General features: G+C 52.2%; 8 protein-coding genes across 9 annotated transcripts; 4 read left to right on the forward strand and 4 right to left on the reverse strand.

Moving 5' to 3' along the window:
- Positions 1 to 1,867: 1,867 nt before the first annotated feature.
- Positions 1,868 to 12,186, reverse strand: Gcdh (glutaryl-CoA dehydrogenase). 2 transcript variants are annotated; one of them, XM_045139329.1, is made up of 11 exons: positions 12,093 to 12,186; positions 11,955 to 11,990; positions 11,515 to 11,658; positions 11,307 to 11,369; positions 10,699 to 10,869; positions 9,206 to 9,335; positions 8,897 to 9,113; positions 8,016 to 8,119; positions 7,675 to 7,800; positions 7,310 to 7,470; positions 1,868 to 2,043 (listed from the first exon to the last, which is right to left on the reverse strand). In XM_045139329.1, exons 1-11 carry the CDS (start codon positions 12,184 to 12,186, stop codon positions 2,003 to 2,005), a joined length of 1,287 nt encoding a protein of 428 aa, XP_044995264.1. In that variant the 3' UTR covers positions 1,868 to 2,002. The 2 variants fall into 2 exon arrangements, with proteins under 2 accessions (XP_044995264.1, XP_004672513.2); XM_004672456.2 differs by lacking the exon at positions 1,868 to 2,043 and adding an exon at positions 5,785 to 6,031.
- Positions 12,187 to 22,752: 10,566 nt separating this feature from the next.
- Klf1 (Kruppel like factor 1) lies at positions 22,753 to 27,437 on the forward strand. Its single transcript, XM_004672455.3, has 3 exons — positions 22,753 to 22,855; positions 23,618 to 24,455; positions 27,262 to 27,437. Exons 1-3 carry the CDS (start codon positions 22,781 to 22,783, stop codon positions 27,435 to 27,437), a joined length of 1,089 nt encoding a protein of 362 aa, XP_004672512.1. The 5' UTR covers positions 22,753 to 22,780.
- A 1,754-nt stretch (positions 27,438 to 29,191) lies between these two features.
- Dnase2 (deoxyribonuclease 2, lysosomal) lies at positions 29,192 to 33,545 on the forward strand. The gene is made up of 6 exons (XM_045139256.1): positions 29,192 to 29,432; positions 30,221 to 30,401; positions 30,508 to 30,586; positions 31,752 to 31,916; positions 32,019 to 32,216; positions 32,858 to 33,545. The coding sequence occupies exons 1-6, from the start codon at positions 29,329 to 29,331 to the stop codon at positions 33,223 to 33,225; spliced, it is 1,095 nt and encodes a 364-aa protein (XP_044995191.1). The 5' UTR covers positions 29,192 to 29,328; the 3' UTR covers positions 33,226 to 33,545.
- A 921-nt stretch (positions 33,546 to 34,466) lies between these two features.
- Positions 34,467 to 74,657, reverse strand: Mast1 (microtubule associated serine/threonine kinase 1). Its single transcript, XM_045139316.1, has 26 exons — positions 74,525 to 74,657; positions 71,430 to 71,518; positions 70,762 to 70,837; positions 66,718 to 66,796; positions 62,983 to 63,143; positions 61,860 to 61,935; positions 61,553 to 61,762; positions 56,581 to 56,682; positions 56,375 to 56,507; positions 56,232 to 56,299; positions 51,544 to 51,629; positions 51,246 to 51,454; positions 47,041 to 47,179; positions 46,809 to 46,941; positions 46,513 to 46,678; positions 46,335 to 46,436; positions 46,114 to 46,236; positions 44,846 to 44,955; positions 43,228 to 43,406; positions 42,879 to 43,132; positions 40,629 to 40,835; positions 39,629 to 39,858; positions 38,822 to 38,944; positions 38,593 to 38,729; positions 37,030 to 37,217; positions 34,467 to 35,804 (listed from the first exon to the last, which is right to left on the reverse strand). The coding sequence occupies exons 1-26, from the start codon at positions 74,605 to 74,607 to the stop codon at positions 34,543 to 34,545; spliced, it is 4,725 nt and encodes a 1,574-aa protein (XP_044995251.1). The 5' UTR covers positions 74,608 to 74,657; the 3' UTR covers positions 34,467 to 34,542.
- An 11,481-nt stretch (positions 74,658 to 86,138) lies between these two features.
- On the forward strand, positions 86,139 to 93,572 carry Rtbdn (retbindin). Its single transcript, XM_045139419.1, has 6 exons — positions 86,139 to 86,205; positions 87,865 to 88,037; positions 89,514 to 89,673; positions 89,766 to 89,876; positions 91,726 to 91,822; positions 93,372 to 93,572. The coding sequence occupies exons 2-6, from the start codon at positions 87,887 to 87,889 to the stop codon at positions 93,570 to 93,572; spliced, it is 720 nt and encodes a 239-aa protein (XP_044995354.1). The 5' UTR covers positions 86,139 to 86,205; positions 87,865 to 87,886.
- A 4,637-nt stretch (positions 93,573 to 98,209) lies between these two features.
- On the reverse strand, positions 98,210 to 105,474 carry Rnaseh2a (ribonuclease H2 subunit A). Its single transcript, XM_004672454.2, has 8 exons — positions 105,262 to 105,474; positions 105,016 to 105,087; positions 104,801 to 104,927; positions 104,612 to 104,699; positions 100,767 to 100,904; positions 100,575 to 100,662; positions 98,517 to 98,640; positions 98,210 to 98,410 (listed from the first exon to the last, which is right to left on the reverse strand). Exons 1-8 carry the CDS (start codon positions 105,386 to 105,388, stop codon positions 98,272 to 98,274), a joined length of 903 nt encoding a protein of 300 aa, XP_004672511.1. The 5' UTR covers positions 105,389 to 105,474; the 3' UTR covers positions 98,210 to 98,271.
- Positions 105,475 to 105,528: 54 nt separating this feature from the next.
- On the reverse strand, positions 105,529 to 110,573 carry Thsd8 (thrombospondin type 1 domain containing 8). Its single transcript, XM_045139327.1, has 3 exons — positions 110,351 to 110,573; positions 109,019 to 109,221; positions 105,529 to 105,680 (listed from the first exon to the last, which is right to left on the reverse strand). The coding sequence occupies exons 1-2, from the start codon at positions 110,496 to 110,498 to the stop codon at positions 109,025 to 109,027; spliced, it is 345 nt and encodes a 114-aa protein (XP_044995262.1). The 5' UTR covers positions 110,499 to 110,573; the 3' UTR covers positions 105,529 to 105,680; positions 109,019 to 109,024.
- A 124-nt stretch (positions 110,574 to 110,697) lies between these two features.
- Prdx2 (peroxiredoxin 2) lies at positions 110,698 to 116,620 on the forward strand. The gene is made up of 6 exons (XM_004672453.2): positions 110,698 to 110,852; positions 111,377 to 111,481; positions 111,616 to 111,769; positions 113,195 to 113,317; positions 113,465 to 113,595; positions 116,278 to 116,620. The coding sequence occupies exons 2-6, from the start codon at positions 111,379 to 111,381 to the stop codon at positions 116,361 to 116,363; spliced, it is 597 nt and encodes a 198-aa protein (XP_004672510.1). The 5' UTR covers positions 110,698 to 110,852; positions 111,377 to 111,378; the 3' UTR covers positions 116,364 to 116,620.
- The last annotated feature ends 4,351 nt before the right edge of the window (positions 116,621 to 120,971 follow it).

The raw sequence follows: 120,971 nt of genomic DNA on the forward strand, positions 1-120,971 counted from the left end.
ACTTGAGTATCCACAGATTTTGGTATCCAACCCAGTCCTGCAAGGAGGGTGATTGTACCTATTGGCAGAACTGCTGAGCCATAGAAATAGCATACTCAGATCCCTGATGAAAAAGACCTTCCCTATTTTGTGGAGAATGGTTCAGAGGGCTCAGGTTGGAGGCTCTGGCTGAGGTCCATTCAGCAGGGAAGAGGGAAAGGATTGCCCTTTGTCCATTTCTACAGCTGGCTGCACTGGCTCACAAGAGCTGATCCTCTAGCGCCTTCCTGAGTTGACACGTGCAAGTTCATGTTGGAAGCTGGAAAGCTGGTGTGGCTGAGAGTCTTTGTACCATGGCATGAATCAAGGCTTCTTTACCCTGCCTGTTGCTCAGTGCTTCCAGCATACCCCTGCTCCTTGCTTTCCATTTGGTGTGGTTTCCCACACACACACTGTAGTTCCATTTCATCCTTTTTGTTTGTTTTTGAGGTATACAAAGTGGCTGGAGACATTCATGTGAACTTTTCCAGGCAAGAAATCACTATGAGATTTTCTTAGCCAGAACTCCCAGTGAAGCAGGGTACTGTTGTGACATCATGGAGTTGTTTTTGCAGCTATGGAGTGAATGAGCTTACCTGGGAAGAGTTAGAAAAAGGCTCAGGACAGGATCCTGAGGTCACCAGACAGAAAGGCCCTTTCCCCTTACCTCCTCCAATCCTCTATTGTAAAGCAGGCCACAGAGTGAAATGCTTTCTGTCAGAGATGAGAAAAAGAGGAAACATGGCCAAGGTCAGTGTTGACAGTCTTACTGCTGTAGCATGTTCAGACCAGAAGCTGCGTGAAGAGGCCCAGGCAACTGCAGAGCATTTGCAGTCTTGGAACTGCCCAAGAGCCAAAAACCAGGTGGATGGAAATCAGCCCAGGGCGTTAATAGCTCCAGCAGCAGATACAGCCTCTGCAGCATGATTGAAACGTTAGCATTTTGGGAGAGGAAAGTAGCAGGCGAGGAACCGGCTCATCTGCTTCCATTCAGGCCTCCCCCTTCCTGGCAGGACTTCAGCAGAACACCGCTTTGCCAGTGTGCCACATTCAGTGGCGTTCCTCCTCGAATGTTTGATTAGCTTGCCTCTTCTCCTGGGACTGCCGCCCGCGGTGGTCCTGAGTAGCTGGCGGATTGTTTACTTGTGTATCTGTGAGAGGCCATGGAATGAGGGCCCCAACAGTGGGCAGCTCTGGCTCACACACTGCCAATCACAGCTTTACTTGGAGTGAACAGATGGTCTCTTCCCTTAGACCCATTTCCTGGGCCCCCTGCCAGCCTGGGCCCTGCTTGGGAACTGTTCTAATCCTCAGAGCAGAATTAGGGACTCCGTAGAAGGGCAGACATAATAGATGGACTCGGTCATGTGTTTACAGTCTCTGTGCCCTGTACACACCTGACCCCCACACAGGCCATGCACATCAGGCGAGCTGTGTTGGGCTTACTCCCATTCCCTGGCCTTGGTCCAGGGTTCGGCAACAGAAGTCACCCAGGAACTGGGGAAGCCAGCAGCGAGGACACCACACATTTTGTTTATTAAAGCTAATTGGTGAATGCAGGCCCAGAGAAGCCAATGATTCATTAGCATCCTGATTAATATGCAGCTGCTAAGTATTAAGAAAAATGAAATGGAAAGGCTGGAAAAATAAAGAAGCCCTCAGCAGACATCTGATGCAGGCCTTTGTCCCACCATGAAATTTGCATTAGTTGAATTCAAGTGATTTTTCACCATTTATGTAGCTGCCACGAAAACCCGGTCCAGCCTCATCCCTTGAGCCTTGGAGAGGAACATCTTGGAGCCATTAGCAGCTCAAGCAGGTTGTGAACAATTACACAGAAAGAAATACCTGGTGATATCATTGCTTTTAATTTACAACATCTTCAAACATGAGCTGGTCCAGGAGAGGCTGAGACAAGCCATACTGTGTGCGTAAGGAAAGCCTGCGAGCTGGGATGTTAGAAGCAGCTCCATCAGCAGTTTGTTCATGTAGGTGTCCAGCCCACATTAAGAAGTCTTTGGGGTGCTGGAAAGCATAGATGAGCAGAGTATAGTTCCTGTCCTAAGGCGCATGTGCACTAAAGGGAACCCATGAGTATGAGTTATGCTAGTTATGACCGAGGGGGCAGGAAGGTCTGAGTGTTACTTTGATGTGAAGGAAGCAGAAAAGAAAAATGGTTTTAGGTAAAGACAGGTGGGGTCTCAGATTGCAGGAGCTAGAGTGGAAGGGGCTATCAGGCTACTGCTGGGAGCGGGGCGCAGCAGGAGAGCACTTGCCTAGCAATTTGCAAAGTGCTGGCTTGGACCCCTAACATTAAAAGCAAACAGGGCTGGAGAGATGGCTCAGCAGTTAAGACAATTCCCTGCAAAGCCTAAGAACTCATGTTCCAATCTCCAGGTCCCACACAGCCAGAAGCACGGTGACACAAGCGTACAATGTCGCACATGCACCACAAGGGGGGGCATCTGGGGTCCATTTGCAGCAGCTGAAGGCTCTGGGGCACCCATTCTCTCCCTCCATCCCTCTCTCTCTTTTTCTGTTTAAAAAAATATATAGGCTGGGAAAAGGATACAAGCCCAGGCCTTGGAAGGCTTTGTCGGCTATATGAAGAAATACTGTTTTTTTGCGGGGCTGGAGAGATGGCTCGTTGATTAAAGGTGCTTACTTGCAAATCCTGTAAAGTCAGATGCACAAAGTGGTGCACGCACCAGGCAGGTAGCACACACCTTTAATCCCAGCACGTGGGAGGCCAAGGTAGGAGGATTGCTGTGAGTTCAAGACCAACCTGGACTAAAGTGAGACCCTACCTCAAAAAAACAGAAACAATTCATAATAGGAGGAAAAGATCATGACATCAAAATAAAAGAGAGACTGATTGAGGGGGAGGGGATATGATGGAGAATGGAGTTTCAAAGGGGAGTGTGGGGGGGGCATTACCATGGGATTTTTTTTATAATCATGGAAGTTATTAATAAAAAAAATTCATTTTGTCGGCCATGGTGGCACATGCCTTTAATCCTAGCACTCGGGAGGCAGAGGTAGGAGGATCACCATGAGTTCAAGGCCACCCTGAGACTACATAGTGGATTCCAGGTCAGCCTGAGCTAGAGTGAGATACCTCGAAAAACCAAATAATAATAATAATAATAATAATTTAATGACCCCCCCCAAGAAAAAACCCAGAAACAAGCCAGGCGTGGTGCCACACACCTTTAATTCCAACACTCGGGAGGCAGAGGGAGGAGGATCGCCATGAGTTCGAGGCCACCCTGAGACTACATAGTGAATTCCAGGTCAGCCTGGGTTACATTGAGACCCTACCTCACAAAACCAAAACCAAAAAAAAAAAAAAAAAAAGAAAGAAAAAAAGAAAAAGAAACAACAAAGTAGTAAAGTAGTGCCTGTATCAAGTTCATTTGCAGTGGCAAGAGACACTGGCATGCCCATTCCCTTTGTCTTTCTCTCTCTCTGCTTACAAATAAATACATATTCTTCCTTTTTATTTATTTGTTTATTTATTTTGAGGTAGGGTCTCACTCTGGCCCAGGTTGACCTAGAATTCACTATGTAGTGTCAGGGTGGCCTTGAACTCATGGCAATATTCCTACCTCTGCCTTCCAGAGAGCTGGGATTAAGAGACACCTCACCACACCCGGTCCCCTTTTCTTTTTTTAAGTATTTATTTGCAAACTGAGAGACAGAGAAGAAAAAAAAAAAAAAAAAAAAAAGGACAGGCCACAGCAAAGAAACTCCAGATGTGTGCTTCACTTTGTGCATCTAGCTTTAAATGGGTACTGGGGAATTGAACCCAGGCCATCAGGCTTTAAAGCTTTATAGGCAGGTACCTTTAACTGCTGAGACATCTCTCATTGCTTGAAACTCACTTCAAAGCAGCAAGTTAGTATAACAAAATCATAGTGGGCATTGGGTTTGACAGATCTTGTTGTGGACTCCAGACAGGTTTAGTTTATACCTCTGGCTCCACTGTCTCAGTTATAAGATGGGAGCTGCCCCATATCTTAGGGTGTGAATGAAATAATAAAAAAACTGCCAACTGTTCCCCACAAGGAGAGCAACCCAGGTTCTCCTAACACCATAGAACTTATTGATATCAGCCATTTCTGAGTGTGTGGTGCTGATTTTGGTACTTTGAGCAATCAGAGTTTAGCTCTATATCTCACTTCCAGTGCCATCCGCCAACTGCCAGGGCTGGAAGGGAGACCAGGACCCTTTTTATCAGTGGAGTCCAGCATTGATGTCCTACGGAAGAGAGCCCAGGAGCTGATCGAAAACATCAATGAGAACAGACAAAATGACTACGCCTTCATGAACAGCTTCAGGGACAACCTCAAGGTCAAGGTGACAGAGTCTCAGTGGGAGGGGATGCACTCCTTAGGTGAAATGGCCAGGTATCTGTTCATATGCTAGGCAGTTCTCACACAGTACTGATTTCAGCCATGTGACAGTTACAGATTGGACCCCTTTCATAGATGAGAAGAGAAAGGTTCAGAAATAAGTGGTTGGATTGGGGATGTTAACTAGTGGTAGAACATTTGCCTGGGCTACAGTGAAACTCTACCTTGAAAAATCTGTGTGTGTGTGTGTGTGTGTGTGTGTGTGTATGGAGTATGGGATGAATGGGCATGCCAGGGCCTCCGGCCACTGCCTAGAATGAATATGCCACTCTGTGCATCTGAGTTTATGTGGGTTCTGGGGTGTCAGGCTTGACAGGCAAGTACCTTTAACTTGAGCCATCTTTCCAGCCCGTACTGCCAGTCCTCCTTGTACTACTTTAAACTTAAGATAAATTATAGAAAACTCTGAGATGCACTTGGAATGGATGGTGTCTGGTGATGTCTCTGACTTTCCAAGAACACTTACTCTTTGGAAGGTCTCAGATCTGACCGAGAAGCTGGAGGAGAAGATGCACCAGATGTACAGCCACCACAGCAAGATCATTCAGGAGAAGCTCCAAGAATTCACCCAGAAAATGGCAAAGATAAGCCACCTGGAAATGGAGCTCAAGCAGGTCTGCCATACCGTGGAGACCGTGTACAAAGACCTGTGTGTCCAGCCTGAGGTAAGAGCCATACTGTTTCCACAAGAAGGCCATGAATGGCTCAGCCATGAGTAAGTATGAGCAGGAACCAGGAGGACTGTGTGTGTGTGTGTTGCTAGAAATGGAACCTAGGGCCTTGTGAGTACCAAGCAAGCACTCTACCACCACCCCAGCCCTGGGAAACAGGAAAGGTATTGAACTCCATAGCTCACAGAGGCACAGGCTCAGCAAAGCAGGGTCAGCCAGAAAGTGTCCCCTCTGCCCATAGCCCTACAGCCTGGGACATGCCCAAGCCTGGGATATGCCCCAAGCCTGGGACCTGTCTAACCCTCACTTAACCACAGGAGAACCAGAGACTCAGGTGCTCCGGCTCAGAGCCTCCACCTGCCCCAGTGATGCACCACGTCTGTGAGAACCTCGCCAACTCTCTCTCCATGGCCACCAGTCCTGCATGTGGGACTCTCAGTCTCTTCATCTTCCTCCCCCTCATCTGATCAGTGTCGAGCAGGCAGAAGTGCTCACAGTGAGGTCTGATGCTTTCTCAGGGGCCTGCTTAGTCTCACCAAAGTGGCTTCAGTGACAGTCTCCTTCCCTCTTCCTACTCCCCAGTTCAAAAGCAGCTTAAGATGATTGCATCTGATGCTATCCACCATGAAGAATGGGTCAAGAAATACTATACAAAGAACCCGGTCTTTCTACAGAGCACATTTGAGTGACTTCCAAAAGGAAATGTCAACATTTAATTAGGTGTCTCACTTCCCATCATAAAAGTTAGGTCGATCACCACCTCCTAAGTAAACTCCTATCGCAGGGTCCCAGGTCCAGTCAAGCATTGTCTGAGAAGGGCCTTTAGAGTATCTGGCCCTCTGCAGAAGTGAGTTCACTTGCCAACTGTGAATGCCTGAATTCCTGTGATTGCTCTTCCAAGGATCAGAGCGTGAATGTCATGTGTACCTGCACAAGGTTAACATTACAGAGTCAGTTTGCAGTGTTAACAGCTCATAACTTCTCTCTAAAGTCCCCACTTTTGACCCTCTAGGCTCCTGCTGCAGAAGAACAGAACTACAATGATGGTGAATGCTGACCACTGCCAGGGGAGTCACATGTAGTGACAGCCGCCATGCAAGTCCTTCTGAGATTACTTTTCATGGTTCTGTTACCCAACCTGACAAACAAAAAAACACCCAATGTTCTTTGTGCTAAACCCAAAATGCAGCAAGGCTAGCCCCTGACATGGGCTCAGCCTTGGTGCTTCCCTCTCAACAAATTCACCCCACTACCTGCCTGCATAGTTGATTAAATGTTTGAATTTCAACCTGGCCACATTTTCTTGTAGAGTTAAGAGTTGGGGATAGCTATCCAGCTACATGAAGAGGGAAAGCAAGTACCTTAGTAAATGCTGCCTGTCACCACTGACCTACCCCAAAGCTGCTCATTCCCCAGCTGGTGCCATACTCCCTTCCCACGTGGTATTTTGCTCTCCCCTAGCTTGTATGGCTTCCCTTTTATAGAGTCACATAATTCTGATTATTTCCAAAGTCCAAGTCTGACCCATCCATCCCTCTGCCATGGGAAAACTCCTCTGCCAATCTTGAGGTCCCATCCCCCATGCCTCCCTTTCATTGTTGCTAGAATGTTCCATCCAGTGCTCTGTGGAGAAACGAGATTTGGGGCTATGAGACTGTCTTTGGTTCAGTTCCTCACAAGCTGGCAGGGAAGACATGCTGTTTTTTCTGTCTAGAAGCTTCTCTGCCCATGAAGCTAATGCCTCCACTTTTGCATGGATCACCGTGGATTGCATTTCCCCAGTTTTTTCTTCTTCCAAGTCTGTCTGCCCTGTGAGCCAGGGTACAGGCCACACGTGAGGTGCAAACACCAGTCTACGTGGGGTTGTGTTCTTTTTCTCTGAGCATGAAATGGGCCAGTCCTGTATGTTGCTTCACTCCCTCACATCTGCCAGCCCACCAGGCCTCCCTCTTCTGTGGAGATGCTAGCAGAGACTCCCTTGATCTTAGAACTAGACCTCCTCCTGAGGAGTGGGGGCATTGGCAGGGTCTGCTCCTCAGGACTCTGAAGTGCATGAAGCACTTCACTCCCTGGACATCTGCAAGCAACTCCGGATGACGGGATGACACCCTCCCACCTGCTGACAGCTGGAGGATGCCAGTGTGCCGTCCCCCTTCCCCAAATGCTAAGGCTGTTGGGTGCCCACATCTCAGGGTCCAGCCCTACCTTCATAGGTGTTCACAGCCTCCAGGTTCATGGCATGTCGGATCACGTGGTACTCGTCTGAAATACCATTCCCCCCAAGTATGTCTCGTGCCTGGCGGGCAATGTCCAAGGCTTTCCCACAGTTATTTCTCTTCAGCAGGGAGATCATTTCTGGAGTGGCCCTAGGAATGGCACAATGTTACAAACCCTGGATCCTCAGGCCTGAGCAAACCCACCCAAGGATGGAGCCGAATCTTCACCTGAAAGTCCATCAAGACCAAGAGGAAAAGCAGCATGGGTCCCTGGGGCCACCATCTGGGAAGGAACTTCTCCCCAGAACTACGTCCTCCTGCCCCAGCCCCCCAGACCCCAACTGCAGCCCCTACTTGTCTTGATCCTTCAAGCGGCCCAGTTGCAGACAGGCGTGGAGGCCCAGTGTGATCTCAGTGAGCATGTCTGCCAGCTTCTTCTGAATCAGCTGGTTCCTGGCCAAGGGGACACCAAACTGGATCCTAGAACAGGGGGTCAGGGGAAGGTCTCAGGATGCCGCAGTGCGCCAGCTCACCCTGGCCCTGTTGTCAGCTCAGCCTTTTGCTGCTCAGAAGGACTTCCTGGGCTATTTTACAGAGAGGGGAATAGGCCTGGTAGGCAGGGAGTCACCCTTGAGACACAGGAAGGACCCACAGGACACTCACACCCCCCAGATGTTGCAGCGTCCCCCTCACACCTGTCCAGGGTGTACTGCCGGGCCGTGTGCAAACAGAATTCGGCGGCACCCAGCACGCCCCATGTGATGCCATAGCGGGCATTGTTGAGACAGCCAAAGGGACCCTGTAGGGTAGAGAGAAGGACCTCAGCCCCACCCAGAGATGCTGAGGGTCCAGACAGAACTGTGAAGCAAGCCCCCCCCCCCAAGATGCACCAGACTGGGGAGCCTTGGCAGACATCTGGATCACACAGAGCATGGGTAGTGGTCAGCATAGCAGGCTCTGTCCATGGCCTTTCCACCCTGGGTTTACACAGCCCTGTCCAGCTTGGTATATGGGCTCAGTGTTAGATCTAGGAGTCTGAAACGATACCCATGTGTGCAGAATGTGAACCCATACACCCTCCCCCACCACACACATCCTGGGCAGAGACTATTAAGTGAGAAAGTCACCAAAAGGGTAATTAAGACATTTATGAAGCCGGACGTGGTGGCGCACGCCTTTAATCCCAGCACTTAGGAAGCAGAGGTAGGAGGATGGCCGAGAGTTTGAGGCCACCCTGAGACTACACAGTGAATTCCAGGTCAGCCTGGGCTACAGCAAGATCCTACCTTGAAAAATCAAAATAAATAAGAAGGGAGATGATGGACAGCAGAGTTATGAAGGGGAAAGCGGGGTAGGAGAGGGAAATACCATGGTTTGTTTTAAGTATAGAACTTGTCAATTAAAAAAATATTAAAAAAAAAAAAAAAAAAAAGACATGAGTCAGGCCAAGCCTCTCAGAATCTCCGAAAAATCCACAGTGCTTCACAAACACAGAGACCATGTGTGTTTGGTCCCACGAGAGAAAGGTGGGCCAGCAGGTGACCAGACACTAGTTACCAAGGTGTCTGCCCCTTACCGCCAGGCCGGATCCCTTGGGCAGCACATTCTCCTCGGGCACCTCCACACCATCCATGATGATCATGCCTGTGGCCGAGGCCCTCAGGGAGAACTTGCCCTCGATCCTGGGGGCAGAGAGGCCCCGCATCCCCTTCTCCAGCAGGAAGCCCCGAATGCAGTTATCCTCACACCGAGCCCACACGACAAACAGGTCAGCCACAGGTGAGTTGGTGATCCTGGGGGGGGGGGGGGGCAGGACGGTCAATGAAGGGTATGGACACTGCCCCTCATCCCTGTCCATCCACCTGCCACTGCACCGGCGCCTCACCAGGTCTTGGTTCCACTGAGAGTGTAGCTCTTGTTTGATGGGCTGTGGCAGGCACGGGTCTCCATGCTGCCAGGGTCACTGCCATGATTGGGCTCGGTGAGTCCGAAGCAGCCCAGAAGCTCACCCTTAGCTGCAGGCACAAGACAGAATCACAAGGCCACCAGGGTCCATCCGCCCCCTCAAAAATGATCAGCTTCTTAAATCCCAGCACTTGGCAGGCAGGGGTAGGAGGGTCACGGTGAGTTCGAGGCCACCCCGAGACTATACAGTGAATTGCAGGTCAGCCTGAACCAGAGTAAGACCCTACCTCAAAGAAAAAAAGAAAGAAAGAAAGAAAGATCAATTCTCGCCGAGCCAGAAAGACCTGGGTCCAAGGCAGCTCTGGCCCTGCTGTTACAACCTTCCAGGGACTGTAGAAATGGCCTCCAGAATATAACCACAGTGTCAAGAGAGGAAGGGGACTTGTCAGGAAGTCAGGAAGGAGCTGGCAAGAGGGTTGAAAGGCACTGAGAAGTTAACCTGAAGAACGGGGCTGGGGAGAATGGTCCCAGCAAAGGGGATGAGGCGTGCCAAGGCCCAGGAGTGTGTTGGCAGAATCCCAGGAAGCTGAGCTTGGCTGGCAGGGAAGAGGGAACACAAGGGCACAAGAGAGCGGCTGGAGATGCTGGCGCTCATCAGTGGCCTCGGGGACCCTGTCAGGAAGTTAAGACTTTAGACTTTGGATTGGGATATGAAGCACAGAAGAAAAAAAGGATGACTGGAGAGATGGCTTAGAGGTTAAGGGGCTTGCCCGCAAAGCCTAAGGACCCAGGTTCAAGTCCCCAAAACCCACGTAAGCCAGATGCACATGGTGGCACATGCGTCTGGGGGAATGAAATGAAAAAATGATAAATTCACTTCGTTGCAAAGCCTGATGACCTGGGTTCAGTTCCCCAATACCCTTGCAAAGCCAGGTACACAAGGTAGCCATGCATCTGGAGTTCATTTACAGTGGCAGGAGGCCCTGGCATGCACATTCATTCCCATTCTCTCTCTCTTAAATAAATAAATATGTTTTAAATGATTATTTATTTGCAAGCAGAGAAGAGAGAATGGACACGCCAGGGCCTCTAGACACTGCAAACGAACTCCAGACACATGTGCCCCTTGTGCATCTGGCTTACGTGGTCCTGGGGAGTCGAACCTGGGTCCTTTGGCTACATGGGCAAATTCCTTAATTGCTAAGCCATCTCTCCAGCCCTGAATAAGTATTTTTTTTAAAAGAAAAAGAAGTCAGATGTGGTGGTGCACGCCTTTAACTGCAGCACTTGGGAGGCAGAGGAAGGAGGATCGCCGTGAGTTCAAGGCCACCCTGAGACTACGTAGTGAATTCCAGGTCAGCCCGGGATAGAGTGAGACCCTACCTTGAAAACACACACACACACACACACACAATGATAGTGGTAAGTCAAGAGATGGAGGCGGCGGAGGGGGGGACACACACAGCTGCTCACCGAGCCGTGGCAGGTACTTCTGCCTCTGCTCCTCACTGCCGTAGGCGTAGATGGGGTGCATGACAAGGGATGACTGCACGCTCATCATAGACCTGTATCCACTGTCCACCCGCTCCAGCTCTCGAGTCAGGAGCCCATAGGCCACAGAGGACACCCCAGCACAGCCATACCCTGGGGACACAGAAGAACGGGCAAACCAACAGGAACTAAAGCCCAGCTCCGCTGTGACCACGGACTCCCTGGGAGAGAGCGAGTGAGCTATAACAGGGTCCTTAAGGACACAGGAAGGACTGGCCTGGCTGGGAGTTCACTCACCTCACCCCCACAGCAATTTATTTATTTATTTAGGTTTTTCGAGGTAGGGTCTCGCTCTAGCCCAGGCTGTCCTGAAATTCACTATGTAGTCTCTCAGGCTGGCCTCGAACTCATGGAGAGCCTCCTACCTCTGCCAACTAAGTGCTGGGATTAAAGGCATGCACCACCATGCCCGGCTCCCACAACGATTTTCAAAGGAGGGACAGCCACCCCCATTTTACAGACTGGAAAACTGAGGCTAGGGTAAAGTACAGGCGGAGATGGGGGGAGGAAAGAAAAAGCAACAGCCCTACCTTTGATGGTGGGCCCCAGAATGCCCAGCTCGCCCATCTCATGGACTATCTCCCGGTGAAAAACTGCAAAGGTACGAGTCCCCCAGTGAGGCCCAGGCCCAGATTGCTGGAGTTCCCAGCCCCCAAGGACAGATGGGCCTTGGAGAGCTGTGTGCATGGTAGTGGATGCACTCAGGGGTGCGCTGGGGTGCCCACCCTCCTTAGGCACCTTCGTTGCGATTGGCCAGTAGGATGCGAGGCATGAGCTGCTCCTGGCAGTAGTTGCGGAAGGTGTCCCTGATAAGTTTCTCATCCGTCGTCAGCTGTTCCTCCAGCACCAGTGGGTCCCTCCAGTCAAACTCCGGGCGCGAGGCTGGGTCGCGGGTAGGGGACGGGAAGGGTGGGGATTGGGACTCAGCCCGGCCCTGCGAAACCGCTTTCCCGCCACCTCGCTCTCGGATGCGGGCTACCAGTGTGTCCAGCAAAGGTGACCCTTCTCGGTGGGGGGGGGGGAGGGGAAGTGCCTCAGGAGCAGACACCCACAATCTGAGCGCCCCAGGTCCTCGGGCCCCCTCCCCCTCTCCGCAGCCCTTGCATCTAGGGACAGAGTCCACCTGGGTCCACGCAGACAGCTGGACAGACGCATGGCGCCAAAGCGGGGTTGCTTACGTTTGGCCGGTGGGCTCTGCGTCTTCCCGCCGGTCTCTGCAAACCGGACGGGGGGGGGGGGGGGGGGATGAGGAAAGTCACCGGGGGAAGCTCCCCTCCCCTCTCCCGCCCCGCCCCGTCCCGGGTCCCCGCACGCACCGGTGTGCGCCCCCGCGGAGCCCCACGTGCGCTGCACGCGCAGGCCCGGCGCGCAGCGCAGCAGCCGCCGCACGCTCACGCCTCGCAGAGCCATGCAGCCCGCGCAGTGGCCCAGGAGCTGTCGCCAGAGCCCAGGGGCACCGGGCTGCCCCGCAGGACGACCACCGACCACCCAGCGTGACCTCAGCCCCGGGCGGGCGGAGCCGGGATTCTCATTGGTTTTCTCCGGTCAGCGCCTCTCCGTGTTAAAAGGGCAACGGCGGCCTCGGCACTGGAGGCCGGCGCTTCCCGCGGCGGTACGTTGACTCCTTTAAGCAGCAGCAATGGGAGGGGGCGGAAGACAGTGCGCCAACCCTATTGGCCAAAGGGTTTTCGTGCACTGATTGGTCGTAGGCGGAGCTCCGAGCTCCGGACTAGCCAGTTGCAGGGGGGGCGTGTGCGAAGTGATTCCGAAGTTCTACAAGGAAGGCGGCGCCAGGTGGTGCACTTCATTAATCCAAGCACTCGGGAGGCAGAGTTACGGGTATCACCGTGAGTTCGAGGCCACCCTGAGAATGCTTAGTGAATTCCAGGTCAGTCTGGGCTAGAGCGAGACCCTACCTCGAACAACCTAAAAAATAGGGCTGGAGAGATAGCTTAGCGGCTAATAAGGCGTTTGCATTAGAAGCCAAAGGACCCAGGTTCGATTCCCCAGGACCCACATAAGCCAGATGCACAAGGGGGCGCATGTGTCTGGAGTTCGTTTACAGTGGCCAAAGGCCCTGAGCACCCATTCTCTATATCTATCTGAGATAAACTAAATCTAAAAAAAAAAAGGGGGGTCGGTACTCAGGAGGCAGAGGTAGGAGGATCACCATGAGTTCAAGGCCACCCTGAGACTACAGAGTGAATTCCAGGTCAGCCTGAACTAGAGTGAGAGCCTACCTTGAAAAACCAAAAAAAAAAAAAAAAAAAAAAAAAGGAGGGGACGCTGGAGAGATGGTTCAGTGGTTAAGGTGCTTGCTTGCAAAGCCAAAGGACCTAGGTTCGATTCCCCAGTACCCAATAATCCAAATGCACAAGGTGGCACGTGTGTCTGGAGTTCATTTGCAATGGCTAGAGGCCCTGGTGTTCTCATTTTCTCACTCTCTAAAATAAGAGGGCTGGAGAGATGGCTTATAGGTTAAGCGCTGTGAAGCCTAAGGACCCCAGTTGGAGGCTCAATCCCCAGATGCACAAGGGGGCACATGCGTCTGGAGTTCGTTTGCTGTGTCCCATCCTCTCTCTATCTGCCTCTTTCTCTCTCTGTCACTGTCAAATAAATAAATAAAAATAAAATAAGTAAAGAAAATATTTAAAATATGTTTTTATTCATTTATTTGCCAGAGGGAGAATGGCCAGGGCTGCCACAAACAGACTCTGGATGCATGTGCCACTTTGTGCATCTGGCTCTAGGTGAGTACCGGGAATCGAACTCAGGTCTTGTTAGGCTCTGCAGGCAAACACCTTGCCGTTCTCAGCCTTCAAGCTTGAGTTCACAGAGAAAAGAAGGCACAGGAGGAGCACTGCACACTGTAACTGGAAGGCAAACCTTCTGGGAAACCTGTTCTTGTTTATTCTCGAGAACGTCTTGTTGGAAATGAGGTCACTCTGACTATAATTGTTCCATCACTATTTGTGTAGTGTTTTCTGTTTAAGCCAGCTAATTAATCAAAAGCGTATTGTTTTACAGCCGTGTTCGTGGCACAACTATGACTGTTCTGATGTGACCCTCTGAAATAAGTAAAAGCAAACTCGGAAGTGGAGAGCGTCTGATTGCTCATGACTTCCAGAGCCTCTGCACCAACTCCTCTGTGTCTGCTGCTGCTTCTGAGGCCTAAACACCGTCACACAGAGCCATCTCGGCAGCTCCATCTTCACTTTTCTTCCTTCTTTTTAAATTTTATTTATTAGAGAGAGAGAGAGAATGCGCATGCCTGGGCCTTCAGCAGTGGCAAACGAACTCCAGACGTGTGTGCCCCATTGTGCACATGTGCAACATTGCGTGCTTTTGCCACTGTGCGTCTGGCTTATGTGGGACCTGGCGATTTGAACATGGGTTCATAGGCTTCACAAGCAAGTGCCTTAACCACTAAACCATCTCTCCACTGTGGAGTCATGGAGGCTTTTCTCTCTGGGGTGGCTGAGAACCATGCCTCAGGATTATCCTACCCACTCTATGGTTCTTAAAATCTCTATGCCCCCTCTCCAAGGGAGGTGTTGCAGTCCAGTTCGCATTGCTGGTAGAAATCACCCAACCAAGAGCAGCTTCTGGGAAAAAGAGATTTATTTTGGCTTACAGGCTCAAGGGGAAGCTCCATGATGGCAGGGGGAAAACGATGGCATGAGCAGAGGGTGGACATCACCCCCTGGCCAACAGAAGGTGGACCACAGCAACAGGAGGGTGTGCCAAACACTGGCAAGGGGAAACTGGCTTTAATACCCATAAGCCTGCCCCCAACAATACACTCCCTCCAGGAGGCGTTAATTCCCAAATCTCCATCAGCTGGGAACCTAGCATTCCGAACACCTAAGTTTATGGGGGACACCTGAATCAAACCACCACATTCCGCCCCTGACCCCCATAAACTGATAATCATACATGTAAAATGCAATGCATTCATCTCATTTTAAAAGTCCCCATAGTTGTTAATCAATCCCAATGATGTTCATACATCCCCATAGTCCAAGATCTTTTAACTGAGCCATAATACCAAAACATAACCTCAAAAAACCCATAATGGCACAGAATAAATATTCACACTGCAAAAGATGGCATTGGGCATAGCAAAGAAACATTCAACCAATACAAGATTTAAAACAACCAGGGAAAATATCAAACTCTGTAGCTTCAAGTCCAGCAACTCTAGCCAGTGACAAATCTCCAAGTCCAATAATTCCAACCAACAACAAGTCTCTGGCATTCCAATTCTGCCCCTCCAGCTAGGCTACTCACAGTCCTGGGAAACTTCATCGGGGCCGACAGCTCTCCTTGGCAGCCATCTCATGGTCCCAGCATCTACAATGGGTCTCCACTGCAATCCACGGTTCATCCTCATGGCCTCATGGGGTCTCTATGCAGGCAACCAGCAAACCTGCTTCACACTGCCCATGGCCATTTCCAAAACACAAGACCATGTTGCAAACTCAATGACCCTCTTTCCAACATTTCTTATACTCCATGATACCGGGTAGGGTGCCAATTTGTTAATCCAGGGGGCAATAAAGCAGACTTTGAAGAACAGGACACTCCTTGAGCACTCAGGCCCCTTCAAAAGAGTCTACATTCTTCCTGTTGCCCCAGCGCAGGTCAGCTAGCCCTGTCTCAAAGGTTGTAATCTCTCAGTTGCAGCTGAATGGGCAACAGTTCACCCAAAGATTTTCCTTTCTGTGCCATATCCCTCTGCACACACCAGTTCATTTCTACGCAAAGCAACCCTGCACAACTTCTCAGGACATGGGCACAAGAGCAAGCTTCTCACAAAAACTGCTAGCCCAGTCCAGGCAAAGCTCTTTCTCACCCTCATAAGCCAAACCTCACAGTCCATAGTTCTTACTGCCTTCAGGTCTTTCAGCTCTGACCACGATAGACAATCAAGCTGTACTTACAGCACTGCAAAGCATCTCTTAGGCCAAGGTTTCAAATCCTCCGACATTCCTCTTGAAAATCAGCTCCAAAAGGCCAAAGCCACACAGTCAGGTGTCTAGCAGCAACCCCACTCCTCAGTACCACTTTACTGTGGCAGTCAGGTTCACATTGCTGGTAGAAATCACCCAACCAAGAGCAGCTTCTGGGAAAAAGAGATTTATTTTGGCTTACAGGCTCAAGGGGAAGCTCCATGATGGCAGGGGAAAACGATGGCATGAGCAGAGGGTGGACATCACCCCCTGGCCAACAGAAGGTGGACCACAGCAACAGGAGGGTGTGCCAAACACTGGCAAGGGGAAACTGGCTTTAATACCCATAAGCCTGCCCACAACAATACACTCCCTCCAGGAGGCATTAATTCCCAAATCTCCATCAGCTGGGAACCTAGCATTCAGAACACCTAAGTTTATGGGGGACACCTGAATCAAACCACCACAGGAGGCCTCCTGGCAGACTGATTTAATGTTGAGTTCTCTGTAGCCTCTGGATTTCTGTTTGTTTTTTTTTTTAAGGCAAGCTAACTGGTTTTTTTTATTTATTTTTTTTTAATTTGAGAGCGACAGACACAGAGAGAAAGACAGATAGAGGGAGAAAGAGACAATGGGCGTGCCAGGGCTTCCAGCCTCTGCAAACGAACTCCAGACGTGTGCGCCCCCTTGTGCATCTGGCTAACGTGGGACCTGGGGAACCGAGCCTCGAACCGGGGTCCTTAGGCTTCACAGGCAAGCGCTTAACCGCTAAGCCATCTCTCCAGCCCTTGTTTGTTTTTAATGAGAAAGACAGAGAGGGAGAGATAGCATTGGCACACCAAAGTCTCTAGCCATTTTAATCAAACTCCAGATGCATGTACCACCTTGTGCACATGTGTAACCTTGCATATGTGTGACCTTGTGTGTCTGGCTTATGTGGGATCTTGGGAGTCAACCATATGTCCTTAGGCTTCACAAGCAAGTGCCTTCTCTCCAGCCCTGGATTTCTGTTTTGATAGGTGTTTTGTTGCTGTTGTTTTGTTTTTTCAAGGTAGGGTCTCACTCTAGCTTAGCTGACCTGGAATTCACTATGTAGTCTCAGGGTATCCTAGAATTCACAGCGATCCTCTTACCTCTGCCTCCCAAGTGCTGGGTTTAAAAGCATGCACCACCACGCCTGGCTTGTGTTTTTTGGGGATATTGTGTGATGTGTCTGTAAATCTTCATTTATTTATTTATTTGAGAGCAACAGACAGAGAGAGAAAGAGGCAGATAGAGAGAGAGAATGGGCGCACCAGGGCCTCCAACCACTGCAAACGAACTGCAGATGCTTGAGCCCCCTTGTGCATCTGGCTAACATGGGACCTGGGGAATCAAGCCTTGAACTGGGATCCTTAGGCTTCATAGGCAAGCGCCTCACCGCTAAGCCATCTCTCCAGCCCGTGTCTGTGAATCTTTGATGTTTGGTCATCTATGTATCTACAGGTACCTACCGTGACCTCACATGGCAGTACAGAAAGCAAAGTTCAAAGCACAGGAGAGCTTTGCTCAGTGTCACATTACAAAATATGGATCAGGGTCAAGTACTCCTGATTCCCAGGCCAAGCCTCTGCCTACTCACATCCACCCAGAGCCTTGTACCTGAGCCATGTCCCTAACAGGAGAATTCTAGGCAAGTGCTCTATGCTGAGTCAGGCCTCCAGCCACTCACTGGGGATTCTAGGTAGGTGCTCTACCACTGAGCCACACCTCCAGCCCCTCACTGGGGGATTCTAGGCAGGGGCTCTGCCACTGAGTCACGCCATCAGCCCCTCACTGATGGATTCTAGGCAGGAGCTTTACCACTGAGTCACACCCCTAGCCCCTCACTGATGGATTCTAGACAGGAGCTCTACCACTGAGCCACGCCCCCAGCCCCTCACTGGGGGATTCTAGACAGGAGCTCTACCACTGAGCCACACCCCCAGACCCTCACTGGGGGATTCTAGACAGGGGCTCTACCATTGAGTCACCCCCCAGCCCCTCACTGAGGATTCTAGGCAGGGGCTCTACCACTGAGCCACACCCCCAGCTCCTCACTGGGGGATTGTAGACAGGAGCTCTACCACTGAGCCACGCCCCCAGCCCCTCACTGGGGGATTCTAGACAGGAGCTCTACCACTGAGCCACACCCCCAGCCCCTCACTGGGGGATTCTAGACAGGGGCTCTACCATTGAGTCACCCCCCAGCCCCTCACTGAGGATTCTAGGCAGGGGCTCTACCACTGAGCCACACCCCAGGCCCTCACTGTGGATTCTAGGCAGGGGCTCTACCACTGAGCCAGGCCCCCAGCCCCTCACTGGGGGATTGTAGACAGGAGCTCTACCACTGAGCCACGCCCCCAGCCATAGTTAGACATAGGTCATGTTTCTCCTCTCATGAGATCTGACTGCATGGGATGGAGTAATTGTGGGACTGTGTCTGAATAACCAGTAGCCTTTATGCCCCCAAATGGTGGGACCTAGTTGCCCGTGGATCTTCCCACCTTCTGGGCTTCTCCCCTTAACATGTAGATATGACTGTTCCTAAACTCCTTCTCACAAAACCTGCTGTCCTGAGATGACTGGAACTCTCCATAGCTCTCCATCCAGTTCCATCCCTCTTCCTCCCTGGCTCCTAACTGCTCTCCATCCACAACCTGCTGTCCTTCAATCTTTCTGGAGCAGGCGTGGCTTCTGGAGTGCTCTGGCGCTCTGGGCAATGACAGACCACCAAGTCAGGGCTTAGACCTCGCTCACTGCCCTGGGGAAGTTGTAAGTTAGTCATATCTTTGGGCCACGTTTTCCCAAGGAACCTGCACTCCCAACCAGATGCCAATCCTCACCCCAGGCCACCCTGAGACTACATAGTGAATTCCAGGTCAGCCTGGGCTAAAGCGAGACCTCGAAAAACCAAAAAAAAAAAAAAAAAAAAAAAAAAAGAAAGAAAGAAAGAAAAGAAAATGGATTATTGGGCTGGAGAGCTGGCTTAGCTCTGAAGGTGTTTGCCTGCAAAGCCAAAAGATCCAGGTTTGATTCCCCAGGACCCACGTAAGCCAGATGCACAAAGGGGCGTGTGTATCTGGAGTTCCTTTGCAGCTGCTAGAGGCCCTGGTGCACCCATTCTCTCTCTCTCTCCCTACCTCTTTCTCTTTCTCTCTAATAAATAAACAAAAAAGTTTTTTTTTTTTAAATAAAAGTCTATTGTTAAGAAGAAAAGAAAAGAAAATGAATACTTAACTCAGATTTGGGTGTGGAAGGGAAAGACCAGATTCGTTTGTAGAGTTAAAGGGCAAATCCCGAAGGCATGCCCGCCTAGGCGATGTGCCGCACTGTGGACAGCAGGGGGCGCTGCAGCCGTTGTGCATGGCTCTCCCTCAGACACCAAGTTCCATTCCTGCGGGATGGAAACTTGTGGTTCTCTCTTTGGGCTTCTGTCCCTAACTGAACCTGCCTAAAAGCAGCAAGCTTTTGGGCTGCAGAGATGGCTTAGTTCAGGGACTTGCCTGCAGAAACTAACCCAGGTTCGATTCCCTAGTACCCACTAAGCCAATTGCACAAGGTGGTGCATGTGTCTAGAGTTTATTAGGAGTGACTAGAGGCCCTGATATGTCTATTCTCTCTCTCTGTCTTTCTAATAAATAATACTAAAAAAAATAGGTCTGGAGATATGGCTTAGTGGTTAAGGTGTTTGCCTGAAAAGCCAAAGGACCCTGGTTAAATTCCCCAGGACCCATGTAAGCCAGATGCACAAGGAGGTGCATGTGTCTGGAGTTCATTTTTAGCGGCTGGAGGCCCTGGCACGCCCATTTTCTCTCTCTCTTGCCCTACCTCTTTCTCTCTCAAATAAATAAATAAAATATATTTTAAAAAATAATAAAAAAAAATTTAAAGACTTTACATAAAAGAGCAAGCTTCCTCCCGAGGTTGCGACAGTTTGATAATGTTCATCTAGCTGTACAATTGCATGTTTGTGAGCAGTCACATGTGGCCACACTTCATGCTTTTGAACCTCAGGCGATCCCCGTGCTTGACCCAGCTATGGGTCTACATCTTTAATGTGACAATGACAACATACCTAGGAATTCCCATGAGTTTGTTCAGTGTGGCCAGATCTCTAAATGGGATTGTGAAACTGTATGATTATTTCAGCACCCATCTGTGTGTGTCATTGTGATCTCTGCCTGCAGGGCTGCCTGGCTGTGGTATCATGAGTTGCTAGGTTAAACAATATAACAACTGTTGACACAGGCTTTACAGTGTGCTGCGCATTATAATTAATCTAGAGATAATCTGAAGTACATAGGAGAATTGGGTGTGGTGGTATTAACCTCTAACTCCAGAACTCAGGAGGTTCAGAATAGTTGGAGGCCAGCTTGGAACTACAGTGAGACCCGGCCTCAGAAAAACAAAAAAACGGGGCTGGAGAAATGACTTAGTGGTTAAGAGCTTGCCTGTGAAACCTAAGGACCCTGGTTCGAGTCTCAATTCTCCAGGACCCATGTAAGCCAGATGCACAAGGGGGCATATGCGTCTGGAGTTCTTTTGCAACGGCTGGAGGCCCTGACGTGCCCATTCTTTCTCTATCTATCTGCCTCTTTCTCTCTCTCAAATAAGTAAATAAATAAACAAAAAAAAAAAAACCAAAAAAAAGCAAGTCATGAACTATGTAAGTAAATAAGTAAATGAAGCCTAAGACAGGGTTTCATAGATAGGTTCTATGTAATTACTATGTTATGTTTTAATGTCAGTACTAGGGACTGAACCCGTAACCCTGTGCATGCTAGGAAAGTACTCTACCACTGAGCTATAGCCTTAGCCTTCTTTCCTTCTTTTCCCTTTTATTTTATTGATTTTGTTTTGTTTTTCGAGGCAGGTCTACCCCAAACTGACCTGGAACTCACTGTGGAATCCCAGACTGACCTTGAGCTCACAGCTAGCAATCCTCCTACCTCTGCCTCCTGAGTGCTGGGATATTAAAGGTGTGCTCCACCACAGCCCACCACTCACACGGCCGGAGGGATGGCCCCACAGTTAAGTGCATTCCTGTGCAAGCATGAGGGGCTGGGCAGCCCGAGACTGCCCAAGTTCACATCTCCAGATTCCATGTTGGCCTGTAACTGTAGTCCTGCAGAGGAGCAGAGAGCCCCACAGGGAAGACTGCCACAGACGAGAGCAGGCTGAGAAGCCAGAGAGCAGAGCACCTGGTTCCACTCTGGTCACTTCAGGGGAGTGACCCCTGCCACATGTAGGATATAGGATGCCACAAGTGTACATTCATGTGTATATGCCACACACAGAAACAAAAAAATTAAACCCTAATATTGATGGAGCTATGGATTGCAAAAGAGGATTTATTTATTATTACTATTTTTGTTTGTTTGTTTTTCGAGGTAGGGTCTCATTCTAGCACGTGCTGACCTGGAATTCACTGTGTAGTCTCAGGGTGGTTTCGAACTCCTACCTCAGCCTCCCAAGTTCTGGGATTAAAGGTGTGTACCACCACACCCGGCTCCTTTTATTTCCCTTCGAGGTAGGGTCTCACTCTAGGCCAGGCTGATCTGGAACTCACCATGGAGTCTCAGGGTGGCCTTGAACTCACAGTGATCCTTCTACCGCTGCCTATAAGGAACTTGAGCATCCCCAGTGGATACTGAGGGATAACTGTGTATATACCATCATATGGTACGTGTGGCTGAGGTGCCCGGAGGACCTTGGGTCACGATGTAATTGCAGGGCTGTATGTGGCTGTTAACTGTGTGTTCATGTCTCCTACCACGGCTTCCTGGGCACTAGAATGATGTCTCTCTCTCTCTCTCTCTTTTCTTTCTCTCTTTCTTTTTTAATTTTTGAGGTAGGGTTTCACTGTAGCCCAGGCTGACCTGGAATTCACTGTACTCTCAGGGTGGTCTCGAATTTATGGTGATCCTCCTACCTCTGCCTTTGGAGTGCGGGGATTAAAGGAGTGCGCCACCAACACCTGGCTACTCGCTCTCTCTTTTCTTTTTCTTTTGGAGGCAGGGTTTCACTGTAGCCCAGGCTGACCTGGAATTCACTATGTAGTCTCAGGGTGGTCTCGAACTTATGGTGATCCTCCTACCTCTGCCTTTCCAGTGCTGGGATTAAAGGCGTGCGCCTCCATGCCCAGCAGACCGCCCCCCTTCTCAGAATCCTATGTCCTCCACCATGTGGAGGACTCACCAACCAACAGCCAGGTTCAGACACAAGACTCAAAGTTCCAATCTCCTAAAAGGAAGACAGTGCCTGTGACTTGATCCAGTGGCCCTATCGCACCCACAAGGTACAGGAGCTGTGACTCACCCAAAAGCCCATGGTAGGCACTACCGGTTTGTAGTGGGGATTGGGGGGCTCTCTACTGCCAAAGGGCTCAGACCCGGGCAGTTCACAACTCAGGCAGATTCAAAGACAAGCTAGTGTGTAGCTGCGCCCTCACCGTGGCACATAGCTTGGGCTGTGCTGGGCCCCCACCTGATAGCGGCCTCGTTCATCTGGTGGGTCTGATAATGCCCGCGTGTGCCAAGTCCCGCCATCTGCACTGTTGTGGCTGTTTGCTGGGGAGGAAGAGGGATGCAGAGATGGGTTAGGGGCTGGGGTCCTATAAGACCCTTCTCAAAATACTCACCTTTCCTACCTTTCCTTCTTGAAGAGGGAAGGCTCAAAGAAGACCCCTCCCCAGGAGTTTTAGTTCTTTGTGCGGGGGGAGGGGAGTGCTCAGAACCTTTTACCAAGCCCCCCCCCCCAGCCAGGGAACCCCCCAATGCCTGATATCTGACTTGGTTTTGTATACAGGGCTGGTTTTTAGGTCTGGTCCCAGTCCCAAACAGGTTGAGGTGAGATCTGTTCACCACAACGTGACAGCCCCCCCCCCTTTGCCTGGGTCTTATCAGTGTAGCAACAGCCAATGAGCTAAGGGTGGAGAGGAGCCCTCCAAGGGGCCCACAGCGCCTCAGAGCCCACAAGGCAGAAGACGGACCGACAGGAGGCCTGAGGCCCAGGGAGGGCACCGGCCAGCCATGGCCGTGGCAGAGACTGCTTTACCCTCCATCAACTCGCTCACTGCCCTGAACACTCAGGAAGACTTCCTTAAGGTGGGGCCAGGTGGGAGCAGGGGACCTGCTGGGCCCCGAGGTGCTGACCGCGGTGGTGGGGAGGGGGCGCAGCTGGGCCTGCATCTCACTGTGCCCAGGGTGTGTGGGGGGGAACTGAGTTTGGCTATGGAATAATGTGGTCAAGGGACATGAGGTTCCGGTGGGACCTATTTCATTAACAGTTCTGAGCTCAGTGCCAAGCTCAGAGGGACAAAATTTCAGTAACGGTGTCCCAGGGATGGCTAGGCTTTGGGTATGAAAAAAAAAATTTTTTTTCCTCCCGAGGTAGAGGCTGACCTGGAATTCACTATGTAGTCTCAGGGTGGCCTCGAACTCACAGCGATCCTCCTACGTCTCTCTGCCTCCCTGGGGCTGGGATTAAAGGCGTGCGCCACCCTAGCTGAGAATGAAGCTTGTTGGGAGATGGGGAAGGCAAGGAGGATCGGAGGGAAACTGAGTCAAGGCTGGCCCTGCCCCACCGCTTCCCATCACCAAGCTTGGTCAGCCCTTCCCCCCTCCCCGCCCCCCCATCTGTATGTGGTTCCTGATAATGGGAGTCTTATCTGTCTCCAGCCAGAACTGACGGACTTGTCTGGAGTTGAAGAGGGGGCTAGGGGGCACAGTGTGTATGGGGGGAGTGATAGGCAAACAGAACCTCTCTCCGAAGCCTCTGGCCACCAGCCTACCCCATCGGGCGGTCCCAAGGGGACACAAGTAGGCCAGGGTCAACGCATCATTCAGCAGCGCGCTTCCTTCCAGCAGCGGTGGTGCGCCAACGAATCACAGGACATGGGCCCGGGACCCCCGGACCTCTCAGAGCCTGGCCTTCAAGTGAGCCTGAAACCCGAGTACCCTCCGGCGAGGGACGAGGACGCCACCGCCCAGAAGGATGCCACCTGCTTCTGGGTCCCCGACCTTTTTCTCACCAACTTCCCCGGCGGCCCCGAGCCACCTGGTGCGCCCTGGAGCTGTGTCCTGGCACCGGGCGAGGGCCCAGGGACACCATACCCACCGCAGCCCGAGACTGTGAACACCTACGCGGGAAGCCCGGGGTTGATGGCTGGGCTTCTGGGTCCCGAGGGGCACGCGGGCTGGGCGCAGCACCCTCCCCCGCGCGCCCCAGCCCCGGAGCCCTTCGTGGCCCCGGCCCCGACCCTGACCCAGGTACCCGAGCCCAAGGTGATGTCGCTACAGCAGGTGTACTCCGAGTCGGGAGCGGGCTCCACGGCCAGCTACTTCCCGCGGACCGGGCTTTCGGTGCCCGCGGAGCCTGGCGCTCCCTACGGCTTGCTGCCCGGGTACCCCGAGCTGTACCCGCCCGCGCAGTACCAAGGGCACTTCCAGCTCTTCCGCGGGCACGCGGCGCCTTCTCCCAGACCTGCCCCGTCCTTTCTGAATTGCCTGGGACCGGGTACGGTGGGCGCGGGACTCAGGGGGACCGCTGGAGACCCGGGACTGATTCCCGAGGATGCTCCATCCAAGCGCGGCCGGCGCGTGCTGGCGCGCAAGAAGCAGGCGGTGCACCGGTGCACGCACGAGGGCTGCGGCAAGAGCTACACCAAGAGCTCGCACCTGAAGGCTCATCTGCGCACGCACACCGGTAAGGAGCGGGGCTCAGGGTTGGGGTGGGGTTTGGGGAGCCCGAAGCAAAAACAAAAAAACAAGGAGGTGCCAGCCAGAGGATGGGCTTAGGGTGTTAGAGGCGTGGCTACAGGCCGAGTGAGGAGCCCTTGGAGTTTCAAGGACGGGGGTGGAGGAGGGGATAGGGGTGGGATGAGGGTAGGGGGCGGATCTGGGGAACGCGTCTGGGGTATCAAGGCAGCTAGGTGTGGTGGCGCACCCCTTTAACCCCAGCACTCGGGAGACAGAGGTAGGAGGATCACAGTGAGTTCGAGGCCACCCTGAGACCACATAGAGAACTTCAGGTCAGCCTGGTTTGGAGGGAGACCCTACCTCGAAAAACAAAACAAACCAAAAAAGAAAGAAAAGAAAAGAAAAAAAGAACTCTCAGGGGTACCAAAAGCTGGAAGCCAATATGTAAGATCTGGGCCAGGGGTGAATGGACGAGCTGAAAACAGATGGGTGGCTGGAGAGGGGACGGAGCTAGAGGAGGCACTAAGGGGAGAGCCCCATCCTGGAATGCTAAAGGCTCACACTGTATTTTATTTATTTGACAGAGAGCGAGAACATGGGCGCGCTAGGGCCTCCAGCCACTGCAAACGAACTCCAGACCCATGTGCTACCATGTGCAGCTGGCTAACGTGGGTCCTGGGGAATTGAACCTAGGTCCTTTGGCTTTGCTGGCAAATGCCTTAACTGCTAAACCATCCCTCCAGCCCTCACACTGTTTGTTTGTTTGGTTTTTGTTTTGTTTTTTCGAGGTAGGGTCTCACTCTGGCCCAGGCTGGCCTGGAATTAGCTATGTAGTCTCAGGGTGGGCTCGAACTCATAGCGATCCTCCTACCTCCACCTCCCGAGTGCTGGGATTAGAGGCATGGGCCACCACGCCCAGCACAGTATTTTTTAAAATTTATTTTTATGTATTTATTTGAGAAAGAGGCAGGTAGAGAGAGAGAAAATGGGTGCACCAGGGCCTCCAGCTGATGCAATGAACTCCAGATGCGTGCACCACCTTGTGCATCTGGCTTACGTGGGTCCTGGGGAGTCGAACCTGGGTCCTTTGGCTTTGCAGGCAAGCGCCTTAACTGCTAAGCCATCTCTTTCAGCCTAGTAGTTGCTTGGGATGGAGGCAGCCCCGGGGATAAAGATACCCAGAGTTTCAGGGTTGACTAATGGAGGGCCCAGATATAAGCAGGCAAGAAGGAAAGGAGTAATATCTAGGAGACTGAGGCGATAGGAGGAAGAAGATTCCAGGAGCGGAGGACAGGCCCTGGCCAGGAGTACAGATCAGTACAGAAGCCTGGATAGCAGGAGGAAAAAGCTTTAGAAACATTATATTTTTATTTATTTATTTGAGAAGGAGAGAGAGAGAGAGAATGGGCACATCAGGGCCTCCAACCACTGCAAACGAATTCCAGAGGCATCGCCACCTTGTGAATCTGGGTTATGTGCGTCCTGGGGAGGTGACCTGGGTCCTTTGGCTTTGCAGGTAAGCGCTTTAACCAATAAGCCATCTCTCCAGCCCTTAAATGGGAATTTTTTAAAATAAATATTTTATTTTTATTTATTTATTTGAGAGAGGAAAAAGGCTTTAATCACGGGGACAAGACTCAGAATATCAGGTTGGACTTCAAGGCTCCCACGGAGGTCAGGGGCAAGGTGGGGCCACAGAGGGAGTGTCCACAGGTGCAAGGCAGATGACCACATCAGGACTCAAAAGGAAGGTTAAGACACTCGCTTGTGAAGCCTAAGGACCCAGGTTCTATCCCCAGTGCCCACGTAAGCCAGATACACAAGGTGGCTCATGTGTCTGGAGTTTGTTTGCAATGGCTGGAGACCCTGGTACACACATTCTTTCTATCTGCCCCCCCCTTCAATAAATAAATAAATGAAATATTTAAAAACTGAAGTAAGCCGGGCGTGGTGGCGCATGCCTTTAATCCCAGCACTCGGGAGGCAGAGGTAGGAGGATCGCCACGAGTTCAAGGCCACCCTGAGACTACACAGTGAATTCCAGGCCAGCCTGGGCCAGAGTGAGACCCTACCTCGAAAAACCAAAAACCAAAAACAAAACAAAACAAAAAAATAAATAAATAAAAAGTAAAAACAGAAGTAAGGTATTAGTGTATAGGAAGTGTTCTGCTGGTATGGAACAGGAAGTAAGGCACATGAGTGCAGGGTCACGGGCCAGTAAAAGGCAGGGTCACAAGACTGGGGGTGGGGTGGGGGGGGGTGGTGAGGGGGGGAGGGGGAACACGTTAGCCGTGAGTGGTGAGGCACTGCTTTTATCCCACCACTCAGAAGCCAAGGAAAGAGGATCACTGTGAGTTTCAGGCCAGCCTGGGCTACAGAGTGAGTTCCAAGTCAGCCTAGGCTAGAATAAAACCTTGCTTTGAAAAAGCAAACAAAAAAGACAGGACTTGGTGTGAACAGGACCAGCCTCTGTGAATGAATGCCTCCTTCAGTTTTTTTTTTCTTTTGTTTTTTTTGTTTGTTTGTTTGTTTGTTTTTCGAGGTAGGGTCTCACTCTAGTGCAGGCTGACCTGGAATTCACTATGTAGTCTCAGGCTGGACTCGAACTCACGGTGATCCTCCCACCTCTGCCTCCTGACTGCTGGGATTAAAGGCGAGTGCGTCGCGAGCTCCTTCAGTTCTGTGGCCTACATAACTGCTCTCTTGCTAAACCCCAGGCTTGGCTCCTTCAGCCAGATGCAGGGGGCCAGGAGGCTGGGTGGGATTGACAATGGGGCTCACAGCTTCTCCACCTTCCCCCCACCCCACCCCAGGAGAGAAGCCGTATGCCTGCTCGTGGGAAGGCTGCGACTGGAGGTTCGCTCGCTCTGACGAGCTGACGCGCCACTACCGGAAGCACACAGGGCATCGTCCCTTCCCCTGCAGACTCTGTCCACGCGCTTTCTCTCGCTCCGATCATCTGGCCTTGCACATGAAGCGCCACCTTTGAGCCCCATCCCTGCGCTTGGATCTGGGCAGGCACTGGGGATGGAGCAAGAGTCACTTTTTGCCAAGGACGCGCCTCTGGACTCGCTGCACTACAGATCTCCCAAGATCAAGAACTGAGCCACTGGGCTGCAGGGATGGCTCAGCCATCAAGGTGCTTGCCTGCAAAACCAAAGGACCCAGGTTCGATTCCCCGGGACCCATGTAAGTCAGATGCACAAGGTGGCGCATGCGTGTGGAGTTTGCAGCGGCTGGAGGCTGTGGTGCACCCATTCTCTCTTGTCTCTCAAATAAATAAAAGAAAAAGAAAAAGCTGACCTGTAGACGAACCCAGGATAGACTCCCACAAATCCTCAGTCACAGGAAGCGACACACAGACCACCAAATCAGTGGACTGAAATGGACACTCAGATCAGCTCTCAAGCAACCCTGGTCATGGAGGTTGTAGGTGGGGTTTCCCAGAGACCCTGAGTCTATGAAGGGGATACACCATCAGATGTGAATGATCACTGCTCCTATAAAAATGCCCCTCCCAGTGTAAAACCAGTTTGGGGGCTGGAGAGATGCCTTAGCTGTCAAGCTGATTGTCTGCAAGGCCAAAGGACCCAGGTTCAATTACCCAGGACCCACGTAAGCCGACGCACAAGGTGGCACATGCGTCTGGAGTTCATTTGCACCAGCTGGAGGCCCTGGCACACTTGTTTTTTTTTTTTTCTCTCTCTCTCAAATAAATAAATAAATAGAAATAAAAATGTTTAATAATAACACCAGTGTGGGCCTGACTGGCTTGGAGACTGGAAATTGGGAGGAGCCAGAACCCAGAGAGGTGATATTGGGGCACACGTACACCCTCATCTGCAGCGCTGTGGCATCCCCTCACTCCCTGAGACATCTCACAAGCAGTAGTCCTTTCAGTTCTCTCTCCCCCCAAGGAGATCACCCTAAGTCTCCAACTTCAGGGGCATTTTAAGAACCCTCAGTGCAAGTGTGGCCTAGTGATGCAGGCCTGTCATTCAGAAAGTAGAGACAGGAGGGTCACAGTCCACAAGGCCTGCCTGGACAACTTACCAAGACCATGTGTCAAAATAAAAAGAGAGCCGGGTGTGGTGGCGCACGCCTTTAATCCCAGCACTTGGGAGGCAGAGGTAGGAGGATCGCTGTGAGTTCAAGGCCACCCTGAGACTATATAGCGAATTCCAGGTCAGCCTGGGCTAGAGTGAAACCCTACCTTGAAAAAATATTTACATATTTTCTATATTATATATATATATATATAAATATATATTTTAATCTTTTCCTCATATAGTAACATAATATATATATTAAGATTAAAATGCTTGACTTGGGCCGAAGAAATGTCTTAGCGGTTAAAGCGCTTGCCTGCAAAGGCAAAGGACCACGGTTCGATTCCCCAGGACCCACGTAAGCCAGATGCATAAAGTGGCACGTGTATCTGTAGTTTGTTTGCAGTGGCTGGAGGCCCTGGTGCGCTCATTCTCTCATTCTTCATTTCTCTCTCAAATAAATATATAAAAATAAATATATATATTAAAAAAAATTTTTTTTAATGCCTGACTTGCGCCAGGATTCAGAAGGCAGGACAGCCCTGCGAAGGCGAAAAGTGGAAAGCAGACTGGATTGGTGACAAGGGGGCGGAGCTATGTCGACGACGTCCAATCAGAGTCCGGGCCTTGGCGGCGGGGGCGTGGCCAGAGCCTGCACAGCCTGACGTCAGGAGACCTGGGGGTGCGCCCGGGTGGCATTGGGGGTGCGCGGGCGGCGCCGCCGGAAGTGAAGGTCCGCCCTGGGAGCACGAGGCTCGCCCAGTTCCCGCTCGGCTTCCCGGGGGTGTTAGGGTAGCCAGAGCCCCGGGAGCCCCGGATCCGGCCGGCCGCATGGGCGCGCGGAGCCTGCTGCTGGCGCTGCTGCTGGCGGCCGCGCCGTGGCCCCCCGCCGACGCCCTGGGCTGCCGCGGGGACGCGGGGCAGCCGGTGGACTGGTGAGTGCGCGCGCGGGGTCCGGGCCGGCCAGCGCCGCCCGCCCCCGGGATGCGAAACCCGAAGCCTGCTGCGTGCTTGTTTCCAGGAAGGGTCTCGCTCTGGCCCAGGCTGACCTGGAATTCACTATGGAGGCTCAGGGTGGCCTCGAACTCGCGGCGATCCTCCTACCTCTGCCTCCCGCAGTGCTGGGATTAAAGGCGTGCGCCACCACGCCTGGGTTTATTGACTTTTAGAAGAAAAAAAAAATTTAAATATTTATTTTTATTCATTAGAGATACAGAGAGTGAGTGTGAATGGGTGCACCAGGGCCTCCAGCCACTGCAAATGAATTCCAGACCCATGCACCCCCTTGTGCATCTGGCTTACTGGGTCTGGAGAATTGAACCAGTGTCCTTAGGTTCGCAGGCATGCGCCTTCACCACTAAGCCATCTCTCCAGCCTGGCATTACTATTATTATTTGAGAGGGAGAGAGAATGGGCATGTTAGGATCCCCAGCGGCTGCAAATGAACTCCAGACGCCGCATGTACCACCTTGTGCATCTGGTTTACGTGGGTCCTGGGGAGTTGAACCTGCGTCTTTTGTCTTTGCAGGGCAAGTGCCTTAGCGGCTAAGCAATCCCTCCAGTCCCAAGCTTTTTTTTTTGAAGTAGGGTCTCACTCTAGCCCAGGCTGACCTGGAATTCACTATGTAGTCTCCGGGTGGCCTCGAACTCACGGCGATCCTCCTACCTCTGCCTCCCGAGTGCTGGGACGTTGAAACCTGTATCTTTCTCCCTCAACCTCCAGGTTCGTGGTGTACAAGCTGCCCGCCCACAGCGGGTCTGGGGGTGCGGACTGGAGGGGTCTGCGCTACAAGTACCTGGACGGCACCTCCGGGGGTTGGCGGGATGGGCTGGAGTCCATCAATAGCTCGGCGGGGGCCGTGGGCCGCAGCCTGCTGCCGCTGTACAGGAGCAACTCTAGCCAGGTGACTGGGTGCAGGCGCAACCTGGGGGTGCGTCCTGCCCTGTGGGTGTGTGTGTGTGTGGGGGGGGGTTGGGGCGATCTTCACTAGCCTCTGTCCATTTCCACAGCTCGCGTTCTTGCTCTACAATGATCAGCCGCCTAAATCGAGAGCAGCCACCAGCTCTTCCAGCCGCGGGCACACGAAAGGTGAGGCCTGTCTTCTCCATGGCCTGGGAGGGCTTTAGACGCCTTGTGTCTTCTCCTAAGGTAACCTTGGACCTGCCTATGGAGTGGGACCCGCTTTGCAAATCATGGGCATCATTTTCCTGGACTCTATTCAGGGGCTGGAAGAAACTAGCTTAGAAGTTAAGGGGCTTTACATGCCAAGCCAAAGGACCCAGGACCCATGTAAACCAGATGCACAAGGTGGCATATGTGTCTCTGGTACACCAATTCTCTCTCTCCCCCGTTTCTCCCTCTCTCTCTCAAATAACTAAATAAAAATTATATATATAATAGAATATTATTAATTATTATAAGTTAAATATAAAATAAAATAATTATTAAATTATATAATTTAATTTTATATATATATATATATATATCTATGGAGATATGGCCTTAACCGCTAAGCCGAAGGACCTTGGCTCAATTCCCCAGGACTCACATAAGTCAGATGCACTAGGGGCGCATGTGTCTGGAGTTCGTTTGCAGTGGCTGGAAGCCCTGGCGTGCCTTTTCTCTCTGCCTCTCTCTCTCTCCAATTAAAAAAAAAAAAAAAATATATATATATATATATATATATATATATACATATATATATGCATATATATACACATACATACATACAAACATACATACATACATGCATACATGGTGTGCTGGAGAGACTCAGAGGTTAGGGCACTTGCCTCCAAAGCCTAATGACCTTGGCTCGATTCCTCAGTACCCACATAAAGCCAGATGCTCATGGTGGCTCATGCACCTGGTTTGCAGTGGCTGGAGGCCCTGACGTGCCCATTCATCTTCTCACCATCTCTTTCTGCTTGAAAATAAATAAAAATAGACGTTTAAAAATACATATTTTAAAACATTTTTTTTTTAAAACTAAGGCTTAGCCATTAAGGCACTTGCCTGCAAAGCCAAAGGACCCACATAAGCGAGATGCACAAGGGGGCACATGCATCTGCAGTTCGTTTGCAGCAGCTGAAGGCCCTGGCATGCCCATTTTCTCTGTCTACCTCTTTTTCTCTCTCTCTCTCATAAATAACAAAAATTTTGAAGAAGACTCCATTCAGAACGAGCCAGTGTTCCTGATTGGAGGCTTGAGGGGCGTGCTCACAGCGGCGCCCTGTTCTCTCTTCTGCTGAAGGTGTCCTGCTTTTTGATCAAGAAGGGGGCTTCTGGATGGTCCACAGCGTGCCTCGCTTCCCGCCTCCCGTCTCCTCCGGCACATACAGCTGGCCTCCTAACGCCCACACCTACGGTCAGACCCTTCTCTGCGTGTCCTTCCCCCTCACCCAGTTCCTAAGGATCGGTGAGTGCAATCAGCCGGGTGGGGGTGGCGTGGGGGGCGAGCCCCACATTCCTCAGTCAGTCAGAATTCCATTCTCCCGTTCCTCCTCCCCTTGTCTCCAAGGCGAGCAGCTGATGTACACCTACCCCCTGGTTTACGACCACAAACTAGAAGGCATCTTTGCTCAGAAATTCCCTGTCCTGGCGGAAGTGATCGAGGGTCACCATGTCCTCCACGAACCCTGGAACAACAGCGTCACGCTCACGTCACAAGCAGGGGCTACCTTCCAGAGCTTTGCCAAATCTGGGAAGTTCGGAGATGGTGAGCTGAGAGGTTGACCATTGGAGAGCTCTTTATGGAGGGAGGTGTCTGGAGTGCCCAGGCCTTAGGGCAAACCACATGTAGAGTCCAAGTCGTTTTTATTTATTTATTTGTTTTTTTGAGGTAGGGTCTCACTGTAGCTCAGGCTGACCTGGAATTCACTACTTAGTCTCAGGGTGGCCTCAAACTCATGGCGATCCCCCTACCTCTGCCTCCCAAGTGCTGGGGTTAAAAGCGTGCACCTCCACTCCTGGCTCAAGGGCTTCCCCCCCCCCCCCCGAGGTAGGGTCTCTCTGTAGCCCAGGCTGACCTGGAATTCACTATGTGGTCTCAGGGTGACCTGGAACTCACAGCAGTCCTCCTACCTCTGCCTCACGAGTGCTTGGATTAAAGGCGTGCGCCACCATGCCCGGCTGGGCTATTTGTTTTGAGAAAGGGTCTCACTGTCTAGCTCAGGCTGGACTTGATGTCCAGACCCTCCTGCCTCAGCCTCCCCAGTGCTCAGATCGCAGGCGTGAGGCCCCTTGACCGGCCTGCTGTAAGCTCTGTTTGTGGCATTGCCATGGGGGTTGGCGTCTGAGCTCGGAGAGTGGCCTGGGGGATCCTGAGAAGTAACCCTGCCGTGATCTTGCCCCCTGCAGACCTGTACTCTGGCTGGCTGGCAGCAGCCCTTGGCAGGGACCTGCAGGTCCAGTTCTGGCCAAAGTCTCCAGGTGTCCTGCCCTCCAACTGCTCTGGGACCCAGCAAATTCTGGACGTGACACAGACAAGTTTCCCTGGACCAGCTGGTCCAGCTTTCAATGCCACTGAGGATCACTCCAAATGGTGCGTGGCCCCGGAAGGGCCCTGGGCCTGCGTGGGTGACATGAATCGGAACGCCGGAGAGGAACATCGGGGTGGAGGCACTCTGTGTGCCCAGCTGCCGGCCCTCTGGAAGGCCTTCCGGCCCCTGGTGAAGGCGTGGCAACCCTGTGGGGAGGAGGATGGAGCCCGGAAGCCCAGTGGCTGAGACTCAGGAACTCGTTTGGACTTGAATTTGTTTTCTGTGGCCTCAATTCAGGGCCTCAAGTATGCCAGGCCATTACTCCGAGCTACACCTCCAGCCCTGGACTTAAGTGTGCGTGCCATCTCAGCTCCTTTGTAGTCAGGTGACACTAATTAGGTACATTAACCTCTGAGTCTACCACTCCGCAAAAATGAGAATCCTGCTGGGTGTGGTGGCGCACGCCTTTAATCCCAGCTTTCTGGAGGCAGACGTAGGAGGATTGCTGAGAGTTTGAGGCCACCCTGAGATGACATAGTGAATTCCAGGTTGACCTGAGCTAGAGTGAGACTGTACCTTGAAAAAACAAACAAACAAACAAAAAAATCACTGGGCTGGAGAGGTGGTTTAGTGGTTAAAGAGCTTGCCTGCAAAGTCAACGGACCCAGGTTCAATTTCCCAGTACTAATAATGTAATCCAGATGCACAAGGTGGCACATGCATCTGGAGTTCATTTGCAGTGGGTAGAGGCACTGGTGCACCCATTCTCTCTCCCTCCCTCCCTCTCTCTCTCTCTCCTTCTCAAATAAATATTTTTAAAAAAGAGAAATTCACGGATGAGGTCAACCTTACCCCCTGTGGGCATGGATATTCCAGTCTTGCATCACAACTGCCTGAAGGTAAGCTGGTAGCTCTTGGCTATCTGAGGACCCATAAGCAGGTGGACCATAGGAAGTGTCCATTGGAAACTCTTCCCCCACCCTCCCCCAGGTAGGGTCTCACTCTGGCTCAGGCTGACCTGGAACTCACTATGTAGTCTCAGGATGGCCTCGAACTCACAACCATCCTCCTACCTCTGCCTCCCGAGTGCTGGAAATTAAAGGCGTGCATCACTACGCCCAGCTAACGTGTTTTGTTTTTTTTTTAATTTTTTCGAGGTAGGGTCTCACTCTAGCCTGGGCTCACCTGGGCCACCACCCCCAGCCCCCCTTCCCTCTTCATGCTAGAGTTATGAGTACTCACAAGAAAAAGAGCCCGGGGAGCCGGAGGTGGCGGCGCAGGCCTTTAATCCCAACACTCGGAAGGTAGAGGTCGGAGGACGGCCACGAGTTCGTGGCCAGCCTGGGACTACAGAGCGGGTTCCACATCACCCTGAGCTAGAGTGCGACCTTGCCTCGAAAAACCAAAAGAAGAAAAGGGGCCTGTGGCTGAGACAGGGTCTCTCTTCCTGCCCTGGGGGTGGGGGGAGTAGGTGATCCCCGTCAAGCTCGCAGCACGGAGGACGCACTTTATTTATATGTGTACATATGTATACAGGCGGCTGTACGGCGCGGGACCAGCGGCCTACTTGGCTGTGGAAGTGGGCGCCCCCTTTTTGGTGAGGCCTGCTGGAGGTACAACTTCAGCAGGACACCGGTGGGTCAGCCCTGCTTCCGGCTTGGTGCCGGGGACCAGGAGGGACGCGGGTGGGGCTGGCGCGCCTGCGCCCCCGGGCGCATTCCTCCCTGGGGCTTGGGTGGGGGTCTGGGGGTCTGGGGAGAGCTTGGGCGAGGCTGGCTTGGAGCGAGGGCCGCTCAGCGTGGTCCGCTCTTCCACCACCTCCAGCACCCAGCGCTCCCGACCCTTTGGGGCCTGGGGCACCGGAGGCACGTGGGGTGCAGGTTCCTGCAGGCCCTTGGAGTCTCTGCACGGTGGCTGCGGCGCCTCGGACTTGGCTCCTGGCCTCGCGGGCTCTACCACAATGGGCACCAGGGGCGTGCCCGCCTCCCCGGAGCTACTGCGCCGTCCCGTCGTCGTCTCGTGCTCCTGCACGGGGCTCAGCGCCGCCTTGGCCACCTTGGTCACCCCGCCGGCGGCACCGTCCTCGGTCTGCACGCTCTGGTGCCGCGTGCAGCCGGAGTCCCGCTCCAGGGTCCGGCTCCCCGGGGTGGTCGCTGCGGCGCGGGGCGGGGTGCAAGCCTCGGGGCCTCCGCCCGGGGATTCTTTTTCCTTGCCTGAAGCCGTGGGCCTGGGGGTGCCCTCGGGCAGCAAGGGGTCCAGGCTCAGGGGCGACTCCTGCCGGCCCAGGCGCCGCATGGCCACCTGCCGGGTGGCCCCGGGCCCCTCGACGGGAGGCGTCTCTCCTTCAGATTCGGCCAGGCTGTGCAGAGCCAGCTCGCCGTGGAAGTCCTTGCGGAAATCGGGGTGCCCCACCTCGAGGCTGTGCTTGCGCAGGGCTCCCTTCTTGTCTGCGCCCAGCGAGGCGCCCAGCTTCTCGGCTGACTGCACGCGCTTGAGCAGGGGCGAGCGCGGGGGCTCGGCGCTCTTGGGGCGCGGGCGCACAACTGGGGGCGACGAGTGCAACTTGGCCGGGAAGCTCTGTGTGGTGTGCGAGCTGCCCACCGTGTGGCCTGGCAGCGGCGGCGGGGACGCCTGGGTCGGGGACGGCGTGTGCGCCAGAGGCGACAGCGGAATGTTGCCGGCGGACTTGCAGCGCGCAGAGCGGTACTGGCGGTGCAGCTTCGGGGACAGCCCGTGCAGCGTGCTGGGACGGATGTGATGCGACGCCGACGACGCTGGGGAGTTAGGCGTGCTGGATGCTGGAGAGCTGCTCTGGGAAGAGGCACCTGCTGGGCCAGAGGAGACGCGGGCCTCAAGAGGACTGCCAGGTCCCTGGGCCCACCTACCATCCGTCCACCCAACCACCCATCCATCCACCCGCCCATCCATCCATCCATCCACCTACCACCCATCCATCCACCCGCCCATCTATCCATCCATCCATTCATCCACCTACCACCCATCCATCCACCCGCCCATCTATACATAGACCCATCCATCCACCCGCCCATCTATACATCCATCCATCCACCCACCCACCCACCCATCCATCCACCTACCCATCTATCCATCCACCCATTCATCCACCTATCCATCTATTCATCCACCTACCCATCTATCCATCCACCTACCCATCTATCCACCTACCCATCCATCCACCAACCCATCTATCCATTCACCTACCCATCTATCCATCCACCTACCCATCCATCCACCTACCCATCTATCCATCCACCCATCCATCCACCAACCCATCTATCCATTCACCTATCTATCCATCCACCCATCCATCCACCTACCCATCTATCCATCCACCCATCCATCCACCAACCCATCTATCCATCCACCCATCCATCCACCAACCCATCTATCCATCCACCCATCCATCCATCTGCCCATCTATCCATCCACCTATCTATCCATCCACCCATCCATCTACCTACCCATCTATCCATCCACCTACCCATCCATCCACCTACCCATCTATCCATCCACCCATCCATCCACCAACCCATCTATCCATTCACCTATCTATCCATCCACCCATCCATCCACCTACCCATCTATCCATCCACCCATCCATCCACCAACCCATCTATCCATCCACCCATCCATCCACCAACCCATCTATCCATCCACCCATCCATCCACCAACCCATCTATCCATCCACCCATCCATCCATCTGCCCATCTATCCATCCACCTATCTATCCATCCACCCATCCATCTACCTACCCATCTATCCATCCACCTACCCATCCATCCACCTACCCATCTATCCATCCACCCATCCATCCACCAACCCATCTATCCATCCACCCATCCATCCACCTACCCATCTATCCATCCACCCATCCATCCACCAACCCATCTATCCATTCACCTATCTATCCATCCACCCATCCATCTACCTACCCATCTATCCATCCACCTACCTATCTACCCATCCACCCATCCATCCACCCAACTCAGCCACCCATCCATCCATCCACCCACCCAGGAGCAGTGTACCTAGGTAGGCGGAGTCGGGCGTGGACCGGAAGCTGTGCGTGGGAGAGCGGGCGGGCAGCCCGTGCGTGGGAGAGCCGGGGAGACTGTCACTGGACGACAGGGATCGGTTCAGCGACGACAGGGAGCGGCTGGTGTGCAGCAGGTTCGACTGCTTTGTGATTTTCCGAAAGAGGGAGCTGCGCTTCTTGCTGGGGACACAGGAGGGTGGCCGGATCTGTGACGACTCCAGAGTTCTCAGCCCCACCGCCTCTGGGCAGCAGCGGCCCTCAGGCTCCTGCTAGCCCCTCCCTCCCTTCCACAATCCACCTGTCTAGGCTCGATCCTGCTTGGCTCCTCTCGGTTTAGATCCAGCTCACCCCTTCTAGGCTTCCATCTAACAAAACCAGCCACTTATGCTCACCGTCCCCCCTCCCCACGAACACACCTCTAGTCCCTTCCTTCCCCTTCGCTGTAACCCACCCGTCAGGGTTAGTTCGCTTGACTGAGCCTCACTGGGCTCTTCTCTGGCCCTCAAATCCACCGGAACCCTGGCCACAGCCACTGATCAAAGCTATTCTCTTGGACTGGGAGTGGAGGCCCATACTTGGAGGCAAAAAGATAGCTGTAAGTTTGAGACCAGACAAGGGTATATAGTGAAACCCTGTCTTTTAAAAAAAGAAAAGAGAAGACTCCCTCGTCCCTCCAAGTGTTTTCTTGGGGTTAGGGTGTGATGGAGTGCTTACCTAGCATTCATGAAATCCTAGGTTTAAACTACACCATTAACGGGGGGGGGGGGGGGGGAGGAAGGGCTGGAGAGATGGTTTAGCAGTTAAGGTGCTCGCCTGGGAAAACCAAGGACCCATGTTTGACTCTCCAGATCCCACCTAAACCAGATGCACAAATGTGTGTCGCGCATGCCCACTAGGTGGCACAAAGGGCTGAGGCCCTGCATGTCAATTCTCTCTCTAAAATTGAAGAAAAAAAAAAAAAAGGAGGTGTAGTGGTACACTGTGGAGGCAGAGGTAGGAGGTAGGAGGACCGCTGTGAGTTTGAGGCCATCCTGAGACTACATAGTGATTTCCAGGTCAGCCTGGGCTACAGAGAGACCCTACCTCAAAAAAAAAAAAAAAATATATATATATATATATACACACAAAAAGAAAAAAGAAAAAAGAAAACAACAACAACAAAATCCTCTTGCTAAGCCAAGCACGTTATCTCTTTCTTTCTTTTTTTATTTTAGAGACAGGGCCTCACTACATAACCATGGGGATGGATTTGAACTCACGGTGTAGCTCTGTCTGGCCTTGAACTTGTGGCAATTCTGCCTCAGCCTGGGGAATCCAACCTGGGCTCTTTAGCTTTGAAGGCAAACGCCTTACTTAAATGCTGAGCCATCCTTCCAGCCCGCTTCCCTTGTTTCCCAGCCTTCATGTTCCAGACCTCACCCCTGCTGTGCCTGTCCTTCCAGACACTTCCCTTCTGTGCCCTTCCCTTGTCAGCCTCCCCCCCCCCCCCCGCCCCGGCCCTGCTCCTGTCTTGCTCCAAGACCGCACTACGACATTGGAAGCAGGCCCTACCCACCTCTCCTGTCCATCCTTGGCTGAGGGCCTCTTGTTCCTTCGAGCCATTTTGGCCTTGTGACTGCTGCGCCGAGCGGGCCCAATGCGGATGGAGGTGTTCTCGAAGGGTGTGGTGGTCACTGCCACCTTGCTGCCGCTCTGAGAGAAGACGACAGACGGGCGATCTCCACGTTGCAGGCTGCCCAGGCCTCCTCCCTCCCACGCCTCCTGCCCCGCAGCTCCTCCCTCACCTTCAGAATGAGCTCCACCACCTCAGGGTGCACCATGCCGTGCACGGGCTCCCCGTTCACGTGGGTGATGAGGTCCCCTGCGCAGAGCCCGGCCTCGTGGGCTGGGCCTCCTTCTTCCACATGCTGGGGAGGGACAACCCCACAGAGGCAAGGTTAAGGGACTAAGGCTAGTGAAAGGGTCTTATAGACACACCCACCACCTCTCTTTTCTTGTTTTTTTCAAGATAGGGTCTCGCATAAAAACAAAATATTTTTTAAAAAAGGGCCGGAGGGATGACTTCGCGGTTAAGGCGTTTGTCTGCAAAGCCAAAGGACCCAGGTTCAATTCCCCAGAACCCACGTTAGCCAGATGCACAAGGGGGCACATGCGTCTGGAGTTCGTTTGCAGCGGCTGGAGGCCCTGGAGTGCCCATTCTCTCTCTCTCTCTCTCCCTTTTTCTCTGTCTAATAAATAAAGGAGTGAATAAAAATAAAATATTTTTTAAAAAGATAGGGTCTCGCTCTATCTCAGGCTGATCTGGAATTGGATATATAATCTCAGGGTTGCCTTGAATTCACGGCGATCCTCCTACCTCTGCCTCCCGAGTGCTGGGATTAAAGGCGTGCGCCACCACACCCCCGGCTCCTATCTCTTTAGGAAGCGGTCACTATTCTCCCCACTGTATAGATGAAGGTACGGAGCATGAGAGAGCTAAGCAAGAGAGCGTTACAGGAAGTCTCACCCAGCCGGCAGCGCTCCAGGGTGTGAACTGGGTGGGATCTCAGGCGGCCTTCTCTCCTCCCGTCCTCTAGCCCGTGAGCACTCACCCAGACAATGTGGTGGACACTGTAGACGTCCGAGTCGCCCATGTAGACACGGATGGCACGTAGCGTGAAGCCATACTTCTTGCCAGAGCGCTGAATGGTGATGGGGGAGCGCAGTCCGCTCACAGCTGGTGAGTAATCCCGGCTGGGGGAAGAGTCTCGGGAAGAGGGGTTGGAGGAGAGAGATCGAGGGGACATAGGACTAGCGAGGGGCGAGCTTCCGTGTGGATCCACTGCAGACACAAAACAGAGGCCAGGGCTGGAGGAGTGGCTTAGTGGTTAAGGCGCTTGCCTGCAAAGCCAAAGGACCCAGGTTTGATTCCCCAGGATCCACAGGAGTCAGATGCACAAGGTGGCGCATGCGTCTGGAGTTTGTTTGCAGCGGCTGGAGGCCCTGGTGTGTCTATTCTCTCTATATCTGCATCTTTCTCTCTCTCTCTCTCAAAATAAATAAATATTTAGCTGGGCATGGTGGCGCATGCCTTTAATCCCAGCACTCGGGAGGCAGAGGTAGGAGGATTGCTGTGAGTTCGAGGCCACCCTGAGACTACAGAGTGAATTCCAGGTCAGCCTGGGATACAGTGAGACCCTACCTCGGAAAACCAAAAATAAATAAATAAATAAATATTAAAAAACAAAACAAGGCTGGGCATGGTGGCACACACCTTTAATCCCAGCACTTGGGACGTAGAGGTAGGAGGATCACCGCAAGTTCAAGGCCACCCTGAGACTACATAGTGAATTCCCGGTCAGCCTGGGCTAGAGTGAACCCCTACCTCGAAAAACTAAAACTAAAACTAAAACAGCAAAACCAGAGGCCAGGGCCAACAAGACACAGCCATCCAGTATGGATCCTCCCTCTCTAGTTAAAGTTCCAGAGCAGACACTCATCTGTCCCTTCTGGAACCATCACCAAGGACAGAGACAAGGCCCTTTTCCACCAGTCCGTCCTAAGGCAACTGCAGGTAGCCCCCCTCCCCTGGCGGGTGGGGCCCGGCTTCACCTGCAGGAATCATGACTGACAAGGCGGTGGCGGAGGCTGACTTGATTACTTTGCCCCCGGTTCGAGAAGGCCGCTTCTCTATGGCAGGATCCCCTGACATCTGCTGGTGTCGCGCCCTGCGCAGAACCAAGTCATTGGTGGCCCTCGGGCCTGATGGATCCCCGTCTTTCGAGGGTGGGCAGAGGTCACCTGGGCGTGAGCGCTCAGCTGCAGGAGAGAGCAAGTGGGTTAGAAGTCAGTTCGAGGCCAGGGGCTTCTGGTGCCATTCCTTGGAAGGCACTTCCCACTTCCCTTCCCTTCTGCACAGTGAGTTTCACAGAAGCAGGTCACATAGGCATTGGGCACAGCCCCTGACAAAGAGTCCTGGGTGTCCGTCTGCTTTGCTGTTAACGTGGCTGTTAACGTGGCATATTTTATCTTTTTTTTTTTTAATTGATATAGGGTCTCTCTATAGCCCGGGCTGACCTGGAATTAACTATTTGGTCCATGCTGGCCTCAAATTGACAAAGTTCCTCCTATCTCAGCCTCACAAGCGCTGGAATTAGCATGGCTGGGTTTTGTTTTGTTTTGTTTTTTCCAGGTAGGGTCTCACTCAGGCCCATGCTGACCTGGAATTCACTGTATGAAGTCTCAGGGTGACCTTGAACTCACAATGATCCTCCTACCTCTACCTCCCAAGTGCTGGGATTAGAGGTGACAGCCACCACTCCTCTTTTATGTATTTTTTTTTTAAATTTTTATTAGCATTTTCCATGATTATAAAAAAATCCCATGTGAATTCCCTCCCTCCCCCCCCCCACTTTCTCCTTTGAAATTCCATTCTACATCCTATTACCTCCCCATATTTATTTATTTTTAATATGGTCTTGCTACGTGGCCCAGGCTGGCCTGACTCTCACCAGTCAGTGTTGGAATTACAAACATGAAGTACCCCATCTGCCTGGTAGTTTTGCTTTGCCACCTGAGGATGAAACTCAGGGTCTGGTCCAAGTGAGGAAAGCATTCTGGCCAGAGACAGGCCCCCAGCCCCTCACTGTGTGACTCTAGGCAGGAACTCTACCACTGAGCCACGCCCCCAGCCCTTCACTGTGGATTCTAGGCAGGGGTTCTACCACTGAGCCACGCCCCCAGCCCCTCACTGGGAGATTCTAGATAGGGGGGTCTACCACTGAGCCACGCCCCCCAGCCCCTCACTGTGGATTCTAGGCAGGAGCTCTACCACTGAGCCACGCCCCCAGCCCCTCACTGGGGGATTCTAGACAGGAGCTCTACCACTGAGCCATGCCCCCAGCCCCTTACTGGGGGATTCTAGGCAGGAGCTCTACCACTGAGCCACGCCCCCAGCCCCTCACTGGGGGATTCTAGGCAGGAGCTCTACCACTGAGCCACGCCCCCAGCCCCTCACTGGGGGATTCTAGGCAGGAGCTCTACCACTGAGCCACGCCCCCAGCCCCTCACTGGGGGATTCTAGGCAGGAGCTCTACCACTGAGCCACGCCCCCAGCCCCTCACTGTGGATTCTAGGCAGGGGCTCTACCGCTGAGCCACGCCCCCAGCCCCTCACTGGGGGATTCTAGACAGGAGCTCTACCACTGAGCCACGCCCCCAGCCCTTCACTGTGGATTCTAGGCAGGAGCTCTAACACTGAGCCACACCCCAGCCCCTCACTGTGGATTCTAGGCAGGAGCTCTACCACTGAGCCACGCCCCCAGCCCCTCACTGGGGGATTCTAGGCAGGAGCTCTACCACTGAGCCACACCCCCAGCCCCTCACTGGGGGATTCTAGGCAGGGGCTCTACCACTGAGCCACGCCCCAGCCCCTCACTGGGGGATTCTAGACAGGGGCTCTACCACTGAGCCACACCCCAGCCCCTCACTGGGGGATTCTAGGCAGGGGCTCTACCACTGAGCCACGCCCCAGCCCCTCACTGGGGAATTCTAGACAGGAGCTCTACCACTGAGCCACGCCCCCAGCCCCTTACTGGGGGATTCTAGACAGGGGCTCTACCACTGAGCCACGCCCCCAGCCCCTCACTGGGGGATTCTAGGCAGGAGCTCTACCACTGAGCCACGCCCCCAGCCCCTCACTGGGGGATTCTAGGCAGGAGCTCTACCACTGAGCCACGCCCCCAGCCCCTCACTGGGAATTCTAGACAGGAGCTCTTGCAAATCTGATTTGCGTGAACATGCGCTCAGCACCATGCGCCCTGAACCGTAGTCGCCCCGGGGACTGGCCGGGCCGAGCACTCACCCGCCTCGGAGTCCCCTGCGCTGGGCGTGCCTTCCCCCGGAGCCGCCTCTCTGGGGGCCCGACCGTCCAGCGAGCCCGAGCCGGGGGGATCGGAGCTGGGCCGGGGGGGCCTGCGGAGCCGGGCGTCGTCCTCGTCCTCCTGCGGGGCGCTGAAGCGGCTGGGCTCCAGCAGCGCCGAGAAGCGCCGGCGCGCGCCCAGCGGAGGGCTGGCCTCGCCCTCCAGGAAACTGGCCTCGGACGCCGAGAAGCGTTTGCTGCGAGGACGGGGGTGGTCAGGGACACACGCCCATCCAGCCGCAGTAAACCCCCCCCCATCGTCTCCCCCAGACCCACCCCTCCCCCTGCTTACATCTCCGGGGAGCCTCCTCTCCAGGTCTTCTCGCGCAGAGTCAGGCCGCCCAGGCCCTCCCGCTTGCCAGCCACCTTCTCCTCGGGGCCTTTGGTACTCGTGTCCCTCTTGGTGGCCCCAGATGCTGCCACGGGGGTCTTGGGCTCGTGCTGCGACAGCTGCTCCATACTGCTATACACCTACAAACACCGGGGGGTGGGGGCGCGTAGAGGGTGGTGAGGCTTTGCCCTGGGACCCATCAGCTTCCTGACAGTTGGACAGGCGCAAACCACACGGTGTCCACCGACCCCAGTGTCCAATAATGTACAGTTCTCCCACTGTAGCTCTGCACCACAAATTAAGCCTGTCTTGTTCTTTTTTTATTTGCAAGCAGAGAGAGAGAGAGAGAGAGAGAGAGAGAGAGAGAGAGAAAATGGGCACGCCAGGGCCTCCAGCCACTGTAAACAAAATCCAGGTGCACATGCCACTTTTTGCATCTGGCTTTAAGTGAGTGCTGGGGGATTGAACTCGGGTCGTTAGGCTTTGCAGGCAAGTGCCTTAATCTCTGTCTTGGTCATGTTCCTTTTTTTGAGGTAGAGTCTCACTCTAGCCCAGGTTAACCTGGAATTTACTATGTAGTCTCTCAGGGTGGCCTCAAACTGACTTGGATCCTCCTACCTCTGCCTCCCCAGTGCTGGGTGCTGGGATCTAAAGGCGTGAACCACCACAGCTGGCACTGCCTTGTTCTTGAACCCAGCCCTGTGGTGCCATCACGAAGGCACTTTACCTGGCTGGTCTTCCCAGGTCTCCACCAAATTCAGGTCTATGGGCAACTAGGCTGGGCAAGTTGCTTCTTTAATATATTTATTTATTTATTTGACAGAGAAAGAGGGAGAAAGGGACAAAGAGAGAGAGAATGGGCGCGCCAGGGCCTTCAGCCAGTGTAAATGAACTCCAGATGCGTGCGCCCCCTTGTGCGTCTGGCTAACGTGGGTCCTGGAGAATTGAACCTGGGTCATTTGGCTTTGCAGGCAAGTGCCTTAACCGCTAAGCCATCCCTCCAGCCTTTTAAAAACATATATTATTTATTTATTTATTTGACAGAGAAAGAGGGAGGGAGAGAGAGAGAAAGAGAAAGGGGAGAGAAAGACAGGGAGAGAATAGCAGGTTGCTTTTTTTTTTTGTAAATTTTTATTTATTTATTTGAGAGCGACAGACACAGAGAGAAAGACAGATAGAGGGAGACAGAAAGAGAATGGGCGCGCCAGCAAACGAACTCCAGACGCGTGCGCCCCCTTTGTGCATCTGGCTAACGTGGGACCTGGGGAACCGAGGCTCGAACCGAGGTCCTTAGGCTTCACAGGCAAGCGCTTAACCGCTAAGCCATCTCTCCAGCCCAGCAAGTTGCTTCTTAAGGGAAGACCTCAGCTCAGCTTGGCCCCATCTCTCTGTCATGTTCGCCAAATCCACTCAATGCCAAAGGCCTCTGGCATCAATCCCCTGCCCGGCTCCCACCTGGTTGGTACCTTGGCGACAGGGCACTGCCTTGGAGACTCCGCTCCCCGAAGGCCCCCTCCAGCCCTCCTGTACCAGCTTCCCCCACCCAAGCAGAGCCCCCTCCCCGCCCAGCCCCGCCCACCTTGCTGAAGCGCGGAGAGCAGGAGGAGAACTGGCGGATCTCCACGGGCTCCTCCTCGGTGGTGTCGTCCTCGTCGTAGGAGTTCACGTGGTGATACCTGTCTGAGCGGGCTGAGGAGGAAGGCGGGCCGGTGGCCCCCTGCTCAGCGGGGTTCCAGCCCGGCCTACAGGTCAGCCACACCCCCTCTCAGGTCAGCATCAGGCTGGGCCCCCGCCCCACCACACACACACACCACACACACACACACACACACACACACACACACACACACACGCACAGGTGGAGTCTCTCCGCTTAGCCCCGTCCACGCACAGCCACAACCCAGATCCCAGCAGGAGCTCTCTGCCTGACTCTTGACCAGGCCTCCTCGTGGCAGCCCAAGCTCAAGTTCTACCTGAGAACTTGCCTTTTCGTTCAGGCTCCAAGTCTACCTCCTGCCACAGTCCTCGCTCTTAGCGTAACCCCATGTTGCTGTCCCACCACACCGCCCCCAAAGGCAACTCAGTCTCTCTCTCTCTTTGTTTGCGTCACTGGGATTGAACCTAGGACATCATACCAGCTAGGCAAACACCAAGCACTCTGCACTGACCCACATATATACGTATATATAAATCCCTGTTGTCTTTTCACGTTTGTTTCATTTTGTTCTTTCAGGGCAGGGGCTCACTCTATCCCAGGCTGACCTGGAACTCACTCTGTAGTTCCAGGCTGGCCTCAAACATAGCGATCCTCCTACCCCTGCCTCCCGAGTGCTGGGATTAAAGGCCTGCGCCACCACACCCAGCTCTCCCCGCCTTTTATTTTATTTTTTAGATTATTTATTTATTTGAGAGAGAGAGAGACAGAGACAGAGAATGGGCTGCCAGGGCCTCTAGCCACTGCAAATGAACTCCACATGCATGCGCCTCCTTGTGCAGCTGGCTCACAAGGGTCCTGGGGAATCGAACCGGAGTCCTTTGGCTTTGCAGGCAAACGCCTTAACTGCTAAGCCATCTTCTCCAGCCCCTTGCTTTCTATTTTGAGACAAGGTCTCTTCCTAAGTTGCCCAAGCTGGCCCCGAATCCACTCTGTGGGCCTTGAACCTTTAATTTGCTCATCTAACCCTCTCCAGTGTCTGCGGCCACACGCTTGCGCCACGTGGCCCAGCCAGCTTCAGCCATGTCATCTGCGTGTCCGGTTCACACCTGGCCAGGCCCAACGCAGTTCTTTCTCTAGAGTGCACCCCTCGGATCCCACCGCCCCAGACCGCGTCTGGCGTCCCCACTCACTGTCGAAGTAGCTCGTGTCATCTTCTGACTCAAGGTGGGGGATAAACTCGGCCTTCTGCCTCAGCAACCCTGTCCAGTCCAGGTCCCGGAAGAAACTGTGTTGTTTTACTTCAAAGGCACCGCCTGGGGCAGGGACCCACCGTGAGCCAGCTGTTGGGTACCCTAGCTCCCCAGCATCGGGGTCCCTGCCACCCCAACTCTCTGTGGGATGAACCCCTTACCCGCCCCAAGCCGGACCAGAGGGTTAGTCTGGAGGAGGCTGGATATCAGGAGCTGGGCGTCTGCGGGCAGGGCCTCTTCCCCCTCCGGCCACAGGATGTCATCTGCAAGACAAGGAGGCTAAGGGGTCACTGCAGGCACCTAAGGGATCCCGGGCCTGCCCACGTCAGAGGCACCTACCACTGATGACTTGTCCAAAGAGCTCTTCCGGGGTGTCCCCGAAGAAGGGGACACAGCCCACCAGGAACTCGTACAGAATGATGCCCATGGCCCACCAGTCCACCGGCTTGCCGTAGCCTTGGCGCAGGATCACCTCGGGTGCGATGTACTCTGGGGTCCCGCACACCTGGGGGCAGGTGGTCAGCCCCAGCTTTGGCCACAGGAGGGCCCTCAAGACAAGAGCTCTGCCCCCCGTCCCCCCAAATCAGGCCCTGGGGCCCCTGAGGTTCCCAGCAACTCCCACGCCCAGCGCACACCTGTTTGTCCAGGAACTCCCGAGCATCCTTCTCGATGTGGCCTTCGTATAAGTTGGTGGTGAGGCTCATGAGTCCCATCTTGGAGAGGCCGAAGTCTGTGAGCTTGATGTGGCCCATGGAGGTGATGAGGAGGCTGCAGACGGAGGGTGGGGAGTGAGGCCAGCTCCTGCCCTGGTACCCTGCCACCCTTCTCCCCCCACGCCCCCCCGAAACGGGCAGGGCCGGAGCTCACTTGTCAGGCTTGAGGTCGCGGTGCACGATGCCGTAATTGTGCAAATACTCCAGAGCCAGCACGGTCTCTGCGAAGTACATGCGGGCCATTTCCACAGGCAGGGCCCCTATGCTCTTCAGCAGGGTGGCGCAGTCACCGCCTGCGGGCCAGGGGCGGGACGGGTGCAGTGAGCGCCCAGGCGCCCCGCCTGCAGAGCCCAGCCCTGTCCCACTGCACCCACCGCTTTGGTTTGGTTTGGTTCGGTTCGGTTCTGGTTTCGCGAGGTAGGTTCTCACTCGAGCCCAGGCTGACCTGGAATTCGCTAGGTAGTCTCAGGGTGGCCTCGATCTCACACCTCCGCCTCCCGAGTGCTGGGATTAAAGGTGTGTGCGCTACCACGCCTGGCTTCATTGCACCCACTTTTTTTGTTTGTTATTTTTGAGTTAGGGTCTCACTCTAGTTCAGGCTGACCTGAAATTCACTATGTAGTCTCAGGGTGGCCTTGAACTCACAGCAATCCTCTTACCTCTGCCTCCCAGTGCTGGGATTAAAGGCGTGCGCCACCATGCCTGGCTTCGTTGTACCCAGTATTTTTGTTTGTTTTTCAGTTTTTCAAGGTAGGTTTTCACTCTAGCTCAGGTTGACCTGGAATTCGCTACGTAGTCTCAGGGTGGCCTCGAACTCACACCTCCGCCTCCCAAGTACTGGCTTCACTGCACCCACTTTGTAAGTAGGAAAAAATTAAGGCCCAGAGCCGTAGTTCATCCTATCCAAGTCTCAGAGGGATCTCCATTCTTTTGGGCTTCCTTCATGCTATTAGACTTTTTCTTTCTTTCTTTCTTTCTTTCTTTCTTTCTTTCTTTCTTTCTTTCTTTCTTTCTTTCTTTCTTTCTTTCCCTCCCTCCCTCCCTCCCTCCCTCCCTCCCTCCCTCCCTCCCTCCTTCCTTCCTTCCTTCCTTCTTTCTTTCTTTCTTTGAGGTAGCATCTCACTCTAGCACATGCCGACCTGGAATTCACTACGTAGTCTCAGTCTCAGGGTGGCTTGAACTCATGGCGATCCTCCTACCTCTGCCTCCCGAGTGCTGGGATTAAAGGTGTGCGCCACTACGCCTGGCTAAGATTGCTAAACTGCTGACCAGAACCATTGACTTTTTGACAAGTGAGCTTTGCAGGTCAAGAATCTTTCCTTCCTTCTTTCTTTCCTTCCCCCTTCCTTCCTTTCTTTTTTTTTATTTGGGGGAAAGAAAAGGGGAGAGAAAGGTTGCACCAAAGTCTTTAGCCATTTCAAACAAACTCCAGATGCATGTGCCACCTTGTGCATCTGGTTTATGTGAGTACTGGGGAATCAAACCTGGGTCCTTAGGCTTCCAAGGCAAGTGCCTTATCCACTAAGCCATCTCTCCAGTCCCACTACAGGAATCTTAAAATGTGAGCTCTTGGTCATCCACCAGACCTACTGGAGGATTCACTGCTCATACGGTGCTAGGGCTGGAACGCAGAGCCTTGTGCATTAGGCAAGCCAGCAGCCCCTCACTGAGGATCCTAGGCAGACACTCTCCTGATGAGCAACATCCCAGACCCAACATTGATATTTTAGTCTCCTCAATATCCATCCTCTTCTTTTGTATTTTAAATTTTATTTATTTATTACAGAGAGAGGCAGATAGAAAAGGGGCACATCAGGGCCTCCAACCACTGCAGATGAGCTTCAGATGCATGCACCACTTTGTGCGTCTGGCTTTACATGGGTCCTGGGGACTAGAACCCTGGTCCTTAGGTGCCTTAAAAGCTCAGCCATCTCTCCAGTCCTCTATCCCCCTTTTATCTAAGGTGTAGATTCGATTCAGGGCATGGTGTCAAGTCAGCAGGAAACACAAATTGCTCCAAGGAGTAGCCCTAGGGTATTGTGCTTGTTTCACAAAGATTGCTAAACTTTATTTTTATTTTTTGGTTTTTCGAGGTAGGGGAAGTAGGGTCTCATTCTACCCAGGCTGACCTGGAATTAACTATGTAGTTTCAGGCTGGCCTCAAACTCACAGCAATCCTCCTGCCTCTACCTCCTGAGTGCTGGGGTTAAAGGCGTGTGCCACCACGTCTGGGTAAGATTGCTAAACTACTGGAGGTAATATAGGATCTGCGGGGCACAGAAGCCTTGCTGCATGGGGTCATATAAGGAGAGAACCAGCCATGGGAAAGTGGGGCCAAGAAACAGAGGGATTCCTAATGGACAAAGCACCTAGATACAGAAATTCATGGAGGTAATATTGATTTTCCTATCACACATGAGCCAATATATATATATATTTATTTATTTGGTTTTTTTAAGGTAGGGTCTCGCTCTAGCCCAGGCTGACCTGGAATTCACTATGTAGTCTCAGGATGGCCTTGAACTCACAGCGATCCTCCTACCTCAGCCTCCCTAGTGCTGGGATTAAAGGTGTGCAACACCATGCCTGGCTTGAATAAATAAAAATATTTTCAAATAATTTTAAAAAATGGGAGTGGAAAGATAGCTTAGTGGTTAAGATGCTTGCCTGAGACACCTTAGGACCCCGGTTCAATTTCCCAGAACCCACATAAGCCAGATGCGCATGGCACTGTACGCATCTGGAGTTCGTTTGCAGTGGTTAAAGGTCTTGGTGAGTCCATTCTCTCTGTCTTTTATAAGTAAATAAAAAATATTTTTCAAAAATAAAAAACAGAGCCGGGTGTGGTGGCACACACCTTTAATCCCAGCACTTGGGAGGCAGAGGTAGAAGGATGGCCATGAGTTCAAGGCCAACCTGAGACCTCATAGTGAATTCCAGGTCAGCCTGGGCCAGAGTGAGACCCTACCTCGAAAAACAAAACAAAAATAAATAAATAAATATAAAAATAAAAAACAGGGCTAAAGAAATGGCTTAATAACTAAGGCACTTGCTTGCAAAGCCAAAGGACCCAGGTATGATCCCCCAGGGCCCACATAAACCAGATAGATGCACAAGGTGGCACATGTCTGGATTTCCTTTGCGATGGCTGGAGGCCCTGGCACACCCATTCTCTTTCTCTCTCTCTCTCTCTCTCTCACACACACACACATACAAATAAATAAATGAAAATTAAAATGTTTAAAAAAATTTAAAAATGGAAGCTGGGCGTGGTGGCACACACCTTTAATCTCAGCACTGGGGAGGCAGAGGTAGGAGGATCACCATGAGTTTCAGGCTGCCCTGAGACTACATAGTGAATTCCAGGTCAGCCTGGGCTAGAGTGAGATCCTACCTTGAAAAACAAACAAAAAAAAATAAAATAAAAATAAGAAATGAAGTATAGGTCTGGGGAGATGGATCAGCACTTAAAAGCGCTTGCCTTAGACCGCCTCCATCAATTCCCCATCGCCCATGTAAACAACTGTGCGGAGCCACGCAAACCTGCAAACTCAGCCCTGTGGGAAGCAGAGGCCAAAGTCTCGCTAATGCTCACTGCCAGCCAGTCTAACTGAACACATGCACAAATAACTAAAACGAACAAATAAATAACGATTGTGAAAATGGCCAGGCCTGGGGCCCAAGTCTTTAATCCCAGCACTCGGGAGACAGATTGCCATGAATTCAAGGCCACCCTGAGACTACATAGTGAATTCAAGGTCAGCTTGGAATCAAGTGAGACCCTACCTCGAAGAAAAAAAAAAGGAGTGGGGAGGCTAGAGAGGTGGCTTTGCTCTTACGGTGTTTGTGTGCAAAGCCAAAGGACCTAGGTTCTATTCCCCAGGACCCACGTGAGCCAGATGCACAAGGTGATGCATGTGTCTGGAGTCTGTTTGCAGTGGCTGGCTGGAGGCCCTGACGTGCCCATTCTCTCTCTCCCTCCCTCCTCCCCCTCTGCCTCTTTTGTTACTCTCTCTCTCAAATAAATAAAAATTAAATATATATATATATTGCCAGGCATAGTGGCGCACGCCTTTAATCCCAGCACTCGAGAGGCAGAGGTGGGAGGATTGCCCTGAGTTCGAGGCCACCCTGAGACTGCATAGTGAATTCCAGGTCAGCCTGGGCTGGAGTGAGAGACCCTACCTCGAAAAAGCAAAAAAAAAAAAAAAAAAAAAAGACAAAAATATATTTTAAAACCCAAAGCCATCCATGGGTGCAATGGATGGACAGACGAGTGCACAGGATGGACAGACCGGGAGGCGGCGACTGTGGACTGCGTGTCCAGCGGGAGGCCCAGCAGCCGGCGCGCAGGCGCACCTTCCACGTACTCCATGACCATGCAGAGGTGGCGCCGCGTCTCGAAGGAGCAGAACATGCCCACCACGAAGGGGTTCTCGGCGAACGTGAGGATGTCGCGCTCCACGAAGGCCTGCTGGATCTGGTTGCGCAGGATCAGGTTCTGCTTGTTGATCTTCTTCATGGCGAAGCGCTGGCGCGTGTCCCGGTGCCGCACCAGGTACACGGCGCTGCAGGGGGAGAGGGCGAGGGCTGGCCGCCGCCGGAGGGACACCCAGCCTCCGCCGCCCTTCCCCCGCCAGAGCCCCGGGTGGCTCACCCGTAGGCCCCGTTGCTTATGAGCTTGATGGTGTCGAAGTCGTTCTCCCCCGGTGGCTTCTTGGCCTTGGCCGAGGTGCTGCGGCCCTGCAGGGGAAGGGTGAGATGCAGGGGAAGGGTGAGGGCCAGGCTGATTTATTCCAAGGAGGAAACGGAGGAACCCAAGGCTGCCTCGGGAGGTAGATGCCCCGCTTCTTCCAACAGGGAAGATGACAGAATGTCTATGCATGTGCAAGAAGTGCCCAGAGCCAGGCGTGGTGGCGCAGGCCTTTGATCCCAGCACTCTGGAGGCAGAGGTAGGAGGATCACCGTGAGTTCGAGGCCACCTGGAGACTACAGAGTGAATTCCAGGTCAGCATGGGCTAGAGAGAGACCCTGCCTCATAAAGAGAGAGAGAGAGAGAGAGAGAGAGAGGGAGGGAGGGAGGAGGGGGGAGGGAAAGAGAGATTGATTGCTAGGGTCAGAGGAGATGATCATGGAGTGCCTGTTCAGTGTGTATGAGGAAAAGGTTCTAGGGTGAGTTTCATGTAATAGTGTGCAGCAGTATGAATGCACTAAGTGCCATTGAACTCCATTCTAAAAGGGTTTAAGGATTGCTGGACGTGGTGGTGCACACCTTTAATCCCAGCACTCGGGAGGCAGAGATAGAGGATCGTCGTGAGTTCGAGGCCACCCTGAGACTACATACTAAATTCCAGGTCAGCCTAAGTTGGAGTGAGACCCTACCTCGGAAAACCAAACAAAAAAATAATAAAGAAAAGAAAATGGCTTAAGGGTTGAAGAGATGGCTCAGCGGTTAAGGTGGTTGCCCACAAAGCCTAAGGACCCAGGTTCTACTCTCCAGTGCCCACGTAAGCCAGATGCACATGGTGGCACATGCATCTGGAGTTCGTTTGCAGTGGCTGGAGGCCCTGGTGTACCCACTCTCTCTCTGCCTCTTTCTCTCTCAAATAAATAAATAAAATATTTAAAATAACATGAAATGAAACGGCTTGAAAAGGGGCCAGTGGTGAAGCTTGGTGATATAAACTTAGCATGCTTGAGATTCTGGGCTTAGTCCATTACCAGAAAAATAATAAGCAAAGCTAAAGAGGGACTGAGGAGACAGCTCAGTGGATTAAGCTCTTGCCGCGGACACATGGTGGTCACAGTTTGAATTCTGGCACCCACATACATGCCAGGTAGGCATAGCAGCCTGCTATAATCCTGGCGCTCTGGAAGTGGAGACAAGCGGCCAGCTGGCTAGCTAAACCAGCCGAATGGGTGAGCTGCGGAGTCAGGTGCGACCCTGCCTCAGTGACTGAGGAAGACAGTCAACCTCTGCCTCACACATGCATGCACACACATGTGCAGTATGTCCCCACAGTCATGTGTGCACATGCCTACAGGTGAACATCCATACACATACATGCAGACACACACACACAAAATTTAAAAAAAGCCAGGGGTTGGAGAGATGGCTTAGCAGTTAAGCACTTGCCTGTGAAGCCTAAGGACCCTGGTTCAAGGCTCTGTTCCCCAGGACCCACATTAGCCAGATGCTTAAGGGGACGTATGCGCCTGGAGTTTGTTTGCAGTGGCTGGAGGCCCTGGCACACCCATTCTCTCTTTCTCTTTCTATCTGCCTGTTTCTCTGTCTGTCGCTCTCAAATAAATAAGTAAAAATAAAAATAAAAATAAAAATAAAAAGCCAGGTGTGGTGGGTCACGCCTTTAATCCCAGCACTCAGGAGGCAGAGGTAGGAGAATCGCTGTGAGTTCGAGGCCACCCTAAGACTACGGAGCGAATTCCAGGTCAGCCTGGGTTACAGTGATATCCTACCTCAAAAACAAAAATCACCAAAATAAATAAATAAACAAGGTGTAGTGGCTCCTATCTTTAATCCCAGCACTTAAGACGCAGAGGTAGGAGAATCACTGTGAGTTCAAAGCCCCTTTGAGACTACATAGTGAATTCCAGGTCAGCCTGGGCTAGAGTGAGACCCTACCTCAAAAAAATAAAATAAATAAAAATTTGGGGCAGTTAAAGGCACCTGCTGACAAAGGCTGCTGGCCCAGGTTCAATTCCCCAGGACTCACGTAAAGCTGGACACAAAAAGTGGTGGTGCAAGCATGTGGAGTTCCATTTGCACTGGCAAGAGACCCTGGCACACCCAAACACACGTACACAAACACATAATGAACCCTAGAACTGGTAGGCGGGGGTCAGAGAATCACTGTAAATCCAAAGCAAGTTTGGGCTATAGGGTGAGTTCCAAGTCAGCCTGGGCTGGAATAAGACCCAACCTAAAAAAAAAAAAGAAAAATTAAATTTAAATTTGAAACAAAAAAATTAGAAGTTGAGCTGGGTGTGGTGGTGTATCCCAGAATTTGGGAGATTGAGGCAAAAGGATCATGAGTTCCAGGCCACCCTGAACTATATATCAAGACCCTATCTTTTATTTTTTTTTTTAATGGTTTTTTGAGGTAGGGTCTCACTGTAATCCAGGTTGACCTGGAATTCACTGTGCAATCTCAGGGTGGCCCCAAATTCACAATGATTCTCCAACCTCTGCCTCCTGAGTGCTGGGATTAAAGGCGTGCACCATCACCCCCAACTCCTCAAGACCCTACCTTAAAAAAGAAAAGATGGGTGCTGGAGAGATGGCTTACTGGTTAAGGCACTTGCCTGTGAAGCCTAAGGACCCAGGTTCAATTCTCTAGGTTCCACATAAGTCAGACGCATATGGTGGCACATGCATCTGGAGTTAATTTGCAGTGGCTTGAGGCCCTGGCATGCCCATTCTCACTCACTCTTTATCTCTCTCTCCCACTCTGTCTCTAACAAATAAATAAATAAAAATAAAACCTACTTAAAAATATAAAAAGAAGGCCTTGGGGATGTGGCTCAAAGGTAGATCACTTGGGCTGTATCAATGCACAAAACAAAAATAAAAAGCTCACAAAGAGGGCTGGAGAGATGCTCAGCGGTTAAGGCGCTGCCTGCGAAGCCTAAGGACCCAGGTTCGATTCCCCAGGACCCACGTAAATGAGATGCACAAGGTGGTGCATGCGACTTTGTTTGCAGTGGCTGGAGGCCCCTGGCTCACCCATTCTTTCTCTGTCTCTATCTGCCTCTTCCTCTCTTTCTCTCTCTCACAATAGATACATAAAAATAAATTTTTAAAAAGTTTAAGTGCCGGGTATCACACATCTTTAGTCCCAGCACCTGGGGGGCAAAGGTAAGTAGAACATTGAGAGTTTGAGGCCACCCTGAGACTACATAGTGAAATCCAGGTCAGTCTGAGACAGAGAGCAAGACCCTACCTCAAAAATACACACACAAAAAAATTTTAATATTTTATTTTTTTCTTCAAAACTTTTTTTATTATCAAAATTCTTCCATGATTATAAAAAAATATCCCATAGTAATACCCTTCCTCCCCCCCAAATCTTTTTTTAAGCTCATAGAGCTGGAGGGATGGCTTAGCGGTTAAGGTGTTTGCCTGCAAAGCCAAAGGACCCTGGTTTGATTCCCCAGGACCCACTTTAGCCAGATGCACATGTCTGGAGTTCGTTTGCAGTGGCTGGAGGCCCTGGTTCGCCTGCCCTCTCTCTTTAACAAAACAATTAATTAATTTAAAAAAGACCTATTAAAAAAAAAAACAAAACAGAAGGCCTTGGGGATGTGGCTCAGTGGTAGATCATTTGCCTGCATGTGTACGGCTCTGGGCTCTAACAATGCACAAAATAAAAGTAAAAAGCTCACAGAAGGCTGGATGAAGAGATTGCTCAGTGGTTAAGGCGTATGCCCGCAAAGCCTAAGGACCCAGGTTAAATTCTCCAGGTCCCAAGTAAGCCAGACACATATGGTGGCTCATGCATCTGGAGTTTGTTTTCAGTGGCTAGAGGCCCTAGTGCACCCATTCTTTCTCTGACTCTATCTGCCTCTTCCTCTCTCTCATAATAGATAAATAAAAATAAATTTTAAAAATGTTTAAGTGCTGGGCACGGTGTCACACGCCTTTAATCCCAGCACTGGAAGGCAAAGGTAGGTGGATCATTGTGAGTTTGAGGCCACCCTGAGACTACATAGTGAAATCCAGGTCAGTCTGAGACAGAGAACAAGACCCTACCACAAAAAGCCAACCCCCCCCTCCAAAAAAACCCCACCAGGGCTGGTGGGATGGCTTAGCGGTTAAGGCATTTGCCTGCAAAGCCAAAGGACCTAGGCTCGATTCCCCAGGACCCACATTAGCCAAATGCACAAGAGGGTGCATCTGTCTGGAGTTTGTTTGCAGTGGCTGGATGTCCTGGCACACCCATTCTCTCTCTCTCCCTCTTTTTCTGTCAGATAAATAAGTAAATAAATAAGATATATATTTTTAAATTATTTATTTATTTATTTGAGAGTGACAGGCACAGAGAGAAAGACAGATAGAGAGAATGGGCGCGCCAGGGCTTCCAGCCTCTGCAAACGAATTCCAGACGCGTGCGCCCCCTTGTGCATCTGGCTAACGTGGGACCTGGGGAACCGAGCCTCGAACCGGGGTCCTTAGGCTTCACAGGCTAAGCCATCTCTCCAGCCCAAATAAGATATTTTTTAAAGCTCACAGAGAAAGAGGTACTGTGAATCTCGTTTTAGTCAGGAAATGCAGCTCGGGATGTGGGGCTGGGAGATGCACGGAGCCTACCCGTGAGCCCGTCTCACCTCAGAGATGTCATCCTGCTCCGGCGTGTTGGAGCCACCACTGTCCTGCTCCTCCAGGTGGACCACGTCTAGGGAGAGGGAGGGGGTGAGCGTGAGCCGCAGCCGGGGGGCTGTGACCTTCCCCCCAGAGCCCTGGCACATACCTGGGAAGGGGTCGCGGGTGAGGCCCAGCTGGCGGATGATGTAGCGGGGGATGTCTGTCTTGACCAGGTGGCCCTCCTTGGCGTGTCCCTCGGCCGCCTCGAGCAGGTGGTAGAACTCCTCGGGGTTGAATTCCTGGGCAGGGACAGGGTGGGTTTGCTGTGTGCTCCATGGCCCCCCGCCCAGCACCCCGTGCCCAGCTCCTCACCAGGCACTCCAGGAGCCTCGCAGGCCGGGAGATGATGATGAGCAGTTTCTTCACCAGCTGGGTGACAAAGGCCACCTCCAAGCTCTCAGAGCGCTCGTAGGCCTGGAGTGGGGGACACAGGGATGCGGGTTCACAGGCTCTCTGCTTCAGCCAGGGTCTCTCTCCGAGACCCTGGCACCCTATAGCCCAAGCACAGCTTCCATCCCATTTCACAGAAGGGAAAACAGAGGTCCGGACCACACAGTGAAAAAGATACTGGTAACAGGCATGATGGGTAACAGCGACTAGAGCAAGCATGGTCATAGAATCTTTTCTGGCTCGATTTATCTTTAAAACAGCCCTTGCCAGTTGTGGTGGCACATGCTCTTAATCCCAGCACTCGGGAGGCAGAGGTAGGAGCTCCACGAGTTCAAGGCCAGCCTGGGACTACAGAGTTAATTCCAGGTCAGCCTGGGCTACAGTGAGACCCTACCTAGGAAAAGAAAGAAAGAAAGAAAGAAAGAAAGAAAGGAAGGAAGGAAGGAAGGAAGGAAGGAAGGAAGGAAGGAAGGAAGGAAGAAAGAAAGAACGCATGCACGCACGCACGCACGCACTCAGGAGACAGAGGTCAGAGGATCACTGTGAGTTCAAGGCCACCCTGAGACTGTAAATTCCAGGTCAGCCTGGGCTAGAGAGAGACCCTACCTCGCAAAACCAAAATAAATACAGACCTATAGTAAGATGCACAAAGAGGCATACATGTCTGGAGTTGGTTTACAGTGGCAAGACACCCTGGCATGCCTAAAATTACTTTCTGTCTCTTTCTCAAATAAATAAATAAAATATTTTTAATAGCCCTATGGGCTGGAGGGATGGCTTAGTGGTTAAGGTGTTTGCCTGTAAAGCCTAAGGTCCCAGGTCGAGTCTTCAGATCCCACGTAGGCTACATGCATACGGGTTGCATGCATCTGGAGTTCTGTTTGCAGTGGCTGGAGGACCTGGCACGCCCATTCTCTCTCTGTCTAATAAATAAATAAAAATAAAATCTTAAAAAGAAAATAGCCCTACTGCTAGGCATGGTGGCCCAGCTCATCTTTTTGTTTGTTTTGTTTTGGTTTTTGTTTTTTGAGATAGGGTCTCACTCTGGTCCAGGCTGACCTGGAATTAATTATGTAACTCAGGATGTCCTCGAACTCACGGTGATCCTCCTCTGCCTCCCAAGTGCTGGGATTAAAGGTGTGCGCCACCATGCCCAGCTCATCTCTTTTTATTTATTGTATTTATTTTTATTTTATTTTATTTTACTTTTGCTTTTTCGAGGTAGGGTCTCACTGTAGCTCAGGCTGAACTGGAAGTCACTCTGTAGTCTCAGGGTGGCCTCAAACTCATGGCGATCCTCCTACCTCTGCCTTCCCGAGTGTTGGGATTAAAGGCGTGCGCCACCACGCCTGACTCATCTCTTTTTTTTTAAAGTTTTTATTTTGGTCTGGCAAGATAGCTCAACAGTTAAAGGAGCTTGCTTGCAAAGCCTACTGGGCCGAGTTCAATTTCCCAGTACCCATGGACGAGGTGACGCATGCATCTGGAGTTTGTTTATAGTGGCTGAAGGCCCTGGTGTGTATCTCCCTCTCCTTGTAAGGAAAGCAAATATTAAATTTTAATATTAATCTTTAATTCATTCATTCGTGTGGTGCATGCAGGGTATGCATGTGGAGGTCAGAGGACAACTTTCAAGTGTTGCTCCACCTTTGAGGCAGGGTCTCTCGCTGCTGGGCCCCCAGCTTCTCTCGGTCTGCCTTCCACTCTTATAGGCATGTTGGGATCACAGGTGCACAAGCCACTTCTCACCCACCTTTATGTGGGTGCTGGGGAATTGAACCGGAGCTCGCAAGTGTCTGTATTTATTTTACTTACTGGTTTGATTTATTTATTTTGGTTTTTCGAGGTAAGGTCTCACTGTAACCCAGGCTGACCTGGAATTCACTATGTAGTCTCAGGGTGGCCTCGAACTCTCGGCAGTCCCCCTACCTCTGCCTCCTTAAGTGCTGGGATTAAAGACGTGCACCACCATGGCTGGCTAAGCAATTGTCTTTAATTGCAGAGCCATCTCCCCAACCCCACGCTGTTTGAAACAGGCTGGCCAGCAAGCTCCAGGGTCCCCACCATCTCCACTTGCCAGGGCCTCTACTGCACACCGCCCTGCAAGGTAATTTACTTGGGCCCTGGGGATCAAACCCAGAATGAAACCCTCATGCTTGCATGGTAAACGTTAACACCGCCTCCTTTTTCTTTTATTATTTTAATTTGTGTATTTGAGAGATAGATAGAAAGAGGGGGAGAGAGGGCTGGAGGGATGGCTTAACCATTAAGGCACTTGCCTGCAATGCCAAAGGACCCAGGTTCGATTCCCCAAGACCCACGTTAGCCAGTTACACAAGGGGCGCACATGTCTGGAGTTTGTTTGCAGTGGCTGGAAGCCCTGGCGCGCCCATTCTCACTCTCGCTGTCTCTCTCTCTTTCTCTGACTCTAATACTTTTTTTTTAATTTTAAAAAGAGGAGGGGGGAGAGAGAGAGAGGGCCTTCAGCTGTTGCAAAACAAACAAACAAACTCCAGACGTATGCACCACCTTGTGCATCTGGCTCCTGGGGAATCAAACCTGGGTCCTTTGGCTTCACAGGTGAAAGCCTTAACCATGAAGCCAAGCTATCTCTCTGGCCCCACCGTCTCCTTTTGTATTAGATCTGAGGCACAGAGAGGTTGAGTCCCGTGACACTACAGGTTTTGTTCTTTCTGTTCATCCACAACTACCACCTTCTCGTTATTCTGTGCCAATACCCAAGGGAGCCTTCCAGGCGCACTCCTGAGGCTGCGTACCATTTGTTTGTTCGTTCGCTTTGCTTTGCTTCGGGGTAGGGTGCTAAGCCTCGGGCGCTGACATCATATTCTCGGACATTTGTCTCTCTGTTTCTCCTGCCCTTCCAACACCAGCATTTCAGCCCCAAGAGGGCAGGAATATTTGTCTACCATGTTCCTAGTGGTTTGGCACACAGTAGGTGCTCAATAAATGCCACATATGCTCATTGACTTTGATGGGAGCGCTACCTTGTTTGCTGTTATTTATTCATTATTTATGTAATTTGTTTGCTGACTTAAGAGACTTTCTGTGAAGTTTCAGGCTGGCCTGGAACTCTCAATCCTCCGGCTCCTCCTCCTCCTCACCCTTCCAACAGCTAGGTGTGTGGTGCCATTCACGGAAAGTTGAGTGTGTGTACGCGTGTGTGTGTGTGTGTGTGTGTGTGTGTGTTGCTAGGGATGAGACCCATTGCTAACACGAGTTAGGCAAGCGCGCTACTACTGAGCAATACCTCCAGCCCCGTTTAACCAACATTTATTGAGCACCCGCTGTACACTGGGCCTGTGCCAGGTACCAAGCAACAACCCTTTATGCCTTGTTTTGTGGGGGGGGGGCAGGGGGCTGACAATGGATTAGGAGAGCCAGGAAAGAAGATGAGAAAAGTATGCAGGGTGAGGGCTGGGAGGTGGCTTAGCCGCTAAAGGCACTTGCTTACAAAGCCTGCCAACCTGGGTTCAATTCCCCCAGTGCCCCGGTAAAGCCAGGGCACAAGGTGGGATGTACAATCTGGAATTCGCCTGCAGCAACAAGAGACCCTGCTGCGTGACCATTCATTCTCTCTCTCCCTCCCTCCCTCTATCCTCACAAATAAATTTTTATTTTGTTTTAATTTATTTATTCATTTGGGAGGGGGAGAAAAAGGCAGAGTGAGAGAGAATGGGCACACCAGGGCTTCTGGCCACTGCAAATGAACTCCAAGACGTTTGTGGGCCTGACTGGGGGCCGGGCTTGCCAGAGCTCCTTGAACCAGGTGGGACCTGCCTTGGAGCTGGGCCTCCTTTGGGGCGCGGTCGTCCGGGGTCTTCCCTGGGGGCGGGGCCTGGGAGGGTCTCCTTGGGGGTAGTGCCTGGCTCTGCCTGAGGCTGGGGTCTTGGGGGTGTCCCTGGGGACAGGGTTTGGGGAGATCTTCATGGGGCATGGTCTGAGAGGTCTCCCTAAGGGGGAGTCTCCCTAAGGGCGGGGTCTGGGGTCTCTCTGAGAGCAGGGTCGGGAGTCTTCTAAGGGTGGGGTCTGGGGTCTCCCTAGGGCAGAATCTGGGCTCTCCCTGCAGGCAGGGTCTGGGGGTCTCGCTGGGGGGGGATCTTTGATCTCCTTGGGGGCAGAGTCTGGGGGTCCCCTGGGGCGGGGTCTGTGGGGGACTCCCTGGGAGTGGGATCTATGGTCCCCTGGGGTGGGGTCTAGGGGGTCTGCCAGGGCAGTCTGAGGGTGCCTCCCTGGGGACAGAGTGAGGGGGTGGGTCCCCAGGGGCGGGGTCTTGGGTCTCCCTGGGGGCCCCTGGGGGCAGAGTCGGGGGTGCCCTGGGGGCGGAGGTCTTGGGTCTCCCTGGGGGCGGGGTCTGGGGGCCCCTGGAGGCGGGGGTCTTGGGTCTCCCTGAGGGTGGGTGGGGTCAGGGCCTCCCTGGGGGCAGAGTCGGGGGTGCCCTGGGGACGGGGGTCTTGGGTCTCCCTGGGGCCAGAGTCGGAGGTGCCCTGGGGGCTGGGGTCTTGGGTCTCCCTGGGGGCGGGGGCGGGGTCTCCCTGGGGCCAGAGTCGGGGGTGCCCTGGGGGCGGGGGTCTTGGGTCTCCCTGGGGGCGGGGTCTGAGGGCCCTGGGGGTGGGGGTTTTGTGTCTCCCTGGGGGCGGGATCTGGGGTCTCCCTCGGGGTGGGGGTGTTGGGTCTCCCTGGGGGCGGGGTCTGGGGGCCCTGGGGGTGGGGGTTTTGGGTCTCCCTGGGGGCGGGGTCTGGGATCTCCCTGGGGGTGGGGGTCTTGGGTCTCCCTGGAGTCGGGGTCTGGGGGCCCCTGGGGGCGGGGGTCTTGGGTCTCCCTGGGGTCGGGGTCTCCCTGGGGGCGGGGACAGAGTCGGGGGTCCGTACTCACATCCTGCAGCAGCTTCTCCAGGTTCTCCTGCAGCTCGTAGAAGTAGACGGTGGTGATGAGGCCGTCGCGGGACTTGGCCAGGCAGTCCCGGGCCAGCTCGATGATCTGGTGGTGGATGAAGCTGAGCACGCCGTCGGCCAGCGGCAGCACGCTCTCGGGCTCGTAGGCGCGGGCGAAGTCGCGCAGCTTCTCCTCCATCTGCGCCGTGGCCTGCGGCGGGGCGGGGCGGGCGGGCGGGAGACTGACCGCGGGCGGCGGGGCCCGGGGCCTGCACCCCTCTCCCCCAGCCTGCACCCCGGTTTCTCACCTTGGGAAACCGCTCCTTGTACACGTGGTTCATCATCACGATCTCGTTGTCGTAGGAGGAGGGGGAGCGGCCCGGGCTGCCGGGAGAGAGGCCCACCCTGTCTACTCCCCCGTCTCCAAGCCAGGGCCAGCTCTACTTTGTTGTCCGGAGAGGACAAGCGTCCAGCTTATTGTCCGGAGAGAAAGTGCCCACTTGCTGTCCAGAAAGGACAATTGTCCACAGAGGACAAATTCCCGCTTATTGTCCAGAGAGGAAGTGTCCACGTATTGTCCAGAAAGGACAATTGTCCAGAGAGGACAAGTGCCCACTTTATTGTCCAGAAAGGACAATTGTCCAGAGAAGACAAATGCCCACTTTATTGCCCAAGAGGACTAGTGTCCAGTATATTGTCCAGAGCGGAAGTGTCCACTTATTGTCCATAAAGGACAATTGTCCAGAGAGGACAGATTCCCACTTATTGTCCAGAGAGGAGCAGTGTCCAGAGAGGACAAGTGCCCGCTGTATTGTCCAGACAGGAAGTGTCCACGTATTGTCCAGAAAGGACAATTGTCCAGAGAGGACAAGTGCCCACTTTATTGTCCAGAGAGAAGTGTCCAGAGTGGACAAGTGCCCACTTTATTGTCCAGAGAGGACAATTGTCCAGAGAGAACAAATGCCCACTTTATTGCCCAAGAGGACTAGTGTCCAGTTTATTGTCCAGAGAGGAAGTGTCCACTTATTGTCCAGTAAGGACAATTGTCAAGAGAGGACAAGTACCTACTTTATTGTCCATAAAGGACAATTGTCCAGAGAGGACAAATTCCCACTTATTGTCCAGAGAGGAGCAGTGTCCAGAGAGGACAAGTGCCCACTGTATTGTCCAGAGAGGAAGTGTCCACTTATTGTCCAGAAAGGACAATTGTCCAGAGAGGACAAATGCCCACTTTATTGCCCAAGAGGACTAGTGTCCACTTTATTGTCCAGAGAGGAAGTGTCCACTTTATTGTCCAGACAGGACAAGCGTCCACTTTGTTGTTCCCAGAGAGCAAGTGTCCATTTTACTGTGCAGAGAGGACAAGTGTCCGCCTTCCTGCCCATGCACAAGCCCCTAGGCCACCAGGTGGGAAGATGGGGTCGGGCTCACCTGAGGCTCCGCGATCGGGGCCGCACGGCCGGGGAGCGACGGCCGCCGTCCTCATCGGTGATGCTCTCTGTGCTGCCGAAGTGCTTGGACAGGAAGTGCAGCTCGTCCACCGTGGGCTGGTAGGGCAGCTGATGCAGGCGCTCCTGGGAGGAGCAGGAGGACTGCCGGGGAGGAGCGGGGGGGGGGCTCAGGCGGAGCCATGGCGGGGAGCCTGGCTCCTGACCACGTGCTGGGACGCCCCGGGGGGATGCCCTGGTCACCCTTGCACAGTGATCACGGCCTCTCCTGGGACCTAGCCGAGGCCGCTCGTAACAGACAGGGTCGCACAGGAATGGTAACGATGACCAGAGGCAAGGATGTGGCCTGAGGGTGTCTGATATGACTTGAGCCAAGTCACGTCCTTCCTGTGTCCAGAACCCTCCGTGAAGGGGCTGGGGGCGTGGCTCCGCAGTCCAGTGCTTGCCCATCGCTCTCAGGGCCGGGGTTTCCCACCCCACCTGCCACATGCCACACAGGCAGGGCGTGGGTGGCGCACAGTGGTGATCCCAGCACTTGGGATGCCAAGTCAAGAGGATCAGAAGTTCAAGGTCATTCTTGGCTACGTGGTTTGAGGCCAGCCTAGGTTATATAAGATCCTGTCTCCAGCTGGGCATGGTGGCCCACGTCTTTAATCTCAGCAACTAGCATACGAAGGAGGATCACCATGAGTTGGAGGCCACCCTGAGACTACATAGTGAATTCCAGGTCAGCCTGGGCTACAGCGAAACCCTACCTTGAAAGACTCTGTCTCCAAAGACAAAGTTAACATAAAGCGTGAGTCCCTCTACCTCAAATAAACGAAAACATCAAAGCCAGGTGTGGTGGCTCATGCTCTTGGGTCCCTGGAGGTAGAAATGGGATGATTGTTGTTCAGTGTGAGGCCACCCTGAGACAACATAAGTGAATTCCAGGTCAGCCTAGGCTAGAGCAAGACCCTACCTCAAAAAAAAAAAAAAAAAAAGAGCTGGAGGGCTGGCTCAATGGTTAAGGTGTTACCTTGAAAAGCTAAAGGACCCAGGTTCAAATCCCCAGGACCCATGTAAACCAGATGCACAAGGTGACACATGCATCTGGAGTTAGTTTGCAGGGGCTAGAGGCTCTGATGTTCCCATTCTCTCTCTCTCTCCCTCTCTCTCTCTGCCTCTAATAAATGAATAAAAATGAATAAAATTTTTTAAAAATATAGGGCTGGTTGCTCCATGGGAGGGAATCCATCCCTGATACTGAAAATTTAAAACAGGGTAGTCATGAGCCCTAGGGGTGTAACATCTACTGCTGTCTGGTTAAATGTATATACTATGCTCATCAAACTGCCCAGTAAGCACTTCTCTTAATGTTCATGCTCTTATATTAATGCTACTCTCACTGTTGGTAGAGAACCTTCTGTTTTCAGATGGCAGTGACCTTGGGATGACTCAGAAGGCACCATGGGGCTGGGAAGAAGTGACAGAGGAGTGCTCAGCACTGCAATATCTCTATCACACCTTCCAAGGCTTAGGGTCCATTTCAGATGAGGTGGCAGATAGAATGTAAGAGCCAAATGAGGGTAGGACTCCTTACAACATCCTCCTCCAGACACAAAATGGCCTGGATATCCATAATCTCGCAGTGCCTGACACTACCTACACAAGACCATCATAACAGGAGGAAAAGATGATGACATCAAAATAAAAGAGAGGCTGATTGAGATGGGAAGGGGACATGATGGAGAGTGGAGTTTCAAAGGGGAAAGTGGGGGGAGGGAGGGAATTACCATGGGATATTGTTTATAATGATGGAAGTTGTTAATAAAAAAATCAATAAATGAAAAAAATAGGGCTGGAGAGATGACTTAGCCATTAAGGCGCTTGCCTGCGAAGCCTAAGGACCCATATTTGACTCTCCAGATCCCACATAAACCAGAGGCACTAAGGTGAGGCAAACGCACGGTCACACATGCCCGCTAGATAGTGCCAGCATCTGGAGTTCAACTGCAGTGGCCAAAGCTCTGGTGCTCCCATTCATTCTCTCTCTCTCCCTCCTTGCAGATATATAAAATATATAAAATAAACCAATAATAATAATAATCACCATCATCATCAAAAAAGTGGGGTGTGGTAGTTCATGCCTTTAATCCCAGCACTCGGGAGGCAGAGGCAGGAGAATCATCATGAGTCGAGGCCACCATGAGACTACGTAGTGAATTTCAGGACAGCCTGGGCTTCAGTGAGACCCTACCTCGGAAAAAAAAAAAAAAAAAAAAAAAAGGAAAGAAAGAAAAGAAAAGATCACCTGATGTGATGGTGCATGCCCTCCACACCTCTCACCTACCTAGCTGACTCAGGGTGGACACCAAGTCCTTGTGACTAGGCCACAAGATCCTGCACCCTCTGGCCCCGCCTCATGCCATCACCTCCTCCTAGTCTGCCCTTGGCTGCTCTCTTCCATCCTTACTGGTCTTGTTTTTAATATATATTTTATTTACTTACTAAAAGAGAGAGAGAATGGGCACGCCAGGGACTCTAGCCACTGCAAATGAACTCCAGACACATGCACCACCTTGTGCATCTGGCTTACATGGGTACTAGGGAATTGAACTGGGGTCCTTTGGCTTTTGTCTCAGGCTGGCCTTGAACTCACAGTGATCCTCCTACCTCTGCCTCCTGAGTGCTGGGATCAAAGGAGTGCCGCACCACAACTGGCCAGCTTTCTTTTTTTTCTCCTCAAGTTTTTAAATATTTTTTTTTCTATTTTTAAAATATATTTTATGTATTTGAGAAAGAGAGAGAGAGAGAGACAGAGAATGGGCACACCAGGGCCTCCAGCCACTGCAAATGAACTCCAGACGCATGCGCCACATTGTGCAGCTGGCTTACATGAGTCCTGGGGAATCGAACCGGGATCCTTTGGTTTTGCTGGCAAATGCTTTAACCACTAGACCATCTGTCCAGCCTTCACAAAGCTACTGTGCCTAGACTTCACGTCACCCCTCCAGGAAGCCCCCCTTCATAACTTTACCTAAGTCACACGATCAGTGCCTGTTCACATCAAAGTCATGGATGGATGAGAGAAATGGCTGGAAAGTTGGTGGATGGAGATAGTTTTGTTTTGTTTTGCTTTTTTTAAGGTTGGCTTTCAATGTAGCCCAGGCTGACTTGGAATTCACTCTGAAGTCTCAGGCTGGCCTCAAATTCATGGCGATTCTCCTACCTCTGCCTCCCCAATGCTGGGATTAAAGGTGTGCGCCACCACGGGCCCGGCTTGGAGAGAGAGATTTTTTTTTTTTTTTTTTTTTGAGGTAAGGTCTCACTATGGTCCACGCTGACCTGGAATTCACTATGGAGTCTCAGGGTGGCCTTGATCTCACAGCGATCCTCCTACCTCTGCCTCCCAAGTGCTGGGATTAAAGGCGTGTGCCACCACATCTGGCTTTGAGGAATCCAGGTAAACTCCAGACAGAACCTATGGGTGGCCTGGGCCTGACCGGATGCAGACACCTGGGAACGTGTTTTAGCTTCCTGGGCCTTCCCGTCACCCTGGAAAATGAGTACCATCCCGGGAAGGTAGAGGCCAGGACTTTGGGAAGGATACGGCACACTGACAGACGGACAAGCGCACCCTTGTGGGAGACAGTGAAGGCCAGCCTCTCGAGCGGTCCCACCGGGGCTGCTGACCTGGATGTGGCCTGCACCCCTCCCCACCCCCACCCTCACTCACCGAGACGGTGGAGCTGGGCGTGTTGGTGCCATAGCCAGAAGAAGGGAGCGAGGCCAGCGACCAGCGGCGTCCGTCGGCCCTAGAACCCAACGGCATTGCTCAGAGGCCACCAGGCCCCCACGTCTCCCCACTCCCTGATGTACAAGAGCAGCCACTGTCCATGGGCTGCGGGAGAGTGTGTGTGTGAGGGAGCAGAAGTCCTCAGAAGAAGGATCAGTCACTTCCACCCCTTCCCTTGAACCCCCAGCTTGTTTGGCACTGCTGACCTCCAAACAAGCCCTCCAGAGTGAACTGTGAGGTGCACTGAAGTAACCCCCCCGCCCAAGGGGCAGGGGCATGACTCAGTGACAAAGCACGTGCCTAGCCTGTGTGGGGCTTCCTTCCCTGGCACTGAAAAAAAGAACAGAAAAAAAAACAGCCCATCCAAGAAAATCATCTCCAGGGACCCCAGAAGTCCAACCCTTGGGAATGTTCCAAGAAAGGTCTCAGAGCAGAGCCCCAGAATCTTCTCAGAGAAGAAGGGCATGCCTGCTGATGTGCCCGCTGTTCCAGAGCCCAAGAGACTACGTACCCTGCACGCAAACCACCCTGGCAACCACACTCTCGGGGTAGTGTGGCCCGTGTTATCAGGTTCGCACCTGTCAATCCCAGCACTCAAGAATGAGCCAGAAGGATCTTGGGTAAGTCTAGCCAACAAGCAACAGCCTACAGAGGTGAGATCCTAGCACTTGGGAGGACCAAGAGTTCAAAGCCACGGGCTGCAGAGAAGCTTAGCGGTTAAGACGTTTGCCTGTAAGGCTTAAGAACCCACGTTCGACTCTCCGGGTCTCACATAAGCCAAATGCACACATGACGCACGCCTGCAAGGTTGCACACGTGCACATGGCGGCACATGGGTCTGGAGTTCGATTACAGCGGCTGGAGGCTCTGGTGAGCCAACTCTCTCAGTTTTTTTTTTGTTGTTCTCTCTCTTGCTCTCTTGCATTAAAAAAAAAAAAATCAGTCTGTTGGGCTTGCCTCAAATAAATAAATAAATAGGGGGAGGGAGCGTATTACCATGGGATATTTTTTATAATCATGGAAGTTGTTAATAAAAATTTGAAAAAAAAATCAAAATAAATAAATAAATAAAAGAATTCAAGGCCAGCCTCATCCATATAGCAAGTTTTAAGCCAACCTAGGCTACATGAAACCTTGCCTCAAAAAGCCAAAAAAGGACTGGAGTGATGGCTTAGCAGTTAAGGCGCTTGCCTGCAAAGTCAAAGGACCCAGGTTCAATGTCCTAGGACCCAGTGTAAAGTCAGATACATAAGGGGGTAAATGTGTCTGGAGAGGCCCTGGCATCTGGCATGCCCATTCTTGCTTTTTTTTTGGGGGGGGCGGTCAAGGTAGGGTCTTGCTCTAGCCTAAACTGACCTGGAATTCACTATGTAGTCTCAGGGTGGCCTTGAACTCATGGCAATCCTCCTACCTCTGCATACCTAGTGTGGGGATTAAAGGCGTGTGCCACCAGGCCCAGTTCTCTTTCTTTATCTGTCTCTCTCTTATCTTTCAGATAAATAAAAGTATTTTTTTGATTTTTTAAAAATTTTATTTATTTGAGAGACAGAGAGAAAGAGGTAGAGAGAGGGACAGAATGGGCACTTCAGCCACTGCAAACGAACTCCAGATGTATGTGTCTCCTTGTGCATCTGGCTTACACGGGTCTTGGGGAACCAAGATCCTTTGGCTTTGCAGGCAAATGCCTTAACTGCTAAGCCATCTTCTTTAGCCTGTATTTTTTGATTTTTTGAGGTACAGTTTCACTCTGGCCCAGGCTGACCTGGAATTCATTATGTAGTCTCGGGGTGGAACTCATAGCAATCCACTTACCACTGCCTCCTAAGTGTTAGGACTAATGATGCACAGCACCACAGCCAGCAAAATATTTTTTTTTTTCCCAAGGTAGGGTTTTGCACTAGCCCAGGCTGATCTGGAATTCACTATGTAGTCTCAGGGTGGCCTTGAACTCATGACAATTCTCCTACCTCTGCCTCCCAAGTGCTAACATTAAAGGCGTGCACCACCATACGCCACGCCCAACAAGAAATATTTTTTAAAAGTCGGATCTGGTGACACATGTCTTTAATCCCAGCACTTGGGAGGCAGAAGTAGGAGGATTGTCATGAGCTCGAGGCCACACTGAGACTACATAGTGACTTCCAGGTCAGCCTGGGCTACAGCGAGACCCTACCTCAAAAAAACAAACAAAACTTTTAAAGCCCCCCCCCAAAAAACAAGTTCACAGATTCAGTCACATACTCATGATTCCACAATACTTACACGTGTGCATTCACTGTCCCCCCCCCCCGTGGACCTCACATGGCATTCACTGTCCCCCCGTGGGTGGACCCCACATGGCATTACACACAAATTCATAATCGTGTGCAAAAGCAGTCATGCCACCATAAGGACACACACGTCCATAAAGTCCCCAAGACGCACACTGACACACGCAGACACATCCTGGCTCTCACACACTGTTTTGGATCCACGCAGCCACACATTCGAGACTCTCATTCACTGTCAGACATTCCGACTCCCACACTCACCCAGACACACACTGATGCCCACGCCCATTGATGCATACGGGCTCTGCTCCCTCACACACACACACCACCTCACAGACATACACTCTCACAATCCCACAGACGCATGCTCACCCAGACACACACTGATGCCCACGCCCATTGATGCATACGGCTCTGCTCACACACACACACACACACACACCACCTCACAGACATACACTCTCACAATCCCACAGACGCATGCTCATCTACTCACTCACTGATGCCCATGCCCATTGATGCATACGGCTCTGCACACACACACACACACATTCTCACGACCACACACGAATTCCCTGGAGACACAAGTAGCGGTGTGTTCACAGGCACACACACACACACACAGGCCGACAGGCACAAGCAGGTTCACACCCTGCAGCTCCCCGCCCACGGTCGCATGCACGGGGTTATGTACAATGTTGCACACTCATGTCACACGCTTCCAGATGAGCCCGCAGAGGGCACCTGTCCCAGACACACACCCCTTTAACCCTTCCTCCCACAGGCCTGGCTTATCCAACAAACACGGGGGCCACTCCTGATGTCTCCTACCCTCAGCGCGAGTCTGCTTCTGCGCCCCCTCTCCCCAAGGAGCTATCCCCTGCCCCCACTGCCCCCTGTGGCCCCCTCCCACAGCGTTCAGCAACCTTTCCGGGGGGGGGTGCACATCCCTTACCCTGCCCCTCTGCCAGAGAGAAGAGGAGATATATCATGGACCCGACCCCACGTCTCTCTCCGGGCACACAACAGGTGTGTGTTTGTTTTTCAACAGGTGTTCAGACACCATTGTTAGAATGGATACAAAAAAAAAAAAAAAAAATCCTAGGAAATTTCCTCCTCTCCCCCGGCACCCCCCCAAAAAAAAATCAGACCCTCTAGCTCTCCCAGCTTCACTACAAGTCCCCAAGAAAATTTTCTCATTTCAGGACACTCGAGAGAACCTTGTAGGTAAACCTGACGTTTTTCCTCTTGGGACCTTGAGAAAAATGACCTAGCCACCCTCCCCCACTTCAACGACCAAGTCCCTAGATGGGCACTGTGCAGTCTGCGCTTGCGCACCTCATCTCTGCGGGGCCCCAGTCTTGTTGCTATGGAAACGCCCGGCCAAGCGCGCACAAGGCTGGGGGGGGAGGTTGTGTGTGTGTGTGTGTCACACACACACACACACACACACACACACACACACACCCTGGAGCTGAGCGCGCAGGCGCTTCCCCTCCTCTGCAAGGAGGCCCCGCCCCTCCCCGTTCTGGATCCCCGGGAGGACCCGCCCATCACTGATCCAGAAAGGACTCTCCGGTCCCTGGAGGCTCCAGCTCGGGTGCAATTAGGACAAGAACAGATGGTGGCCCAGACGGTGGATGGGGAAGAGTAGAGTCAGAGGCGGTTCTGGGAGCCTCCCCCCCTGGGGGTGGGGGATGGGGTCAGCACTCACCTTCGGGAGGAGGCAAATGAGAAGTGGGCGGGGGTGTTGGGGGAGAAGTTGCGGGGGCTGTCCAGGGGACTACTACCTGTGAGAAAGAAGGGGTGTCTCAGCGAAGGCCCCGTTTGGGGGAGCGGGTGCTAACCCTGGTCTCCAAATGGGCTGCCCGCCCTTCGAGGCTGGAATTCACTCAGGATGGCCTTGAACTCACAATGATTCTCCTACCTCTGTCTGAGTTTCCTCTTTTTTTTTTTTAATTAAATTGATTTTTTAAAATTAATTTTTGTCTTTTTGAGGTAGGGTCTCACTCTCGTCCAGGCTGACCTGGAATTCACCATGCAGTCTCAGGGTGGCCTCGAACTCATGGCAGCCCTCCTACCTCTGCCTCCCAGAGTGCTGGGATTAAAGGCGTGCAACACCTCGTCTGGCTGTGAATATAGTGTCACTCAAGTAGGAGTCAGGGGAATCCCGCCCTCTGGCTGTGACCCAGGCTCTACGGTTTCGGTTCTGGAACCTTCCAGGACACCAAGGCTGCTCCTCCCTCCCAATCCAGCTTCTTCTCCTTGAACTCTCTGGGCCCCCACGCCCACCCAAGCATGGCTCCGTCCCCACCCCGGACTACGGCCCAGTCTCCCACGGTCAGTGTGGTCCGCACCCACTCGGTGCACCCCGGGACTCACCTAAGTGTCCAGGCAGCGGGGAGTGGGGTCGCGGCAAGGTGGGCGAAGTGCTGGTCAGGATGAGACTCTTGCGGTTACTGGTGCGGCAGCTGCGTGGAAGGAGGCGGGGGTCCAGACAGGCCGCAGCCTTGGAGGTCCGGAGCCCGTCCAGCCACCCTCCCATCTCGGGTCCTCACTTCTCCCCCATACAAGGGAGCTTTGGAGGCGCCCCGGGAGGCGTCCTGGAGGAGGGGGCACGGGAAGCCTCCGCAGTTGTGGGAAGCAGAGAGGAAGAGAGGCGTGTGGTGCTAGACACTCCCGGGGTGGCTCGGGTGACCCCACTGGTGAACCTCATTGTCCGTGAGTCCTCGAGTGGACAACAGGTCCTTCACCGTGTGGCACCCACTGGATGCGGGCAATGCTGCGTGGCACTGGTGCGCCCGGTAGGACATCACGTGTAGCCACCGCCGTTCTATGCGTGTGATGAATGGGACTTACTGAGAACTGTGTGACGTGTGTGTGCTGCAGGTTTTTTTTTTTTAACTATTTTATTTTTTTTAATTATTTGAGAGAGAGAATGGTTGACCAGGGCCTTCAGCCACTGCAAAGGAAACTGCAGACGCATGCACCACCTTGTGCATCTGGCTTATGTGGGTCCTGGGAATCGAACCCCGGTCCTTTGGCTTTGCAGGCAAGATTCTTATCGGCTAAGCCATCTCTTCCGCCCACTTTAAAAAATATATATATGGGCTGGAGAGATGGCTTAGCGGTTAAGCGCTTGACTGTGAAGCCTAAGGACCCCGGTTCGAGGCTCGGTTCCCCAGGTCCCACGTTAGCCAGATGCACAAGGGGGCGCACGCGTCTGGAGTTCGTTTGCAGAGGCTGGAAGCCCTGGCGCGCCCATTCTCTCTCTCTCCCTCTATCTGTCTTTCTCTCTGTGTCTGTTGCTCTCAAATAAATAAATAAATAAATAAAAATAAATTAAAAAAAAAAAAGGGCTGTGGTGGTTCCAGCATTTCCTTTTAAAAAAAATATATTATTTATTCATTTGCAAGCAGAGAGAGATAGAGAGAAGAGAGACAGGGAAAGAATGGGCAGGCCAGGGCCTCCAGCCACTGCAAATGAACTCCAGACGCATGTGCCCCTTGTGCATCGGGCCTACGTGGGTCCTGGGGAATCGAACTTGGGTCCTTTGGCTTTGCAGGTAAGATTCTTAACCACTAAGCAATCTCTCCAGCCCAAGGTTTTTTTTGTTTGTTTCAAAAATATTTTTTTATTAACAACTTCCATGGTTATAAAAAAAATACCCCATGGGCTGGAGAGATGGTTTAGTGGTTAAGCGCTTGCTTATGAAGCCTAAGGACCCCAGTTCGAGGCTCGATTCCCCAGGACCCACGTTAGCGAGATGCATGAGGGGGCGCACGCATCTGGAGTTCGTCCGCAGTGGCTGGAGGCCCTGGTGTGCCCATTCTCTCTCTCTCTCTCTCTCTCTGCCGCTCTCAAATAAATAAATAAATATTAAAAAATATATATCCCATGGTAATACCCTCCCTCCCCCCACTTTTCCCTTTGAAACTCCATTCTCCCCCTCTCAATCAACCTCTCTTTTATTTTGATGTCATGATCTTTTCCTCCTATTATGATGGTCTTGTGTAGGGAGTGTCAGGCACTGTGAGGTCATGGATATCCAGGTCATTTTGTGTCTGGAGGAGCACATTGTAAGGAGTTCTACCCTTCCTTTCAGCCCATTTTTTTTTAAAAGATCTTTCTCTAATATTTTGTTTTTTATCTATTTGAGAGAGAGAAAGGGTGCAGGAGTTTTGTTACAGTGTCTATGTCATGCAGGTCGAGGTGTGCAAGATGGTGGCCAGTGTGTGTGTGTGTGTGTGTACGCTATTCACCATGCGGGGCACCTACTATGTGGGAGGTTAGCATCTCGTGACACTGAGCTCATTGGAGCATGCAACCGTGTACTGCACCGAGTCTCCTATATGACAAGATGTGATTGTATGTGCGTGTGTGTGTTCCTGTCTTTGCACGGCTTCCTGTGTTTGTTTATACTGATGTCAGTGTGATATGAAACGACATGCTTTCATGCAACATATTGTGTTGTGACAATTGTTCAGCGCATGAACGTGTCGTTGCCACACGCACGTATCTGTGTGTGTCTTGGATGGCAAGGTCGTTTCTGGTTTTTGTTTTGTTTTGCTTGGGGGTAATTACCATGCGTGTGGCATTTAAGTAGGTGAGCATGATGTGCCGCCCGTGGGTTCGTTGTAGGGATGTGACTCCACATCTGTGCGTGGCTTTGACTCGCTGGCTGCCAGGTCTGGCAGGGTATGAGCGGAGCCTCCCAATGTATCTGGGCCACTAGGGCTCTGTGTGTGTGTGTGTGTGTGTGTGTGTGTGGTGTGTGCGACATCATGTCCTGTGTCACTATTCCCAATGTGTGGCTGTGTTGGGGGTGTCCTGTGCTATGATTAAAGATCCCCCCATCTTTTCCTGCCTCCCAGCTGCAGAAGAGGAGGGGCCCCCAAGTCCCTCCAGCCCCCCCCTCCCCAACAAGCCACAGTGACAGAGCACATTAGCGCGCCAAGGAGCACGCGGCGTGGTTGGGGGGGGGGGAGGGAGGAGAGGCCAGTCTGCGGCTATTGTTCTAAGGGTGCCAGAGCCCCCCACCCTCCCCTCCGTCCCCTACTCTCACCGGGCTTGCAAGAGCCCGCAGACAAAGGCGTCTCCCCCGCCCCCCCGCGCCACACACACACACACACCTCAGGCCGGTGCAACCCCTCCACCAGCTCTGGCCTTCCCAGTACCCCTAGCACAGCAGCCCCCTTCCCCCGGCCGGCCTCTCGCGACCCCCCACCCAAGCCCATCCCGGGCGCCTTCCCGCCGCCGCGCGCGCGGACACCTCTGGCGCAGCTGGACCGAGAGAGGGAGCAGCTTTCCGGCCCCGCCCTGCGGCTGCAGCCCCAGGACCGACCCTGGGGTGTTGGGGGGGGGGTGTTGGGGGGGGTGGGGGTGGATGGATGGAGGGGATGGATGGACGAGGCGGCGGGGGGCGGCGGGGAGGGCCGGGACCGAGCCCGGCGCACCGGGTGGGGGTGGGGGTCTACCTCTTGGTGCGGCGGAACATGCTGCCGCCGGGGAAGGAGGGCATGGAGAAATTGGAAAGCGCGGTCCAGAGAGAGTCAGACATGACCCGGCGGCGGCGACATGGTGGCAGGTGCAGCGGCGGCGGCGGCGGCGCGGGGCGCGGGGCGCGGGGCGCGAGCGCGCGGGGCGGAGGCTGGAGCCGCAGCGGCCGGGCGCGGGCGGGGGCGGGGACGGGGCGGCGGGGGAGGGACCCGCGCTGCGGCTGCTCGGAAGGGGGCGCTGCGGCCGCGAGTCTCGGGACCAGGCCCCGCCTGCGTGGGCGCCCCGCTGGCGCCCCTAACCTGGGGACAGCAGTAGCCTCCCCCGTGCATTTCTCTCCCCCCCCCCCCGCTTCTCCGCACCCCGACACCCCTCCCCAAGGCTCACCTGCTGCTTTTCCGAGGCAGGGGCAAATCCTTCTGGAAGGAAAAGGGACAAGAGGCTGAAGGTCAGCGTGGAGCTGTGGCCACCGCCCACAAGGCCGCTCAGCTCGATTGAGTAGCAGAAGCGATGCGATGCGAGACGGTCACTAAGCCGTCTGCGCGTCATGTCACCCTTGGCCTTGGACTGAGGTTCAGGCTCCTCCACTCCTCTGCAAGCCCCAGAGACCCACACGGGGTCAAGTACACAGAAGAGGGGGTGCTCATTTAGGGCTGGGAAGTGGGCACCTCCATACTAGTTTATGCAAATGATTCTCCAGGATCCATTGGCCTGGAACTTAACTATGTAAGATGTCCTTGACCTTTTTTTCTGTTTTTGTTTTTGTTTGTTGTTTTTTTTTTTCCGAGGTAGGGACTCACTGTAGCTCATGCTGACCTGGAATTCACTTGGTAGTCTCAGGGTGGCCTCGAACTCACGGTGATTCTCCTACCTCTGCCTCCCAACTGCCAGGATTAAAGACGTGTGCCTCCAAGACCGGCTGTGTCCTTGAACTTCTGACTCTCTGCCTGAGTACTGTCATTTATAAACTCGAGCCAGGGTTGCTGGGAATCAAACCCAAGACTTAGCACATTTGAGGCAAGCGCTCTTCCAAGGGAGCTACGTCCCTAGCCACTTTCTTTAACATTTGTACTCTAAGATAGGATCTCAATCTATAGCCAAGACTGGCTTAGAAGTTACTACGTAGCCCAGGCTGGCTTCCAACTCAATATCCTCTTGCCTCAGCCTCCCAAGTGCTGGGATTACAGGTGTGAGCCACCATGCCCAGCCTGAGTCAGTCTCTCTCTCTCTCTCTCTCTCCCCCCACCCCTCTCTCTCTCTCTCACACACACACACACACATTATATTTATTTGGGAGAGAAAGAGGTTGACAGAGAAAGAGAATGGGTGCCCCGTGGTCTCCAGCCACTGCAAATGAACACCAGACACGTGTGCCACCTTGTGCATCTGGCTTTCATAGGTACTGGGGAATAGAACCTGTGTCCTTAGGCTTCTCAGGCAAGTGCTTTAACGACAAAAGAATCTCTCCAAAGGTGTCGGTGGTATAGTGCTTAGCATAGCTGCCTTCCAAAGGAATGTCTCCAGCCTTTTTATTTATGTATTTATTTATTTTTCAGGTAGTTTCTCCCTCCAGCCTAAATTGAACTGGAACTCACTCTGTAGCCCCAGGCAAACCTTGAACCCATGGCAATCCTCCTACCTCAGCCTCCTGAGTGCTGGGATTAGAGGTGTGCACCACCATGTCTGGCCTGAGTCTTTATATAAATATATATATTTCCAGGCTGGAGAGATGGCTTAGCAGTTAAGGCGCTTGTCTGCGAAGCCTAAGGACGCATGTTTGAATCTCTAGGTCCCACATAGCCAGACGCACAGTGACAAAAGCATGCAATGTTACACATGTGTACAAGTGGGTACACACGTCTGCAGTTTGTTCACAGTGGCTGAAGAAACCTGGCATGCCCATTCTCTCTCTCTCTCTCTCTCTCTCTTCCTCTGTCTCGGACCCTCTCTCAAAAATAAAATAATATGTGCTGTGTGTGGTGGCACACACCTTTAACCCCAGAATTTGGGAGGCAGCGGTAGGAGTATCACCATGAGTTCAAGGCCACCCTGAGACTACATAGTGAATTCCAGGTCAGCCTGGGCTAGAGTGAGACTCTACCTCAAAAAAACAAACAAAAAAATTAGTTAATTATAATAACAATAATGCCAGGCATGATGGAACATGCCTTTAGTCTCAGCAATTGGGAAGCAGAGGTAGGAGAATTGATGTGAGTTCAAGGCCACCCTGACACTACCTAGTGAATTCCAGGTCACCCTGGCCTAGCGTAAGACTCTACCTTGAAACAAACAAAAACAAAAATAGCTGGACATGAAGGTGCACATCTTTAATCTCAACACTCAGAAGGCAGAGGTAGGAGGATCACTGTGAGTTTGGACATAGAAGGAGCAGAAGTTCATGGTTATCCTTAGGTACATAGGGAGTTTGAGGCCAGTCTGACCTACATGAGACCCTGTCTGGAAGAAAGAAAAAAAGAAATAAAGAAAGAGGGAGGAGACACAGAGAGGGGGGGAAGGGAGGGGAAAATATGAGGGAGGGAAGAAGGAAAGAGTGAGAAAGAAAAAGAGAGAGAGAGAGAGAGAGAGAGAGAGAGAGAGCCAGGCATGGTGGCACACGACTTTAGTCCCAGAACTCAGGAGGCAGAAGTAGGAGGATCACCGTGAGTTCGAGGCCATCCTGAGACTACGTAGTGAATTCCAGCTCAACCTGGGCTAGAGTGAGACCCTACCTCAAAAAAAGAGAGAAAGAAAGAAAAAAAGAGAGAGAAAGAAAGAAGAAAAAGGTGGGGAAGGGAGGGAAAGAATGGAGGGAGGGAGAGAGGGAGGGAGAGAGGGAGGGAGGAAGGGAAGGAAGCTGGAGTGTGGTGGTGCATGACTTTAATCCCAGCATTGAGAGGCAGCAGTAGAAGGACTGTTGTGAGTTCCAGGCCAGCCTGAAACACTAATTCCAGCTCATCCTGGGAGAGAGGTAGACCCTATCTCAGAAAACACCAGGCATGGTGACACATGCCTTTAATCCCAGCACTTGGGAGGCTGAGGTAGGAGGATCTCTGAGAGTTTGAGACCAGCCTGAGACTTATCCCAGGTCAGCCTGGGCTACAGCAAGACCTTACCTCGAAAAGCCAAAAAGAACAAAAGAAGGAAAGAAAGAAAGAGGAAGTTGAAGGAAGGGCAGGAGGGAGGAAGGAAAGAGGGAAGGAAGGGATAAGGAAGGTATGGAAGAAAGGAAAGAAGGAAGGAAGGATGGAGGGAGGGAGGGAAGGAAAGAAGGAGGGAAGGAGGGAGGCAGCCTTGAAAGCATCTGCGTGGAGACAGCACCCTAGTGGTCACTGTGGGACTAATGCCTGAGTTAGGAGAGAGCCTAGAATGCTCAGGCACGAAAGAATGAAGAAATGAATGTCTCTTTACATCCCAGCAGACCTGCGACTCTCTCAGCCAGGGTCACAGAGTGAGATAGTTAAGGTGGCCCACACAGACTGGAAATGGAAAGTGGCTAAGCTTTCCTTTAAAACCATGGCAGTGGGAGTGATTGTTAGGAACTGTATGCATCCATACTGGAAGAAGGTCTTGTTTGTTGGGTGTAATCTAGCTCTCAGGAAGGCAGCCTGTGCTACATAGTCAGATCCATCTCAAAAGTTTAAAAAAGCCAGGTGTAGTGGCACACACCTTTAGTCACAGCACTGGGGAGGCAGAGGTTGGAGGATCGCCATGAGTTCAAGGCCAACTTCAGACTACAGAGTGAATTCCAAGTCAGCCTAAGCTAGAGTGAGACCCTATCTCAAAAAAAAAATAAAAAAATAAAAGCTGGGTATGGTGGCGCACGTCTTTAATCCCAGCACTTGGGAGGCAGAGGTAGGAGGATTGCCATGAGTTCAAGCCCACCCTGAGACTCCATAGTGAATTCCAGGTCAGCCTGGGCTAGAGTGAGACCCTACCTCAAAAAACAAAGCAAAAAAAAAAAAAATTAAGAGGGAGCTGTAGAGATGTCTTAGTGGCTAAGGCACTTGCCTGCAAAGCCAAAGGACCCAGGGTTGTTTCCCCAGGACCCACATAAGTCAGATAAACAAGGTGGCACATGAGTCTGGAGTTCAATTGCAGTGACTAGAGGTCTTATCATGCCCATTCTGTCTCTCTCTCAAATAAATAAACAATTTTTTAAAAAAAGTAAGGGCTAGAAGGATTGGAGAAATGGCTTAACGGTTAAGGCATTTGCCTGCAAAGCCAAAGGATCTCAGTTCAACTCCCCAGGTCCCACAAAAGCCAGATGCATAAGGTGGCACATGCATCTGGAGTTCATTTGCAGTGGCTGGAGGCCCTGGCTTGCCCATTCTCCCTCTCCCTCCCTCTCTCTGTCTCTAATAAATAAATAAGAATAAAATCTTTAAAAAAAAATAAGTGCTTGAGAGATTGGCTTAGCAGTTAATGCGCTTGCCTGTGAAACTTAAGGACCCGTGTTCGACTCTCCAGATCCCACATAAGGCAGATGCACAAAGGTGAGGCAAATGCATGTCCGTTCTTTTTCCCTCCCTGCCTCTTTCTCTCTCTGTCTCAAATTTTCAAAAATTTAAAAATTAAAAAAAAAAAAACAGGTTTGGCAACACGTACTTATAATCACACGAAGGTGGCAGAAGCAGGAGGAATTGTGTGAGTTCCAGGTCATGCTGGACTACATACCAAGGTCATGTCTCAAAAAGACAAAAACAGGGCTAGAGAGATTTCTTAGTGGTTAAGTGCTTGCCTATGAAGCCTAAGAACCCCGGTTCAAGGCTTGATTCCCCACGTTAGCCAGATGCACAAGGGGGCGCACACATCTGGAATTCCTCTGCAGTGGCTGGAAGCCCTGGCGTGCCCATTCTCCCTCTCTCTCTCTCTCTCTCTCTCTCTCTCTCTCTGTCTGCCTCATTCTCTGTCTGTTGCTCTCAAATAAATAAATAAAAATAAACCAAAAAAAAAAAAAAGAGAGACAAAAACAAAACAAACATCTGGGGCTTCACTGACTGATGTTAATTTGTTTAAAAAAAAAAAGGGGGCCAGGCATGGTGGTGCACGCCTTTAATCCCAGCACTCTGGAGGCAGAGGTAGGAGGAGCACTGTGAGTTTGAGGCCACCTTGAGACTACATAGTGAATTCCAGGTCAGCCTGGGCTAGAGCAAACCCTTACCTTGAAAAAAAAATAAAATAAAAAATAAATAAATAAATAAAATAAAATAAAAAAATAATAATAATAAAGAAAAAAGGAAAAGGGGAGGGGGGGGCTGGTGAGATGGCTCAGCAGTTAAAGACACTTGATTGCAAGCCTGCCAACCCCAGTTCAATTCCTCATCACATACATGAAGCAAGATGCAAAGTGAGGGCTGGAAATGGCTTACCAGTTAAGGTGCATGCCTGCAAAGCCAAAGGACCCAGGTTCCCCAGGACCCGTGTGCACGAGACGCACAAGGTGGTGCCTACATCTGGAGTCCATTTGCGGTGGCTAGAGGCTCTGGTGCACTCATTCTCTCTCTCTCTCTGCTTCTTTCTCCCTCTCAAATAAATAAATAAATAAGACATAAAAAAAAGATGCAAAGTAGAGCAGGCACTAAGGCAGTAGGTGGCCAAGTAGGTCTACAAGCTCCAGAGCCACACCGAGCCGGGCCCAAAGTGCAGCAGAACTGCTGAGGGAAACTGCCTGGAAACAAACAAGTGGACGAGGAGATAAACACTGACTTCCGTGTGTGTCCTGACATTCACGCGCAAACACACGGTGAAGGTGCCTGTCTGCGAAGCCTAAGGACGCATGTTTGAAGTTCTAGGTCCCACATAGCCAGACGCACAGTGACGCAAGCATGCAATGTTGCAATGTACACAAGAGGATGCAAAGGTCTGCAGTTTGTTCACAGTGGCTGGAATTCACTCATTAGTCCCAGGCTGGCCTCGAACTCACCATGACCCTTCCACCTCTGCTGGAATCAAAGGCATGCGCCACCACCCTCAGCTTTAATCCAAGTTTAGAGTACCAGGCCTTGGGGACTGATCCCCATGGAAGGCCGTAGAAGAGTTAGACCCCCCCAGGCAGGCCTAGGGATGAAGCCTGGATAAGTTTCCCCCTCTCTGTAGTTAAGGAGCCACAGTCACACGGAACCTCCTTATGAATTCCTCAGATGCACAAGCCCAAGCTTTCACCAGAAAGGTGTGTTCTCACCTGGATGTGGTGGCCCAGCACTCGGGAGGAAGAGGCAGGAGGATCGCCATGAGTTCGAGGCCAGCCTAAGACTAGAGTGAATTCCAGGTCAGCCTGAGCTGGTGGGGGGACGCGGGGGAAGGAGGCCGGGCCTAGCGGGGCACGCCTTTAATCCCAGCACTCGGGAGTCAGAGGTAGGATCGTCGTGAGTTCGAGGCCAGCCTGAGACCACATAGTGAATTCCAGGTCAGCCTGGGATACAAGGAAACCCTACCCGGAAAAAAAAAAAAAAAAAAAAAAAGTGTCTTGTCGCCTTTAGAATGACCAACCAACCACCTTGAAGGTGGGAGCTTCTGCCTGGATTTTGTCCGCACCTTCCCTTGGCTCCACAACATACCCTCAAGTGTCCAGCTCCGTGCAGTGGACCTGCGCCTCCCGCGCCTGCGCAGCCCAGCGGACCAACATCTCAAGGCTGCAAGGAGCTAAAAATCGCTCCCGCCCACCCACAAGCTGGGCTGGACTTGAGGATCGCGGGCGGGAGAGAGAGAGAGAGCGGGGTGTTGTAGTGGAGTGGGGTGGCATGAAAAGTGGCTGTCTAGGTGCCGGTCCAATTGGGGCAGTAGGGACAATCCCAGTGGCCCCGGCAGGTGCGTGGACCCACGTCCCGCTGCCCGCTCTGGAAGGGTTCCTTTGGGGGTGGTGAGGGGCAAGGCTGCTCCACAAACATGTTTACGGCTGCTGCGGTGCTGGGGCCCCGAGGGGCTCGAGCCCTGAGGTAATAACTTTGCTTGGAGCCCCCCCACACCCTCTGCCTGGCCAGGCGCCAGGGCGATGACTTTGGGTACCATTCCCCATCCCCCCCACCTCCTCCGGCGGGCCAGGCATCCCTCAGGTTATCCTGGGAGGTGGAGGGGAGGGCAGACGAGAGCGTTAGGATGCACACACACACCCCCTCTCCATCAGCTCCCCGAATCCGCAGGCGGCGCCCGAGGGGCGGGGTCCCCAGCGCGGCAGGACGCGCGGGCCACCGTGTCCTCCCCTCCCCTCTCCCCCCCGGTGGAGAGCATCCCTTTGCAGCGGGAGGGGGGGGCGCCCTGACAGACCGTGGCTCAAGTTCTCCCGCTTCCTGCTCGGCCTCCTCTGCCCAGGGCGCCTGAACCCCATTCCTTCCACCCCTTGCCCCCACCCCACCGGGGCTACCCGCTTGGCTACCTGCAGCCTCCGGCGGCGGATCAGGCCCGAATCGTCCATGGCTGCGGCGGCGGCGGCGGCGGCGACTTCGGCCCCAGGGAGGGAGGAGGGAGACGGGAGGAGGGAGAGGGGAGGAGGGAGAAGCCACGGGCCCCGCGGCGGCTGGGGCTGGGGGGGCGGAGCGAAGCGGGGCGGGTCCGCGCGCCGTCACTGCGCCTGGGCGCCCGAGCCTGGCCTTGGCCGCTGCTGCTGGCGATGGATGGGTGGGAGTGGGCTGTGGGTGGGGGACGAGCTTGGGGGGGGGGTGGAGCCTCCAGATGCCCCCCAAGGAGACACCCTAAAGAGATACATTCTCATGCGTAACACCCCCTCCTGCAGCCCAGGGAGTACCCCAAGGAGACGGATTCAATCTCTGAGCCGTCTCCCCTCAGCCATCACCCTGAAAGATCACTCCTGAGACAGTCTCCCCGAGAGGTGACGCTTTATCTCAATGCACCTGCCTCCCCGAAGAGGCCTAGCCTCAAATAAAGGTCCCATAGGTGAGCGGGTGTGGTGGCGCACGCTGTGAGTTCGAGGCCAGCCTGGGACTACAGAGTGAATTCCAGGTCAGCCTGGGCTACAGCTAGACCCTGCCTCGAAAAACAAAACAAAACAAAAGATCCTATAGGTGACATTGTGTGCGGACTCCAGGGAGGACATACCGCAGCGGGACCCCACCCTCAGTGGCATATTATCTGTGGGAAATTGCCCCCCACCCTACGACACTTTCAAAGACCCCAAGAGGTTCATTCGTGCAGAGTCACATGTTCAGCACAGAGACCCGTCCTCTCTGGAGATGTCCCCTCGGGGGTGGGGGGGAAATCCTTACACATAGGCCTCCCTCCCTTGTGCACACCCCCACCCCACAAAAGCAAGGTCCCCTTCAGGGACCTCTCCCCCTTCGTGGTCAGGATTAAGGAGCCAGGCCAGGTCGGGCTATATTTATAAGAGCGATTAGCTAGCTGGTAGCTGGGCAGGAGAGATGAAGCGATTTCCGTCAGCTGAGGTCAAGCCGGCCATGCTTCCCAGAGTTGGAGAGAAGCATTGATCCCTCCCCTCTGGAGGTTCTGGCACTGGGAACAAGAGAGGGAGGCTCTGTACATTTGGCACCGAGGGATTGCAGGGCAGGGTCTCCAGACGACAGTGACCCCTGCCGGTCCACGGGCAGGGCAGGCTGTGTGTGCCCTTTCCTATTCATTGCTGTCTGTCTATCTCTGTTGGTCCCCAGGTCATCGGAGAGGGTTGCTTTTTTTTTTTTTTTGGTGCCCGTAGAACTGTCCATGGTGCTGGCCCCGTGCTCCTGTCCGCGGTGCTGAAATCAGAGTAAACCCCCCCCCCCAAGGGAGATGAGGTCAGGGAAACAAAGGGGCGGGGCTCTGGTAACAGGCACAAGCCAGAGGTAGGGTAGGATCACACTCACAAGCAACTTGGCCAATCTCAAGATGGGAAAAGACCGGGTTGAGGAGGTCTCTAGGAGGTCACTGGCTGCCCACAGAGAGACTCAGAAGGCTGACACGGGAGAATTGCTAGCTCCAGGAAAGCCTGGACTAAAAGGAGGCAGAGAGAAGGGGGAGGGGGAGTCAGAGAAAATATCTATTCGCTTATTTCCTTAGAAAACACCTGTCTTGCTGTGAGATAGGAGTCAGAATCGTGTGATGGTGGTAATTGCTCTTAAAAACACATATAGCCAGGCATGGTGGTGCATACCTTTAGTCCCAGCACTAGGCATGCAGGGGTAGGAGGATCGCCGTGAGTTCGAGGCCAGCCTGAAACTACATAGTGAATTCCAGGTCAGTCTGGGCTAGAGCGAGACCCTACCACGAAAAAAACAAAAAATAGGACTGGAGAGATATCTTAGCGGTTAAGGCCTTAGAAGCCAAAGGACCCAGGTTCGATTCCCCAGGACCCACGTAAGCCAGATGCACAAGGTGGTGCATGTGTCTGGAGTTCCTTTCCAGTGGCCAAAGGCCCCGTGCACCCATTCTCTCTATATATCTGCCTCTTTCTGAACTAAAATAAATCTAAAAAAGGGAGGGCTGGAAAGATGGCTTAGTGGTTAAGGCACTTGCCTGAAAAGCCAAAGGACCCAGGTTCGGTTCCCCAGGACCCACGTAAGACAGACACACAAGGGGGCGCACGCATCTGGAGTTCGTTTGCAGTGGCTGGAGGCCCTGGCGCACCCATTCTCTCTCTCTCTCATTTCTCTCTCCCTATATCTATATCTCTCTGTGTCTCTAAATAAATAAATAAATAAATAAAATTGTAAAAAAGGAAAAGAAAATAAAAACCATAAAATAAAACCACCACATAGATGCACTCCACATGGACACACACTGCAAATATACACATGAGCACAAACAGAAATTCGTGCTTGGCAAACCCACACATATTAACACATGTGCACACGCTACATACGCGTCCTTAGCAATTTCAAACAGGCATGTGCACACCCTGAAAATGCATATCTATAAACACACAGACTTTTCAAATGGAGACACAAAAGCACATAATCACACATGCTGAGCATGCACCTTTATTCAAGCTAGGCCCACATATTCTCCAAACACACAGTCAAGCAGATTCACACAACCATGTATTTGCAAATATGCACTCAGTAAACAGACACATGTATGTGCATGAACACATGCACCCCAAACCCTGCATGCAAATACACACTTAGGAAATAGTGCCGTACACGCACACACTCAACAAGCACAGCATCACACTTCAGTGAAAAGCCAAGGGAAAGCCTCCTATAGCGCAGGAGTTCCCACCTCCCCACACTGCACATGCGCACGCTGCAGGGCTATTTTCCCATCTGACTCCCCAGCTAGAATGTCCGGGGTTTTGGTCGGTTGGTTTTTGTTTAGGTTTCTCAAGGTAGGGTCTCACTGTAGCCCAGGCTGACCTGGAATTCGCTGTGTAGTTTCAGGCTGGCCTCGAACTCACAGTGATCCTTCTACCTCTAACCTTCTTGGTGCGGGGATTAAAGCTATGTGGCACCATGTCTGGCTGGCTTTCTTTCTCTCTCTCTCTTTCTTTCATTTTTCATTTTTCTTTTCTTTTTTTTTTTTTTTTTTTTTTTTAAGATAAGGTCTCGCTCTAGCCCAGGCTGACCTGGAGTCAGCGTATGTCACCCTATGTAGTTCCAGGGTGGCCATGAACTCACAGCAATCCTCCTACCTCTGCCTCCCGAAAGTGCTGGAACTAAAGGTGTGTGCCATCACACCTGGCTTTTTTTTTTTTTGGTTTTTCGAGGTAGGGTCTCACTCTAGCCCAGGCTGACCTGGAATTCACTATGTAGTCTCAGGGTGGCCTGGAACTCACAGCGCTCCTCCTACCTCTGCCTCACAAGTGGTGGAATGAAAGGCGTGCGCCACCACACCACACCTGGCTCTGCAATGTCAGTTCTGTGAAGACAGACGTTGTATGTCTTGAACATGACTGCACCACCAGAACCTGGGACATAGAACATGTTCAGTAACTCTTAGATGAATTAGAAGAGAGAATGCAAAGAACACCAATTTTTTTGCTTGTTTGTTTGTTTTGTTTTTGTTTTTCAAGGTAGGGTCTCACTCTGGCTCAGGCTGACCTGGAATTCACTATGCAGTCTCAGGGTGGCCTTGAACTCATGGCGATACTCCTACCTCTGCCTCCAGAGTGCTGGAATTGAAGGCATGCGCCTCCATGCCCAGCTAGGACAACAATTTTTGTTTGTTTGTTTTGTTTTTGTTTTTCTGTTTGTTCGAGGTAGGGACCCACGCTAGCCCAGGCTGACCTGGCATTCCATCTGTAGTCCCAGAGTGGCCTTGAACTTGCTGCGATCCTCCTACCTCTGCCTCCTGAGTGCCGGGATTGAAGGCCTGTGCCACCACACCTGGCATGGACGCAAAAAATTTAAACACAGGAGATGGGCACAGAACCCTGCTTCAACTCCCCCAAAACCCCCACACACTTCACCCAATCAAGAGACAGTCTACCTTACACAAATCAGAGACAGGCAGTTGCACTGAACACCCATAAACACCTTTACTTCACACACATTCCCCAGACAGACAGATACATAGCCTAAACCCCAGGTTCCTCGCAAGGCGTGGAGATAGGCATGACAATGCCAAGCTCACCCGCTTTGGGTCTGAGGGGGTGGGGGCAGGGCTACGGAGAGCTCCGCCTCTAAATTAAGCCACACCCCATTCAGCTACCACCGTTTGGGTTCCCTGGCTTTGATCCTAAGGCGGCTCAGCAAGCCCCTAGACCCCAGCCTGCAGACAGGTGAGTGGCCGGAGACAGGAGCTGGAAAGCGGTCCGCCTCCCACCCTTAGCTTCGCCTGCCCTGAAGCTTTTGGAACCGAGCTGCGGAACCCCAACAGGGCAGCGTGGTCCCAAGGGCCCAGCCCCGGTGGAAACCCCTAAGCCGATTGTGAGCAGAGGAAAGGTGACCGAGAAAGAAGGGAGTGGGAGGGAGGGAGGAGGCTGGGCTGGGGAGAGGGAGAGAGGCTCGGTGGGAGAGGGGCTTGGAGAATGAAGGTTGTCCTGGTGCGTGTTAGAGAAGGGGATGGTGGATGGGAACAGGATGGGAGATGTCAGAAATGCTCTTTAAAGCTGGTCGTGGGGGCGCACACCTGTAGTCCCAGCACTCAGGAGGCAGAGGTAGGAGGATCGCTGTGAGTTCAAGGCCACCCTGAGACTACAGAGTGAATTCCAGGTCAGCTTGGGCTAGAGCAAGACCCTACTTTAAAAAAACCAAAACAAAAAAAGAAAGGAAGGAAGGAAGAGAAAGAAAGACAGACAACCAGAAAGAAAGAAAGAAAGAAAGAAAGAAAGAAAGAAAGAAAGAAAGAAAGAAAGAAAGAAGGAGTAAAGAAAATAAATGTGTTTTAAAGCCAGGAATGGTGGTGCACGCCTTTAATTCCAGCACTCAGGAGGCAGAGGTAAGAGGAGTTCAAGGCCACCCTGAGACTACAGAGTGAATTCCAGGTCAGCTTGGGCTAGAGCAAGACCCTACTTTAAAAAAAAAAAAAAAAAAGGAAGGAAGGAAGGAAGGAAGGAAGGAAGGAAGAGAAAGACAGAGACAGAAAGGAAGAAAGAAAGAAGGAATGAAGGAAGGGAGGAAGGAAAGAAAGAAGAAAGAAAGAAAAGAAATGTGTTTTAAAGCCCAGAATGGTGGTGTACGCCTTTAATTCCAGCACTCAGGAGGCAGAGGTAGGAGGATTGCCATGAGTTTAAGGCCACCCTGAGAATACATGGTGAATTCCAGGTCAGCCTGGGCTAGCACGAGTCCCTAACTTAAAAAAAAAAGAAAGAAAGAAAGAAAGAAAGAAAGAAAGAAAGAAAGAAAGAAAGAAAGAAGAAAGAAAGGAGGGAGGGAGGGTGGGAGGGAGGGAGGGAGGGGAGGGGAGGGGAGGGGAGGGGAGGGGAGGGGAGGGGAGGGGAGGGGAGGGGAGGGGAGGAAGGAAGCAAGGAAGTAAGGAAGCAAGGAAGCAAGGAAGGAAACAGAGAGATGTGCTTTAAGCTGGGAGTGGTGGCGCACCCCTTTAATCCCAGCACTCAGGAGGCAGAGGTAGCAGGATCATTGTGAGTCTGAGGACAGCCTGAGACTACATAGTGGATTCCAGTTGGTCCAGGGCTAGAGTGAGACCCTACCTCAAAACGCCCAAAACAAAACACAACAGAAACGTGCTTTAAGCTGGGAGGTTACATTTGGTCCTCAAGGAATGGCGGGGGCATGGGGGCAGCAAGGGCTCCTGAGTCAGTGGCAGAACCTGGCTACCAGCAGACCACCTGGGGTTTGAAGGAGCCCTGACCATTTTTCTAGTCTCTCCATCAACTGCCCATCTTTTATGTGGCCTGATACTGGACTGTGGGGGCGTATCCAGGAATGTCACCTGAGCGGCCGGGAAGGAAACACCAAGCACTGCCCCTCCCCCCCAGCTGCCTCCTGTCTCAGGTGGACATGGCGCACAAAGGCTGCATTCCACCTGGTGGTCTGCTCTGGGCTCTGCGGCTGATCCTGGCATGGACCCTCCTGGGGGCCTGTGGAGGAAGCCACCCACTCCAAGCTGGGCTGGCAGCGGATCCAGGCACAGGCCAGCTGCATCGAGCAGGTGAGCACTCTGCCTCACTCTCCATGCCCAGAACCCCTCCAAACTCAGAACTTCTGTATGAGAGGGGCTTGGGACGGCTATGAGGGTGGGACACCGGGCTAGTACAGAAGCGTGCTGGTCAGCAGCCCAGACCCTGGGTGTCGCGGCTCCTGACTCAAAGCCGAGCGACCCCGAGCGAGGCAATAGCATGCCTTAGGGCACACTAAAAATGGGGAGCGCCAGGCATGGTGGGACACACCTGCATTCTCAACAAGTGGTGGGAGGCAGAGGCAGGAGGATCAGGAATCCAAGGCCAGCCTGGGCTACATGAAGTGTTTGAGGCCACTGATTCTGGGGCACGTGAGATCTTATTTTGGGGGAAAAATAAAAAAGCTGAGTATGGTAGCCCTTCTCCAGTTATTGGCAAAGCAAGCCTGCTCTACAGAGTGGGTGCCAGGTCAGCCTGGACCTAGAATGAGACCATGCCTCTCAAAAGAAAGATTAAGGGCTGGAGAGATGGCTTAGCGGTTAAGCGCTTGCCTGTGAAGCCTAAGGACCCCGGTTCAAGGTTCAGTTCCCCAGGACCCACATTAGCCAGATGCACAAGGGAGCGCACGCTTCTGGAGTTCATTTGCAGTGGCTGGAGGCCCTGGTGTGCCCATTCTCTCTCTCTCTCTTTGCCTCTTTCTTTCTCTGTCTGTTGCTCTCAAGTAAATAAATAAATAAAAATAAACAACAAAAAAAAACTTTAAAAAGAAAAGAAAGATTAAGCCCAGTGTGGGTGGTTCACACCTTTAATCTCAGCACTCAGGAGGCAGAGGTAGGGGGATCACTGTGAGGTCTAGGCCAGCCTGAGACTACTTTTTAAAAAAATATTTTATTGAGGATTGGAGAAATGGCTTAGTGGTTAAGGCGCTTGCTTGCAAAACCTATGGACTCAGGTTCAATTCTCCAGGTCCCACTTAAGCCAGATGCACAAGATGGCGTATGTGTCTGGAGTTCCTTTGCAGTGGCTAGAAGGCCCTGGGGTGCACATTCTCTCTCCTCTCTGTCTCTAGTAAATAAATAAATAAAAATAAATCTTAGGGCTGGGCATGGTGGCGCATGTCTTTAACCCCAGCACTTGGGAGGCAGAGGTAGGAGGATTGCAGTGAGTTCGAGGCCACCCTGAGACTACATAGTTAATTCCAGGTCAGCCTGGGCTAGAATGAGACCCTACCTCGAAAAACAAAAAACAAACAAAAAAAAATATTTTATTTATTTATTTGCAAGCAGAGAGAGAGACAAGGCAGAATGGGCATGACAGTGCCTCCAGCAGCTGCCAATGAACTCAGACAACATGCCCTACCTTGTGCATCTGGCTTTACGTGAGCATTGGGGAATCGAACCTGGGTCCTTAGACTTCGCAGGCAAGCGCCTTAACCACTAAGCCACCTCTCCAGCCCCCTTTATGCTTTCTCTGGGCTGACTTAAGCACTTATTGCCTTCGTTGCTCAGGAGACCCTCCAGCTTCCATTCCCTCACCTTCCCTGAGGATCCAAGACCCTGGCTCACAGGTGTCAGCAGCACCAGGATCGTGTTGTCCCTCAGCGACGGAAACACCGATGGCATCAGGCCCTGGGATCTTTCTGGAGAGCTGTGGGATGCCAAGCTTCAGGTGAGCTCAGTGCACTCTAGCTTGTATTCCTGTTTCTGCCTCAGCTGGCCGGGCCTGGGGCCCCATCTGGCTTTGTCTTTCTCAATGTCCAGATGCGAATCCTTCCTGGAACACCTCCAGAGAGCCCTCCACAACCGCTTCCACCTGCTGCTGTTGGGAATCAGCCAAGCACAGCTGCTCTGCTCCGACCTCTGCCAGGCTTGGTAGGAGAGGCAAGGCCTACTGTTCAGGAGGGTCAGAGGGTGGGGCCTGAGCTTTGCCCAGTCTCTGAAGATGCATAGTCCGGGAGGGCCAAGATCCAAGATGAAAAAACTTGCCACCTGGGTTCAACTCCTCAGACACACACATAAAGCGGCATTCGTTTGCAGCAGCAAGAGACCCTGGCACACCCATGTGCAAACACACACACACACACACACACATTAAAGCATGGGAACAAGCTTGGTGGCTCATGACTTGAACCCCAGAAGTTGGTAGGAGAATCACTATGAATTTGAGGCTGGCCTGGGCTACAGAGTGAATTCCAGGTCAGCCTGGGCCAGAGTGGGACCCTACTTTGAAAAACCAAAAAAAAAAGTCTGAGCTAGAGTGAGACCCTACCTTGACAAACCAAAAAGGAAAATAAAAGGGTGGGGGGATGAAAAAGATGGGGTATTAGGATGATGATGGCTTAGCAGTTAAAGTTGCTTGCTTGCAAAGCCTGCTGGCTGGGGTTCAATTCCCAAGCCACCTATGTAAAACACACCGAAAAAGTGGCACAAATGTCTGGTGTTCGCTTGCTGTGGCAAGAGGTCCTGGTGTGGCCCTATGCACATGTGCAGATAAATATATTTTTTACGTGGATCTGGGTGTGGGGCTGCACACTTGTGATTCCAGCACTTGTGAGGCAGAGGCAGAGGCAGGAGGGAGTTCAAGACCACCAATCACCCTCGGCTAGCTGGTAAACTCTCTCCAAAAAAAAAAAAAAAAAAAAGCCAGGCGTGGTGGTGAATCCCAGCATTCGGGAGGCCGAGGTAGGAGGATCGCCGGAGCTCCAGCCCAAGCTAAGGGGTGAGTTCAAGGTCAGCCTAAGCGAGAGTGAGCGCCCACCTCAAAAAAAAAAATAAAAATAAAAAAAATAAAAGGTCGGGATAGAGAGATGGCTCCGCGGTTAAGGTTCTTGCCTGCAAAGCCTAACTGACCTGCTTTGATTCCCTAGTACCCATAAAAAGCCAGATGCACAGTAGTGCCTGCGTCTGGAATTTGTTTGCAGTGGCTAGAGGGCCCTGGCATACCCATTCCCTCTCTTTCCCTCCCTGCCTCTTTCTCTTAAATAAATAAATAAATAAATAAGTTTTTTGAGGTCGGGGTTCACTCTAGCTCAGGCTGACCTGGAATTCACTCTGTAGTCTCAGGGTGGCCTCAAACTCACAGCGATCCTCTTACCTCTGACTCCCGAGTTCCTGGGGTAAAAGGCATGTGCCACCATGCCCAGCTTTAAAATATTTTTTTAATATCTTATTTTTATTTTGTTTATTTATTTATTTATTTATTTTGGATTTTCAAGGAAGGGTCTCACTTTAGCTCAGGCTGACCTGGCATTCACTATGGAGTCTCAGGGTGGCCCTGAACTCACAGCGACCCTCCCATCTCTGCCTCCCCAGTGCTGGGATTAAAGGCGTGCGCCACCACACCTGGACTTTATTGATTTATTTATTTGACAGAGAAAGAGGGAGAGAGAGAGACAGGTAATGGGCGCGCCAGGGCCTCCAGTCACTGCAAACAAACTCCAGACGTGTGCGCCCCCTTGTACATCTGGTTAACGTGGGTCCTGGGGAATCGAACCTGGGTCCTTTGGCTTTGCAGGCAAACACCTTAACCTCTAAGCCATCCCTCCAGCCCTAAATAAAATATTTTTAAAAACACAAGTGAGTAAACAAAGAAGGCAGAAGAACCCTGGAAGGGTGGAGCTTGGGGAAAGTGTTTCTGAGAGGTAGCGCCTGGAGGGGCCAGGCTTATATTGGGCCCCCAGGGTCTAAGAACTGGACCCACTGTCTCACACTTCATCCCCAGGTTTGACACGTGTAAAGCAGATCCGACCTGCAGCCGGACTTGGCCTCTACCCTCAGCAAAGAGGGGCTGCGAGCCCAACTGCCGCACCTACGGGCAGGTGAGCGTAAGGTACACTGTGAGAAGTGGAGACATGGGGCCGGGTGTGGCGGTACACGTGAATCCCAGCGCTCAGGAGGCAGAGGTAGGAGGATCACAGCAAGTTCAAGGCCAGTCTGGGACTACAGATGGAATGCCCAGGTCAGCCTGGGCTAGCTTCAGTCCCTACCTTGAAAAAAACGACGAAAAATTGGTGTCCTAGCCGGGCGTGGTGGCGCACGCCTTTAATCGCAGCCCTCAGGAGGCAGAGGTAGGAGGATCACCCTGAGTTCGTGGCCACCCTGAGACTACATACTGAATTCCAGGTCAGCCTGGGCTAGAGTGAAACCCTACCTGTTGGGGGGCGGGGGGAGGAAGAGGAAGCATGTCCTATCTTTTACAGTTTTACTTTTTTTTAATTATTTTTTTTGTTTATTTATTTATTTATTTTAATATTCTACTTATTTATTTGAGAGAGACATAGGAAGAGGCAGAGGGAGAGAGAATGGCATGCCAGGGCCTCCAGCCATTGCAAACAAACTCCAGACACATGTGCCCTCTTGTGCATCTGGTTTACGTGAGTCCTAGGGAATCAAATTGGGGTCCTTAGGTTTCTCAGGCAAACGCCTTAACCGCTAAGCCATTTCCCCAGCCCCATTTATTTATTTGAGAGCTACAGAGAGAGAAAGAAGCAGAGAGAATGGGCGCGTCAGGGCTTCCAGCCACTGCAAAGGAACTCCAGACGCATGCACCCCCTTGTGTATCTAACATGGCTAAGATGGGTTCTGGGGAACCGAGCCTCGAACCAGGGTCCTTAGGCTTCACAGGCAAAGCGATTAGCCACTAAGCCATCTTTCCAGCCCTGCAGTTTCCTTTTTTTTTTTTTTTTTTAATTTACTTAAAGAGGCAGGCAGAGAGAGAGAGGGAGAAATAAACACAGAGGGAATGGATGCCCCAGGGCCTCCAGCCGCTGCAAACGAAATCCAGATGCATGCACCACCACCTTATGCATCTGCGTGGGCGCTGATCTAGCTTACGTGGGTCCTGGGGAATCGGATCTCGGTCCTTTGGATTGGCGGGCGAATGTCTTCACGGCTAAGCCATCTCTCCAGCCCAGAATGCAAGTGCTTCTAACCACTGAACAACTCACCAGCCCTCCGGTTTTTTTGTTTTTCTTTTACAGGCATGTGCCACCATGCCCCTTCCTGATAGCTTCCCCCCACCCCCAGGAAGGGTCTCGCTCTAGCCCAGGCTCACCTGGAATTCACTATGTAGCCCCAGGCTGGCCTCAAACTCAGGGTGATCCTCCTACCTCTGCCTCTCTAGTGTTGGGATTAAAGGCGTGCGCCACCACGCCCGTCCTACCATAGACCCTGGGGTCTAAGCACCTGCTCTAGCCTTCCCCATCCTAAGCCCCGCGGTGGCATGCGTGCATAGCCTCCCCTGTGCCCTGGGCGACCACCGGACCCTGCTTCCTCCCCAGGCCTCTGGCCCCACCTATAGAGGCCCCCCACCCACCCCACGACACATCCTCAAAGGACCCGCCCCCAGCGCATCTTCCTTTCTCCTAGACCTTCGCGGATGGAGCCGACCTGTGTCGTTCGGTGCTGGGTCACACCCTGCCCGTGGCAGCTCCGGGGTCCCGCCATTGCCTCCACGTCTCCACGTCGGGGCTGCCGCCGAGTCCCAGAGCCCCCCGACGGCGCCGGCGCGCCGCGGCCTCGGTGCTGGACTCGGCGGCCAGCGGCAGCGGCAGCGGCAGCGGCCCCTAGCGGGCAGTTGCAAAAAAAGAAAAAAAAAAAGGTGTCCCTAACAAGGACCCCCAAGGCGCCCAGAGCTGCACCCCTCCCCCTCTGTCCACCTTCTAGTTTCCAGTTTTGTTCCTTCTCCCCCCCCCCCCAAGGACTCACGAGTCGGGGCCCCTCTCCTGGGTACCCGAGAAATGGCTCAACACTCACTCGTCTTGTTCCTTCACCCAAAATAAAAAGCCACCAGACCAGACTATGATGTGGTTGCTGCTTGGGAAAATGGTTGGGACGAGGCTGGAGCGGTTAAGGCACTTGCCTGCAAAGCCAAAGGACCAAGGTTCGATTCCCCAGTAAGCCAGATGCGCAGAGGTGGCGCATGCGTCTGGAGTTTGCTTGCAGCGGCTGAAGGCCCCCTTTGCCTTTCCCAAATAAATAAAAATAAAATACAAAAAAATATAAATAAATAAATTTAGCCCCGCCACCTTGAAACTACATAGTGAGAACCTACCTCAAGAAAAAAATTTAAGGGCTGGAGAGATGGCTTAGCGGTTAAGCACTTCCCCGTGAAGCCTAAGGACCCAGGTTCGAGGCTCGATTCTCCAGGACCCACGTCAGCCAGATGCACGAGGGGGCGCACGCGTCTGGAGTTCGTTTGCAGTAGCTGGAGGCCCTGGTGTGCCCATTTTCTCTCTCTCTCCTTCCCTCCCCCCTCTCTCTCCCTATTTCTTTGTCTGTCGCTCTCAAATAAATAAATTAAGGCCAATCTGTTGGACTTGCCTCAAAAAAAATTAAAAACAAAAGAAAAAAATTAAGGGCTGAAGAAATGGCTTAGCAGTTATGGTGCTTGCCGGCAAAGCCAAAGGACTCAGGTTCGATTCCCCAGTACCAACATGAAGCCAGATGCACAAGGTGGCATGTGTCTGGAGGTTGTTTGCAGTGGCTAAAGACCCTGGCATGCCCATCCTCTCTCTGTGCTTCTTTGTCTGTTTTCTCAAATAAGTAGATAAAATATTTTTTAAAAATTAAATTAAAGCTGGATGTGGTGGCACATGCCTTTAATCCCAGCACTCAGGAGGGAGAGCTGGGAGGATCGTTGTGAGTTCAAGGCCACCCTGAGAGTGCATAGTGAGTTCCAGGTCAGCCTGGGCTAGAACAAAACCCTACCTCAAGAAACCAAAACAGGGCTGGAGAGATGGCGTAGCGGTTAAGCGCTTTCCTGTGTAGCCTAAGAACCCCAGTTTGAGGCTCGGTTCCCCAGGTCCCACGTTAGCCAGATGCACAAGGGGGCGCACACATCTGGAGTTCGTTTGCAGAGGCTGGAAGCCCTGGCGCGCCCATTCTCTCTCTCTCCCTCTTCTGTCTTTCTCTCTGTGTCTGTCGCTCTCAAATAAATAAATTAAAAAAAATTAAAAAAAAAAAGAAAGAAATGAAATAATTGGGAAGGAACATTGGCAGAAATGGTCCTCACGTCTATCCTCGGATACTAGCTAGCACGACAGACACTACAGCGTGACAGACAGCCTCTACCTGGAACTCAGAACACCCAAGTGTCAAAAACAGGAGGCAGGGGACCCACAGGGGCAGGTGTGACCCCACTACATTCCACCAGAAACTCTGATATAAGACCCCCCAAGACACACTTTGTTCACTTTATTCATTTATTTGAGAGTGACAGAGAGAAAGAAGCAGAGAGAGAATGGGCGCGCCAGGGCCTCCAGCCACTGCCAATGAACTCCAGACGCGTGAGCCCCCTCATGCATCTGGCTAACATGGGTCCTGGGGAATCGAGCCTCGAACTGGGGTCCTTAGGCTTCCCAGGCAAGCGCTTCACGGCTCAGCCATCTCTCCAGCTCCCAAGACACACTTTGAAGCTTTCTCTGCCTTCTGAGCAAGCAGATCCAGGGGCTGGGCAGATGGATCAGCGGATAGCGCGTTTGCTGCGCAAGTGAGGGGACCAGAGGACTGGAGTTTGGACCCCCAGACCCCTGTGAATGCAGCTGGGTGTGGCGGTCCACCTGCGATAGGACTCAGGAAGCAGAAAGCACGGGACCCAGAGAGGCCAGCTGCCCAAGTAGACTAACGGAATAGCTGAGCTGAGTTCCAGTGAGAGACCTTGCTTCAGTGAAGGAGAGAGTGACAGAGAGCGGGGTGTGTTGGCGCACCCCTTTAATCCCAGCACTCGGGAGGCAGAGGTAGGAGGATCACTGTGAGTTCGCCGCCACCCTGAGACTACAGAGTGCATTCCAGGTCAGCCTGGGCTAGAGTGAGACCCTACCTTGAAAAACAAAACAAAAAAAAAGTAGTGACAGAGGAAATACTCCCAAGGTCATCCTCTGGCCTACACACATACTCTACAGGCATGTGACACACATACACACCAAAAAGCAAGACACCTAAAGGTGTCTGGGAAAGGTCCCATCTTCTTTCCTCCTCCTATATCCCAGCTCCAGGCCAAAGGCAAAGTAGACTCAGATTAGGAATCCGGGCTGGGCACACCATTAAATCTACCTATAGGCTCTCTATGTGAGGCTGTTTCCTCACATAGAGGAAAGCAGAGGAAGGCAGGGGGAGGGGTGGCCCATGCCTTTAACCCCAGCACTCCAGGAGGCAGAGATAGGAGAATGGACAAGTTCCAGGCCAGCGTGAGATTACGGAGTGAACGCCAGGTCAGCCTGGGCTACAGCGAGACCCTACCTCGCAAAACCAAAAAAGTAAAAATAATCACTAAATATACTGGGGGCCATGTATACATACACCATCTCTCCAACCTATTTAAAAAAATTTTTTTTAATTAAGAACTTCCATAATTATAAACAATATCCCATGGTAATTCCCTCCCTCCCCCCACTTTCCCCTCTGAAACTCCACTTTCCATCAAATCCCCTCCCCTTCTCAATCAGTCTCTTTTATTTTGATATCATGATCTTTTCCTCCTATTATGATGGCCTTGTGTAGGTAGTGTCAGGCACTGTGAGGTCATGAATATCCAAGCCATTTTGTGTCTTCTCCAGCCCATTTTTTATTTTAATTTATTTGAGGGAATGGGCAAACCAGGGCCTCCAGCCACTGCAAATGAACTCCAGACACATGTGCCCCTCGTGCAACTGGCTTACATGGTTCCTGGGGAATTGAACCTAGATCCTTTGGCTTTGCAGGCAAGCACCTTAACCGCTAAGCCATCCTCCCAGGTACTCTTAATCCCAGGGTTCAGGAGGCTGAGGTTGGTCTGAGTTTTCAGGGTAGCTGGGGTATGTCCTAGAGTCTTAGCTAGAAGGAGACCCTACTTTGAAAAAAAAAAAAGTCAAATGTTTTTCTCCTTTCTGTTAAACAGTATTGTGTCCCATGGGGCATACTGAAACACACTTTTGTCCCTAGGGATGACATGGTACAATATAAAAAGGAAAAGCGCTGGGCTGAAGAGGTGGCTTAGCGGTTAAGTGCTTGCCTGTGAAGCCTAAGGACCCTGGTTCGAGGCTCGATTCCCCAGGACCCATGTAAGCCAGATACACAAGGTAGCGCATGCATCTCAAATTGAAAAGAAAGTGCCCACTGGAGGAGGGGGGTCACTGTAAACAGGCCTCCTTCAGCCATCAAGACAGTTTAAAATGCCACAAAGTTGATATTGTATATATATAATTACAGTGATTGTAATGGGGATGTAATATGATGGAGAATGGAATTTCAAATGGGAAAGTGTGGGGGTGGGGAGGGAGGGAATTACCATGGGATATATTTTATAATCATGGAAAATGTTAAAAAAAATTTAATTAAAAAAATAAATAAATAAAAATTTAAAAATGCCACAAAGATAGTAAGCTTCAGATGCTCACATGCTTGAAACCCTCCCTACTTTGAGATTCCAACTCACTTCTGTCAGAATGGCTATTATCAAGACATCAAACAATAAAAAATGCTGGTAAGGATGTGGAAAATGAGGAATGTAGTCTGGTCCAGCCATGGTAAAGTGGAGGTTCCTGAGACAGCTAAAAATAGATTTACCCTAGCTATATCACTGAGGACTAGGCTGGAGGGGCAGCTCAATGATAGAATGGATGTTACCTCTAGTGCCAAAAAACAAAGCCTGGCTGTACAGTGTTCTTGCTACGCTTGGACAAGACCAACTCCAGTAAGCTGACCAGCAACTCCACGATGCCAGAGGGGCACATCTTATTCCCTGCACAGCTGGCCGGCTCCCAGGGTTGCCAGTGACATTGAAAAAAAAGAAATTAAGAGAGGGAGTAAGCCGGGTGTGGTGGCGCACGCCTTTAATCCCAGCACTCGGGAGGCAGAGATAGGAGGATCGCCGTGAGTTCGAGGCCACCCTGAGACTACAGAGTGAATTCCAGGTCAGCCTGAGCTAGAGTGAGACTCTACCTTGAAAAATCAAAAAAAAAAAAAAAAAAAAAGAGAAGGAGGGAGGAAAGAGAGAAGGGAGAAAAAAAAGGGGGAGGCAGGCATGGTGGAACATGCCTTTAATCCCAGCAGAGGTAGGAGGATCACTGAGAGTTTGGGGCCACCCTGAAACTACAGAGTGAATTCCAGGTCAATCTGAACTAGAACGAGACCCCACCTCGCCTTGAAAAACCAAAAAAAGGAAGGAAGGAAGGAAGGAAGGAAGGAAGGAAGGAAGGAAGGAAGGAAGGAAGGACAACCCGTCTGCCTTGTTGCTTCTGGAGCAGTTTTAATTCCTCAGCGAGGGGAGGCGCTTTGGGGAAGGCTGGCTCTACAAGCTGGTGGCCATCTCCAGGCCCCGCTCCTGAAAGTACCAGTGCAGTGCCTGGGGACGGGCCTGGGAGCCCCGGTTGAGGAAATAGGTGGTGATCTTCCTGGGCTGCGCCCCATCTTCGGCCGCGGAGTCCTCCCTGTGCAGGAGACCGACACTGGCCACCGCGTGGTGGGGAGCGGCCCTGCCCAGCGGTGCTGAGCCACAGCCTCCTTCCCTTCCTTCCCCTGCCCACTGACACCCACCAGGTGACACCTTCCGCCTCCTTCTCCAGGATGGTCTGCGCGGTGCTCCAGCTGAACCGGACAAACTGAGGGAAGCCAAACACCGGCTCCACATGCTTTCTCAGCCACGCCTTCGTCTTTGGATCTGGGGGGGGGGGGCAAGGGTGACAGTCCCTGAGGCTTGGGTGACAGCATGCTCTCCCACACTCATTCCCCCTTCCTGAGGACTCCAGACCCCACCCATTGTCTGAATGAAGCATTTTCTTTTCTTTTTAAGGAAGTGATTTTATTTTTGGGTTTTCTTTTTTAAAATATTTTATTTTTATTTATTTATTTGACAGAGAAAGAGGGGGAGAGAGAGAGAGAGAGAATGGGCACACAAAGGCTTCTGGCCACTGCAATCAAACTCTATACACATGCACCCCTTTGTGCATCTGGTTAATGTGGGTCCTGGGGAATTGAACCTGGGTCCTCTGGCTTTGCAGGCAAATGCCTTAACCATTAAGCCATCCCTCCAGCCCTGAATGAAGCATTTTCTTGCCCCAGGTCCTTTGCACATGAACACACCCTCCCACTATGGCTAGACAAGCAGCACCCAAGATGATGAGGTTTGGGGGATCTTCCTCTGAGACGTTTCCCTGACCATCCCACCAAGGTTTTCTGTTGTTTTTATTTTATGGCTTTTTGAGTTGGGTCTCACAGTAGCTCAGGCTGGCCTCACAGCAATCCTCCTATCTCTGCCTCAGTGCTGGGATCAAAGGTGTATGCCAAGATTTTTTTTTTTTTTAATGTGAGAGAATCCATGCACCAAGGCCTCCAGCCATTGCAGTCAAAATCCACATGTGTGCCCACCTTGTGTGCATGTGAGACCTTGCACTTGCCTCACCTTGTGCATCTGGCTTGCTTGGGATCTGGAGAGGCAAACATGGGTCCTTAGGTTTTGCAGGTAAGCGCCTTAACCACTAAGCCATCTCTCCAGTCCCTACTTAGATTTTTTCTTTGTCTGTTTTTGTTTTTCGAGGTAGAATGCCACTCAAGCCCACGCTGACCTGGACTTCACTGTGTAGTCTCAAGATGGCCTTGAACTCAAGGCAATCCTCCTACCTCTGCCTGTGATGTCGTGTGAGTTTTTTTTTTTTTTTTTAATAACTAAGTGGGACTATAAATGCAGATAGATGTGTACAAGTACTAAGAGGCTCTTTTCTCAAATCCCTGAATTTCTGACTTTTGTTTAAGTCTTTCAAACTTGCATTTTCTTTCTGAATAGCAAAGGACTTTTGCCCTACACTTTCCTATGTACCTGAAAAGTATAGACACTGCGTTTCAATGGACTTATTGCTTACTTTTTACTGAAAACTTTTTCTGTAAACACAATTGCCTTGTTCAGTTTTGTTGTAAACTGACTTGCTATAAGATGTACTGTTGATATGCTTTCTGATGGGTGTTGGATAAAAGTGATAAAATAAAGCTTAAAAATAAAAAGAAAAGGGCTAGAGAGATGGCTTAGCAGTTAAGCACTTGCCTGTGAAGCATAAGGACACAGGTTCGAGGCTTGATTTCCCAGGACCCATGTTAGCCAGATGCACAAGTGGGTGCATGCGTCTGGAGTTTGTTTGCAGAGACTGGAAGCCCTGGAGCGCCCATTCTCTCTCTCTGTCACTCTCAAATAAATAAATAAAAATAAACAACAAAAATTTTTTTTTAATAAAAGAAAAAAAGAGAGTTCAAGGCCACCCTGAGACTACATAATGAATTCCAGGTCAGCCTGAACTAGAGACCCCACCTTGAAAAACCAAAACCTAAAATAATAATGATAAAATGTGGGGCTGTGGCTTATAAAAAAAATACACCGGGCATAGTGGAGCACACCTTTAATCCCAGCACTGGGGAGGCAGAGGTAGGAGGATCACTGAGAGATCGAGGCCACTCTGAGACTATGCAGTGAATTCCAGGTCAGCCTGGGCTGGGGTGAAACCTTACCTAGACAAACCATTAAATAAATAAATAAAAGTTAATTAATTAAATACCCTTCCCTAGAAGCATGCTCAGCCCTGGCCCAGCAGGCCCCCGCACCCTCACCGTTGGGGTAGCCCGAGCCGTAGTCAGCATCCACATCCTGCAGGCTTTCCACAAACCGCCAGGTCTTTACGGCCCGGTCCCGAGCAACCTGCAAACAGGACAGAAACTTGGAGTCTCTGTCTCCCGGGAAACCATGCCTGCCCCTTGTCCAGGGGCATGCTGAGCGCAGGCTGTAGCCAGTAGGGCTCTGACCTTGGCACAGATGCTGGCGGCACTGACCACAGGGTACAGGGCATCTGCCTTGGCCTTCACCGTCACCTGGATCCCCGGGAAGCGCTGCTGCAGCCGGGCCTGGTAGGTCTCTGGCATCCCGACGGTGTCCACAAACACCTGCCGCCACACAAAAGAAATGCAGCCATCAACAGCCAGAGAAACCAAAGTACAAAAGCTGCCGTTTCTTGGCCTTTCAAGATGCTGTGCCCACTGTCCAGAACATTCTTCTACCCTACAGTGTTGCTGCATAAGGAACCCAGATCCTGTGCATGCTAAGCAAGTGCTCCTCAAAACTACCAGCTCACACATTGCTTGTTTATTGTTGTTTTGTTTTGTTTTTGTTTTTCGAGGTAGGGTCTCGCTCTAGCCCAGGTTGACCTGGAATTCGCTATGTAGTCTCAGGGTAGCCTCGAACTCATGGTGATCCTCCTACCTCTGCCTCCCCAGTGCTAGGATTAATTAATAGCGTGTATCACCACACCCAGCTAATTTTCTTTCTTTTATTTTTTTTTTAAGAGCTGATGGGGATAAGTATTTGCACAAACATAAGTTTTCAGAATTACTTGTATTTTCTGTGCATGAGCTGATCATCTGTTCCCCAAGATGAGGCCCTGAACACGCAAGGACACTGTGGGGCACTGCTGGCCAGCTCGGCATTCAGGGACTGCGCCTCACTCAGCTCTTCAGCCAGGCCTGCCCACTACCTTACCTATCTCAACTTCACTCCCCTTTGCAATTCCCTCAGAACCACCCCTTCTTTGCCCATTGCAGTGCCCATTTCCATTTTCCACGGATCACTGAAACCTCATTCTTCCCCACTTGGCTGAATTTTGTGATTTAATTCCCACTGTGATCACAGAACTAAATGTCAAGATTTGCATTTCACAAAGACCTTCTGCTGCGTGGGGAGCAGATTGAAGGGGAGGGGGCTAGAGGTAAGGGAACCAGGGAGGAAGCTGGAAGCCTTTCAGGCTCATTCATGTGTGTATGGGGGGGGGGGTGGATCCTAGGACAGAGGACATGGCATGATTTTGGAGCCTCATGATCCTCTGGGCCTTTGGGATAGGGGTATGACTTAGCCTGGTGTGAGATACACAATAGGGCAGGAAGAAGAGGAAATAAAAATGAAATCTGGAACTGGAGAGATGGCTTAGCAGTTATGGTACCTGCCTGCAAAGCCACAGGACTCAGGTTCGATTCCTCAGTACCCACATGAGACAGATGCACAAGGGGGCACATGCATCTGGAGTTTATTTACAGTAAGTAGAGGTCCTGGTGTACCCATTCTCTCTCTCTCTGTCTCTTTCTCCCTTAAAAAAAAAAAAAAAAAGCCGGGTGGGGTGGTGCACACCTTTAATCCCAGCACTCAGGAGACAAAGGTAGGAGGATCACTGTGAGTTCAAGGCCACCCTGAGACTACAAAGTTAGTTCCAGGTCAGCCTGGGCTAGGTGAGACTCTACCTCGAAACCCTACCTTGAAAAACAAAACAAAACAACAACTATATATATTTATATTTATATATTTTTAAAGAAATGAAATCTGCTGGGTGTGGTAGCGCACACCTTTTATCCCAGCACTCAGGAGAAAGAGGTAGGAGGATCACCGTGAGTTCAAGGCCACCCTGTGACTACAGAGTGAATTCCAGGTCATCCTGGGCTAGGTGAGACTCTACCTCGAAAAACCAAAGTAGTGCTGGAGAGATGGCTTAGCAGCTAAGTGCTTGCCTGTGAAGCCTAAGGACCCGGGTTTGAGGCTCAATTCCCCAGGACCCACATTAGCCAGATGCACAAGGGGCGCAAGTGTCTGGAGTTCGTTTGCAGTGGCTGGAGGCCCTGGCGCACCCATTCTCTTTCTCTCTGTCTGTCACTCTCAAATAAATAAATAAAAATAAACAAAAAAATTTAAAAAAAAAAGTAACAACAATAGTGATGATGATGATGAAATCTGCTCCAAGATGCTGAAGGCACCTTTCTGTAACTTCAAGTAAAAAAGTATTTTTTTTCCCCCGAGGTAGGAAACCACTCTAGCTCAGGCTGACCTGGAATTCACTCTGTAGTCTCAGGATGGACTCAAACTCATGGCGATCCTCCTACCTCTGCTTCCTGGGTGCTAGGATTAAAGGTGTGCACCATTACACCTGGCTTTTTTCAAGTAATTTTTAAAAAAATTATTTGAGCGAGAGAGAGAATGAGCACACCAGGGGCCCCAGCCACTGCAGTGAACTCCAGATGCACGCACCACCTTGTGCATCTGGCTTTCATGGGTCCTGGGGAATTGAACCTGGGTCCTTTGGCTTTGTAGGCAGCGGCTTGACCACGAAGCCATCCCTCCAGCCTTGCTTCAAGTAAATTTGTTTTTATTCTATTCTGTTTGCTGGGGCCTCCTCTCAAACTTGCTCTGTAGCCATGGATAGTCCTGAAGTCCTAACCCTCCGGTCCCCACCTGCAGAGCGCTGTGGCGACAGGTGCTCGGCACTGTGTTGATTTATGCAGGGCTGGGGAATCAAACTCAGGACTTCGTGCATGCTAAGCGGGCAGCCTACCAATGGGGCTACATCCCCAGCGCTACTTTTTTTGTTTCTTTTTATTTACTTACTGATTTGAGAACGACAGAGAGCCGGGCGTGGTGGCGCACGCCTTTAATCCCAGCACTCGGGAGGCAGAGCTAGGAGGATCGCCGTGAGTTCGAGGCCACCCTGAGACTCCATAGTGAATTCCAGGTCAGCCTGGGCTAGAGTGAGACCCTACCTCAAAAAAAAAAAAAAAAAAAAAAGAGAGAGAGAGAGAGAGAGAACAACAGAGAGAAAAACAGGCAGAGAGAGAGAGAGAGAGACAGAAAGAGAGAAAGAATGGGTGCACCAGGGCCTCCAGGCCCTGCAAACGAACTCCAGATGCGTGCGCCCCCTTGTGCATCTGGCTTACGTGGGTCCTGGGGAATTAAACCTGGGTCCTTAGGCTTCACAGGCAAGCACTTAACTGCTAAGCCATCTCTCCAGCCACCACCACCCCCAGCCCTATTTTTAATTTTTTCTTTAGTAGTCTATGCTGACCTTGGAATTCATTATGTAGTTTCAAGGTGGCCTCAAACTCAGTGTTCCTCCTAACCCTGCCTCCTGAGTGCTGAGATTAAAGTCATGTACCACCACACCTAGCTCGTACTTTAAAAAAAAAATAGACCTTGATAGCCTGTTACTTTTGCCTCCACCTCCCTAGTGCTGGGATTTCAGTTGTGTGGAGCACCGTGCACAGCTTTGTTGGTGCTGGAGAATCAAACCCAGGGCTTCCTGCATGCTGGGCCAGCACTATAACTTAACTGAGCTCCATTTTGTTTTTCAAGGTAGGGTTTTACTCTAGCTCAGGCTGGCCTCGAACTCACGGCAATCCTCCTACCTCTGCCTCGCAAGGTCTGGGATTAAAGGCTTGTGCCACCACAACCAGCTCTGTGCTTCAATTTTTATTTTATTTTAGTTTTTGGTTTTTCAAAGGTAGGATCTCCCTCTAGCCCAGGCTGACCTGGAATTCACTATGCAGTTTCAGGCTGGCCTGAAACTCATGGTGATCCTCCTACCTCTGCCTCCTGAGTGCTGAGATTAAAGGCGTGCGCCGCCATGCTCAGCTCACTTGTCCTAAACCAGGCTGACCTGTAACTCACTCAGTAGCCCAGGTGGCCTTTAACTCATGTAGATCCTCCTACCTCAGCCTCCACAGTATTAGAATTAATAGCGTGTGTTACCATACCTAGCTCCAGCACCAATTTTTTTTTTTCTTCAAAACCCCATTTTATCAAAAAAGCGACCAAACAGACAACTCAACAGTTAGCTCACCTGAGTAACATTCACCCCTTGGTCCAATGCATATTGTATCAGCCCTGCAGCTGTATCATGGGACAGCGAATTCAGGTTGTACTTGACCCTGCGGCGTGGGACAGAGCTCAGTTATTCCCATTCTATTCACAGATCCCAGCCTGGCCAAGTTGGCTGTACCTCCATCTCAACCCTTCTGGGGCCCCTCACCGCCCAAGCATGCTGGTAGAGATGAGGTTCGGAGAGAGCACGTCGAGAACCCAGCCCACAAAGTCCTGGTCTTCCTCCATTTTTGCAAAAAGCCTTTCCCGTTCGTTCTCTGACAGAGTCTTTGAGTCTGCAAAGAGGGAGAGTGGCCAGTTCTAAGTTCCTGCCCCATTACACATGCCCAGGAACCCCGTGTGCAGGCATCCACCTTGGCTCACCTGCCACTTTTAGGGCCTCCAGATCTGCCAGGCGGGACACGGGGCAGTAACAGATGGCATACACCATGGGGCCTGGGAAAGAGGGAAAGTCAGATTTCAGGGGACAGGGACATATAGATGTTCACGATCACCGCCCCGCTATCGCTCCCTCCTCTGCACGCCCGGGGCAGTCCCGAACCCCCGTCCCAGTGCAAACTGCATCTCCCTCACGCAAGACCTTCCCGGAGCCCGGCCCTGGGGGCGCACCGAGGACTGGGCCCCGGCCCGCTTCATCCACGCCCAGGACACAGGGCTCATCGCGGCACGCGGTGGGCACAGGCGAGCTCAGGCGACAGCGGCCGGTATTGTCCCTCTCCAGCTCGCTGAGATCCATGCCGCCCCGGCGGCCGCCGCCAACGTCACAGCAGCGAGCGGCAGGAAGGCCAGCTGCAGGCGCGGGTCGCAGCGCGCCTTTCCCCCGGCCGCGCGGCGGCTCTCGATCCTGACCAATCAGCACGCAGAACTAGCCCCCGACGCTGGCGACGCTAGCGACGCCGCCGCCCCGCAGCCTCCTGGGAATTGTAGTCCGCTGGGGTTTGCCGTCGAAGGCGTGGTTGGCAGGCTAGAGTGGGTGGGGTCGTTTTGCAGGCTCCTCCCTCGGGCCTCTGGAGACTGGCCAGCCTTGGCTAGTGAGTGAAGGGAAATAAAGAGGAAATTGAACTGTATGAAACTCAGTTGGCTGATTTTTGTTTTTGTCTGTTTGTTGTTGTTGTTGTTGTTTTTTCAGGTGGGGTTTCACTCTAGCTCAGGCTGACCTGGAATTCACTGCATAGTCTCAGGGTGGCCTCGAACGCTCGGTGATCCTTCTACCTCTGCCTCCGGAGTGCTGGGATTAAAGGCGAGCGCCACCACGCCCGGCAAGTTGACTGATTTTTTTTTTTTAAGCCATATGTATACATATATATTATTTTTGTTTATTTGTTAAAGAGAGAGAGAGAGCCACTGCCAATGAACTCTAGATGCATGTGCCATCTTGTGTATCAGGCTTAAGGTGAGTTCTGGAGAGTTCAACCTGGGTCTTTAGGCTTCACAGGCAAGCGCCTTAACTGCAGAGCTATCTCTCTAGCCCTTAAATCAATCAATCAATCTATCGATTGATCGATCAATCTACCTACCTGCCAACATCTATCATCTTCCTTCCTTCCTTTCTCTCTTTCTTTTTTCTTTGAGGCTGGAGATCCCTTTAGCCCAGGCTGGCCTCCAAACTCCTGGCCTCAGTTCCCCGAGTGCTGGAATTATAGGGGTGGAACCGCTATGTCTGGCTTGTTGGCTGACTTTTTTTCTTTGTTTTCTTGAGAAGGATCTCATATGGCCCAGGCCAGCATTGAATCTCTATGAAATCCTGCCTCTACCTTCCAAGTACTGGGATCACAGGCCTGCGCCATCATGCCAGGCACTTCCATTATTTTCACATCTTAGAAAGTCAAATATCCTTTAATCCCAGAATTTGGAAGGCAGAGGTAGGAGGATCAGTGAGTTTAGGCCACCCTGAAACTACAGGGTGAATTCCAGGTCTGCCTGGGCTAGAGTGAGACCCTACCTCAAAAATAAAATAAAATAAAATAACAATAACAATAAAAAAAAAAGAGTAGAAAGTCAAATATCAGTGCATTCCCAGAATAGAAGAGTCTTCATCACCAGGTCTCCTCTGGCTTCCTCTTGGTCCTCCCCGCACCTCTCAGGCCACACTTGCTGTCCCTGCCGTTTCACACATCCTAAGTTCTTCCATTTGGTATCGCAGTTTCCAGGCTCAAGCTTCCTGACTAGGGATTCCCAAACTTCCGTCAGATCCAAACACCCCCTGATCTCCATTTCCCACCCTCTCATTCAAACCAAGCCTCCTTACTGCTGCTGGAGACTCCAGACCCCAAGTTGCGACAAGGGCCTACGCTGGAGGACATGAGTGACTCCACATTGTGAACTTTATACAGGAAGTTCAGCTTAGCTGGAGTCTCAGTGAGGTCACACCTACACTTGAACTCGGTGCTTGGCTTGCTTTAACACAGGGGGTCACCACAAGACAAGATGTTTTTTCTCGCTGTTGCCAAATGCAATTTTTTAAAAGATTTTATTTTTATTTATTTATTTGAGAGAGGGAAAGAGACAGAGAGTGAGAGAGCCAGGGCCTCCAACCACTGCAAACGAACTCCAGACACATGCGCCACCTTGTGCATCTGGCTTGTGTGGTCTGGGGGAATTGAACTGAGGTCTTTTGGCTCTGCAGGCAAATGCCTTAACTGCTAAACCATCTGTCCAACCCTACCAAATGCAATTTTTAGGTTCTGTATTAACTACTGCTTGCTTGTAGTTGCAGGAGCAAGAGAATGCAGGGAGAGAAGATTCTGGAAAAGTTCTCAATTTGTTTTTCTAAAACCAACTGAAATTAACTCTTCTTTTTGTAAGATTATGATTATTGAACTTCTGAACTGGGAAACTAAGATGTGAAATCTCATGGCTTTCTCCTATAAAAGGAGCCCGAAAGTACAGTTTGGCACTGCATTCAGGCTCCTGAGTCACAGGCCTGCCAATAAAGACCCCTTTCTTACTACCTGGTGTCCACGTGGTCTGCCCTAAGGGTCCTCACCAGAACAAACTGTGCCTCAGGGTCTCCACCCACCAGGCAGGCTGATTCTCCTGCTGAGAAGGCCCCACTCCATCCACAAGCAGCAACCCTTCTTCTGGGGCCGTCCCCTATTTTAGCGAGGCCACGCCTCCAGGCTCCCTTACCACCCCAACTAAGTTTCTTTCTGGGTTCTGGTTCTCATCAGGGTCATGTCCCTTCCTTAGAATCCCACCCAGACCTCTCCCTCTCCCTCTCTCTGTCACTACCTTCCCTTCTTTTTTTTTTTTTTTTTTTTTTTTTTTTTTTTTTTGAGGTAGGGTCTTACTCTAGTCCAGGCTGACCTGGAATTCACTGTGGAGTCTCAGGCTGGTCTTAAACTCATGGTGATTGTCCTACCTCTGCTGCCTCCCAAATGCTGGGATTAAAGGTGTGCACCACCATGCTTGGCTTCTTTTCTTTATCTTTCTTTTTTTTTTGTTGTTGTTTATTTTTATTTATTAATTTGAGAGTGACAAACAGAGAAAGAGGGATAGAAAGAGAGAGAATGGGCACATCAGGGCCTCCAGCCACTGCAAAGGAACTCCAGATACATGCACCATCTTGTGCATCTGGCTTACGTAGGTACTGGGGAATCAAGCCCCGAACGGGGGTCCTTAGGCTTCACAAGCAACTGCTTAACCGCTAATCCATCTCTCCAGCCCATTTTTCCTTTTTTAAAAAAAATTATTTATTTGAAAGTATGAGATAGAAAACAAGGAGAGTGAGAAAGAATGGGCACGCCAGGGCTTCCAGCTGCTGCAAGCAAACTCGAACAGCATGCACCGCTGTGTGCAGCTGGCTTACATTGGTCGTGGGGAACGAAACCTGGGTCCTGTGGTTTTGCAGGCAAGAGCTTTAACCACTAAGCAATCTCTTCAGCCCTCTGTCTTCCTTGTTTTTTTTCTCTCTCTCCACAAGGTCTCAATTTTATTTTATTTTTTTAGAAAGAGAGAGGGAAAGAGAGGATGGGCATGCTAGGGTCTCCAGCCACTGCAAATGAACTCCAGATGCATGTGCCCCCTTATGCATCTGGTTTATGTGGGTCCTGGAGAATGGAACCGGGGTCCTTTGGCTTTTCAGGCAAACGCCTTAACTGCTAAGTCATCTCTCCTGCCTAAGTATTCAATTTAGATAATGCTTGCCTCTAACTCGCAATCCTCCTGCCTCAGCCTCAATGTGTTTTGTGTGCGCGCAGGGACCAATAACCTTTCCTTCTTTCTTTCTCCCTGGATAACAGGGAGGTTCAAATGTCTTGACTAAGGTGGCTCCTCTGCCACCAGCCTACAGCCTCACATTTTGGGCTTCCCCCTCCTATGAGCCCGACCAGCCCTGGTTTCAACCCTCTCTGCTTCCGCCACTCACCGGGGCTCAGGCCCTCCAGTTGCAGTCGATTGGCTTGCAAGAACAGTCCTGTTGGCGGCAGGGTCTCACCTGGACCAGGTGCTCCTGGTCCATGAACACAGGGCCAGGGGCTGTGCCCAGCACCTTGCGGGTGCGCTTCTGTTTGCCCAGGTCGCAGAAACAGCGCCACTTTCCCCACGGGCCCAGAAAGGACTTTTCTATGACTGGGAAGAGACGTGGGGGGGGGGGGTCAGGGGAGGACTCTAATTATCATCCCGTCCTCCAGGGAGAGCACAAGATAAGGAACTTGGCAACAGTTACTGTTTGGTAAATTCTGACTCTCCCTTAGTCTAGTTCCCAGGTGGGGAAACTGGCCTGGAGTGAACCAGCCACCCTTTCAAACACAAGTAATCGGCCCAGGAAGACTGCAGATTCACACTCGTTGAGCAGTGTGGCAGCCAAAAGTGTGGACACCCTTGGCACCAAAGTTGACTCCTGTCCTCAAGGGCCTGACCGTGGACCTACCCGGAGGGCACAGTGCCACCTGATCAGCAGGGCTGACAGGTGGGAAATTAAACGACATCATTGACATAATGGAGGTATTTAAAGTCCCCGGGGGCTGTCCTAGCCTGTAGAAACAAAATAACTATTATTACAGCTTTTTTGGGGGGGGGGGGGGAGGGAGGAGTCATAGTATTGGAGATGGCATCTGGAGCCTCACACTTGCTAGGCAAACGCTTCGCGTCTCACTACACACCCAGCTGCGAGCGAAGATGTCCTTAATAGAACTTTTTGTCTTCCCCATGACCTGAAAGACTCCCACTCAGCTCCTGGGGTCTCCAAGACCGACACCTCGCCAGGTCTCTCTGCCACACCACACCCGCCTCTTTCCCCCGCTCTCCGGGGGCCTCTTAGCAGAGGCCTTTGCATTTCCCGGGGCACTGTCTCCCTAAATCTTTGCAATTTTGGTTTGGCTCGTCGTTCCGGCCGTGCTGGTTACCTGCCGTCACCAGACACACCTTTGCTGGCTTGTGGAGCTCAGCCACCCCGTTCCTTTCTCAGCCGCCACTCTCCGCAGCACCTATGTTTATGGGATGCGTGTGTAGCCTCACCACACCCCATGACACGCCAGTGTCTAGTGCAATTAACAGATGAGACACTGTTTCAGGAAAGAAAAATAATAATAAATAATAGCCAGCCCCGGGGGACCGCGCCAGGTCTAAGCTGGCAGGTGATCTGCAATCCACCGGGGGGAAGAATCTGCAGGGAGCCAGCTGGCGAGGTGAGTTGTGTGTGTGTGGGGGGGGGATCACCTCACGTCTTTATCACACCCCGCCGCCTGCCTTGATTTACCCTTTTGTCGCTGCAGCCCCAGCAGTTCCCAGGTATCACCTACTCCCTCTTGGCCAAAATACTGGTAATCAGGGGAGATCTGGGTCGGGGCGGCCAGCACCAGGAGCATCAGGGGTGGCAGCAGGAGGGCCGGCGGGCTCCAGGCCATGCCAGGCTCCAACCGCCCGCTCCACCCACGAGCTCGGGAACCCAGGCCCCCGGGTGCAGAGCCCGACGGGGCCGGGCGATGGGCGGGGCAGGTGCTTGGGTTCTGAAAGCTTTCCCACCCCTCCCCCACCCCCGCCGTGCGCAGGCGCGGAGATGCACCGCGATCCCCCACCCCCCCCCATCCCTGGTGACGCAGTGGACCCGGCCGCGCCACCCACCTCCCCGGCGCCGCGCACTGCATGGTTTGGACCGCGCATAAAAGGCTCCCTGGTCCCCGAGGTGCCCCGGGCTCAGCTCGGATCTCCTCGGTCTGGTGCATTGGCTCTCCCGCGTGTCCGGCTCTCGCTCACCGCAGGTATGGAAACCTGAGGGGCCTCCGGAAAGAAAGGAAGGGAGCCCCGACCGGCCCGATCGCGGACCCCACTCGCTGGGCCGCCTTTTGTTTTTCCGTGCGCCATGGTGGCCGTCTTTGTCCTTGTCGCGGAAAGACCGGGACCGAGCTTCGGAGTGTCAGGCCCGGGGGCAGGAGACCCAGCCTCTGGCTGTCGGAGGTCTCGCTGTGCTCCTTCGGGACGAGGCCCCTGTTCCCCCCACCCCCACGATCCGACCCCTCTGCATCACGGCGAGGGCAGCGGGGGAGGCCTGGCATCCGTGGCTGGGTCACTCGGTGTAGCCGGCTAACGGGGCGGGGGTGGGGGGTGGGGGACGGGTCTCCAGCGGCCTTGCAGACCGGGGTCCTGCGGGGGTGCGGATGAATGCTGCTGCTAGGGCCGCCCCGACTCCTCGTCGAGGCCCGTGCGCAGTGTGACCTTGGGGAGGGAGGACAAAGGGTCTTCCCGCGCGCACTGAGGGTGGCGGGGGTGGGGTCTCGGCTCTCAGGCATGGCCTCCGGCAACGCGCACATTGGAAAGCCCGCCCCTGACTTCACGGCCACGGCGGTGGTGGACGGAGCCTTCAAGGAAGTCAAGCTTTCGGACTATAGAGGTGAGGGGGGCTCTGGAAAGGGGGCGTCCAGGTGGGGGCGGGGCCCGCGCATGAGAGGGGCTGGCGCTAACTTCTCTCCTTCTCTCTCTCTCTCTCTCTCTCTCTCTCTCTATCCTCCTCCTCCTCCTCCCCAGGGAAGTACGTGGTCCTCTTCTTTTATCCACTGGACTTCACTTTTGTGTGCCCCACGGAGATCATTGCTTTCAGCAACCGTGCAGAGGACTTCCGAAAGCTGGGCTGCGAGGTGCTGGGCGTGTCCGTGGATTCTCAGTTCACCCACCTGGCGTGGTACGAGCGGGCGGGCGTCGGGGGTGAGGACACGGGACAGACCGGGGAGGGCGCAGCAAAAGCCACCCAAGCATTGGGCATGTATTTACGGCAGAAGGAGACACTGGCCACACCCGCACACACACGTACAATTAAACAAATTTTTAAAAAGGGAGCTCGGTGTGGTGCCGCATGCCTTTGGTCCCAGCACTTGGGACGCAGGGGTACGGGGCATGCCTTGAGTTTGAGGCCAGCTTGGGACTATAGTGGAGTTCAGGTCAACCTGTGCTAGAGTGAGACCCTACCTCAAAAAAAAAAAAAAAGTAATGGGCGGCTGGAGAGATGACTTAGCGGTTAAGGCGCGTTTGCCTGCAAAGCCAAAGGACCCATGTAACCAGATGCACAAGGGGGCGCATGGGTCTGGAGTTTTTTGCAGTGGCTGGAGGCCCTGGCGTGCCCATTCTCTCTGTCCCTCTCTCTCAAATAAATACATAAAAATAAAGCAAAAAAAAATTTAATGAGGTATGCTACATTTAAAATAAAAAAAAAAACAATGGGCTGAAGAGATGGCTCATTGGTTAAGGAGCTTGGCTGCGAAGCCTAAGGACCCATGTTGGTCTCTTAATTCCCACTTAAGCCAGACGCACAAAGGTCATCCTGCCCCCCATTTTTATAAAGAGTGGAAACAATGGCATCCCAGCCCTTAACAATGATGCAGCAATGCTTGGTAACTGGCTGGACAGGGCCAGAGAATTCCAGGCTTTGTCCCACTGGGTTCTCAGGAGACAGGCTACCTTGCCCTGTTTCATGAAAACAGTAACTCCAGTTTCTGGCTTCAAGACCAGAACTAGAGGATGATGAGAAACCTACCCCCTCCCAACCCACTTTTTTTTTTTTTCTTATTCACTTATTTGAGAGAGCCAGAGAATGGGCGCTGGCGTGCCAGGTCCTCCAGGTACTGCAAAGGAGTTCCAGATGCCACTTTGTGCATCTGGCTTATGTGGGTCCTGGGTCCTTAGGCTTTGCAGGCAAGCGCCTTAACGGCTAAGCCAGCTCTCCAGCGCCCCCCCACACACTTTGGTTATTTTCTGTAGTACTGGGGATCGTACCCAAAGCCTCTCTCCTGCTGGGCAAGTGTTCTACTCGGCCCTGTCTTTACACTTGGACAATGGGAACTCTTACTATTGCGGGGGTCTCTACTGCTAGATATTGGAGCCTCCAAGCACAGGTGAAGCCACCTAGAGATACTGCTTTTACTAGAAAGAGTCCCCAGCTGCGCGGTGCCCCGGGTGGGGTGGGTGGGTGTGACTCCCTAGGCCTGCTCTAAACCCTTTATCTTGGGCTTCCAGCACCCCGAGTCCATTCTTATCACACCTAAGGCCCCCAGGGAGGAGGACCCTGCTGTGCTGGGCATTCTGAGGCCCCAACCTTGTCTCTCGTCCTCAGGATCAACACTCCCCGGAAGGAGGGGGGCTTGGGCCCCCTCAACATCCCCCTGCTTGCTGATGTGACCAGAAGTTTGTCCAGTAGTTATGGCGTGTTGAAAAACGATGAAGGCATCGCCTACAGGTATAGCAAGAACCCTCAGTTCACTCTGAGAGCCCCTGTCTCCAAGGTGAAGGGTCCACCATAGCTAATGGGGTGTGGGTGGGGAGGGCCCTCCCCTGGTTCTGAAAGCAGGGCTCCCAGCCCTTCACTGTGTCTTCGTGTCTTCAGGGGCCTCTTTATCATCGATGCCAAGGGTGTCCTTCGACAGATCACGGTCAATGACTTGCCCGTAGGGCGCTCTGTGGATGAGGCTCTGCGCTTAGTCCAGGCCTTCCAGTACACAGATGAGCATGGGGAAGGTAAGAGAGTGTGTGTGTGTGTGTGTGTGTGTGTGTGTGTACACGTGGCTATGGCCTCAGGGATCCATCCACCATGCAGATGTTCACTGCCTTTGGAAGCATCTATGTGAGATAGATGTTAGAAAGGCCCATAAAGATTGGGCTCAGGGGGTCCAGAGAGATGGCTTAGCGGTTAAGCGTTTGCCTGTGAAGCCTAAGGACCCCGGTTAAGGGCTTGATTCCCCAGGACCCACGATAGCCAGATGCACGAGGGGGTGCACGCATCTGGAGGTCTTTTGCAGTGGCTGGAGGCCCTGGTGCGCCCATTCTCTCTCTCTATCTGTCTCTTCCTGTCGCTCTCAACTAAATAAATAAAAATGAAAAAACATTGTCTACAGGAGATTTCTGGGTGGGCAGGAGATACCCCAATATAAATGTGGTATCCCAGCACTCAGGAGGCTGAGGTAGGAATGATCATTAAGGTCAGCCTAGGGGTAAAGTGAGTCTCAGATCAGCCTGAGCTAGAATGAGACCCTGCCTGAAAAACAGTGGGGTTGGGGGGAGAGAGGCATTTGAGTAGTCATGTCCTAAGTCAATGTTAGTTAGTGTATTAGAGTACTTTTTTAATTTTTTTTTTAATTTATTTTTTTTTAAATTTATTTGAAAGCGACAGACACAGAGAGAAAGACAGATAGAGGGAGAGAGAGAGAATGGGCGCGCCAGGGCTTCCAGCCTCTGCAAACGAACTCCAGACGCGTGCGCCCCCTTGTGCATCTGGCTAACGTGGGACCTGGGGAACTGAGCCTCGAACCGGGGTTCTTAGGCTTCACAGGCAAGCGCTTAACTGCTAAGCCATCTCTCCAGCCCTTTTTTTATTTTTTTTGAGGTAGGGTCTCATTCTAGCTCGGGCTGACCTAGAATTCACCATGTAGTCTCCGGGTAGCCTCCAACTCATGGCAATTCTCCTACCTTTGCTTCCCGAGTGCTGGGATTAAAGGCATGCACCACCATGACTGGCTTTTTTTTTTTTTTAAGCAGGGGTCAAAACAAGACCCCATGCACCATACATATTAGGTAAGTGCTGTATCGCTGAGTTGCAAACCCCATCACAGCTCCTTCTCGTGTAAAGAAGAAAACCTGACCCCAGACTCGATGTCTAGTGGAGCTGGGACTGAGGAAGAGAGTGAATTAAAGGCATAAAATAAGATAGCAAGGGTAAAAGAAAGAAAGCCATTTACAAGGATGGGCATGGTGTTGAAGGCACACTCAGGAGGCTGAGGCAGGAAGATCATGTGTTTGAGGCTACATAGCAAGATTCCATTAATAAAGAACAAGGGGAGCGGGCGTGGTGGCGCATGTCTTTAATCCCAGCACTCGGGAGGCAGAGGTAGGAGGATTGCCGTGAGTTCGAGGCCACCCTGAGACTCCATAGTAAATTCCAGGTCAGCCTGGGCTAGAGTGAGACCCTACCGGCTAAGGTGCTTGCCTGCAAAGCCAAAGGACCCAGGTTTGAACCCCCCCAGGACCCACATAAGCCAGCTGCACAAGGGGGCCGCACACATCTGGAGTTCATTTGCAGTGACCAGAGGCTCTGGCGTGCCCATTCTCTCTCTCTCTCTCTCTGTCTCTCTACCTGCCTATTTCTGTATCTCTCTCAAATAAATAAAAATAAAATATATCTTTTTAAAAGAATAAGGTAGCACACACCTTTAATCTCAGCACTCCAGAGGCCAAGGCAGGAGGATTGCTGTATGAGGCCATCCTGAGATGAATTGCAGGTCAGCCTAGGCTAGAGGGAGACCCTACCTCAAAAAAATAAATAAACAAAAGTGCTGAGCTTGGTGGTATAGACCTGTAGTCTAAGGAGGTCAAGAGGCTGAAGTACAAGGATTGTGAGTTCAAGACCACCCTGGGCTATAGAGGAAGACTTTGTCTTAAAACGTTTAAAAAAGGACTGGGGAAATGGCTTAGTAGTTAAGGCGTTTACCTGTGAAACCTAAGGACCCCAGTTCGATTCCCCAGGACCCACATAAGCCAGATGCACAAGGGAGCACATGTGTCTGGAGTTCATTTGCAGTGGCTGGAGGCCCTTGCTTGCCCATTGTTTCTTTCTGTCTGCCTCTTCCTCTCTCTCTCATTCAAATAAATAAATAAAATATATTTTTTAAAAGGTTTAAAAAAAAGAGGTGGGCGTGGTGGTGCACACCTTTAATCCCAGTACTCGGAGATTGCCGTGAGTTCGAGGCCACCCTGAGACTATGTAGTAAAAAAAGAAAGGAAAGCAGTCTATGTATGTGGCTCTGTTTGCCTAGCACACACAAGGTCCTAGGATCAAACTCCAGTGCTTTGATATAAATAAATAAATAGAACCTGAAGAATGGGGCAGAAAAATGTCAAGTAAAGCAACGTTACTTATGGTCTTATGTCAGCATTTGAGATCACAGCCTTTTCTTCTGCAGTTAAGGCTCTTTGGTTTTTTGAGGTAGGGTCTTAACTGTAGTCCAGGCTGACATGGAATTCACTATGGAGTCTCAGGGTGGCCTCGAACTCCTGGCGATCTTCCTTCCTCTGCCTCCCGAGTGCTGGGATTGAAGGTGTGCGCCACCATGCCCTGCGGTGCAGGCTCTTTTTTTAGACCGTTTGTCCCTGACCTTGACTGTGGGGTGAAGGCTCACTTGTGCATCCTTGTATGTCTTTCCACAGTCTGTCCCGCTGGCTGGAAGCCTGGGAGTGACACCATCAAGCCCAATGTGGATGACAGCAAGGAATACTTCTCCAAACACAATTAGGCCGTGACCAGCGGTGAACTTGGGTCGTTGGATCCCACCTGCGCCCACACCTGGGTGTCCTCGCTGACCCACAAAAGGCTAGACCTGCTTCGCTAAGCTCTGTAGTCGGCTGTGGTCTGGGGGAGGGCTGGAACCTGGGCCAAGGTGTTCTCATTCCCCACCTGGGATCTGGTGACTAGTGACACCCCGCCTCCATTTCTGAGTCTACCCAGGTAGGCACAGGCCTACAGGTAACCAATAAAAGTATTAGGGACTGGTGTGCGTCTGTGGCTGCTTGCTGTTGTTGATCTTGTTCCTCCCAAGAAGCTGCCCCGGAAAACTGACCTTGTAGTTGCATATTGTCACCACGCGGTGGCAGCCTGACCTCGAGCATGTCTTAAACCTTCCCTTTTCTTCCTTGGTCTGGGCAAGACATCCAGGCGGTGGTGAACAGCTTGTGACCCCCAGGACATTCTGCGATCTGAAACATTGCATGTAAGCCCCTACACGCCACCATCCAACAGCCTGGGTTAGAATGCCTCCCTCCCACCACAGTCCTGTTAAGCAAGACTTCCTCCATTGAACTAAGTCGTCACCTCCTCAAATCACATGTTTTTGTTTGTGTGCTTTTCCTGGTAGGGTCTCGCTCTACCCTGGGCCTGACTTGGAATTCACTATGAAGTGTCAGGGTGGCCTCGAACTCGTGGAGATCCTCCTACCTCTGCCTCCCGAGTGCTGGGATTAAAGGCGTGCACCACCACACCCAGCTCTTTATGTAGTTTATTTATTAGAGAGAAAGAAATAGGCAAATAGAGCATGGAGATCACCATCCACATGATCCTCAAGCGAAGCCAACAGGGAGAGCCCGGGCTGTGTCCCTGGTTCCAGGAAGACATGCCTGCTTGCCTCCTGCTTGGAGAAAAGTATTGCACAAGAGCGTTCCCAGAGCTTCCATTTGATGCTGTGTGAGCTTAAGCAAGAGGCTTTGTGGCTCCAAGTTCTAGTTTCATCCCACAGAATAAGGCTGGCTTGGTCAATTGTTCTTTGTTGTTGTTTTGTTTTGTTGAGGGAGGGTCTCACTCTGGCCCAGGCTGACCTGGAATTCACTATGTAATCTCAGGGTGGCCTCGAACTCTCGGCAATCCTCCTACCTCTGCCTTCTGAGTGCTGGGATTAAAGGCGTGTGCCACCAAGCCCCCCCCCACCCTTTTTTTTCCCTCTTCGGGTCTCAGTCTAGTCCAGACTGATCTAGAACTCATTCTGTAGTCCCAGGCTGGCCTCAACTCAGCAATCTCACTTCCAAGTGCTGGAATCAAAGGTTGCTTGTTTATTTTATATATATATATATATTATTTGAGAGAGAGAATGGGCACTGCAGGTCCTCTAACAGTTGCAAAGGAACTGCAGATACATATGCCACCTTGTACATCTGGCTTTACATGCGTACTAGGGAATCGAACCTGGATCTAGTGCCTTATTGCTGAGCCATCTCTCTAACCCTGGTGTTTTTGTTTGTTTCTGTCTTTTTTTGTCTTTAATTTTGTTTTTTTGACGTAGGGTTTCACTCTAGGCCACCTTCACCTAGAATTCACTATGTATGTAGTCTTCAGATGGCCTCAAACTCAGTGATCCTCCTACTATTTATTTTAGCTATTTGAGAGAGAGACAGGCAGATAATAGGCACGCCAGAGCCAGGCATGGTGGCACACGCCTTTATTCCCAGCACTTGGGAGGCAGAGGTAGGAGGATTACCATGAGTTTGAGGATAGCATGAGAATACACAGTGAATTTCAGGTCATCCTGGGCTAGGTTAAGACCCTACCTCGAAAGAAAAAGAATAGGCATGCCAGGGCCTTCAGCCACTGCAACCAAACTTCAGTAGCATGTGGCACCTTGTGCATCTGGTTTATGTGGGTCCTGGGGAATTGAACCTGGGTCCTTTGGCTTTGCAGGCAAGCACTTTAACCTCTAAACCAGCCTCTTTAAAAAATTTATTTATTACTATGGTCTTTTTTTTCGAGGTAGGGTCTCACTGTAGTCCAGGCTGACCTAGAACTCACTATGTAGTCTCAGAGTGGCCTCAAATTCACAGCAATCCTCCTACCTCTGCCTCCCGAGTGCTGGGATTAAAGGCATGAGCCACCAGGCCTGTCTCTTTATTTTTATTTTATTTATTTATTTTTGGTTTTTCAAGATAAGGTCTCACTCTAGCTCAAGCTGACCTGGAATTCACTATGTAGGCTCAGAGCGGCCTGGAACTTTTGGCGATCCTCCTACCTCTGCTTCCTGAGTGCTGGGATTAAAGGTATGAGCTGCCATGCCTGGCTGATTTTATTTTTTTTTAAAGATTTATTTTTATTTATTTATTAGAGACAGAGAGAGGTGGGGGGAGACAGGGAGAGTGAAAACGGGCACACCAGGGCCTCTAACCACTGCATATGCCACCTTGTGCATCTGGCTTACATGGGATCTGGAGAGGTGAACCTGGGTCCTTAGGCTTTGCAGGCATGTGCCTTAACCACTAAGCCATCTCTCCAGCCCCTGCTTTTCATTGAGACAAGAGTTGGCCTCTTCCTACCTCAGGCTGCAAATGATGGAGTTACAGGACTGCATCACCCTGTCTTCCAGGACCAGCTCATTTCACAGACCCACTCCCCCCACTGAACCGGGTTCTCAGTTGCCCCTTGGAATTAATGTGCTCTTCCCAAAGCCCAAGGAGCCTCCTTTGAGCTCTTCTACTGCACCAAAGATCGTTCCATTCTAGGCAGTGTTTCTGGATTGATCTTGTCCTGGGCACAGAAATTCAAGTGTCTCCATGTGCCTAGCTGTTTGCTTGGGGCTCCCACTTTTTCATATTTGATTTTTTTTTTTTCCGAGCTAGGGTCTCACTCTAGCTCAGGTGACCTGGAATTCACTGCGTAGTCTCAGGGTGGCCTCGAACTCACAGCAATCCTACCTCTGCCTCCTGAGCGCTGGGATAAAAGGCGTGTGCCATCACGCCCGCCTCAAATTTTTTATTTTTTTTATTTTTTTGTGTGAGCAGAAAGAATGGGCATGCCAAGGGCTGTGGCCACTGCGAATGGACTCCAGATGTGTGCTGCACTTTGCACATCTGGTTTAATGTGAGTACTGGGCAATCTGAACTGGGCCATCAGGCTTTGCAAGCAAATGCATTTAACTGCTGAGTCATCTCCCCAGCCCAAGGGCTGCTATTTATTCAGAGGTTGGTTGTGGTCATTTTGTTTTTGAGACAGTCACCTGTGTAGTCTAAGCTGGTCTAGAACTCAAGATGATTGTGTCTCTCGGCCTCTCTGATGTTGGATTATCTATGTATGGCCATATCACCCTGAGTGCCCAATCTTGTCTAGTGCTGGACTTCATGCCATGACCACCAGTCCCAGCCCTCTTCCTTGGTGCTGGCTACCGAACCCAGGGCCTCTTACTGCCCATTCAGTGTCAAGAAAGTCCACTCCTAGCCCAGTCTTGACCCCCTGATTCAGAGGGAGAAAGAGGCAAAATGAGTGCGCCAGGGCCTGCAGACGCATGGACCGCCGTGTGCATCTGGCTTACGTGGGTCCTGGGGAATAGAAACTGCGTCCTTAGGCTTCGCAGGCAAGTGTTTTAACCGCTAACCCATCTCCCCCCCCCCCCCCCGCAATCGTCCATATATAAATTGCTGGAAGTTTTGTCCTGTCTAACCCACCACCGTGGCTTGCTTTCTCCCCTGCTCTGGGGTCTTCCAGGTTCAAGGCCAGACAAGAATCCACCGGGTACGTGAGCAGCTCTCACCTTCCTGGTCTTCGACGCGTGGGAGGGCCCCAGCAAGAGGGCGGTGGCGGCGCCCCGCGGGCCCAAGCAGCCGCCCTGGCAGGACCAGACCTGGCAGTCGCCCCGCTCCAAGCCTGGCACCCGGGAGGGGAAACGGGCAGGCGGGTGCCGCCCTTCCTGGCGGGGGCTGAGGCGGGGGAACGGCGTCGGGCAGCTACGCGGAGGGAGGTAACAGCAGGCACCATCCGCCCGGGTCACATCAGACGCAGGGGGCGTGGGCACGGCCGCGGCTTGGGCGCCTGGCGGTGGACGGAGGCTCGGGGACGGGGTGGGGGTGGGGGTGGGGATGGGGGGGACGGGGATGGCTCCCAGGGCCCAGAAGGTGGCAAGCAAGCCCTCCCCAGGCCCTGGAGCTCTGGACCCAGACCTGGGGCTTTCCGAAGCCCAGGCAGCCGCCCGCCGGGAAAATCCCGACCCCCTTCCCGGCGCCCAGGCCCTGCCCGGCAGTGCGGGGAGGGAGGGGGGAGGGGATTCCCGGAATCTGCCCAGAGACCGCGGTGACGTCACGCGGCAGAATCGGCCCATGTTTGGGCAGCGCTTCCGCTGCGTCAGCGGGGAAAGCCCCTGCGCGCGCGCGCACGGCCGGGCGGGCTCGGCCCCTGCGCACTGCGCGTCCCGCCCATCCTGTGCCAGGGTCTCCAGACCCCTGGAGAGAGAGATCGGGGCACCCTGCAAAGGCTTGGGTGCCCGGGCTGCACCCCAAGATGCCTGAACGGAAGAGCTGCACACAGCAGCGGGGGAGGAGAGTTGGGGTGCGTGTGGGCAGGAGCAGCCCACTCCCCTCCATCCTCCGGGCTTGTA

Source organism: Jaculus jaculus, chromosome 21 (genome assembly GCF_020740685.1).
Source record: "Jaculus jaculus isolate mJacJac1 chromosome 21, mJacJac1.mat.Y.cur, whole genome shotgun sequence".
Classification (NCBI taxonomy): Eukaryota; Metazoa; Chordata; class Mammalia; order Rodentia; family Dipodidae; genus Jaculus; species Jaculus jaculus.

Excerpts from the sequence above, each read along its gene's own strand:
- Gcdh (XM_004672456.2), bottom strand. The coding sequence starts at position 12,186 with ATGGCTCTGCGAGGCGTGAGCGTGCGGCGGCTGCTGCGCTGCGCGCCG. Across the intron at positions 9,114-9,205 it reads CTCAGTGGAACCAAGACCTG|GATCACCAACTCACCTGTGG; the intron begins GTGAGGCGCCGG and ends CCCCCCCCCCAG. Across the intron at positions 7,471-7,674 it reads CGCTTGAAGGATCAAGACAA|GGCCACTCCAGAAATGATCT; the intron begins GTAGGGGCTGCA and ends TGCCATTCCTAG.
- Klf1 (XM_004672455.3), top strand. The coding sequence starts at position 22,781 with ATGGCCGTGGCAGAGACTGCTTTACCCTCCATCAACTCGCTCACTGCC. Across the intron at positions 22,856-23,617 it reads CTCAGGAAGACTTCCTTAAG|CGGTGGTGCGCCAACGAATC; the intron begins GTGGGGCCAGGT and ends TCCTTCCAGCAG. Across the intron at positions 24,456-27,261 it reads TCATCTGCGCACGCACACCG|GAGAGAAGCCGTATGCCTGC; the intron begins GTAAGGAGCGGG and ends ACCCCACCCCAG.
- Dnase2 (XM_045139256.1), top strand. The coding sequence starts at position 29,329 with ATGGGCGCGCGGAGCCTGCTGCTGGCGCTGCTGCTGGCGGCCGCGCCG. Across the intron at positions 30,587-31,751 it reads CAGCCGCGGGCACACGAAAG|GTGTCCTGCTTTTTGATCAA; the intron begins GTGAGGCCTGTC and ends CTTCTGCTGAAG. Across the intron at positions 32,217-32,857 it reads ATCTGGGAAGTTCGGAGATG|ACCTGTACTCTGGCTGGCTG; the intron begins GTGAGCTGAGAG and ends TGCCCCCTGCAG.
- Mast1 (XM_045139316.1), bottom strand. The coding sequence starts at position 74,607 with ATGTCTGACTCTCTCTGGACCGCGCTTTCCAATTTCTCCATGCCCTCC. Across the intron at positions 63,144-66,717 it reads CGCCCAGCTCCACCGTCTCG|TCCTCCTGCTCCTCCCAGGA; the intron begins GTGAGTGAGGGT and ends CCTCCCCGGCAG. Across the intron at positions 40,836-42,878 it reads CGCAGGGGACTCCGAGGCGG|CTGAGCGCTCACGCCCAGGT; the intron begins GTGAGTGCTCGG and ends TCTCTCCTGCAG.
- Rtbdn (XM_045139419.1), top strand. The coding sequence starts at position 87,887 with ATGGCGCACAAAGGCTGCATTCCACCTGGTGGTCTGCTCTGGGCTCTG. Across the intron at positions 88,038-89,513 it reads AGGCCAGCTGCATCGAGCAG|GAGACCCTCCAGCTTCCATT; the intron begins GTGAGCACTCTG and ends TTCGTTGCTCAG. Across the intron at positions 91,823-93,371 it reads ACTGCCGCACCTACGGGCAG|ACCTTCGCGGATGGAGCCGA; the intron begins GTGAGCGTAAGG and ends CCTTTCTCCTAG.
- Rnaseh2a (XM_004672454.2), bottom strand. The coding sequence starts at position 105,388 with ATGGATCTCAGCGAGCTGGAGAGGGACAATACCGGCCGCTGTCGCCTG. Across the intron at positions 104,928-105,015 it reads GGAGGCCCTAAAAGTGGCAG|ACTCAAAGACTCTGTCAGAG; the intron begins GTGAGCCAAGGT and ends CCCTCTTTGCAG. Across the intron at positions 104,700-104,800 it reads TCTACCAGCATGCTTGGGCG|GGTCAAGTACAACCTGAATT; the intron begins GTGAGGGGCCCC and ends CCCACGCCGCAG.
- Thsd8 (XM_045139327.1), bottom strand. The coding sequence starts at position 110,498 with ATGGCCTGGAGCCCGCCGGCCCTCCTGCTGCCACCCCTGATGCTCCTG. Across the intron at positions 109,222-110,350 it reads GGGGCTGCAGCGACAAAAGG|TCATAGAAAAGTCCTTTCTG; the intron begins GTAAATCAAGGC and ends GTCTCTTCCCAG.
- Prdx2 (XM_004672453.2), top strand. The coding sequence starts at position 111,379 with ATGGCCTCCGGCAACGCGCACATTGGAAAGCCCGCCCCTGACTTCACG. Across the intron at positions 111,770-113,194 it reads CAGTTCACCCACCTGGCGTG|GATCAACACTCCCCGGAAGG; the intron begins GTACGAGCGGGC and ends TCTCGTCCTCAG. Across the intron at positions 113,318-113,464 it reads GATGAAGGCATCGCCTACAG|GGGCCTCTTTATCATCGATG; the intron begins GTATAGCAAGAA and ends TCGTGTCTTCAG.